Source organism: Nipponia nippon, unplaced genomic scaffold (genome assembly GCF_047370975.1).
Source record: "Nipponia nippon isolate SJK-2023a ecotype South Korea unplaced genomic scaffold, ASM4737097v1 scaffold_3, whole genome shotgun sequence".
NCBI classification, from domain to species: domain Eukaryota; kingdom Metazoa; phylum Chordata; class Aves; order Pelecaniformes; family Threskiornithidae; genus Nipponia; species Nipponia nippon.
The window spans coordinates 47,194,567-47,333,498 of NW_028262347.1; the positions used below are offsets into that span (position 1 = coordinate 47,194,567).

The 138,932-nt window shown below is 35.8% G+C and overlaps 1 protein-coding gene across 2 annotated transcripts; it reads right to left on the reverse strand.

Annotated features, from left to right (window-relative positions):
* Nucleotides 1–17,230: 17,230 nt before the first annotated feature.
* On the reverse strand, nucleotides 17,231–95,204 carry LOC148054566 (uncharacterized). Of its 2 annotated transcripts, none has more exons than XM_087767058.1 (6): nucleotides 95,100–95,204; nucleotides 89,284–89,316; nucleotides 84,067–84,185; nucleotides 82,964–83,031; nucleotides 60,479–60,551; nucleotides 17,231–17,736 (listed from the first exon to the last, which is right to left on the reverse strand). In XM_087767058.1, the coding sequence occupies exons 3-6, from the start codon at nucleotides 84,154–84,156 to the stop codon at nucleotides 17,572–17,574; spliced, it is 396 nt and encodes a 131-aa protein (XP_087623184.1). In that variant the 5' UTR covers nucleotides 84,157–84,185; nucleotides 89,284–89,316; nucleotides 95,100–95,204; the 3' UTR covers nucleotides 17,231–17,571. The 2 variants fall into 2 exon arrangements, with proteins under 2 accessions (XP_087623184.1, XP_087623185.1); XM_087767059.1 differs by lacking the exon at nucleotides 17,231–17,736 and adding an exon at nucleotides 46,714–46,785.
* Nucleotides 95,205–138,932: the final 43,728 nt, after the last annotated feature.

Below are 138,932 nucleotides of genomic sequence, written 5' to 3' on the forward strand. Positions count from 1 at the left end.
ATCAGCCTTCACTGGTTCAGTAGGCTTACAGAAACACGTACTTTTCTGTAAAGTTTTTTTTGTTCAACATATGTTCTACAAGGGAAAGTAGTTGTTAAAACTGTAACTTCATCTGTCTGAGTTACCAAATTACTAGTTGAGGAATCAACTAGCAAAAGAGGAAGCAATTATCCTCCTTTCTGGGTAATTATCTGAGTATTTAAAACATTTGGGAGACAGGACAACAACAGATTTAAAACAGTGTATGCATTAGAAGCTGCAGAGCAGAAACCATGATGCTTCCCAAAGGCTACTCAGATAGCAATGAATTACTCTGACCAATAGAAAAGGATAGGAGAAATAGGTAATCTTATCCTAAATTTTAGTCCTTTCTTTAAGAATCTTGATACTAGAAAGTATCTCTGTTTCAGGAAAGCATATTGTCTTTTTTATTTATTATGAGTATGTTAGAAAATTCAAACAAACCCTTAAGTGGCCTGTGACCTTCATGGAACTTGAAAGAGCTTTATAAAATCCTAAGCCACATGCAGCAGACAAATAGCTATCTGTGTTTCAGTGGGTTTTTGTGGGAGTCCATGGGCGGATTTACTGAGGTATTTATTTATATGATATCTGGTTTCTGGAAGACAGTGTGTGCTACGGATTCCAAAAGCTCATGCCCGTTCTCAGAAACAAGAACTGTGTCATCTCTTTAGCCTTTCTTTACAATACTGGCGATTTTAAAAATGTGGTACTTTCTCTTTTATATGTTTTGATGAATGAAATAAGTTAATAGTGATGAGATATGTAAAGTACTTTGAACGAGCAATTATTAAACCCCCCAGAATTCTACCTTCGCTGTTGGCTTTGTGAAAAGCTGACTTTTTTTGGTTTGATTACACTTGTGTTATATGTTGAAGACTCTCCATTTATAATAGCTAGGGTCCCCTTTCTTTTTCTTCTTTTTCAAGTACGTTTGGGAGATCTATCTTTAATTCTTTCTTAGTTCAGAAACACCATTGAATGTATTACGAAATTCATGGTTTCTGAGCTCTTTTATATAGATACAATAGTTTTTAAACATTCCAGACCAGATACAGTTTTTAAAAATACCATACCAGACTTATTTAAAAATACCAGACCAGATACATGGAATTTGGGGTTTTCTATGTTTTTTACTTTAGCTTAGAAAGCCTAGAAGTCTTGGGGGTACAGGGATTGACCTTTTCATGAGTCATAGTCTCTGTAAGCCTGTATATACAGCTAGCAGAAAAATACACAGTGGAAATAGAAACAGAGGACATATGTTGAAACCAATCCACTTCCATGAAAATGTCAACATTTTGGTTTCTGCATTTTCCAAAATACTCTCTTAAGCTCTTTTCAGAGCCAGCTGACAGCATGCATGTATTACATGTAAGGAGTAAGTTAGAAAGATACTTTGCAGAGGTGCTTCAAAGAATTTATAAAAGAAGGACATGCAAGTGCATATGCTATTCATTTCCTGTCCCTTAGAGGTATGGCAAATGCACAGAGATTAAATTCTCTTCAATAATTTCAGCAATTTAATTGAATTTGCACATATACGTAAAATTGTTTTGCCCTATCTGTTACAATTTGAAACTATTTTATAGAGACAGAAATGTCCCAAAATCTATTAAGCCTACATACAATATTTTGTAATAAAAGTAAAAAATGTTCCTTTGTGTATTTGTTTTAGTCAGGCTCCAGATTAAATTGTCTATGGAAAAAATAATAATAAAAAATAAACCCCAAAAGCTCTCTTTCTGCAAAGCACTGGCTGATGAATAGCTCAAATTTCACAACACAAACATTTGTTGAAGTAAATTACTTTTCCTCACATAAGTGGGAAAGGGTCACAAGCACAAAGCTCTTGGGTAGAGAACACAGTATTTATCTGCTGATTCATCCAAAATGGAGATGCTAATACATAGAGCTGGTATCCTGGCAGGTGAGAGCAATTACCACTATTTAGGATATAAACAAGGTAGGAGTATTTCAGGGAACCTGAGGGAATAGAAGGAGAAAGTAGTACGATGAGCATGTATGCGTTTGCTTAGGCAAGGCTGATGTTTTATTCTTTTGAATTTTGCTGTTAGTGTTGAAGTTCAGATAGGAGCCTGTGCTGATGAAGACAGTCCTGCTGCTGCGAGTACCCATTTCTATTTGGCAACTCTAAATAGAGGATTTTTGTTTTACTTTACTGGACAAGAATTCACTGAAGCCACAAAGTGATAATAATATTTTAAAATACTTGGGAAGAGTTTGCCATCCTTTTTAAAACTTAGACTGGATCTTATCCAGCCAAAAGAATATAGAATTCTTGGACATCTTTTTGTTCTTTACTGTAGAGAAAGCTCTCGGATTTAAATGGGAGTTAATTCTTGAGGCGTTCTTACAAAAATGCCCATTTCTTCCTTTATTAGATCTCAGAAAGAACTGTCCATCTTGCTATGGTGCTGTCTGTCTTGGCACTACTAGGCTAACAGGCAGCTGAGAACCAAGCATGCCCAGTGTCCTGGGCTGATACTGGAGTTCTGGTTAAAAGTGCATGTGTGGCTTCTATCAGTGTCCCTGCCATATATTGATTTTATGCTAATATGTAATTGGAAGCTATAGGTTCTCCTATAGCCTGTGATCCCATGCACTTATGGAAAAACAGCTTCCAGCTTTGAACTGGAGACTTGTGTTTTCTTTCTAATTTTATATTCAATGCACAAATGAAGAACGTCAGAAATCAGGCCAGGATTTTCCATTTTTCCACTTCTAATTCATGATTGTCTCTGCACTGTTAAATTCCAGGGGGAGGAGCTACACATATTTTCCTAATTTTTTCTGCCTCATAGGAAGCATGTGGCTAATTCACCTCATCTAAAGGCTGGGCACCGCTGATGTTTCTGGTAACGAATGGGAAGCCTGCTAGAATGGAAGCAGTCATCTGGCGGAATGCTGATGGTGACGTGGGTGTTCCCAGCTCCAGGATTCTCACTGAATTAGATGAGGTTAATGCATATTTCCTATAATTTGTCCATTTCCTATCTTAGCTTTTTCCACCTGGAAAGTCACTGGTGTTGTCATCCACATAGTTTTGTGGATTATACTGACATGCTGGCAGCAAAATCTTACTTGTGTTTATGTGGATAGAAATTCAGGAGGAAGCTAAACATAACTGATGAACAATAATTCCAGAATTCAAATGATACAGAAACTTATCTTATAGATGAATTAAGCTTTAAGCTTTAGATTAAAAAAAAACCAAAACAAAACAAAAAAATCACCCACCCCACATCCCCCCCAAAACCACCCCAACCCTAAAGCAAACCAAAACCCCACCACAAAACAACCACCACCAACAACAAAACTTTTTCTGAAAGATCCAGATTCAATGATGTTTACTGTATATATCCAGCTAAAGAGTGGTGGTCTGGTCAAACATTTGATATCGAAAGTTGCACTTTTCTTCCTTGTCAGGAGGAGGCTTACAAACATTTGAAATGTTAAGACCTAGCTTTCAATATTTTGAGAAGAAAATCATCCCTGTTAGTAAAAATGTAACTTAATTGTTTTCTAAATAAGAAAAATTATATAACTTGAATCTTACAGTATGAATGACATCTAGACAAAAATGGTGTCACTCATTTCATGAAGTACAGTAACAGAAAACTATGTGCTTAGATCTAAATCTATGTCCAACTGCTTACCAGCCTGCTTTGGGGACCATGAAATAGGTAAATAAACAATTACCATTGCTTAAAAAAAACAACAACAAAAAAACCCTCTATCATTGTCTAAGAATACTTCCTTAGACAAATTTAGATAATGTGTATGAAACATTACTTCAGCTTTGAAAGTATTGTTTTTTACCTTTATTGCCTTTATTTTTGGAGGGGAAAGGGAGGAAATATCCTATTATCTAGGTGTATAAAACAAAATTACTTTGAGCAAAAATATTTGATTTCTAAAACAGTAGCGCAGTAATGTTAATTAGGCACTATTCATGTATTTTTTTCCTTGGAAGTTTCACATTTCTGCATAGGAATTGTATGTATAAACAATCATACTAGAAATGTCTTTGTCAGTTTTTGTCATTAGCCTATTAGAAAAGATATTGTGGTACAGGTAGTGAGCAGAAGTATTGTAATGTAATGCATGGAGCTGTTCATTATTGTGGGGGGAAAAAACCAAGAGCATAATAGTCCAAGTAAATGGTGTGAGAATAATTTACTGCTTGAAAGTTATTCATTCAGACTTCTGCATCAGCAATATCTTTGTAGAGACTGAAATCTGTTCATGAACCGAAGAGATGGCAACTGGACAATAGACATCAAGTATGCTTTTAAAATTAAAATGAATTAAACATATTCTAATCTAAAATTACAAGTACAGCACAACATATGAAATGTGACAAAGAAAAATGCTTTATGCAAATGCATAGTACATTAAAATAGTTTGGCAAATAGCTAACATATCCCATTTTTTTTCTATATTTTTTCCTCTCTACAGTATTTCACTGATGTTAACTTTTCTATAGTCATGCAACTCATTTTGCATCTTCTATCTCATTTATCATATGTTTCCAAAAATGTGAAATGTAAGAGAAGGACAAAATAAAAATTGATTTCTCTCTGACCTCCTAGGAGAGAGTTAAGCAGTAAATTATCACATCAAAGATGATCAGCACCACCTCTGGCCAGGGAGTTAAACAGATGTGGTTCTAGACACTGGTTTTGTCACTGTGATTGCTGCTTGTCTGAGGTAGCTTCTGAGGATGTGTGCCTTAAGAGACCTTTCCTATGGGGCTGAGAAATCTGTTTAGCTTGTGATAGAAGTTGGGCCTTCACTTACAGAATTCAGGATATATTTTCTTAGCATTTACTAAATCTTAAATTTAGGTGGAAAGGCAGTTCTCAAGACCGTTTATAAGGAGAGGATGAAATGCCTCTATAGGATGTTTTTGTGTATATGTCTATTTCTTCCATGAAGTTTTCTGCATCACTTTTTTCTTTAATTTCCTATATATCCTAAAATTTCAATTTTGATGTCTATCAGCTTTCTAGATCTTTCTGTAGGTGTGATACATATTCTTTTTTCTCACCATCTCTTTCCAATAACTTCATAAGAAACTTGGAGAGATGCAGCATAGATTAGAGTAGTCCAACTGGAGGTCAGATTTGATTGACAGAAAGCCTTTATATGGCTAAATCTGCTCCAGGTCAGGACTCTAGAAAACGTGATTAGCGGCCAGCAGCAACTTCAAAGCATAAAAGCAGAATCCTGTTCCGTAACATCATATTTTCTTTCTCTCACAGTGTCCTACTCTGGAAATTAATGAAAAGTAAGTAAACAGAATGAATACGGAGTGGAATGAGAATGACCTCTCTGTAGCTGTGTTATCCTTCTGTGGAGCATCCCAACCTGCAGCCTCAGGGCAGCTGGGGCTAGGGAAGTCCTTATCAACTCAATCCTCTGCAGGTACAGCTTAGTCAAATCTTACTGGGGAAAAAAAGAAATGACCAGATATGGTAGGCAGAGTCCAAAAAAACCTTAATATCACAGAGGATCAATGAAGTCAATATGGTTTGTCTCCTGGGAGCAGATACTTAAACTTCTGTATACATGTTTTGATGAACTCTCTAATAACATAATTCACAAATAATTTTATTCTTTTAAAGATCCGTCCTTGAGACTTGAGATAATGTGGAGTACTATCTTTATTTTTTTTCTTACAGAAGACAAATTATGAAATAGCAATGCTAAAACTGAATCAGTTTCACTATCTATTCTGCCTTTTTCTGTCTGAAATTTACTTACCTACAACACCTACTTATAGAGCATATGACATCTGACAAGGGCAAGGATCTTTCTGAGATTTGCGTTCAGTTATCAAATGCTCCATTGTTCCTGAAGACCTAAGAAATCTGCAATGCTTCTAGATTAGGACACTTAAATCCATGAAGTTTCATAAAGTAACCCTAGGAATTATTTTCTGCTTCCCAGTCTTACCAAGTGAGACACCATGATAATCTCAGTTCTCATATACGTTAAACATTTTATAACTATAAATAAATGCTAGCCAAGGCAGGCTAATTTATACCTTTTTTTTCTTAAATGTAAGCATTAGTTTCTGACTATCAATCAAAGGAAAAGAGAGAAAGGATAGAGAATAAAAAAATTAAATCTCATGTCCATTGTTTCATTTGAGTGTTTAACTGATGCATATGGCATGGCATTTTAGTCTTTCTGTAGAGGAGTTGTAAAAACTCATATGAATTAGGACATCAATTGTGTAGATGCTTCATTAAATTATTCGGTTAAACCCATCATTTGCTATCTGATTCAATTACATGGAGTGACGGTGCTCCTCTTGGAAAGACCTTCTGTGTTTAGGACAGCTTTCAAGGAAGCTGAACACAGTGCCACTTTCTGTGAGGTTGCTGAGTAATAACCACAAGCCTTTACACAAAAAAGGTAGATGTAGCCAGCACTAATCAAGGGACATTTACAAGAAAAAGTAAATCTTGCTTAATATTTTGAAGAGAGAAAAATGGAATTTACTTCCAGGAGAGGGTCTTCCAGGAGTCTGTGGCTTTCAAAAGGTTAGAGATACCTCAAAGTCGCAATACCTTCAAAGGGGGCCAGGATGAACTCAAGGAAGGAAAATTCACTGAGGACTATGGAATACATAGAAAGCTGCAGATGACCCGAAGCTCCGAGCTGATAATTATCGCAGATCACTGACAGAAGTATCATTTACCCATGCTCTGTGCTGATACTTTTTCTTAGATATCTCCTTTGTTCACAGCTGAAGACAAAATACTTTGGTTAGCAGGATGGTTGTTTATCTCAATGTGGCTTTCCTATTTCTTGTGGCTTTAATACTCCTTTGTGTTAAGCACTTATCTTTAGGTAGCTCTAGAAACTGTTAGACAGTTCAGATCTCATTCTATATGAGATCTGAGCCCGGGGATTAAAACCAGATTTTCATTTTGGAGGCCAGGTAGCAATTTTTTTTTTCTCTGTTGTAATTAAACTATATCTGAATGTATCTGACATATAACTGAATACTAACATTTCAATAAAGCTATAAAAACAGAACTGGAGCAATAAGATAATCATTAATAAAATAGCATCATTAAAGAAAGTGTTTCACTAATATTCTAATTAGCCTTACCTTTGAAACATCCACTCTTCCAAATCTGAAGGAAGTAAAAGCAATCTTGTTTCTCTTAGTTAAAATCCAAACTCATGTTTGGACAAAATACTTTTTTGGGTGGTATATTGTCTTCAGTAACTCTTTTATTTTTAAAAGTGAAGAGGCAGGTATTCACTCTTTTGTTCGACTTCCTACTCTTTCCAGTTTAACTGACTTTATCTAATGTACTAGATGATACATAGCAGAAAAAATCTGAGTTGTAATTAGGAGTATTCTTAAAGCTGTTATTTACCATTATCTATAATTTAGAGGTATGATCAGTTGATAGTTCAAGAAAGAAGGCTTTGTTGCTATGTCATGTATCGCTGTTTATAGCCCAAATTTACAGCTGTGACTGGCTTGCTATAGAAATCAGAACAAAATATAATCATTGATTCCCCTGAGGTCACAGAATGTGTTCACAGCCCAAACGCTGTAAACATTAGTACATATGGCTCTTTGGAAACATTGGCCTTTGGACAGACTACAGTTTGTGCCTACCCCTGTGCTTGTGTTGAACTCTGCGCAAGTCCATGTGGCTTTGCATGTGTGTACAAACTTCTCTGTTCTGGAATTCTGCTTTTACCTGTTTCCTGCTTATAACAGATCAAATCCAGATTTCTATTCCTTACACTGGATTTGCAAAACCCCTCATTTTAACATTTAGCATACTTTTTAAAAGGTCAGAAATAAAATAATGTTAAATATGCTTGAATTCAAACCACATGGCAAATAGATTAACTCTTACTGCTGAAATGGTCATTGAGAGCCCTTGCTTAAAAGAGATATTGCTTCTCAGCAATGTCCTGAGCCATTTGTAGCTATTGCAATAAGTGGTCTCCTTCACAGAAGAATCACCTCTTTATCCAGACAGCCTCTATTTAAATTTTCACATATAGAACTAAGATAAATGAATTAATTAAAATTAAATTCTGTATGTTATAGTAATATTATTTTAGCACTATTCTTCAGACTTTATTAGTTTTTCTGTGTACACTTTTGGATCTGTTGTTGCTTTCAGCTGCCATGGAAATAAACTTCCTTCATCTTCAGAAAGCAAACAACAGGGATTTTTGAGTGAACTTTGAAATTGCCTTATGCTGCTATTTCAAGAGATGCCTGGGAAGTTTAGAGATATATCACTTTCACTTCAAAAGACTTAAGGCCTGTACAAAATGTCAGATGAAGAAACTCTGCCATATATCTTCGTGGAGTACCTACACATATAAAAGTGCTAGTTTTCCCATTACTACTAATGTAGCTTTCAACATCTAGTAATATACTTGAATTTGTGAGGGAAAACTCCATGTTTTTTTTTTACTTCACTCTACACCTAGGACACACTTGGCTAATCACTCTAAGTGTGTTGTATATTTGCTACTTCCCATCTGACATGGTATCCTCTTAAAATCATTCAAATATTTTAATTCTATGCTAAGAATACCATGAGAAGTATAATTCTTTCTTTTTAAACTTTTCTACTAGATTGAAAATTCACTATAACTAACATTACAACACTTTTCAGAAAAGTATATTAGACCTGCAGTTTAGCATGAAAAGCAAGCATGGCATGATTTAAGCCAAAGTTTATTTGTCACTCTCATTACATTCATTAGTTTTGAAGCCAGTTTTAAAGTGTAACGAGAGTCTTGTTTAAGTGAAGTCCACAGGCTGTTAGTCATGTTAAAAAGCAAAAATTATTAATTAGATAAATAAGATAAAAAATGATAAATTGCTGTGATTTGATTTATCAGGTTAACTAGTGACGCTCACCTGCAATATTTTCCTACTTCAGTTACAGAGACATGGAAACTCAATTCAGAAAGCAAATTCTTTGACGTTTTCCTGGTCAGCATTGGCTAGTCTGCTCAAACATAGGCTCCTTCATTCAGCTAGTGAGCTATCCTCAGTACTAGAACTGTTATCATACAATGATGAAGAATCATTTGGCACAAACCATAAGGGAAACGTCTGTGGGCAATTCATAAAATTATATTTGCATTCTGTAAGTCCATTGTGACTTTATATCACAGGCCTTCTTGACCTTCACCAAGCAATTCTTTCTAATCAAAGTGATCAGGGCATCCTCTGTTCTCACTGATGAGTCAGATCTCACCCTTGCACCTTTAAAATCTAACTAATTTTAACCTTGTATGCAAGCCATACACACCCACAGTGTTTGGCAAGCTCACACTTGTTCTCACTTTGAGTGCACTTATTTCTGAACACATTGTCCTTCTGTTATCATCCTCATAGTGCCTGGGAGATCTTGCTCAGAAATAAAATCTGAGTGACCACAGGTAAGATCATTTAATGGCATGTAGTAAGAAAAAATTAATCTCTCTCTCTTCCTGAAAACAAGGGAGTTAGGTCCATGTTGAGAAGATGGAGGTAACAGGCTGTGTGTGTTACAAAATCCTATAGAGGCATCTCCTTGCCTATTTAAAAAGTCCTTCCAAGTTCACTTCGGAGATTTGTGAAAGGAAACAAGTGGGATGGAAACCACGATCTCCCACTGCTCAGTCATAAAAGCTAATTCCTTCTCACAGCACAGTAAGCCCAGTTTCCACTGACTTCTGCTCTATATAGTTTATACTCACGAAGAATTATGTGAATGCCCTGAGTAGGTGGCATTTTTCTGCTGTTTACTAAACAGGGCAGAGGAGATTGCTTTCTTGGACACTTTTTGCAGATAGTGATCATTCTAGTCCAGTGTAGCATGTGAGTTCTGGCATGATCATACTGCCTGAGGTGGCTGTTGGTCTTGACTATGATATGCAAAACAATTTGTGATGGTCATGCTGGCACCAAGGATTAGCTTGTGAAAGAGGCCTAGGGGAATTTGGTAACCAGCTCCCTGAGTGAAGAGGAGAAATAAATGAAATGTTTTCTGCTGCTTAAAGTAGCAATAAATTTGGAGAAGACAGAATGATGTAGGGGGGTGTAACGTTAATAAGTCTCTGTTTTGTTACAGTCAGGATTAAAGTTTTATTTGAAAAGACTTGCCCTCTTCTGGAACAAAGTTGTTACCATTCTTGAATACTTGAAAGCAACACAATTAGAACCGCAAATGTGACATAATTTCATTCTTTTACTATTATCAGGAAAGTAATCATGCCCTCCTTAAATAACTTGTGCAAGCCTGAGCTCCTGCAAGACAAGTAATCATTTGCATACTTATTAATTCTGACATTTTTCTAAGTTTTTTTCTCCTGTCTTCCCCTGGTTAGCTCTAATAATGTTAGTGAAATATATAACTAGCATTCAGATATCTGAAACAAAGATCACTCTTGAAAAGCAAAAATACCTTTTTTTTTATATCATACTTCATAAATTGTACTTCATCTCTATTTTCTTTAGAAGCTGAATGGGAAGTTTCAAAAAGGAAGTAAGTGGATCTCATGGCAATATGATAAAGAAAGTTTCATTGAAGTAAACTTGAGTATGGGTAAAGCTTATAGGGTTTAAAATTTATTTTGCAGACTCACCTGAGGCTTTTAACAAGTTTTATTAAAAGAACAAAATAATCACTAATGTTTAGTAGATATGATTCCCTCCTTAGAGACTGCCTCTTACTATTTCTGTTACCTTTGTCACAGTTCAGGTCTTCTGATGCAACTGAAATATAAAGAGGAGACAGCATAAACATGTTTGTCAATTCTTGAATCTTGAACACTAAGGAATACTTGACCCATGCAGGATGTTAGCTGCAGCTATACCGCAGTCTGAACTTATTTTCTAACTAGCATCCTAGCTCAATTTTACTGCTTATTGGAGATAATAGGCAAATATTGGGACTGTCATCCTCCATAAGAATTCTTAAAGTGAAACAAAACCAGAAATAAAGAGGTTTACATATACCTTGACTGAAAAAAAAAACCCAACCCACCCTAATTTTAATATTTAGGAGTCATTCTGTGGTTGCTAAGTCCAATATATGGACTTATTATTGACACTGATTGTTTTATTGCAATATTATGATTTTGTTCTGTATTTCATTTCTCAATATCTTGTTTCAGACTAGCATTGTTTTTTATTTGAGGCCACTCATGACCATATCTTCTACTTAACCTTATTCTCTCTGTGCTAAAAATAGGACTAAGAGAAAAACTGTAGACTAAAGAAAGCAAGCACAGTAATTTGAGAGAAGGGACTGGGATGAAGTGAGATGGTCCAAGAAGCTCACTTACTCAATAATTTTCTTCTGATAAGGCAGATGATAGGCACATAGAGTAATGGGATGCAATCTTGATCTGTATTTAACTGTAATACAGGCAGCAGTAACAGCAATAATATAGCAATCATACTGGCAATACTTACTTGGCATGGCATTGTATTTGCCAGTGTACATGATTTTAGAATCACACATGAAAGAAAGGGAATTCAATTATATTATTCCCTTAACATTAGCTGATAACATACTGGTGTCAGTGCTGATGCAAATTCAATTCTGATTACATTTTGTGTAATAATTAAAGTTCACAGACTGTAAGTATAGACAGGAGCATTGTGAGAATCCAGTCTGATCTCCTACATAACATAGGCTACAGAGTTTTTTCATCAATTCTTGCTTTGAATTGGAGAACATCTTCTGAAGAACACGCCATTTCAAGTAAAATATTTATAACATTGGACAACCTATCACAGATAATAATATTTTTTTTTAAAGCTAAACTATTCTCAGTGTTAAAAATTCATTTCTTAGTTCAGGTTCGAATTTGTCTGGCTTCAGTTTTCTGTTGTTAGATGCTATATCATTGTTCACTGTGAAGAAGACAAAATTTCTAGAAGAATCTAAGTGAATAGCAGGGAAAAATATAGTTTTATGAGTTCAGTTGCAGGCCTATCTATGTGACATCATGATATCATGAATTTTTTCAGCATTTGTTTTACTCCATAAAACATGAGCTACATATACAAAGAAATATGATAGTTCTCCTTTCAGATAATATATAGACTTCAGGAGCAAAAATTGTTCTGTAAAATTTTTTTTTCCTCAAAGTAAAAAGTTTTCAGCTAGTCCTTAGGGTACGATATCACAAAGCAATAAAGCTTTCATGAATTGACTAGAACACATTGTCTTTTCATAAGCATCTTAACATGAGGCTTTATATCAAGAGTGCAAAGTATTGCATCCAAAATATTTCAAAAAATCTTCTGTGAAACTTCCATATGCTGCATTTTCCTAAGGTAGTCCCAAATGAAATCCTGATTCCTAACAGTACTGGGTTGTTGGAAAGTTTGAATCAGAGCATGATGTTGTGGCTTTGAGAATAGCGTTTATCTATTTTGTAACTTATTTAGTTTTTACTGAATGTTCCAAGACATGCAATGTCTCTCAAGAGTGCTTCACTTCTAATTTATCTTGATGAACAGATTCAGTACTAATGAGGTTATATTTAGGCACAGATAATTTTATTTAACTTTAATACTGTTCACTAGATCAAATTTAGCACTATTGTAGTTTCTTAAAACGGTTCAGTTTATACCAGACTTTTATTTGAAGTATTAAGTATTTTATGATGGTTGTTTAACCAAAAAAAAAAAAAAAAGAAAAAAAAAATCAGATAAGAAAAGGTTCAGGTCTGAGGCTAGAATTCACATGATTTTAATAGTAATTATCATTAATGAATCACTACTTCCATTACTAATAAGAACTCAAAACTTCCAGAAAACCTGCGTAACACATTTAAAAGAGATAGTTCTGACTATTAAGATCTCAGGTATTAACTCAAATTCTTCACAGACATCCTGAATGTTTGTTCAGATCCCAGAACACTGAAGTTAATTAGAGTTTTGACAGGAATTTTAATGGATATATGAGAATGCTCTTTATCTGTCACTTCATGACTCACCTCAAAAGATATCAGCACTGTATTATAAACTTAAAACTGTTACTGTTGAACAAGAGAAACCACAAAGCTATAGAAAGAGGAGGAAAGATCAAAGTCCTTGTACTGACAGAATACACATGAGCTCACACTACCCAAGAAGTAGACACTACTACATCCCACCAAAGACAGTAAAAGCAGAACAATAATCTCCAAATTGGACGAACAAAGAAAGTCACTGCTAATCTGATATGGAGAAAAGATTACCTTGTAACTCAAAATCTACTGACTGAATGAATCAAAATGTATGAGCAAGACACACTAACTGGGCAGCTGAGAGGTTTCTCAATGCCACCAAAAGCATCAGCTTGCCTGATCCAGTATCTCTTCTCTAGCAGTAGTCAGTCTCCAATGGTTCAGAAGACAGTGCAAAAGGGAGCAACCCGTAGGCCCTGATGCACAGAATTAATTACCAACAGAATAAACAAATCAAATTAAACAGTGAATAAGTTTTCTTCTCAACCATCTGCTGCTTTCATTCTTAAACAGCAAATGAATTCATGAATTAAATACTTAGCAAAAGAACAGCCTGTAGACACAACAGTGAATATTGCTGGTACACCCATGTAATTGCTCCAGGATGGGATGTGTCACGTACTGGTTTATATCTTGTTTTGTTTATGGCTTTTCCTTTTACTTAAAAAGCAGTAAAGAAGAAAAAGAGTCAACTGCAATTTTTCAGGTATCAGATATACAACTTAAAAAAAATAAAGCAACAAAATATTCTAACTGCTCTACATATCGTGAGATCAGGAACACACATGCTCAGGGTTATGTTTAAAGCTGAAAGACTCCAGATATCGGTATAATGAAAATCTGTATGCCAACTACTCTATCCCATTTCATAGTAATCATAAGCAACATTTTATTTCAGTGAATTTTCCTCCCATTATTTTTGCAGCACTGTAAATATTATGGAAACTTGAAGACGGTGAAGTTAAAATTAATGTGGATTCCAAAGCTGAAAAGCCAATCAGTACCCAAAAGAAATTTACTGTTATATATAGGTACTCCTTATTGTTTGGTAATTAAAGAACTTTCTGGCTAGCACAGGCTTTGTCTTTTTTTGGTTTTGCATCATCTTCCAGTACTCAAGGTCAAGGTTCTGTTCAGTTCCTGTCCTGTTCTGAATCTTTCCAAAGATTCTTAAATCTACTCTCCTGGTTTCTATGGAAACTGTAAGAAATTACACAAAGTTGCTGCAACAGCCATTCTTCAAAGCACAATTGAAAACAAAGTAAAAAAGCCTCAAATTTGCTTGTTCTTGGCAAGAAAACAAAACTGAGGTAAAGCTGAATATGATTCAAAAATCCGAGTGAATATTATAGACCATTCTTTCAGTTCACTGGTTTTACAAAACATTATATAACTCTCCTACCCACCAATCACCCTTCCCCCTCTTATTTCTAAAATTTGAAAATGAAAATATCTAATTTATCACCATGACATCAGATTTATCATCAAATTTTCTTTAAAATATTCACTCAAAATTTACTTTCTTTGTTTGCTACATTTCATGGATAATAATATAGTCATTAGTATATCAGCAACACCTAAACATGGAGTAAAAATGTTGATAATAACATAGCCCTACATCCATGGCAGAGTTTTGTCAGTTCTAAGAAGCATCTAAGAAAATAATCACAGAATTTTCCATGTGAATCCTGAATTCCCCATCATAAACTTGGGAAACATTTTAGCTAAATTGGAAAGAAGCTTCTTATCTTCCACTGTCCTCTTCAGCAGAAAGATTACATTTTCAGATCATGTTTGCTTCTCTGACTGACTCACATCTTCATTCCAAGACTGTGCTTTATCATATTTTCATTACATTCTTTTTTCCTCATTATTTAAATCAAACAAAAAATTACAGTGATAGTCTTGGTGTGGTGATTATTCTATTGTGAAGAAATATTAGCACCATTTAGTTCCTTGCCAAATATTAAAATTAACTTTTTAAGTAAGAACAATTAAAGAAAAATTTGCATTTCCACATTCATTGCCCAAATTTTAGTTTTGATACAGTGGAGAACTATCCAATAGAGCAAAGAAAACAAGATGACATCGAAAGGCATGATATCAACCTACTGCAATCCTAATGTCTGTAGCAAGTTACAGCATAAGTATTGAACAGTGAAAAATTCAACATTGCGCTGCTTTTGAATTCTACAGCAGCAAAGCAGTCATTTCTTGACTAATTTCTGTCACTGTAAGGAAAGTTATCTTACCACTACCTCTTATTTTCTAAAGTGCTCTTGCAAAGATCTGAGACAATATGAAGTTACATAAACTAAAAGGAAGAAAACTTTGGGAAAAAAAAAGCAAGCTATTGCAGAGACTTTTTTTCTCAGTGTTATAGAAGCGTGCATGTCTCCATCCCTAAAGGTATTTAAAAGACGTTAGATGTATTGCTTAGGGACATAGTTTAGTGGTGGACTTGGCAGTGTTAGGTTAACGGTTGGACTTGATGATCTTAAAGGTCTTTTCCAACCTAAGCGATTCTATGATTCTATAAATAATGCGCACAGTTTGCATATAGGCCATATTAATAGATATGGGAGCATATATTGTCTCTGTTGCTTGGAAATGTTTTCTATAGTATGTAGGAGAGTTTTCAGCCATCAAAGTGGAACATTCTAGTTAGATTTTTATCAGTATGCTTCAGCATCATAGCCTCTCCACTGAGACTGAGTATTTTAGGAAATTGGGGAAAGGCATAAAAGTTAATTGACTTTTCATGCGGAGAATAAAACTAATATTGCAGAGAGTGAGTTCGGGACACCATGGAGAAGTTCACAGTATTTCTCTTCTGCCTCTCCTTACCATTTCCTCATTGGGAAATATAACCATTCCGACATTTAACATAGTGCCTGGCTCAAAGCAATTCGACTTTAACATCATTGCAGAATACCAGTGTGAGCTTGAAAATTATCTACCTTGAATAACTAGATACTTGGAATCAGTATCAAGTTGGCATTGGCTTGTTTAGAAATATAAATTCCAATCATTCCATTCATGCTATTGCTATTTTCATTCCCATGAGCTTTCATTGAAAATATGAAAATTCATTGAAAATATGAAAATAGCTTTCATGCTATTTTCATTCCCATTGTTGATCAAATGGGTGAGCTGGCCTCATCTGTTTATTTGCTTTGCTTTATTAATAGTTAAATTTCTTTTACAAATATTAATCAAATGCATGTGTGTTAAGATCAGTATGAATTAGCTTGTGACTTTGGTAGGAGTAAGAATAGGCTCTATCAGTCAAACAAGATTTTGATTCTTAAGAACCAAGTACATAGTCTGCTTTTCAAGTAGCAGTATATCAGATGATGAATAGTCTCTTGATGTAAATTTGCTTGCAATGCCAGGTCAGAGCCAAGAATTTTGAGTGGAGATAGTTTTATTACAAAAGTAGCTAATGAAGTGAGATTGCATTTGACCAAGTCTTAGTCATTCTGGACAAGCTTTTGAAATGTAGGTAGGCATTTGAAGTTTTAAAGTAAATCAAGCTCTATAAGAAACAATGAGACTTAGTTGCTTTGAGAAAAACAACATTGGGATAAGACAGCAGATGTCATATTGCAATGCTAGACAGTGTTTTATGCATTAGTTTTAAACAGTGTTTTAGCCTGTTAGTGGCACATGCTATATAGCAAATATCCCTTTTCCTAGGTTTTCCACATCTGATGTTTCTCAAAAGCATCTTATCAAATGAAGCACGAGGAAGTCCTGGGGAGAAGGAAACTAATCCACAATCTATTTCTGTTTTCTGTAAGTGCCAAAATATTGAATTTATTAGAGATGAATTCTTTGAAGAGAATTCTGTGCCTTTGCACCAACTTCACTAGCTCTCTAAAATACTGAACCTGATCTCACCTCCTAATCTTCAGGCTGTGTGATTTTTTTCTTTTTTGCTTGAGGAAACAGATAAGGTTCCAGATTGAGTGCAGAAGTGGTTGGAAGAAAATGTACGAATTTAAGAGAAGCTGAATGTTACTTCTTCCTGCTAATCTGAGTCAATGAACAAGATGAAAAATCATAGAATCATAGAATGCTTTGGGATGGAAGGGACCATTAAAGGTCATCTAGTCCACCCACCCTGCAATTGGCAGGGACATCTACAACTAGATCAGGTTGCTCAGAGCCCCATCCACCTGGTCCTTGAATGTTTCCAAGGATGGGGCATCTACCACCAACTCTGGGCAACCACTTCCAGTGTTTCACCACCCTCACTGTAAAAAATGTCTTCCTTATATCCAGTCTGAATCTACCCTCTTTTAGTTTAAACCATTACCCCTTGTTCTATCTCTACTGGTCCTGCTAAAAAGTCTGTCCCCATCTTTCTTATAAGCCCCCTATAAGTATATACTTATATATTATATACTTATATACTTATATACTTATATAAGTATAAAGGCTGCAATAAGGTCACCCCACAGCCTTCTCTTCTCCAGGCTGAACAACCCCAGCTCTTTCAGCGTTTCCTCATAAGAGAGGTGCTCCATCCCTCTGATCATTTTTGTGGCCCTTCTCTGGACCCTCTCCAACAGGTCCATGTCCTTCTTGTACTGAGGATCCCAGAGCTGAACGCAGTACTCCAGGTGGGGTCTCACCAGAGCAGAGTAGAGGGGCAGAATCACCTCCCTCGACCTGCAAAAAATGTGTAATTCCATTATGTTCCTGCTCTCTGAATAGACATATTTACTTTATAGCCATTCCTTTAGAACATTTGCTTCTTAGAATCATATAAATTCCATTTCAATTATTACCCTAAATGTACATTCAGACATTTATAAATAACTAGTATCATTCTGTATAAAGATATATGCAATGAGAACTAAACCATTATAAGATCTAGATCTTTCTGTCCCTTCTTAGTTATAGTTCTACCACTTATATAGCATACATCTATAGTGAATATATTTTCAAAGACCAAAATTCAAATTTCTTTACTGCTGAGTACTTAAGGATTAGTTATGGGCAAAATATTTGCAACACCTTGTTTGTTTTCCAGTATTGTAAGAGACACAAGCTTTCTCATTTGAGCTAACTTTGTAATGTTACTAAAAAGAAAAATATCAAAGGCAAAATATATTGCATATAAGTGGTGGATGGAATTATGATGCTTCTTAGAAAGAACTGATGTTTTCTGTTAAGAAAGCATTGTATTTGAACTTGTTAATTCCCCTGGCTAAAGCTGCTCACAGAAACAATATGACGGAAAAGCATTCCATTTTTCAACAAACATATAAAAATACCTGCCTGTCAAAGTAGTCTTTGTTTCAAATATCAGTGTACTGGTCCCAGTGTACTGTTTACCTCTTAGAAATTGTTATTTCACTCACTTGCACCTCTAAAGGACTAGAAATAGCTATACTTGTTTACACTGTAATTGCCTTCTAATTAATGAACAGTTTTACCTCATTATGTGAGCATTACATAAGCATAAACTATGCTCACAATATACAGAGAATGTTTAGATAAAAGAGAACAATTTAACATTAATTAAAGAAAATAGGCAGGCATGTTAGTGGTTCTTTCTACACACCTTTATGTTCTCTGATGATCCATGGCACATGGATTTACTCCAGGAGCCTAGCTTTTCAGATCTTACGGCTTACGTTTTATCTTTACCTGTTGTGTTTGTTCTTTTGTTTTTCAAAGATAGTTTTATATACTCACATTTTCAAATCAAGGTAATTAAATATATTATAATATAAAAATGCAGAAAAGTGAAAATATGAGCTCATTCACAAAATTGCATAGAAGACCTGGGGAAGAAGTAATATTCAAACAGAGAAGTGGCGAATTTACTATATAGACAAGTAACAAGGGACACGGTCAGAAAGGCAGTATCTATGTTAGGGTGCTAACTGTGTTCTTCATAGATCAAAAATCCATCCCACCTTTCTTTCTGAGTGACCTGAGGTTTAAAATGAGAAAAACAGGCATAGCTCTCAGTGAACTCACAGCACAGGTTATAAGTAAAATAAGCTTAATTCCCCTTACTTAAAAAACCAATACAATATATATTTTCCATAAGTTCTTTTTCCTTTACTGAAATATAATCCTGAAAAATCGATAGAAAATTATGCTTTTACAGACTAAATGTTAATTCAGGAGCTATGCATTAATGGCCTAAATGTTAATTCAGGAACTATGCAGTAACAAACTCGGCATAAGACCCTTAATACAAATAATTAGCTAAAAAACTAGACACAGCTAAATACTTATTCAGAGTCTTAAATCTACTATCAACAAATGTCTTTCAGCATTATCACCAGAAAAGTATTATCACTGAGAAAACAATGTTCCCCGGAGTTCAGTTATGTGCTATTTTTAGTAGCCAGATCATATTTTTATAAGAACTCATCAAGTACTCGCTTGCCATTAAGCTGTGTAACACTTCAGGACTGAATCAACAGCAGTGTTGCAACACACTAGTAGGCCTCCATTTTCAAATTCATATTTTAATACCTCTCTGGGATCACCTTATTTGCCTCATTTGTGATCCTCAGAGTACAGGCTGTAGGGATCCTAACCAGCCGCGCCCTGTGCCTGGAAGAGTGACCCAAGGCAGAGCTAACCAGAGCAAGTGCAGGCTGTGCCATGCTACATGTACGGTGTGCTATGGCGTGCTGCATTGTGCTACGTTCTGCTGCATTGTGCTGCAGGACAAACTCAACCAGCTCATTGAAACAGGGGAGCCTACTGGCAGCAACCTCTCAGTACCAGTGATTATGCCTCCTTCATGGCCTTGCCTTTATCTAACAGTGCAGTAAGAAGAAGTTCTCATGGGAACATCATTTCTATTTGACTGTAGAAATGATGAATAGAGTTTTCTCCTTGTAAGAAAATCCTATAATAGCTTGAAAGACGGGAAGGGGAAAATCTCTGCTATGGACAGGGTCTGCACATGTGGGTGGTACGTGTGGGTCAGAGTCCTGTTCAATGCTACACTGCTCCGGGCTCCCAGCTTTTAAGGGACATAAGATTATCCATGCTATTCTCTTCTTCTAGTGTCAACTCTAATGAATAGCCTTTTAAATTATACTTTAAAGAGTCTAAGTGCCTTTCTTACTTGGATCATAATGCACCAGCAAAACTGGGGCAAAACAGGTCTCCCTAGACATTTTTTTCTTACAGTGTTTCAAAATGTGATTCCCTGTAGGCTGTCCTTTGTCTTTTCCTGCAAACATTTTGAAAGCCCTGGGTCAACAGAAGTTCCTCTGATTCAGAGTCCAGGTGAGGAATCTAGGATTTGTTGGGTTTGTGATGATGTTCTGGCAAAGGAGAGCTAGTCTTCTGCCAGCTCTAAAGATTATCTGTTTCCACTAACATTTCCAACTAACTATTTTTTCTCTTTATAAAATCTTATCAAAGCCAAAGCTGAATCTGTGTTTGATTTAAAGTATAAATTGAATCTCTTATCAGCATGGATTATATTCACTTCACAAAGCACATCATAACAAGATAGTTTTATCTCACATACTTACATGAACCCTGTTCCAGGCCTACATAAAGCCCTCATAACACCACACTATAAAGTGCTGTGGTATCCTCCTTGTACAAACTGAGAGACAAACCACAGTGGCCAGGTTTCACCCCACCTAACTTCTGGTATCCAACTGATGAAGCCCATTTAAAAGTTTTGCCACTTTTGACTCTATAGTCAGTGAAGAGAGAGAACGGAGAGAAAAGACATCTCTTCAGAGGAAAAGACGCAGCTTAGGTGGAACAAGACTAAGCTAGCAAGACTAGGTGTTACATTCACACCAAGGATGTAGGTACTTGCAGGGCTGTCCACTGTAGTATGCAGATGGCATCACTGTACTGAGCAGTGTACAAAACCCTGCATGATGACACAGGATCTCCTTACCGTGATTAATAGTTCGAGGTCCAAGAGTAGATTCCAAACCAAGAAGGAGTTTCTTCCCCTAGCAAATAATTAATGCCTAAGGAACTGGGTATCTCACTCCTCTTTGGATTCATAACCGTAATAAGCTGAAGAGCTTTTGGAGTCAGTTGCCTAAATCTGCTGTTGTAAACAAGACTGTCTCCTCTAAGTGAGAAAACCGGTGTTTAAAGAGCTCTGAAGAAGTGAGGAGGCCATAGATTCATGTCCCTTTTCTTGGTTAAAGAACCCAGTCCCACACTCCACCCTTCTGGGTAGTGCCTTAACTATCAGCTCTCAGGGGTATAAGGATTTTTATATTCAATCATTATTCATAGAGTCATTCCATTATTTATTACTTTCCTTGTTCTGTGTAACAAGGTAGAAGGGAAAGGAAGGAGAAAAGCACAGGAATGGGTAGGTGGGTGGGATCTTCTGAATGGGGAAAGAACTGCATTTCAGAACCTGTTCTAAAAATATAGCATATAAAGAATGGATAGATTAAATTGGAGAGTCTGAAATCCTCTCTGTCCTTACTGATATTCTGCTGATAAATGAGACTTCAAGGGTTCTTAGGCAGCACCAAGAATTTTTTCCAGCAGCTTTGGTGATTAACTTAAATACCAGCTTGTCTGTCTGAAGAAGAAACTACTCCTTCATGTGGATCAAAGTTGCTACTTAAAGATTTCTAAGAGATTGAGTCACATAGGTTTACTCAACACAGGTTTTGGAAATTATGGAACTTTTGGGTGCCTAAGAGATGTTAAGTAAAGTGTTTGAAGTCAAATAAGGAATCCAAGCAAAACATGAAATTGGTCCCATTTATTCTTAATGTTATTAATCTACATAAATTAGCTCAGAGTCTCTAGAATAGCTAATGTTGAGTAGCAAGGGATAGAACCACGGTTACTATTTGATGGAATCATCCTGAAGTTTTTAAGTTACATAGGCTTCATTGTTTTATACAGAACAGACTCTCTTTGGACAGAGTTTCTTATTCCCAGAAGGATATGAAAACTGTTGTCTTCCTAGCTGAGTGAAAACAGTGCCTCAGCTGTTACATCTGCAGGGAACAACAGATGAATAACCATGCATCCTGTACATGTTGCATTGCACACCAATGATTTTAGTCATGTCTTTGCATGTAATGTTTCCTTTCCATATACATAAGTGATATTTAGACTTTTCAGACTAAATATGTTTCAGATGGGGACTTTTATTTATTTATTTATCTGTGAAAATTTTAGTAAATGTAAAGTTATATTATCTTTGCTACAAATGATTATCCAGTGAATTCTCACCAGAAAGAAACTTATTCTGTTTTTGTGCCCACCCACCCATCCCCTCTGCCAGACCATAATTATTAGGAAGCTAGCACAACATACATGACAACTGTGACTAACTCTTCCATCCGTAAGATGGAATTTGTTGGCATAACAGTGTGGCAAGTCTTCCTGAATTAGACACACATGCAGAAATCTATGGTGTTCAAACCATTCATGAACAGGAAAAGGCTAATCATTTTAACTGAAATATTCCTCCAGCTGCTGATGTAATTTCATTTTCAGGTTACTATTTAATTACTGTTACAAATAATTAAGGAAATTTGTCTGAAGGATACCATATGGAAGTCTACTATAGTTGATCATAAGTTTTGCATAAATAGCTGACTTTTCAAAGGTGTTGGGAACCTGAGGTTTCACCAAAGTGAGTGGAAGACCCTGAATTTAGTTCAGTTCCAGTCTGCGTGAACAGTTTTACAACTGCTAGATGGATCTACATGCAGCTTATGATCCTTTTGTTTCCAGGTCAATTATCTATTTTAGTGTTGTTCAGGGTCTTGCCACGTTTGACTTTAAATTTGACTTCAGAAATTCCTGCAGGAAAAACAGCAGTAAATTTGTTGATTAATAAAGTACCTTTATTTCTTTGGAGGTGGAAGGAAGTGTATGGAAAATTATTCTGTGATGGTTAAGCAAAAGCATTAATTACATCAATTGCACCCTTCCTCCTGGATATGTCGCTACTAATGTGTTTGTTTAGCAGATACTAGAGCAAGACTTTTTAATACTCAATGATGCTTACAGATGATCCCTGCTCCATAAAATGTCCAATATTTTTCTTGACTTTCATACAGTGGCTTGGACAATAAGACAAGAATTTCCAGACAATAACACAATATACTTCATCCACTAGTTTACATTGTCCTGTCACTTCAGACTTATTTTTTGGAAGGCACACAATGTAAGCAATTTTTCAGAGCATTCTGATATTGTATAAAGCAAAAATTCTGAAGTACATAAAAAGGGAGGAAAATATTTGCCTTGAGAAGTTACTTCTAGCAAGGAAGGCATAGCAGGAAGCTTTGTCTCCTGTCAGAGACTTTGTCATAATTATCTTTTAAGGGAATAGCTACATATTCCTGATGCCACTGAAAACCAGTATTGTTTTCTATGAACCTCAAAGAATAAGAAGGACACATTCCAGCAGAAAAGCAGAATTGCAGCTGAGGCTATTGACACTTTAACATACAGTGCCAGTGAGGAACTTAACTACCGCTGCTGAAATATCTGCTGTCATGAAGCCAGATCTGAGTGCTGCAGTGCATTCTGGCTTATTTTGTATAACACTATGTATACATGCAACAAATTATTCATACAAATACAGCACTCTGTATTTTTTTCACCCATTTTGTCTTATTAATATTTTCCTTGCTTGCTGTGCATCATGGGTGATCTAGGCTTATATGTTTGGCCACCATAGCATTTCTGTCAGTAGCCAAAGACGGTTACATTCAAGAGTCTTTTTGGACTTCGGTCTTTACAAGCTCTCTCTTTATCTATGTCTGCTAGAAATTGCTTTTAACTGTTCCGCTGAGCCATTCTTCCTATCAAGTAAACATCTGAAAGAGAATACTTAAAATAGTCAATAAAAGCAATTGACCTCTTTGCCTCTCTTTAAATATAATACTTACCTCTCTTTTTGAACGGGCATGCCTTTGACCACTTAATTTTTTGAATTATATTTGACATCAAGGGAGACTTAAGTTGCTTATTTCCTGTTACAGTCAGTTATTTATCATGTGAAAAAAAGAAAATTAATTTCTGGGCTTTATATAAAAGTAGCTTATCTCAAAGTAAGGTTGTCTGTCCAATTGTAGTTATCCAACTCTAAAGGTCTACAAATAAATAAGTAAATAAATATACTGAGTAGACATTGACAGACATGCCAAATGTCTGTATGTCATGTCAAATCTTGAAGTGCTTAACTCACTCAAAACTTTTTGTTCACATTCACAAAAGTCTGGATTAGGACTTGAAAATCAGACCATTTGGAATTTCAATACCTTAATCATGGACAAAAAGTTAGTGTCATACCATTTAAAAAGGAGACATCTTTACAGTGGAGAGAGACGATGCACATCCTTGAATGACAGCTATGAAAAACTACATCTTAAATTGTACACAACAAATTATGACCCAATCCAACTGTCTGTGAAGACAATATTCCTTCAGACTATGGAAAAGTCAAAGATAAAACCAAAAATCTTGTGACAGAAAAAAGTGTTTATGAAAAGTACATTCACTTAGACTGTTGATTTAAGGAGAAAAAAAGAGAAAGAAAAATTAAATGAAAAGGGGAATATTGTTTTTCCATTCTCCAAACAAAAAATAATTGACTTCCTTATTGAGGTAAACTGAATTTTTCAGATAAATTATTCTTATTCATATCCACTTTTAGAAGGAAAATAAAAACAAAATATTAAATATTATATTTAATCTTTATGGGAAAAAAATTAAAAGCAAAAAACCCTCTAAAATATCCAGACGCCCTTGTAGCACCCTAGCTGCTAGTAAGTGACTTCTGCATGCTTTCTAATATTTTACTAAGTGGTGAGTCAATCATCCAGCAGCTTGATATGGATCCCTGGAAACATTCAGTTGTCTTTGTATTAAAGAAACCTAGAAATCAAAATAAGTAGAAACTTAGTTAATGTCCAGATCTGTAACTTGACCAGATCAGAGAATAAAGTAAATAAGATGATAGATTAATTCCAGTGATTTGATGTTAAACACCTAAGTCTAAACCTTTACCAGCTTCAAAAAACAGTTCAAATACTTCAGATCTAACCATGGAATGAGGAGAGAGGTCATCCTATTGAAGAGAAGAAACTGGAATTCTTTTGCCTTACGTATTCTCAGTGACTCTACTGACCCACCTAGGGAATAGGGGGATTGACTATTCAGGAGTAATTTGACCCTGAATTGGCTTCTTTCTGAAATTAACTTCCTAAAGAAAGTTTGAACAGTCCTTAGCTGGGATGATAGGAAAGAAAGGTTAGGCACTTGTCTCCGTGCTGGGTGCCTTCTCCCCAGGTCCTTTCTGGGTGCAGCACTAAACGCCTTGCTCACAGCTTGCCTCCTAGAGAGAGTGTCCTGTTCCATTAAAGGCATTTTTGCAAAGCAGAGTCTGAGGGAAGAACACTTGAGCTGCAACCTAAAAGCTACAAATGGCTGTTTCAGAAGTTTCTAACTAGCTCTTAGTCTTACTCAGTCCTACCAGTAGATAGGACAGCATTTATGTTTGCAAGGTGGTTTTGTCATCATAAAAGACCATTAAGAGTTGCTTTTTCTTCAGATTCAGGCATTGTGTATCAATATATCATTTCCCTTTCTGTCTTAGCTCTTTAAAGTTTCATTTAGAGGCATAATTAGAGCAGAAGATGGCTCTATTTTCCTTACAACTAACTGTGTCACAAAAGAGGTAAAAAAATCACTAGTAAACAAGTCATAGACTGCAGATTTCTACATGAGCTACTTCAAAGCTTTCAAGTCTGGTATACATTGGTACATAGATTGGAAACTATATAACTAAAAAGGCTTTAGAAGATATCATTATTGGATTCCTTATCGCTGTAAGTACAAAACAGTCCTCAAACTAGCAATTTAAATTGCTCTCCAATCCATGTGTAGGAAATATTTGATAGAAATAATGATGTAGAAAATTGTTCAGATCTGATAATTCTGAAGTAATGATAAATGGAAATTACTAGTCATAAATAATCAGAACAGAGAATAAGTGAAGGTTTGTTTCAGGCAAGAGACATCACTGCAGCTGAAGTCACTCTGCAGTTGAGAAACAGTATAAAGCAAAAATCTAAATTTTATTCAGTCTTATTTAGTGCATTAATCAAAAGTTTTACATTAAGATTTACATCTTATATAACTTGAACTGTCTAAAATTTAGACATTCTGAAGTTATTTATGCTACCTTATCAAATGAAATAATTTATTTCAGACTAAAAGAGTATTTTTAAGATGTATTTCCTATTCTGCTTCATTTAAATGATCTGGTTTGTAGTATTATTACCCCACAGACCAGTTGCATATATACATGCTGCACTGCAGTTCACGATGACTAGCGAGAAGCAGACATATAAACCAGTTTTGCCACTGGACAAAATGTTTATAAAATTACATCCCTAGATTCTGAAAGCTATGAAGCACCCCTCGCCTGTGCACCCACTAATCCCCATACTATCTACACGCATTTCAGTTCTTCAGCATTGTACAGACATGAGCCTTGTTGTTTCAGAACAATATATTTTATAAAGCAATTTTAACTGAGGTATTTCTGAAATTTTGTATACACCTGCAATTTATAGTTTTTCCCTTCTGTGGTCTTGTTGGGTATGGTAAGAGTCTCTGAGCAAATGCAGTGGCGTAGCTATTGAAATGCTACATTTTTGCACAAATTATCTCCTAAAGAGAGCACTACTATTAATATTTTTGTGTAACCAAAAGATAACTTCATGGTATCCTAATCTTGAATCCTAAGTGATATCATTACTTGAAAGCTACAGGGAAAGAAAACTAAAAGCTTTAAAATTACATATAAAAATAGAAAAAATGGTTTAAGGTCAAATTCTCAGTCTTTAAGAAAAGGTGACATTAAAGTAATTTGTGCGGTTTACTCATATTCCCTTGGTCACTGATATTACAGCAAAGATTGTAATGATAATGGTCCAATACTGTTTTTCCAAATAACAAACTTTTGGTTATTAAACTAAGATATGCCTGTTGAACATATATCAGAGATTTTTCAGAGGACCTTCATATTCACTTAAGGTTTGGCCACATCTCATCCATAGCACACGTCAATCAGTTTCCAGGATGACCACAAAAATACAGAATCATAAACCATGAAACACTTCTCAGGTACATGACTATTTTTTTAACCTCATCATAACAACATTTTCTTTTTTCCTCAGGTTTTTCTGAGAAGCAGCTAACTGCTGCTGCTGACAATTCTTGAAAAAATACAAGGCCAGATAATTAAAATTTAGCAAATCTTTAGAAAAATAAAAATAGAGCCTTAAAATGGAAAATATTTGGCAATTTATTCTTTTAGTGTCCTTCCCACTATCACCTAGAGTAATGTAAAAGCAAAGTATGGGCAGTTTAGCAAGCTTTTTTGTTACTTTAATTTTATTTTCTGATTGTTTTATAAACTTTCTTACCATCAAGCAGGCAAACACTACAACTTGTTAGGCTCCCAATTACTTTTAAATCAGAGACTGGCACATTTATGCTACTTAAATAATTATGCAGTTTTGACAAGGATTTTAAAATGCATGTCAATCAAACAAGGGGATGGTATTTTTGTCAGTTACTTCCACTGTTGACATATGGCATCAGAAAAACAAATGGGGTACTTGTCATAAGGCTGCACTTACTGGTGTTATTTGCTAAGTAACAGAGCCATAGAACATAACTTTCAAAATAATGTGAATTTTCTTTGTTTCTCTTTTTGGACTTGATGATCAGACAGCTATCACACTGTATATTTTACTCAGATTAATTTATACCTAAAATTTGGGTAATAATGTACTAATAAGAAAGCCCTGACTTCATTAAAAAGAAAGAAACTTTCCCTGTAACTTCACTGGGATCAGCAGTCTATCTAGAATTTTTTTTTTATTAACTTTTTGTGCGTATCAGTTGTGCTTGGGAACACAATCATATACTGTACCTCTTCTGAGAGCACAACAATAAAAGACTCTCCTAAAAAGCTTATTATCTAAAGCTGTCCATTATGGGATCGACTTTCCAAAATAAAGTCAGTTTTAATCAAGAACAAATTTTCATCAAAGAGAAGCTATAATGTAGAAAACTGCCAGAATGAATTAGCTTGTCTTGACCACTGTTTTGTCTTGAACAGTGACCAGTGGTGAACCTTTAGGGAAAACACAGAAAAATAAGCATGTACAGAGTGGTTCTTACCCCCAGCTCTTTGTAATCAGCAATTCAGGCACTTTCAAAGTCAGAAGTTAAATCCACCTATGCTCCACTAACTTCTCCAGACCTATTTTGGATCCATATATTTTTTTGTGTGTCTATTATAACTTGTGGCAATACTCCATAAGTTTATTTGTTTTATAAATAACTCCTTTCAGATTGCTACTTCTTGTAATAAAGCTATAGGAACACCTGATTAAATGATCAGCTTGCTGTTTGGACACAGATTATCCTTTTCTAGTCATCGTCTCCATAGAATTAATGATTTCATAGACTTCTGCCATAACCTTCTCCATTACATATTTTGGGAGTCCTAACCTATTTAATCTCTGTTTAGATGGAAGTCATTCCTTACCTGTGAATATACTGCATATCCTCCCTTCTCTGCTCTGTCCTGTTGAAATGGAGTGGAAAAAAGTATTCCTGTACAACTATTCCAGATGCTTTCTATTAGGCAAATTGAAAGATAAGGCAAAGTGGTGGACACAAATGATAAGAGGTAAAGGAAATAATCACAGCAGTACTGGACACCACCTTGCTGTGATTTCCCCCACATTTTCACGATTTCCCTTCTGTCTTTTATAAACCTAATAGCATTTATAGTTGTTAGATATATTCTTGTTCTTGAAATTAGAAGTAAGTTAATTACATATGCTTCTGATAACTTAAAACCAAATGTTTCAAGGTGTCAAGCAAGTTATCAACAAGATTCACTTATGGCAGTAATTTTGGAGCCTGAGTTGAGAAAATAGGGAAAGAACAAATCTCACTGTGAAAAGCTAGTGAGCTCTTCTGTGTCATAAAGACAAAGAAAGGAAAGGAAATTCAATATGTATCATTCACAGTTTGGTTGCTTGTGGCTGTTAATGCCACTGTTTTGCCTAAAGAAGTGGTTTCCCCTGATGTAGCAGAAGAACGAGCAGGGCTTATCTGGATATGAAAGATGAGCAAAGATGTTCAAATAAATCCAAAAGGACCACCATATAAGTCACTTTATGAAGGTGACAGTTCTCATTCTGAGTTGCTTACAGGTGAAAACATGAAATCTCTAATACATGTATAGCTGGGTTTGCAATGGTCTGTATAGGTCTTGCCTTAAAAAAAAAAAAATCTAAGAGACAATGCAGCACTAGTATGCTGTGGGAATTAAACCCTTTTTGTCAGGAATATGTTTGAATTGACTTAGTAGGTCATTTCCATTTCTAGGACACCTCAGACTTCTCTTTATGACTGTCTGAAAGCAAAGGAGCCTTTCCAGAAGGGCAGATGATTGTACTTACTCTTTGGAAAGAGTAAATATCTTTTCTTTCCTTGAGAAAAAAAAGACCAATATATCAGTCCTAAGGAACTTATTTCTGTGGCTTCAGAACAGTTGTCAGGACTGGGGATACAAAGAGGTAGTCAAAACTCTGTGGCTATTGTCACATATATACATATTTACATGCATATAGGTTTCCAAGGCCCCTAACTTGTGAGTGCAGCTAGATTTATTTATAATATTGCTTTCATTTGTATTGGAAACTCAAAAGGACAATGGGCTACCTAGTTCAGGGATACATGAAGAGAAAGCTATTTTTCTCTGTAATTTTCATTTTGGTGCCAAATGCAGCTAAACCAGAACAGTTACTTTACCTAATTAGATATATTTAAATAAATGCTTTTCTTTATTAAAGGCTTTAGAGCTAAGCACATAATTAGTGTATGCTGTAATTAAGCTCCAGTGAATTATAGATTAGCTGGCCTATAGCTAAGAGTGCTAAGAGTCTTAATTTATATATTTTTACCTGCTTATTTATATGTTTTGTCTGCAGTTGGACCCATATTTTCATGTGTACATATTTATGTAGAGAGTCTGAGAAACTGAAGAAATTCTTTGTTGACTATTTAATTTCATTGGATTTTAATCAAATTAGAGTTGTCTATCTGATGGGCCAGGTTGACCAAAATGAACATGTAGTAAATGGATGTTCTTTGACACCAGATAACATGTTGGGTCAGGTGCTTAGGACATTTGTAATGTTAGCTAAGTTCTCTTTTATGTTTCATGGGTTATGAGCAACTGCAAAATTATTTCCTGACATAACGTTACTGACTGCAGTAGAGGGACAAAAGGAAGGAGTCTACCACATGATCTTGAAGTGCTAGAAGTCCTAGGTAACATCAAAAAAATAATGTAAGATTTAATGTAAAAAACATTTCATATTAAATACAAAAGTAGTCCTGGAAGCATGAGCCAGATTCAAGGTCTTCCAAGGTAGTCTACCCACCAGACTACAAGGTCAAATTCACCCTGTGCTCTCTCTCTCGTCCAGTATATCCTGCACTCTTATCTGCCTGGGGACATCTTCAAAAAGAGACATGCAGATTGTATTCCCACACTTCAGGAAACTATTGTCTGATGACTAGGTCATGAGCTTTGAAGGTGGAAGATGTAGATCAAAGTTTTCAGGAAAAGGATGGAACTGAATCTGGGAGTCCAACCTGCTCAGTGCGTGCACTAAGTGGTATGCCAGTAAGCAACATGCTGCTTGGGAAACAAGGGAAAAGCTTCTCATCTCTTCTCTGTCTGTGATCTAAAACTGGCCAACTTTAGATTTGCAGTGTGTGAAGAGAGTGGTCCTGCCATGTTCTATTGCCCTTTGGAGTGTTTACTGGATTGAGCTTTTGGGGTGATTCAGATTTCTCTCCTCCTAGTTTCTCAATCTAAACTGAACTCAGACATGATCTAAGTGCTGAGCTGCTTAAGCCTGCGAAGTATAGGACAGTTCTGGGCACGTGCAGTGACTTAATACGTACCTGAAGAGATTTAACATCAAATGTCGAAGAGCTTATAGAGATTAGGTGTCTCCAGCTCAGAAGGTGAGTCAGGACTTTGCAATCACAATTTCCCCTCAGCAGCCCAAACTTATTTTATTTTAGTACCTAAATCTTGTACTGGAACTTGCCTTGAATGCCCTCTATATCTAAAAATAAAACAAAAAAAAAAAAAACCAACCTATCACTGTAAAGTAACAGGGTTCCTTGTTTCCAGTAGTTAACTGCAGAAACATCTTTCTTTAGAGAACAAACCTTAGAAACACATGAATTACTCATCAGTAGATCAAAAACTCACGAGCCAGGTTTCTGCAGTTATGACCCTTCTGATCTGGGTAACACCAATACTTACCCATTGCATTTAAGTAGAGAAAATGTGCACAGAAACAAGAAAAACACACCAGGCACATGACATTGAGAATAAATTTGCCTGGTAGTGTGAACAGCATTACTTATACTTAACCCCAAGTTAACTCACCTCAATGCCATTATTTTCTGAAATAATTATGATATGCTACAATGTAGAAATATTTCAGGAGATGTTGTCTGAAATTAGGTGAAATGAGTGCTGATCATCACCACTGAATATGTAAAGGATTTAGCTGAAGATATTTGAATTTTTAGGATGCCAAGAAGTAGCCAGAGACAAGCTTCATAGAAGGTTAGGCCACTTAATGTTTAAAACCTATTCATGAAAATTCACTTTCTAAATCAACTCCAAGTTAGCTGGAACACCTTTGAATGTTAGTTCATGTGATCCAGGAGACACAGACAAAATGACCTTTATTATTACCTCTGGTTAGGCATCAAAGAAGAAACAAGCAAAAAAACCAAAAAATCAAAATGTGTGCTTGTAAATTGCTTAACTGTTTTTTAATGTCTCTTCCCTCTGCAAAAAATATGTTGCAGTTCTCAGTTGTGCAGAGTGCTTGCCACTGCCACTGGCTTCACTTCTACCCTGAAACCAACATATCCAAGTGCTTTATTTTGAGGTCATTCATGTTTGGAGATAGCAAGTTAAGCTCTTCTGTGACAAATATACAAGTGAGGCATCAAAATGAAACCGTTTGAATGAGTTGTTAAGTCTTCATTAATCTATTTTTAGGGACAGTTTTATTAGAGGTTTAAAGATATTGTCGTACAAGAAGAGGAGGTTCCTCAAGCAATGAATTTAACAGACAAAGGAGAGTCTCAGATGAAATCAATGTTTAGGTGTTTTTGAGTATCTGGGTTCGTGTCCCTAGAACAAAGCTCAAATAGACAGCATATTGTTCCCAGCACACAGGTTCCTAAACTGTCCTGGATCAACAACATGTTGATTAAATCAATTGCATCACATAGACAGTACACTTTGGATAACATTATTTCTTTGAGCTACACTCATCTGAGTCCAATAATACTTGTGATTCTTACAATTGATGGTATAGTATTTTAAAACTTACTAACTCTTCTTTGACTCTTTTGTCACATTGTTGGTTACCTTGGGATCATTCAGATATACTATTTTCCCATCCTTATTCAAGCTGAAGTCCACTGGGAAGGGAAAATGAAGAGCTGAGAAATCAAAAGGATCTGACTGTAGATAAAAGAACATTTTCTTTTTAAGGTGCATTTCTTTTTGTCTTCTTTTTTTTTTAAGATCTTTACCACAGACTGATGTTCTCAAGCCACAGGATATTAAACTTTCTAGTACAAAGATCCACCTGGTGCTGAATAATCACGTAAAACTTTTGTCTGATCTCTTCGACATGAAGCTTTTCAGTTAGGCTGCTGAGACCATTGCCCATCATGCTGGCCAATACTGTGTCACTTCTTCCTTGTACTTCCCTGGCAATCTGCATTCATCTTGTGCCTCTTGCTTTGCCTTACATTCAATTATAAACTTTTCTGAGGCAGTGACTGTGTTTTATGTTTGTACTGTATATATAGATGTCTGAAGTGATCTCCTAAGTATTACCACAGTGCAAATATCAATCAATAGTTAAATAAAATCATTTATATTCATTTAATTTACTGTTTCCTTTTTGCGAGAATAAAAATGTGTATATCGTGCTTCTAGCATGGTACTTCAAGACGATAGCTCTACATTTGAAGGTAATTCCATTTATGAATATTTTAAATATAATAAAATAAGCTCTTTAAATATTCAGCTCTGTAAGAGTTAGAATCAAAATGGTTTATTTTGTATGAGAAACTCTCAAAGATCAGTGAGTTGACAAGTTAAAACACAGAAATTCTTCCATTACTATGTGATTCTGAAAAGTGAGTACAATTCAGAAAAGCAAAGAACCCAATATTTAGTAATGTCTGTTTCTTATCTAGTAAGGTTCTATAGAACTATCTTTCCTCAACATACACCTCATGCCCTTCATTCTGACTCTTCCAGAAATCACGTAGTCACTTACCCAAGTACAATCTGTATGTTAGAAAAATGCCTCTCCTTGTTTCTGGAAACAGCAAATACATGGTTAGATTCTAAAAGCACTGCAAGTGTGTATAATTGCTAATTGCAGCAGATCAGATTAGAACACGTCAAGGGTTACTGTCTTTGTAAAATGAGCTTAATCTGCTAGATAAAGCAAAATATTAATTTATGTGCTACAAAAGGCTGAGAAGGATCCCTTCACTTCAAATCATCTGCCACTCAGGGATTTCTCATCTGACACGTTATAAACACTCCAGCAAATACATCTGGAATTTAGTATCCCAAAGGTTAATTATACCTGCTGAAAAATAAACTATTTGTATACTCTTTGCAGAAATTCTAATTCAATTCTTCTATGGATATGACTATACAGCTACATTAAATGGAACTACAGCCAGAAGAATCTCTCCTAAGCCACTTATTTTCAGTTAGAATAATTAGAAATATAAATACACCAGCATTTGCTTTATTAAAACACACACTAAAGATTCTACTGGGATATATAAAAAGACTGAAGGTAAAGTGGATAAGTCGATTACTGTAATTTTCTCTTTCACTTATTGCATATTCTTTCTTTAAATGGCTGTGGGTTTACAATCTTCATGAAGACTCAGACCTGCAATCTGAATGTGAGATGTAGACTCAAATTGAGGAAAAGCAGAAGTTGGCTTGTGTTGGTGGAAAATATTACAACATTAAAGAGAATTTTGTTGCAAAAGTTTTCACATCATCTACCTTTCTCTCATATTCTTTTAACGTTCTCTAAAAGAATGGCACTCAGGCATCAGAACGTGGGTGGCCTTTCTGTGTTCATAGACATTCATATTTCTATAAATTTCCTATTTATTATGCCCAAAAACTAACAGTTCCAATCAGGAAGAACTTTTATCTGTGCTCAGAGGTGGCTCTAGAGGATGGCAATTGGCACTGCATATTCTTAAGGTATGCTTTTTATTCAAACGCAAATTAACAAAAATTTAACTGGTATAGCATGACATTTCATCATGTAATCGTACTAAGGTAATAACTGCACATGTTCTCTCTTCCACCAAACAACCCCTATACTACAAGAACAGTTAATCAGTTGTAGAAGAATATCCTAGTATACTATTCATTCAATAGTATCCTAAGTATACTATTCATTTCTTCTGCAGCTACATAGTCTGTTCAAAAGGAAGCAGGCTTGGCTAGGGTTTCTGTATTCTGGCAATTACAACAGCTGAAGGTTGTTATTGGCAGTTAGAAAAACTGACTTAAGTTGTACATTGAGTGGGAAAAAAGTAAGACAAAAAAAAGGGAAACTGATGCAAAAAAAATTTCATTTGCACATTTTTCTCCTCACAGCTTCATTCATTCAGTCCTCTATTGTTTCTTACTTTTTCTTTTAATACCTTTATTTTTAAAATACCTTTTGATTACATATTGTTTTAGCCACAGTCTTTCTTTTCTGTCCTATAGTTCTTAAGCTATGGCATTAATTATTTATTTGTAATTATAAGTCAAAGCCATTTTGAGCCAGATACTTTATGACTCCAGAATGTAAAAAGGAGGCTGCTGATTTTTCTACTATCCAGGTGTATCAATGATTGTGGTAAAGTGGATACTAGTTATACTGCTAGAATAAATGGAACCTCAAATTAAACATGGCATTCACACCCTGTAGCTTCAGCCATTTAAAAGGCAGATACTCTCTTATCTTCTGGGCGCTCTCCACAGTCAGTGATACCTCTGGAAGGTGATTCACTCCACTGTAAGGTTCAGACCTAAAATAGTCGCACATCATGAATCATGTTTGTTTCTCTCCATTGAGAAAACCTGGGTGACTGGATAGGTTGGTGCTTACGTTTTAGGTTGCTAAAATGAGGAGTGATGAATTTTACCTTCTTGATCTGAACCCAGCAAGGATATAAAGACAATCCTTTATGTTACTCTATCTCATTTTTAAACAGGTACATAAATATAAATACATTATTGTTTTACTCAAATTGGCTTAGAATACCCAATTTGTTTTCCCTTTTGTTCTATCAGTCCTAATTTGTGCCAAATGACAAACTGTGTGAAATATGGCTCGCCTCTATTCTTTTACCCTTGTGACAAGATTTATGTCAAAAAAGTAGTTACAAAATATTATTTTACTGTTTGTTTTTTCTAAGCAGTGAAGTGGAATGTAAAACTTGTGCAAGATTGTTTTATTCTTGCATTCGGTGGGGTGAGGACATTTAGCTCTCTCACTGCTGCTCTGATACTCTCTTTTAAGAGTTTTCAGTTTGAAGTCAATGAGCATAAAGTTGCTGAAATAATGGCATCAAATTTTAAAATATAACTAAACTGTGTGATTAAACTGTATGTTTCAACTCAATATACATTAAAGGAGACAAAGAACAAAGGGCTTTGAAATGTTTAGTTTGGTCTTTAGAAATTTACCTAGGGAAGGAGAAATTGCCTTGAGTATTGCTGCTTGGAAATGGCACTTTTAGTTGGCAGTAGCAGGCAGAATTCTTTTGCATTACCTCCAGCCAGTGAATAAGGAAATCTTCAAAGCAGCTAAGTTTTTTTTTTCTTGTTTATGGCTCACTCATTATTTTATACAGCACTGGTGTGCATACATGATCACCAGTTAATATATTTGATGACTAAATAGTACACTGCAACCCTTAAAATTCATATCATCGTAAACCCATCACTTTAGTAATATGAACATAGCAAAATGGCATTTTAAAAGTAAGTTGAGATATAAACAGCACCCACCCTCCTTGTTTATACTGCAGCAGTCAGCGCTTATTATTGTCCTGTGTAAAATGCTAAAACAATCATTTCCAGGCTGGGTAAAAGCAATGTAAATATCAGCAGGTGTATTTAGTGCTATTAACCTGGCTGTAAAGAGCTTATTTGCACAAAATGTTCAGGAAGAAACTCTTATTACTTGGCAATGTTACTGAACCATAATCTTTAAACAAACCCTGAAATCACTAGCTAAAACCATAACTGTGTTGAAGTGGAAGCAAGTATGTATGCACAAGAGTGCTTAAAAGCCTGGGAAAACAGCCTAAACAGGAGCAGGCATCTTTCTGCTGGTCAGTTATAATGAAAGTAACAAACCTACACTGTGCAAAGTTTTTTTTTCTGTTGAAAGCTACAATATCAAGTTTCTTGGAGACACAAAGATGCAGGCACCTCTGGATACAACTCCATTTCACAGCAAGTCACTTGATAACCTGAAACATAGCTGGAAATTGAAGGAGTTAAGTCAGATTCATCAGATAGCTGTCGCTACCACTCTGAATTATTGATTGTCAAACTTATCTTTCCATTGTAATCAATAACAACTGGTTTGCAGATAAAATTTTTCACTGTCTGTATTTATGCAGCTGGAACTGGCTATAACTGAGTAACTCAGTCTTGCGTAATTCCACTGTTGCTGCATATGAAGTTCAGAGAGAACCAACAGAGAATACAGATAGAGAGCAACTGAGTTTTTTCAAAGAACATTGAACTGTGAGGCATTTTTGTTTCTTGTTTGTTTGTTTGTTTGTTTCGCTTGGGAATGATCAGCTCAGTTATTAGCAGGCTAAAGTGAAGGAAAGAAACAAAAAGGAAAAAGAAACAATGAAACATGTATTGACTAAATAGATACAAATTCCAGAATTTCTGGAAAAAAAGATGAAGATACCGCTGTGCTGAATAATGCAGAAATATATGTAACACTCATTATACCAACAAGCATATTGGACATAATCAATAGGTAAATGAGTCAACAACAGGAGGAATACACAAGACACTGAACACAGATCTTTCCTCCCAGATAGCAGAAATAAATGTTCACTTGGTATAAGCAATTCATAATTTTTCAGTTGGAATATTATGATACCGAATTTTTTGAAGATTAAAAAAGTTAAGAAAAGCTGATATTTAACAAAAATTATTCAATCTGGAACTTGGTCATTTACACTTCAATAAGTAGGGTACTTGAATAAACTATTCCTGACTCAATCCTAACTCAAATTTAAAAAATGGTTGAAGTAGTATGTGTGACTGAGTGATGAACTACCTTTTATCTTCTGTTTAAATATATTAGAATAGCATAAGGAATTATAAAAGAACTAATAGTGTGCAATTAAACTTTAGGGAGACAGTGGGAACTGTAAAATAGAATAAAAACAGATTAAGAAAAAGACATTTAAAGTCAATTTATACTCAAAGTATAATCTGTTTCAAATGAATATTGAGACTAAACCTTGAGTCAAAATTTCAGTGTTACTGAGCACAAGAAAAGGAAACCCGAAGCCAAGAAAAAAGTAAAATGAATGAATGAGGATGAGAAACCTGAGGTTTATATCTTGCTTCTGGAAAATAAAAAGGCAGCCGAAGGGAATAGGGAGTACTTCAAACTGAAATCTGACACACCACACCCTCTCCCCCAAAAAATGCCAAAAAACCAACCACAAAATCCCCTGAACTTGCAAACTGGAAACACATCTGTGAACATTAGATTTCATTCACTGTGTTCAGTATTTTTCTAATAAATAAATAAAAAAAAAATATGTTAGACAGCTGTTTTGTTCACAGAGAAGGATAGTTAAAGCAAGTCAATGCCCACTTCCAACCACAGATTTCTTCATTGTTGCATTTTTGTTTGAAGCTGTGTTGTCAGCTATAATTAAACCAATTATCAGGCAGCTGCAAATAATGATGGAAAACCTGGAAACCTTTATAAGCTGACCCTTATAAGAAGCTCAAAGTTGTTAGTTACCTGATAGCTTCAAACATTTTAATCCACAAGACCTGACCAAGAATTTTACAAGAGCAATTACTTTTGCAATTGTTGAAGCAATAGAGTATTTAACAGAAATCCTAACCAGGATCTTCAGTTTCTCTGAGTAATGGATGTTAAGCTCCAACCTGAGATATTGAAAATGGAGTTTTCTTTTTTTTTGTTTCCAACTAACAAACAAACAAAAGATATCTTGGGTTAAGACCTGAAAACTGAAAAATTATTAGAACCATTAGAAAAGCTTTTTACCTAATGACAGGTAACATTTATCATAGAATCATTAAGGTTGGAAAAGACACATAAGATCGAGTCTAACCGTTAACCTAGCACTGCCAAGTCCACCACTAAACCATGTCCTCAAGCACCATGTCTAAATACCTCCAGGGATGGGAACTCAACCACTTCCCTGGGCAGCCTGTTCCAATGCTTGACCACCCTTTTGGTGAAGAAGTTTTTCCTAATATCCAATCTAAACTTCCCCTGGCGCAGCTTGAGGCCATTTCCTCTCGTCCTATTGCTTGTTACTAGGGAGAAGAGACCGACCCTCACCTCGCTACAAACTCCTTTCAGGTAGTTGTAGAGAGCAATAAGGTCTCCCCTCAGCCTCCTCTTCTCCAGACTAAACAACCCCAGGTTCAGCAACAGGTAAATGCAAAGGGCACAGAACATAGAACTATTTCTGTCATCAGCAAACATAAGACGAACCTGCAAAAGGGTCAGATGCTTGTCCTTCCTTGGGAGTCAAGTAGAACATCTTAAGGTCAAAGTTGCTAAAAAAGACATTGTTAAGATATTGTTACATCTTGACCCTCAGTACACCCAATTCTTCAAAATACCAGGAGATAATTTTGACATACAATTACCCACAAGAGTTTGTTCAAGCAGTTAAATGTGGTTAGAAGCCATTTTTTATCATTAAAGCATCCACATTTCTGATTTCAGGATGAATTTGGAAAATAAAACCTCAGTGAAATGACAGAAGCTAAAAAGATACTTTGGAATCTCAGTCAAGCTTTTGCTCTAATTTAGTTTTACGAGGAGCTGACACTTACCTGAACTAGTTTCGTCTGTCTTTAAGCTGCAAGGATATTTTTGTGTAGTTTAACATGCTTCCTTCCCTGCTATTCTTTCCCTTCACTGACAAACAAACCATTCATTTTTTAATGCCTTATGCAGAGCTATTGCATCAGAAAAGGAAAAGAAAAATGTCACATAGTAGGACATTTCTATTAGAAGTGGGCTCAAGATGGAAGGATTGAACCTGATCTGAAACATACGAAGATAAGGGTTTTGGTATGTTTTTGCCAGATTAGGGCCTTTGTATGAGAGCCTTTTGGCTGAGTCTGCCTCATACCTGCATCCCCTCAGGGTTCAGAAGAGAGAAACTAAAAAAGACTGATTGCAGGTAGAAAAGATACGTATCGAGGAAAATTAGAGAAATAATCAATTTATTTCCTCTATCTATAGTAAATAAACCCTTCTGACTTTCTCTGTTTAAAATTTGTGTGATATTCTTGTCTACATGCAGAAATCTGCTTCCAGTGAATCATACGTAGCAGATGCACTTATCCTGGTAAGATTTACTGATATACTAAGAAAGAACTGTGAAAGGATTAATTTATACTTGTAAGTATCTGTTTTAGCCAATTACACTTTGGCATGTTTGGAATTATTATCAATGTTTCTACCAAATCAAGTCCATTATTGAGCTAGTAAGAAATCAGGTACAATATTTTGGCTTTCCTGCTTAAAACCGCCATGTTGTTTCTGAGTGGCAACTTACGAGAATTAATTTTTCAAAGGGTCATATCTTTATGGTACCAAGGCAATTCATTTTACCTCTTAACATATCTAAGCACATGACTACACAAAGAAACTAGGGAATTTGTCAGCTGCTTTACTGTAAAAACAATCCCCTTCAGTAAAGACGACACAGCCTTTGGGTACACTATTTGCATATATATTTTGTTGTCTCAAAAATGTGAATTTCTTGTTTTGTAGAATAGAAGGAAGAATAAAAAATCCGCATTTCCAAGTTTGGCCCATTCTGGCAATGGAAATGAGATTTGCAGTGTACCTGTTCAAAATGAAATCTTTTTGTCTTTCACTGTGACATTAAATGCACAAAGGCATGATCATAAATAAAAGTTTTTATGCCTCTTATTTTCTTCAGGTTGAGTGGGATCTTTGTGTTAAAACAAATACACTTGTAATACACATGAAATGGGACTCAGAGGGGACCAGTAGGTTGCCAAGGTTTCACATTAAGGTAGCAAGAGCAACATGAGTAGTACCTGAAAAGCAACTACTGCACTGTTAAACTCAAGTATCTAAACAACAACAAAAAAATTAATGAAAATTAGGTTGGAGTAATTACTGAAACTTTGTAGGGATCTGAACAAAAGCCTCTCCTCAGATAGGTATGCAGAATTTAAGTTCTAGGGGCCAGGGGCAATGAAAGAACTCATATAATTTTGGCTTACGATAAGAACAAATCAGGTAAAAAAAATTTCATTTCCTTTGTGGCAGAAAAACAATCTGTGATGAAAAGTGGAAGAAGCATACGTAATATGTACATTCATAAACTTTTGGTTTTCTCTTACATGATAATTTCACAAACAAGGTAGAGACATGCTATAGATAAGAAAACATTAAGCTGGATGGAAAACTGGTTTGAAAAAAAATATTTTGATACATGGTAAAATAATAGTTATTTACAGCTCATTGTGAAATTGGAGTCAGTTATCTGATGATGACCACAGAGATTTGTCTTGGACCAATACCATTATTGTTATTTACAAATTTTGACAAACAGATTTTCAACATCAGTACAGAAGGTGTTGCAAGGAAATCAGAGAACAAAACTTGAACAATTCAAAACCACTGTCCAACCTCCAAAATATTAAATAAAATTAAGAATAAGAATGATGAGATGTCAAGAAAAAAGTAACTGACAGCAGGAAATTTGAAAACCTTCTCATCTAGGGAAAGGACAAGACAAAGTCTAGAGACGACTGAAAGGGGTAATGTTAAGATGATCTGTACTGTGTCCAAAGGTCCACCTAACTTACCATTCTGTATCTAACACTAGCCAATAAGAACTGCTTAGGGAAGACTATATGAAGCAGAATAAGATGGACTGACCCCTCCCTGGTATATTCTCTGACATTTTTGTATTAAAACAGTCCTACAGTGTGTAAAAGACAGCTTCACAAAAGAAATTAATATAATCTTCTCAACATGGGCTATGGGTTCAACCTTAAAATCTGTGGCACAAGCCTCAAGTTACAGATTTGGGGTAAATGCCAAAAAGAAACTTTTAATAGAGTTCAGGGAAGCTTCAAATCGCTATCAGGAGAGATTTCTGTAACAGTAGGTTAGACAAATGTTTATGAGAGATGATAGCTGATCCTGGAATGAGTCAGGGAATTAATCAAAGGAGCTCTTGAGATCTCTTTCAGACATATTTTCTATGATTCCATATCTTCTCAGTCATCTTCCAACCATTTTCCAGGTGTTTTTTGTTTCTTTGGCAGAAAATGTACAATGTGTTTTATGAATAAACCATGTGCAATGTTTGGCTGAGGAAGACGAAGTGAAGAGGTCACAGCTCTTCTCAGGTGGAATATGATTCAGCAGCACAAAAACAGAAAAGACTGAAAATAAAAAGGTCTGTTCAGAAAGCTGGATGAACTTTCATATCTGTCCTGGAGATGCCACTTGAATTTGAAAAAAATGAATGAAGCCCTAAAGGGAATTAAATGAGAATTCAGACTTCACATGGGAACACATCACAGTAGTATCCCAGTGCAAATTTTGAAGAGAAATATTGTTTTCACACAATAAAAGAGAATTTTTTTCTCTCCATTATTCAGCACAGCTCCATGTATTTTATTATCTTCTTTCACCTACTATGTTGGTAAAATCTCCCCATTTTTTTTACTATGCTGGCATTCCATACTCTCAGATGTAGGATCAGACATTTTACATTTCTCCTGCATCATATGCCTTCTTACTAATAACTGAATCTTTAGCTATTAAATTAGAAATCATCCGTGTACAGGAAGTCAGATAAACACAATTGTATTCATCACATCACAATTATATCATAGGTATTACCTAGGCCACCACTAAAAATATGCAACAATATGTAAACTGAAACTACTAAAGCTTCATATAGGATTTTTCTTGAGCAGTTGGCACTCAGCCAGACAGCATACTTACAGACTTCTCAATCATCCTGTATCGAATAAAATTTTGAAAAAAAAAAAAAAAAAGTAAATGAACACTTTGTGTAGAGCAGATTAGTTCTTTACAATTCCATTTAAAAAGTGTTGTGGAATAGTAGCTTTCTTTGTCTCTCATGACTTCTGTGAAACTTTTTTCTCACTCCCATAATTATGGAAAATCTTATGCCAGAACAGCAAACTAAACCCCACCTTGACTTTTGTACATTGATGTTAATCAAGGCTAATCAGGGTTGTCCCTGTAGCACATAGCAACATAATAGTTTTTTCTAAACACAAGTACACCCTACAGGTCTTAATTCATTCTTTTAGAGGCACTGACATGTTGAGGTTCAACTAGTTATGCTTTTCTCAGTTTGATTTCTCCAAATTAAAATTTTATAACTAACTGAATAAAACCCATGTTTACTTTAATTGATCCTGTCCATTTTTGCTTTGCTTTCCCCATGAGGATAAATATTTTGTGTGATCTCATAATTCATGAAGAACAGTCAATAGTGAAAACTGCTTCTTGACGTATTCTTTTCTCCTCCATGTCTATGATCTACTTTGTATGTCCACCAGTCCTTAGCCAGCAGACAAGTAATACAGGATTAGTCCTTTCTCAGACATCTTATGGAAGCAACTTGTTGCATATGATGAAAGTTTCTTCAAACAAGCAATATATGTTACAAGAGTCTCGATATTGATCTTATGGTGACATGTATTAGTGCAGGATTATACTTGCTTTTCTGAAGCATGGCTCCAAACTTATTTGTATTATTCTTCTTTCTGTGGAGCCAGTTTATATGGCAAAGTATGAGGAAATTCATGGTAAGTAGCACTACGATCTTCCATGTCTACTATAAGCATTACCTACTCAAATTTACTATTGTATATCATTATCCTATGTGTTAGATACTGATGCTGAGCAATAGAAAGATTTGAGTGTTTTTGAAAACTTATCTATTTGATTGTAAAGAGTGGTTTCACTTCACAAAATCTGTTGAAGAAGTTACAACTATTTTTTTTCTTTTTTTGGTTCATACAAGTTCATACATTTACCTCGATTGTCTACAGTAGTTTTGAACACTATTTAACTTTATTCTATAAATATTGTTTCACTGAGATGACTGCTGTATAAGTGTAAGTGAAACACCCGCGGTTGGTTTCAGAGAAATTTGGAAAGGCTCACACTATGCTTTGTACCAAGAGCTCAGACATCACTTTCCATGGAACTTATGACAAGGTGGTGGAAAATTTTAGCCATATTTTGGCTGTTAAATCAAGGGAAAAGATTATCATTGCCAAAAACAATTCCCTCTGTAATCCTTTACCTCAGTTATCTGCAGCATTCTGCCTGTTATCTGTTTTCTCTCCTCATTGTGCTGATTGGCAAGGGAAGTACAGGTCACTCTGCAGTGGCACCTGAACACAGCTGCACAGGCTGCTCCTTGTAATGACGAGCTTATTACACAATAGCGAGAAATCAAAATGCACATTTCCTGGCAAGCTGAAAGGTATCACTTACAACAGAAGGGTAACTAATACAAAGGGGAAAAAGAATCCTTCACATTCACATCTCTTTGTAAAACAAAGTATTGCATAAGTTGTGTCTGTGGCGAAATATGTTGAGGTCTGATTAATAAGGAAACTGACACAATGAGAGGAAAAATGTTTCAGTGGATACAAAAAGTGTTCTGGTCAAACGAAATACAAGCCCCATCAATAATGGCTTGAAAGAGACTATCTTACTGCCTGCACCAAATGTATTTGTTTTTTGAAGACTGCTTAGGTAAAAGTGAATTACACTGCTCATGCATTTAATGCTATATTTTTCTATGTACCACTTGGTATAGGTTACAACAGTGGACTGAAAACAGGGTCATAGGGATCTGAGGGATATTTATTATAATTTTCTGGCTCAATAATATGAATTTTCTTCCCTAGCAGTTGGCTTCTATGGAATAAGAGAGGCAGAAAATTATTTCTGCAAATTGGAATTGATGAAATGTCTTTTTCTAAGCTACACATGCAAGTAATTAGTGATTAAATTATGTGTTAAAATAATTAAGCTTAATTATTTACTCACTGCTTTTGTATTTTTTTGCAGGTTCACTTATACTTTATAGGCAGACTGAGTGACATGCTTCACTCCTGAGTATTTATAATCATTCTGCTTAACTGAGCTGTCAATTGCTTGAAGAAATACACCACAAAAATCTTCTAAAAAGCATCCAAAGATTGGGATTTAACTGAAAGATCCCTTTTCAGAAACAAATGGAGAATTATATTAAGAGTTTTGTGAGGCAATTTTTGCAATTTAGCAAAATCAGATAGGTTGAAATAGAAATACAGAAGTTTTTCTGCAGTTATGTTGGTTTTCATTTGACATTCTCCAAATCAAATCTGACTTCATTTTTACTTTCCCATAAGGTAAAAAACTGATTTGTCTGAGGCTCATTATGTCTTCTCAAAACTGTCACTTTTAAAGATATGTAAACTATATCTGTAAAATTATTTGTTGATCTTTCGCAAGTCTTCACTCATATTTAGAGCTGGTCTCCCAAGGAAACTTCCTTGAGATTTTGACTTGTCCAGACATTTCTTCTTGTACATCTTTCAACCTTTCTTGCCAACTCAATTTTGCAATGTAAGCAGGACCCAGAAGCTAAAGATGCTAAAAGAAATCTTATTTCCTTCTAAGTCCAGAAGGGATCATTATAGGAGATTTTCCAGATACACAGGTTTCAGAGGTAATATAAAGCAAATAGCATGAAGAAAACCTCTTCTGTGCTTAACTACTCCAATAACATAAGTGGGCAATTGGCTTGAAGATCCAGGTCCATCATGAAATGAATGGTTTCCTATTTATATCAGAATCAAAACTGATGTGCTTATCTTGGTCATTACATCTGCTTACAGATGCTGAAAAGGGGGTAGATGGGCAAGTGACACAAGATTTTAAGCCTCAGAGTGAGAATGCTCTCATGAAATGATATTGCAGTATACTTTCAAAGGTTATATGAAAATCATTTAATCATTTAATCTGACTTTCCTTTTTTTTTTTTTTACATTATCTTTTCAGAAAGTTTTTGTTGGGATAAAAAAATCGAACCCCTTCAGTGTTATTTTTGCTTTTATTTGCCTCACATGACTCTTGTCCCTGACTTTCTGTCTTACTTGATGCTTGAAAAAAGTAAAACTAAGCTTAAAAATGATATACATACACTTTATGAGAAATAAATTTCCTTTCCTTTTTTTACAGTTACTTTCTGCTTCTCAAACACTCCCTTGCCTCACATATTCCTTTATCTTCAGGAGGAAATAACGTACCATCCTAGAAAATTCCTGGTTCGCGTGAGCATTTCAGCTTTGAAAGTATTGCTTTATACATGTCTCCATAGATTGTTAAAAGCTTTTCAGCTGCATTGGATCAGAGTCTATCAGGGAAATGCTTCATGTGAAAGACATGGCTGGGAATTCTGTTCCAGCTTAAGTCGCCTAAAATTAGGTGTCTACAATGTGAGCTGGTGCCTGATTTCCCTTAAAGTTAATAGAGCGCTAGGACTTGATGCAGTTGCCTAGGCATAGGCATTCAGTACCACCTGAGGTGCGCTAGAGTTTGCAGTTCCAGCTGCCAGCTGAAGGACATCCCCCTTTAAGTCCTGTGACTCGCCAATGCTGGCCTCATAAAGACAACTCACATCCTAGGGTGTCTGAAATGGTACTATAGCTGGAAACCTGTGTTCAGGCTACACAATCAACATCCTAAACAATACAGCCAGTATAGTCTTGAAACTATTTAGCTAACTAATCCCTGCATATTCACTTGAAGGTGACTTAAATTGTTCTGTAAGTTTTGTTCAGTAGATCTTTAATAGAAGCTTAGTCATATCAATATACATGCAGACATCTACATTTAAATGGCTTCATTGCAAGCTGGTTCACATCCAGATTATTTGTCAAATATCAAATTTGAGAGACCTTGCCATGCCTCTTATTTTCCTTTTAAAAGTTGAAGTTAAATCCTTGAGAGATCCATATGTGGTTTCCATATGGGGTAGAAATACAAAACTCATTCTCACCTCAAGAGGTAATTTGAGTAGATGTGACACATCACTGCAGAAAGGTACATCTCACACATCTTCAGTTTAACCAGCTCTTCTTAGGAGGTGAGGTACATTGAGAAAATGTGTCTCTCTACAAGTAGCTTAATAGCCTTCTTTTGCCCACAAAGACTTTAGCTTGCAGATCCTCAACTGTTTTATCTTGTAATGAGAGGAGAAGAATCATGTCATTCCATGGGACTTCAAGAAATTAGGAATAGAGAGTTGGAGGGATCCATTCCTGAAAATCTTCCAATCTGATTACATAGCCAAAGATACTAAGCTGGAATGATTTAACAAGCTTTCCAAAATAGTATACAATTGCAACAGGATATTTCCAATAAACATATTGAAATTAAACCTCCTATAGCTGAACCAAAACATTTAAAAATTTAGATTTAAGGTTTCCTGCATTTAAATTATGAACTTTCCCCTTTTCAAATTCTTACCAGTTGTGGTTAGCTGAAGTAAAATGATGAACAAAATGAATAGGAATTAATATTAATCTTCTTTTAATCATAAGACAAAATGATCTGTTTAATCCTTAAATTTGGAGAATACTTAAAAGTGTACTTAAAAGGCTCATTGATCATCACTGAAGCTTGATTAGGTGAGCATTCAAATCAGCAAAGCATCCAGGAAGATTGTCTAAAACTGTAGAGTGCATGTAACAGTGTTCTATTTCAAGTCATGTTTCAGACTCTTACAAAGTGATGTGCAATAGACTGAGAGAAAAATTTAACTTTACCATCTTGCTGAGATGATTTTCACAAGGTTCAAATTAAAATAATTTCAAACTAAAATAGATTTAAGGGGCATCCTGAAGAGACACTGGTTGATCACTGAATTAATTGGAAGTGATGAAGCTATTTTATGTGGTAGAAAAACTAATCAAGATTTATTAACCTCAGGTAACAAACCCATTTGAGAGGGCTCTGGAGAAGCAGGATAATCTGATTTGATCTTTTCTTGGACAGGAAGACTATCACTCACAACAAATGTCCTGCTCAGTTCTCATTTGTGTTCCACATTACATTTGTTGCAGGTTTGTAGAAGTTCTGTGGTGTGTCAAACTCCACTCCTTCATCTGGACAATGTAATTCTCAAATAAACAAACTTACAGTGAGCAATTTTAATCTAACTCCGTCATTAGAGAACAGGCATATTAGACTATTCATGTTTATCAGACTTCTCATATCCTCTCATCATTGTCAATAATGTGTAACATTCTAATTGCTCACACATACAGGATTAGCAAAAAGCCAATTATAAAAACTGTTCCAGAGATACTCCCAAAAGACTGCCACTCTCCAGACCTTTTTCCAAAAGGTGTCTCTGACATAACTGACTGACTTTGACCTATGAGTGCCTGTTCCTTCCATCTGAAGAGAAGTGGCTATTTCTTTATCATACCACACTCTGTTTCCCTTGATCTTTAAATATTACACAGAGATAAAAAATGTAGCCACTCAACTCTGTTCTACTATCCAGCTCTCATATTACTAGTTTTTAATAATGTGGTTTATCTGTTCAGTTGCATTAGATTACATCCTTCTGGAAGTCCTTTAGATTCCCAGTAGCTTTTTGCTGCTGCTTTTGCAGTAAGTTTATAACTTCCTGTTAGCCTTCAGGTCTCCCTCTGAAACCACAGATATTTGAATAATTCTATAGCCATTCCATCAGAAGACACAGATAAACAGCAATGAAAGGACTGGAGGATGAACAAGAAGGCACTAATTAGGTCAGTGAAAAGTTCCTCACTGACACCATAATACAGTTCTAGATAACAGTAATTTTTATTTTCAATATTTCAGTATCTAAAATAACTATTTCAAATTAGGTTCAAGGACAAGTATGAGACAAAATTCAAGAAAGGGGAAAATTATGAGGGCTTTCATATTTCCTGATGATTTACCATGGTTATCGTGATCTTCCACGCTAATTTAGTGCTTTCCATATTATTAAATCCATCCTGAATGTATGATTACCTGAACTACTAGTTATCAGCAATATTAAGAAATTAACCTTGTTACTTCCACAGTGCACTGGTTTTCAGAGAGAGAAGGCAGTCTTTTCAGTGAGATGCTCGGGGTCTACAGACAGACAATCTGCACATATTTTATACTGCCATAGGTAGAGTTAATTAGTTCTGTGGAGTTTTATGGTGATATGGGTAGACTTTCTAAATTTAGTTTAAATCTAAGTGGTATTATTATTATTACTATGATTTCAGTCATCCATGCAATGACATGCTACGCTACTGAGCCTGAGGTGTGTTCATACAACTTAAAATTGCTCTCAATGTATACATCGAGTATCCCCTAACTTTATCCACTTTTCCATGAGTTGTTTGCTGATTCTTTAAAATTTTAGATTCATTTCTGCCTTATTAGATTGACTTGCAAACTGTGAACATGACTGCTAGGCTCTTACATAAACATTCTTGGCAGCTCCTAACAAAATCCCTTTGTGTGAATGTTTATCTTTTTGGAGATGGTATGCACAAGCCATAAACTACAGTATGATTTTTATTTTTTGCATAGCCCTCTGTGCTTTTTTTTGGAAACATTTTCTGCTGTTGTTTATAGTTTCCTTATAGAACTGCAAAACCTCTTTATGGAGTCAAGTTATATTATGAAAAAATAGAGAGTTATAGCCAAAAGGTTGGACTTAGGAAGTAGAAAGAGGAGATGGAGTCTAGTTTATCTCACACTGAAGCTAGTGAGCCTTTGCATTGCTTTGCTTTACAGAAGCCCTGGACCCAACTTTTAAGTTGGGGAGCTAAAGGAATGCTTTTCTAAACAGCAGATGCTGCAGTACACACACACAGACACACACACACACACACACACACAGACACAGACACACACACACACAGACACACAGAGAGGATTTTTTTTTTTTTTTACATTTATTGAAATAAAAAGATGTTCAATAGCTAGAAACTTTGAAGACAAGACTTGGGATATAACACGTTCAGGAGAAAGCAGCAAAAAACACATATAATCGGATACGCGGTGGACAAAGTGAAACTAGCAGATTAGTTTATCAAGAAAGAGACAGAAAGAGCTGCCAAAACACAAGTGTAAACAAGACTTGAGGAATCAGTCAGGGATGAAAGATACGGGGAGGGTCATAAGTCTTTGATTAGAATTTTTAATAGGAGATTTCTTCTGTGTTGTGAAACATACTGTAATTTGTTTAAATTTAAATTAATCTGATGTTTTTTTCTCAAGCAGAACTGTTCAAAAATACAGCCACAAAAAGCAAGATTGATAAATCTGAGGAGTGGCTTTTTGTAACAGGGATATACATCTCTTACCTGCGGCTTATCTTCAATTTACACTTATACAAATTAGAAAATATTCTTTCAAGTTCTGAGAAGATACTGGCTGACCCTTATTATTCTGAAGATTTCTTAATAAACATCATGGTCTCATCTGGTTTTTAAGATCATTCTAATACATCATACACACAATATTAAAAACTGTAATTTAATATCAACTTAGAGATAGACACATAAATCAAATATTAAAGAAAGATGAAAGCCTAAATAATAGACCATCTCTTGCTCATCACTTCTCTTATTGTAAGTGAAGCTATGAGCAATTGTTTACACAAATTAAATTCCTGTGCATTTTAATAAGATGATTTTACAGCTTTGAAATTATAGCTTCTCTTTCCAATATTTAATTTGTGGAAATTTCTTTCATCGTTATATAAGCATGTACATTTTACATGGAGCTTTTGAATAGTAGCATTTGGATCTTGGAGAATAAATGTTTAATAATTTTAAAACTGAGTTGCAGAAGCTAGAAATGTGGAAATAAACCAACCGATTCTTAAAATAACTAAGATGGCCCACTGATATCTGATTACGAGCCCACACAAGTGTCTCAGTTTCCTCACTATTAAATAAAAATGAAATTCCATATTATAAGACTGTATTTTCAGTTGCTGAAGGTTGTGATTATAGCCATAATAACTACTATTGTCATTCCACTGTACAATCTAATTGTGGCCATAGCTAAACCAAGAATTACTCGATTAATTTTTTAGACATCCAAACAAAGTTTGGAATAACCTTGAGGTTTTAGCAAGGAATTTTTAAACATTTTTTACAAATAGAATTTCCAAAAGTCTAATTTTGAATAGTCTGAACTTCCTTAAACATGTGGGTTTTTTAAAAGATGTCAGTACAGAAAAGATAGTGCTATATTATAAGTCAAGGTTAGCCAAGTTAAGCATGTATTTAAACCTTAAGCATGTGAGTAGTCCTGACAGGTAATTACTAATTCTTTAATAAATTAGCTTTGGTACACCACAATTTCTACTATCTATGGTGAATTATAAGTATTTTACATTGGAAAAGAAAAAAGGGAGAGGCACTGCTGGACACAGCTATAGATTTCAGATGATCACCTTACCAGCTTGTACACTTCAGAGAGGAACACTAAAGCTGCAACAAAGATGATAATCACAAGATGAGTGGTTGAAAAATTATTCCAGGTGGCTGGAGAACACAACAATAAGACAACAAATAGCTGAATAAGACGAACAGTAGCACATTCACACTACCACAAGTTCAAGTGTTTGATTATTCAGTTTCTCAGGTAGCATAAATATTTGAGGCATAAAAATGAGAAAGTTAAAATACTGTGAGCCAAGCCATGGGTAAATTTTTGTTCAATTTAATTTCAAAATTAAAAGACAAAACATTTCCTTAATTCCAAAATTAAACTCTTATTTTTCACATTTTCACATCCTAGTATGTTGATGAATAACTTCAGTTCACCCGAACCAATATTTTCTAGTGAGCCAATTTTTTTCAGCCAGCCTTAGTTTGAAAATGTCAGATAACACGACTGACGAGTACCAGAAAAGCTCTCTTCAAACCTCCACACTTTACTGCTTGGTTTCCACTCAGTCTATTATACTTCATAGCTAGTGATATTTAATAGTTATCTCATGGCTATATGCGCCTGAGGCTTGGAGTTATGCACTGTCTCTGCTACAGTGTGAACACAACAGAATGGCAGGTTCCCTGAAGAAGTGCACTTCAAGGGAGAATATGATGTGGAAGAGTAGATTCAGAGCTACTAAACAGCACAGCAATGACCAGTCATGGTTACCTTTTCCCTTTTTGAACCTTTCTTAGATGTTAGCATTAGCTATTTTTTAGTAAGGTGTTGGATTTTTTAAAAGACATTATTTACTTGACAGTGTATGCAGATGCATCTTTCTATGCATCTACAGTGCACAGAAATAATTTTCATTGGAATTTCCCTCAATTTTTGAGGGAAAGTCAAAATGGTAAAAATTTACTTTTTCAGACTCATGAAATGGTGCAAGTCTGGACTATAGTCGCCTACATTTTCCTATTTCCTCACAAGCATAAAACTCCAAATACGTTAATGTCAATGTGCACTGTGTGCCAAGTGCTTCATTAGCTCGTGCAGTCATCCTTTGTGGGGTCAGCTGTTCATGCCTCCAGCCTTCTGCGCTTACTATAGGAAGTAGATGAACTTCCTTTTCCTGGTGTTTTCCTGTAAAACTATAGCACCAGAGTAGGCCAGTCAGACTGGCTTTCACAAATTGCAAGCATGAAACTCTGCCATTGTCTGGCTTGTCCAAACTACAAACTATCCTCACAACCTGTGCCCATGAACTTCATGAAGTTTCCAGTTAATCATTTGGTCTTGCTAAACCTGTAAAATGACAGAATGGTGTATTTTGCAGCTCAGACTTATCCATACACATACTCTTCATAGGCCTGGCATAGTCTGGCAAGATCTTATATTTAAATCCTGCTACTTTTTTATTCTGTCTTTCTTTGGAAGGACAATAAATACTCTCTTCAGAAATTCTATTATCGAAAGCTCTCTGGTTGACTTGAAAGTATTACCCAATAGTGTGTACTAACTTGACTCCATGACTCTATGGACACATGAACAACCCAATATCATCCCAGTACTGAAGGACCGGAGCAAGTTCATCTTACTGTTTGCAGGAATACGTAGGAACTTTCTGAACTTTCTGCTGATCATTCCAAGGGGGCTTAACTGAGGATTGATTATCTGCACTGGGATTACATTCATCTGGAACTAAACATCCTCAGTGTTCACTTCTTCAAGTGTATTGAAACATATCTGCAGTGTCCACAATTTCTTTAGGAAAAGATGACACTTCTCAGAATAGCAAGCATCGTTTTAGCTACACATAGTACTATCTTAATTCATTTTTTCCTGTGTTTTAAATGAGTTCTCTCAATATTATAATTTCAAATCATCCACAATAAGGGCTTCTAATTTCTTACAGCAGGATGAAAACAAATAGTCTGCAGTGAGTGTCACAATTTAGTATGTCACTATTTGCATTTGAAAGAACATCAGTGAAATTGCCAGCCATGTCCACTGCAAGTTCAAGTGGTCACATCCCATCTTTCTGCCTGCAGTAAAGGGTACCACGTGTTCTCAGAAAGGAAGCACCTGTTAGGAAACACCTCTCCCTTTTTCAGTCCTTTGAGATCTCAAGTAACAGACCTTTGGCAAAGGTCATATATCTCATTAAGTTTATCAAATTTAACCAGGAGTGATTTTTAAATAGATGATAGATGTTGTCAGTTGTTTAAAAATAGAAGCAAAAAAACCAGAGGAATGCCATGCATATGATAAACTCCTTAAATTTAAAGCTTTGGAAATCATCATGTCTATGATATTTAAAAATCAGTGAGCATACACAATGTAAAGCTTCAAGTTTACAGTCTTTTCCTAAGCTGTTAGATTTCCCATCTTTTTCTTCTTCCAGAAAATGTTAGAGCTGTGCAGGCGCAGCAAGCACTTATTTCACACCCTTACTATAGAACTGAAACTTCACAGAAACTTGAGGTAAGAGGAAATAATGATCTCAGCTGATAACTGAATTCATATACAAAGGCCAATAAATGCCTTTATTAAACAGAACAATTCACTTTAATGCCCCAAGTCACCCACAATTAGTTTTTTTCTATCTCCTGTGCTATACTGCACCCTCCCCTATATGAGATATTTCCTTTGGAGCAATGAAAGTTTTTTGAGTAAATCAGTCAATTTTTTGTAAGTTCAACTTTTGGGCAATCTTAAGAAAAGCTTCTGTGAACTCCGATTATACTGGTATCATCATCTATTTTCTCATCTTATTCCCTAAATCTTAGGGAAGTACTCAAATGTCCAAGCAGCCCAGTGATGGATTTTTGGGTACCAGCTCCTCGCTGTCATTAGCTGAAAATGTAATGCCCTTAACAGTTGAACAGGTAGCACTGCAGGGTCAGTGCAGGGCTGTGCATAAGCTTCTTACACCCCCCACCCCACCCCCCCCCCCCACCCCAGATATTGAGCAAAACATCTGAGCTTAACTGATTTCAAAGCCAAGCAGTGTAAGTGCGTGCTGAACTTTACTATCAGGGACATATTGGTACTGAGGTGGCTATGAGTTTGGGTAGAAACACGTCCAAAGACTGGTGAAGATTGCTCAATAAATACCTCAGAAAAAGGAAGAATTAAATATGTAGTGAGGAGCAATTATAATGCACTTCTGAAAAAAATATAACTAGTTTAATGCAAAAATATAAGTCATTGCCATCTTTCAAAAGCATAAAGATACACTTAATCAAATCATCTCGTCTAACTAGCAAGCTGCTGAAAAACATATATTCTTGGTATCTAAAAAGATATGCAAAGCTGCAAGTAACCCACACAGCTGTTTGTTATAAGTCAAACTTCTGAGAAAGGTGCTGTTCTAGGAAGTAAGTCTAACTGGCACTATGTTCATAGTCACAGGATAATTATATGTAGAGAAAACATCTAAACTAAATTCTCATTAGGGTAAGGCTGAGAATGCAAGCACACAGCTGTGATTCAGTATCATGTTATTCAAGTATGTTAGAATTACATTTTCTGTCCTTTGGTGATACCAGAAAACTAGAAAATGAAGCTATTGTCAAAGCATCAATGAAGTGTCTTAACTTTGAGTCATTGATATGAAAATCCACCAATTTCCCTTTTCTCAGACACAGAGCATGGAACATAGGTATCACTTAATAGTAAGCTAAAAAAAGTGTTTATTTTAAAACTTTGACTTTGTTATATTGTCATTTCTCTTTAGCCACTATGTTTTGTCCTTACCAGTGGGACATGCCACTATTCTGGGAAATGGCACTAGAAGAATTAGTTGCTATAAGAAATCAAAGGGTCTCATCTAAGCCACACCAAGAACCACCTGCATGTTACTGAGGCCCCTTTAAAACTGAGGGGGATAGGAAATCGTTGCCATCAGCATGATTTTTTTTTAATCTGATGTTTGTAAAATTATATAAAATCTGCTTTAGATGACAGAAAAAGCTGTAAGTACCAGAAGCACAGCAAGCATTGAGGTGTGACAGAGCTGCAAGCTCTGATAGGAAGCCTTTCATTATAGACAACTATTTTGTCAGATTATAGGTGAAGCTCATGAGCTTTGTATGAGAAATGCAACCTGAAGTCATGACTTTTTATTTCCTAACATTTGAGTCCTGGGTTTTTCTAAGGCATGGAGTGACTGCGCACAAGGCTTACAGGCCTGTGCGTGTTGGTTTCCCTCTTTGGCTACACTCCATTTCATTAATTCTGTAGGCACACAATTATCTCCATTAGAGGAACACACGAAAGATAAAGGGTAACTTCTGTGCAGAAAAGAAAGAAACAGAAAAATTGCATCTACAAGAAAACAGTCATCCACCAGGTTGTGTCAGGCTTACTCAGCTTTAAGAATGACACCACTGACTAGTCAATATGTTATTTAGTCGTTGTTAAATACCGGCAAGAAAAAGTTTTCCCCCCTTAATGTTAACTGTCAAGACACTTTTTACCAATAGATAAGCAGTTTGTTGTTATTTTTACCTTTCTGATGTTCCCTAATGCTACCTTTCTGATCAGCTTCTTAGGTTTTGTAAGTTAGTACAGAACAGACACTTAATTTGAAAAGAAAAAGCAAAAGCACCTGCTGAAAACTGCTTTTTCATTCCATAGCATGTTTTGGATAAATATGTAATAAATTTCAAGCACCTTGCTTTGGTTTTTCTTTCTGAGTACTCAAAAAGTCTGCTTCTGTTTATACTACAAGGACTGTTTAAATGATTTTTGAAGCCTTCCATGAAGAAGCCTTTCATCAGCGAAAATACAAATCAAGGAACTTTAAATGCACAAAATATCCTTTAGCTACTGGAGTGATTTATAGCTTTCTACTATTAAAAACCCTCAACAAATGCTCAGATTTTCTGTGCTTCTGGGTTTAATCAAAATTCAGCTGAAATGTATCCATACAATATGTTAACAACCCATCAAGCAACCCATAAGCAAATAAAATCTTTCCACAACAAATCCAGTCATATAACTCCAACTGCCCTTACTTCCCATTTCTTGTCCAACTGAAATGTCCTCCTGAGGACAGGAAGCAAATTTGAAGTACATTTTAAGGGAACATAATGTTCTTGTTCACTAAAAAATGCAAAATGCATTATTTTGAATATTAAAAATGGCAAAATCCTTTTTGACCATCAGGCCTCCTTTTCTCATCAGATGAGCTAGTTTTCAATCCTATCCTGGTGGTTTGTAAAGAATGACCATAACGTTGGTCTTTCAATAGGTGGCAGTCTTGTTCATTATAAACTCCAGCAGTGTGTATGGTAGGGCAGAAGATGCGTCTACGAAGATGGTTTTTATTCTTAAATCAAAGCCAGTAGCAACCCAAGAAGAGTATAAACATGTGCTAGTGAACAGTGCACTGAGCTGCAATTGCGAGACCTGGGTCCTAGCTTCAGCTCTGCCACTGTTCCTGGCACATGGCTCTTAATTGAGTCTTCCTGAATAGGATTCATTCAAATATCTAAATGGAAACAGAGTTTAAGTATGAGGAACGGTCAGAGACCTGTGCATAAACTCATAATCCTAGGCTTCCTTTCTTGTCAAGTGACAAAAAAGAGCACTTCTAGAGTGTATTTGAATCAGATTGCAGCTTCTAGAAGTGACTAATTCTTCCCTTTGACTATAAGGCAGACTACACAGAGACATTTAACTTTCAAATAGGTAAACCAGACAAACTTAATTCCACCCTTTATTTCTCAGTGCCTGTATTACTTGTCCTGTCTCTAGACTTTAGAGTAAATGCTGTTCACTTACTATGTATACAATGCCTAGTTTAACAGGTTTTTGACTGTAAGTATAGACCCTGAAGACTGCTCTCTGGGGTACTTGTTTTAATCTGGAATGATGCACCATTCACCCTGGAGTAGTTTGGAACCAGCATCCTACTATGGAGCTACAGAGAATGGTAATGATGGAGTCATTTTAGAAAAAAAAAAATGTTTGAGCTTATTTGTGGTCACTAAAATAACCAGAAACATCTCTCACAATAGAAATGTTTACCCCAACATCTCAGATATAAGTTATACTGCTTGAAACATTTTTTTCCTGAACATAAATCTAGTTCAATGACAACAATAAAAACTGAGGATTGGTTCACAGTATCCCTAAAACATTTACATTTCAGAAGCAGGCTAACAATTTTTTATCCACACAGGATATAACTTTCAAGAAACACAAATCCATCCACAAGGACACAATGGGCAGGGGAAAGTTTTGTTTTCTAATAGTGACTTGGATTTTTTTTTCAAGAAATTTCAAGAATTTCAGTAATGTAGTTTCTATGTTAATAAAAATTTAGTTTTCTTGAGTTTAGAAGATCCTAGATGTGGTTTGAAGGGCACATTATATGGGAAAGATCTTGGCAGTTCACCTTAAAGCTCTGGTCAACTCCTTCATGTCCAATCACATGACTTTAGAGAAAGTCATTAGTACATATTTTAGAGTAGATGCTAAAAATCAACAAATAAAATAGACTGCAAGATATAAGAATGAAGCTTCTAAATCACACTATTGCTTTAGTTTCCTGAATTTTCCTTCAGCTGAGTCCATGTGGTGATAGTTTTGCAGCTTTCAGATGACCACAGTCTTAATGAAAATGTAATCTGTGATAGTATGAGATATATACAGAAATTGACTGTATACAGGACTCAAAGTAGCACCCATTACATGTCATACAAAAGTATGCAGGAATTTCTCTTTTGTTATATATCAGTCCTCAGAAGTCCTTTAGATATATGAAAAGTTTACTTCATTCCTCTGCCCTGGGACAAGTATAGCTGAAATGTTTTTGTCCAAATATTAGCTTTTATTTCCTGTGAAGCTTAATACAGAAAATGTACATGAGATGTAGATCATGTGTGGGGCCGAATCTCTGTGTATCTTTTTTCTGTGAAAACAAGCATCTGAAGTCATCTTGATATCAAGCTTCTCCATTTTAAATTCCCTGGCATCTTATAAACTTAATTCAGTCAAGTAAAATTTCCACATGGAAGTGTGGCTGAAAGTACAGATTAGCCATAAAAGAGCACCTTATCTTCAGGCAGATTTGATTACAGATTCTATTGGCACATGGTTGGTTTCATTGTTTGGTACTGCAGATAGCAAGTATTTCAGTACTGGATCAAAGACATGCCTAACTTTGGAAGTAACAATTTTAATTATTAACAGAACTCAAAATTGAAAAGTGACTACCAATAAAACATTGAATGGAGTTTAAATATGTAGAGAACATATTTCTATTATTAGCTAATTGTCAAACTTAAGTGAATATGGATTTACTATTCAGTGACCATACAGAATGATCGGTTTTGTTAAATTTCACTGTTTCTCATTTGAAATGCCTATTAAGCAGTCATTGATTTAAACAAACAAGCAAACAAGAAAACAAAAAAACCTTCTATTATGAACCTAACACTAATTTCATATGAATTTAAGAAAATATATTCTATTTTGCTTGGCTTATTTTAGCTATTCTGTCACTTAAAATTGCAATGGGTCAGAACACATTATGTGGCAAACATTTAGAAGGTTCTCCGATTCCAAAAGGTGATTTTTTTTTTTCTGTTTTACAGTTGTGGTTTTCAATGGTATGATATTTTGAAGCAAAAAATAAAAAAGAAAAGCAGGGCGTTATTTTTGAAGTAGTAAATTTTTCTTCGGAAAATGCAATGCCAGGCACAAAGGTGTCATTGTTAACTTTGCCTCTGTCTGTCTTTTTATGAAGAAAGCTGTTTAAAACAAACGCCTTAAGGATATAAAGCAAACAACAAGGATTAAACTGTTAATCTGTTACCTTTCTGAAATGAAGCAGATGGACAGGATCAACAGTGGAAGAGAATACTGAAATAACTTTTTATTTATAACATCCAGATAATGTTGTTCCTTAATCCTTTTAGACATTTATCCCTAAATTAAGTTTGTATCTTATAATTGTACATAATTTGCCATACAGAACTTTCCTGGGTACAAATGCTTGCAGGCAGTATACGTGCAAAAGTGCAACAAATATCTGAAGCTGAATCAGAACAAGTGAATCAGAACACTTTGAGAAGGGAAGAAGACAATTTTCTGACAGGACTTTAGAGGTGCTACAGTGATTCAAAAATATATTAAATTACCTATAAGAAAATACAATTTAAGTCAAATGCACTATCAGTGAAATAAAAATTTTCTGATTTGATTATTTCAGTAAGAATGAAGAGATAGAGAGGCTATAATCTCATCATTTTCAGAAACCAGCTAGTGACTCTACCTTTGTCACTTTTGACCCCTCTAATGACTTTTTGTTTTTCTAAATGCACCCTGGGCTTAAATCTTCATCTTCAAATAAAAAAGTTTCATTCCTACATACTTAGACTTTTCAAATTTCATTGACAGTATTCACTTCTTGTAAGACTAATAATTCTCAAGTAAGATGAAACATGACTTAAAAAATAACCCTAGAAACTATGTGATTTTAGTTGTCTTTTATAAATGATATAGCTTGCCGTAGGTCAAGTAGCAACTTGTTTAATCCCTGATCCAATACTCATTTCAGCAGAGAGTTTTTTGAAACAACAATTTATTAACTCAAGGGAACCTCATATCTAATCCAAACTTTTGTTCAAACTCCAAGAACATTACAGATGTCCTCTAGTACATCATGCAAACATTATGTTACTCACTTGGCTCTCCCTTTTACACTTCTTCAAATCAGATGACCTTTCTTTTTCTTTTAAAGCTCATATTGATTTTATTTTCCCAATACTGTTTTTACAAGTCAACTTATCATCATGATCTGCTTACTTTTGGTTCTGCCCAAGACATTCACTGAGAAGTGACTACAGCTGATTTTGCTTCTTGTATCTATACTTTATAACAAAGCAAATATAGGCATAATCTAAAAATTTTAGTTTCGTAAGTACTGTGATGACCGAAAGTAAACTTAGCACAAACCATTTTTATCTGCAGTTTAGAAAAGAGTGAAGGCAATGAAATGAAATACCTTGGAAAAGCTATAAAGACTCAGACCCTTGTAACTAAGTAAAATGGTTTGCCACGAGAACATTAGTTCAGACTGATATTGGCTTTTAGTTTAGTAAAAGACACTCCAATCGTACTTGATGTTATTTAGAAGCATTATAGGAAGAAAGATGATGATATAGTTCATTGAGATATACCATTGAGTGATTTCAATAAGATTTTAAGGTTAGTTAACAAGAGTCACATTAGAAAATGATTGTTTGCAGGGCCAAAAATATACTTTAGTATCCAAAGTGCCTAAAGCCAAAACCAAAATAAGATCTAGGTTATATAGATTATGCGATCATTGCAAGCCCAGCGCAAACCAGCAAATCAAATCATATCCTCCCTTGTTTTTGTCACTTGCTCCGTGATGTGGATTTGTATATAATAAAAAATTGTGATATTTTCATTACCTGTTTCCTGTCCCAGAGGTATTTTCTTTCCTGGGCAGCTTTATATTGGTTTAAGGATCCCTGCCACAAATCACTGCAAATTAGGACAAAAGAGTCAATTAATTGCCTTTGAAACTTGCACATTGTTGTCAAACTCATCATGACATCTGGCAAAAAACTGTTCAGAATACTTATACAACCCCCCTTTTCTGGCTTCCTCTGTGCCTACAGAGGTAAATAAGGGATAGGCAATGCTATTTCTAAAGGAGTTTGGAGTTCAGAGCAAGATACAATTACCTTTATAGCCTGACTTGTAGATCAAGTCTGATTGCAAGCTAACCATTGAAACGTTTCCCATCTAATTTAATGGCTCTGGTGCAGACACAAATCACTGATAAGAAATGGTTACTGTACATCTGATAAGAGTCATCACTTCTGTAACTGACAAAGGGTTGTTTTTTTTTAATGTGTTGCTTAACTTTGTCCCCTAAATTTTTCATCAAGCATTAGCTATGTCAGCTGAAAAAATGAAACACCCATGTTTAATAACGTGTGTGTACATCTGTAATTACATGGCCATGACATGTAGTTTTTAAAAAATGAGAATAAAGGAATAAATAGGTATTAACATATTCCTCTCAGATTTAAATGGAAGTCTGAGCTTTCAATTAATTTAATTAATTCTTTATAATTGGAATTTGTTGAGCCAATGACACAAAGTGTTGCTATTTTGCACCCCTCCACTCTGAACTGTCATTGACTATATTTGCATTAGCATGTGGCGCAGTTTTCATAGGAGTGATTCGTGAAGCACAACATTTGTTGCTGAGGACCTGATGCCATATTGTTATCTGGGAGTTTAATCTTGTTATAGGTACTGAATGTCCATGAGGGGTTGGAGTGCATTTTTCTGTTAAGTTTCATCCACAAGCAATCAAGACAGTGCAGACTAGGAATGTTCCATGATGCAAATCACAGCAATATGAGTGGGGACAACTGGGAGATTCCCTTTCAAAAATCTCACTCTTCTCCAAATGAATATGTTTATGCAAAGAGGCACATCATCTGTCTAGCACTCATGGTAAATGGGTGACCATGGAGCATTTCACTGGCATGAATTCAACACTTCTCATTTAACTTTTACCCAAGATAGCTCAGAAGAACTGAATCTACAGGAATGAAGTAAGGAGAGGAGTAACACAGAGCATGAATCATCCTCTCTACCAGGGACTGTGGAAACAGCCAGTTTCTTCTGCAACTGGATGGAGCTTTCCAAGTATTAGATAGGATTCATCAATAAGGCTTCCAAAATTGCTATAATCCCAAATGGCCCATACTAGTAGCAAAGGTTTAAACTGAGCTCTGCCAACAAAGAGCAGTCAGATTGTGGTGTAGTTCAATTACCGTCCACAGGTAAATCACCTTGAAAATATTTTAAAAAGCAATATTGGTACTGGGAATTTGTCAGTGTTAAATTCATAGTGAGCTTCCAAATCCCAAGTTTTTCAAATACTAAATTTGAAATGCATATGCAACTTCATGCTACCATCAAGAGCAAAGATTATCTAGCCCATTAGTAAGTAGCAGGGAAGAGCTCAAAACTCATGTTTTTTTTTTAAAGCCAAATGAACATTCAGAGAAAATATTCAAAGTACTCCTAGGTTCATAAAAATAGCTGCTTATATATTGCTTAGTCCAAAGAGAATAGATAAACACATATCTGACAGCTCAAGGTTTCTCAGGAGCATTCTTAATATTTTTTCCCCAATATTGAACAAATATCTTCATTACAATTTAAAGCAGGAAAATTCTTTTCCTGCAGATTCTATTTGAAACAGGATTCTTCAACATTTTTACATCAAGTTGAGAAGACAGATTTTCATCTGAATTTGGAAGCTGTCATAGAAAAATTATTGCTCCAGTGAGCTAATAAACACTGTGTAAAAAAGCATTGGATTTCAAAAAAAACCTGCAGATTTTCAACTTCAGAAAAGCATTATATTCATGAAACAGTGACACTTTTCAGCCTCTAGCTTCCACGTACCACAAAGAATTCAAATTGATTCAGAAGATTTTGTCTGAAAATAGGTAGAGAAATATATGAATAGACTTATCTTTTTTTTTTGCTTTCTGCATATCTTTACTGTTACAACAGATAACATTAAATTCTTTTACTTGTTAGTGAATCATTTCTCAATAAGAAATATTCACTCATTTACCTTTAAAATTTATGTAAAGTATCCAGAAACAAGTATGACAACAGAATGCCACCAATAATACTCTGGTGGCAAATAACAACTGACGTTTTCATTCAAGGTTCTCTGTTATTTTACGTGCCAAATTAACATTCACTAAGACCATTGATGGCTGAGATAATCCTTGTGTGTGTCTTCACTACTACAAGCCCCAAACTTGATGCAAAGTTTTTGCTTGCACCCACAGGCATGTTTTATAGCAGTTACGTGCCACCACTGTTGGAAGTGGGTGGAAGACTTTACTTAACCAGACTTTTTAATAGCTTCCCTCTTTCTCCCTTCATCATCTGGTAAGTGTTTGGAGTACTTTTGTCCCATATTTTTCAAATACTCCTCTGAAAATTTAGGCTTGTCAGACGTTCACTCAAGAGTTACTTCAGCTGGTAGCCGTGTTCCTAATGCCACAAAACTACCCTGTGCATTGCTTCCATGATTTCTGGTTTTCTACACATGAAAAACTGGACCCTGGACAAGCGCAGATAGATATCACACAAATTTCAAGTACCTCCAGTAGATATTTCAGGTAGCTAACTTCACTTTAATAATATTTCTGACAGAGGCTATTCTTACAGCATCTCAGCAATATGATACAATTAACATCCAAATAGCTTTTCATCTGCTAGTTTCGCTCTGCAACTGGTTTCAGTCAAAGAGAAGCCCGACTTATCTATTAACTAAGTCTATTAAATAAAGTGCTTTTAAAAAAGAAAAGAAGAATGTTCCTTAGCCTAAAGTCCAAGTGGCTCAGTCTGGTTTAAGTCCACACCAGTTCACCTCAGTACTGCTCCACAGTCTTTCCTTGCTTGCACAAAAGCCATGTGATCCAAAGCTATATAAAAGAATCTATTCAGCAAACCCCAATATTCACCTCATTCAACCTTATAAATGAAGCAAGCTTCCTATTTCCAGGAATCTGCTGTTTCTGTTTGCCTATTTCAACCTCAGGTTTGTTGACAACTCTTTTCTCCTCCTTTGTCTGTTCCAAAGAGAGCTTAAAAATACAAAACTTTATCTAATTTTAAAACTGTACTTCACAAATAGACCCATAAAGCCTCTGATGACAAAGAGTATCTCATCATAATTCATCACACTTAGAGGTTGACCAGGGAAACCTGAAGTTTCATGCCTGCAAAATATTGCTATATCACTTGTTGGAGTCAAAAACATGTTCTGCAAAATATATGCATCACCAATGACCTCAGAGAATGAAACATGAGGAAAGATCTAAGACATATTACCAGGTATAAAAAGGAAAAGATGCACTTATGTACCTATCTTCAAAAACTTCTCATAGCTGCTTGTCTGAAGCAGTCCAGAAAAGCTGACAGCATGTAATATATTTGGAGATCTTTATCCTGCTTCTCAGAAGAGAAACTTTTGGTTGACTGAGGCTTACTATAAGCCTGTGTACATGAGCTAAACATGTAAGTGCTCCCAGCATTAAAGTCACCTGTCACATAGATGAGCTTAATGTTCAGTGTTACATTAAATACCCCTGATGAATGAGATGGCTTTAATTGCACTACAAATATCTCATTAGTAAAACCACAATATTTTAAATTCTATGTAATTTGTTTGAAAACAAAAAATTTGCAATGTGCAATTCTTAATTTTTTTCCCACTTTATGGCAAAGCAGTCATCTTAAAAAGGAGCAAGATCTGAAGTAGTTTCTATGGGTTCCTTAAGTTTCTTTCAGATCACGTGAAGAGAACACACATTCACACATAAGACATACTTTTTTGAATTATTTGGAAAAAACAATCAGCTTTCACCTCATGATTTAAGTTCCTTATCTTGCTTTTACTAAGGTAAACTAGAGCTTACTATTAATTTAAATAAAACAGGATTAGATCCTAGTTGAACAGTAATGTGCTAATAAGATATTTGTTTCTGACATTTTGATAGCCTAAGGATTTTAACATTAAAACATGTTACAACACTTGCTTCTAAATCAAAACTGTCTTCTGTATTTTAAAACAAAAAAGTCAGTTATACTTATTGTGCTTTGTTTTATTTGAAGTAAGGTCATTTTTTAGAGATTACTGATTCAATTTGTGCTTAGTGTTTCATGAGGTAAAAGAGTTACAAGTTATTATATATAATAACATCCATATAATAATAATCTATTTTAGATTAACACACCTTAATTCTGTGAAGTGTTACAAAAGCAGCCTCAAAAATCTTGAATGAATCCAATCTTCATTAGATGGCAAGGTGGTAACCACAGAAACAAAGACAATCTTTTAAAAAGTATGTCATGAAACCTAAGATACGTGTAAAATGTTTGGTTTACATCACTGATGTATATATATTCAATTAAATGTGTTAGTGTTTCCTGGATATTAGTTATCTGTGAAGGAATACTTTTAAGGAAAATGGCTAGGTATTATATGATATATATTTCAATAATTATTTTGGATAAGAATTGCCATCTTTTTTTATTCAATAGTGTAATAAGTTTCTTGTCTAAAGAAACCATTGTAATTTTGATCAGGAAATAATTTTTTTTAAATGAAATCATTTTCCCAATGTGAGATTAACCTAATTTAAGTCTATAATAACCAGATACTTGCTCAAATAAAAGCAAATTGTAGAAATTTTTCTGTAGTAAATGTCTTTAAAAAGAAAAAGTCCATATCTCATCATCTAACTGTGTTGATGGTCTCTAAATTAAATCAACAGTTTTCCTTATCAAATATTTGAACATCGCATGTGGTGAAACTTTAAATAGACATAAGGGAATATATGGCTTCTTGAACACAGGGACAGAAAAAACAGAGACACTAAAGATTCAAATGGGTGAATAGTAGCTGTTACCTTTAAGTTGCTTTCAAAATTTGGATAAAACAATAAATTCACAGATGAAAGCTCTCTCACCCCACAGAACCCTGGAGTATTAGGCTAAGTGAAATACACTTACTCAGGGTGAAACCTTCTGGCAGACTAACAGTGATGGTATTTTCATTCAAATAAGATGGTTTTGAACAATACATTTCAAACACTAACAGACCTTCTTTCTCTCACTGTTCATGAATTTTCATCTTCTCTTTCAACTTATTTTTCACAGCCAAACCTATGCTGACTTGTCCCTTCTATCTAATAATATTTGTTTTTCTTATATTCCCTAGCATGTTGACGTCCTAGAAAAAAGTATAGACAAATGTCGGTAGCATAATATTCAGTTGACTTGGAAATATGCTGAAAAGACTTTTTGGATGGGAAGGGGAGAGGAGGCATCAGTACTAATAATCAAAATTGGGACTTTAGAATAAAATTACAGTAAGTACCTTCACTGTTATCATGGCAACAAAACTTGAAATTAACATTAGCTAGAAAAGTGGTCATTAATAAATGGTTTAGATGATCAGATAGAAGTTAACCTCAAGCAGATTCACTACCAGACATATTATCAGCTTAATGCTAAATAGCTAAATAGCTAAACAGCTAAATAACCACATGCTGGAGCTAATGAAGGAATCATGCATGCTTCACCAAGACCATGTTGGTCTGCCAAAGCCATTACAAATTTTAGTAAGGTGAAATCAGCCTGAAATGCCCAGTTGACAGATATAATTGGACCTAGTAACTATTGTAGAAGAAAATCATCATAGTCTCCCATCTTCCATGTCTTGGTGGCATGGTGGGAGGTAAGGGAGAGAGGGGGCATTATTCAAATTATGGGTGTGAGTTAAGAGAGTGCTTAATAAATATATACATTCCATTTATACAATGATTTCCCACATAAAGTGATTGCTAGAGTCAGCTCCATAGTGCCTATAGAAGCTATGAAGAAAAAATGTAGGCAGCAGTGTGTCATCATTTGAGGAAAATGAAGAATAACTGTTACTGCCAAGATTTTTTTGATACATTCATAAAACATTACCTTTGTTACACCTAAGGCCGTGTCTTTTAAATAAGCAAGTATACAGCGTAGTATACAGTGCAGAATCTGAGCTCAAAATGCAATAATGTTGGAAACATTGAAGCTAAGAGTAGACATGAAAAAATATTTTTATATTTCATACAGTCATTAAAATAAGAATGGTTCCCTGTACAAGCTAAATCTGTTTTAGTACAATAAATTCCTTTGGGATTGTTCTCTGACACCGAGTTCGCCTTGAATACTTTGACTCACACTCATAATTTTAAATTCACTCACCCCGTAAAACGTCACTGACTTGTCCTAGCTCCCAGTTCATTCATTAGGGAAAGTGTTAACTGATCAGGGCCAAAAGCAAGCAGAGGATAATCAAACAATTTTGTGTGATAGAGAAAATGTGACAATTTTCAATTGAAAATGTCACTCCCATTACTGAAAATGTATGGAGACAATATGTTTCAAACCCATAAACATTAGGGAAACATGCTGAAGTAAGCTTGTATCCATACTTTACATAGTTATATCTATCTAGAGAAGTACATAATTTCCTTCTGTGAAACTTATTGTCCTGTTATTAAGACAGAGCTATAAGATCATTGTATTTCTGAACAACTCTCCACATATTGTTTGAGGTACTTAAATTGAGCTTTTATAGCCAGATAAGGCTCCCTTCTCAGACTGCAGTATACCTGCTTCTGCCCAGGGTCTAAACTGATGGTTTTGGCCCAAATCCTATCTTGGTGAAGCAGTCTTATCTTATCCTCAATGAAATAAAGACAACCCAAGCCAATAAGTTAGCTTAGCTACAGAAAAACCATAAAGGAAACAACTACATTGGACTCGGGAAGAAAGTGTCCATATTTACTTATACTTTTTCTCATCATCCCCATCATCAGTGGTACTTGAAGTCAACAAAATCTTCCATTATGATTGGGCAATTGTCCCACTATATTTGCTAGAAAGCAAAAAAAAAAAAAATCAAGCTAAGGCATGGCTAGTAATTTAATTAACAGGTTGTCTATTTCATCATATATCTTGCTGCTTATCTATTTAGAATAATCTCACAGTCAAAGTAGTGTATTCAATTATAAGCAATTTAATTGCATTATAATTTTTATTTAGTTTGTTTTATTAATATCAGTCTAAAAGGAGCTGTGAGTAGTTTCATGGATGTTTAGTTCCAGGTCTCCTAAGACTGGATCAGACCTGTGGTATTGCACAAGTAAACAAATGACTTCCCTTCTTGTAGCTAAAGCAAATCTACAGCTGTAAAAATGGCTGCTCAGATTAGCTGAAAATGAATTTACTCCCTTTAAACCCAATTCACAGGACTAATTTTTTTTCTTGTTATTATAATGTCAGAGAAGACACTTGAATCCTCATTTCTATACAGTAGCCCTACTACTTATCTAGACTAAAAAGGCCACATTTAGTTATTCTAGAGTATATTCAATAAAAGATTTTAAAAGATTGGTTTGCTTTTATGTGAAACACAAAGAAAAAACTGAAATACAATATTTGAGAAATATAATCTGAAAATAGTAATCTCAAAATTATCAATCTCAAAAAGATTTCCTCCTAAGATGTACTCCAGTCTTAGCTTTGAAATTTGTTCAGTAAGCAGGAGCTACTCAGAGGAATATTCTTTAGAACTGACCTTATCAAGACTGAGTCTTTTAGTTAATACCAGTTTTACTTTGCTGATGACTACATTGAACATTTTACCTCATGCACAAGTAATTAAGATAATTAGTGTCATGTTTATGATCTAATAGATCAGAGGTAATTCAAGAAGCTAGTATGAATAATGAAAGGGTAAACAGTAATAATCTAATTATGACATTAATTATCTCTATCAGCATACCACAGACTGAAAATTTCAAAAGCCACCTCGCTGATGGATTTGCCATGACCTATCTTCCTTCTTTTGCCACCGTGTTGGAAGCTACATCTTAATGGAAGTGAGTAGCTATGGAGTTTGGTTAACCCAGAGAGAACAATGAAGCAGACTAACAAAAAGACTTCAGCTTTGAGACAGATAATGTCAGAACACTTCATTTTTAACAGGAAGTATTTCACCAGTGGAAAATTTATAGCCCTGAGTTAGCACAGTGCTGTTGAGAGCACAAAGATCCTTACATTATAACTAATAATTGTTTCCTCAGAAATGGATTCACTACTTCCAAATACATGTATCAGTCCACCTCCACTCCTATTTCATCCAAAAGAAAATAACTACCATCCAGAACAAGGTCTGAATTGGAGACTCCGTCATGGCATATCTCAGTAGACCAGTGAAATTTTTTTTAACAAATACCTTTAGACAGTAAGACACAAATGTACAACATACCTATAGCTATAGAAAATACATCAGTTTCGCTAATCAAACACCTGAGGTTAAAAATTCTGTCTCTATGTAGGACTACTGAGGTGGATAATATATTTAATAGTACTTTATATTATTGTTTCCGCTGTAAAACATAAGACTTTTTAGAGAGGACCATCATCTCCATTTTACTAGTGAAACTACTCAAGCACAAGGAAGGAAGTGGAAGAGGTGGAAGAGTGTCAATGATGAAATGAGTCTTCTCTGACAGGATCCTATCTATGATAAATTCACAAATATGCTCACTGTACAGACCTGTTTATGTAATCAAGTCAAAAAAGCAAAGAGGATTTGAGGAATAAAAGAAAGGAAAATTCCAATGACCAAGTGTGAAGTCTGCAACTTGCTTTGGTGTGAGAAAGTAAATAGCAAATATTGAGCTTTTCCAGAAGACATTTTTAAAGTATTTTCTCATTTAACCTCACTTTTTTTTCCTAAGAAATTTTAATTTTGGAGAAAACAAAATGGAAAAAGTGTGTAGAGTTCTACAAGGTTGCAGATTCTGCAATTATGATTAAAAAAACCCCATATTTTTATAAGCATAACTACAAAAAGGGAACCATAAGTGGGAAAGTGGAAACTCAGAAGTGGAAGCCAAAATATGCAACCTTCATTAGGAGTTTCAATTACAAAAGCAGGTCTATTAAAATAATCGTAGTACCTATGAAGTTTCTCAGGTTTTCAGCAATGAAAGTAATTTAAGCAATCCTACTGAGAAAAATAAGTGGAGTTTATTCAGTAGGTGCTGTCCATGTAATTAGAAAAGGTTAATCAATTTAACTAAATAGTAAGATACATGAAACAAGATATTTGCAGGAAAGCAGATCTTCAAAACTTGAAAAAGACTGCTTATTAGAGAAACTTAAAGATTTCTGTCTTAAAAAATTAACCTTTGATTAAAAATACTATCCCTCAATTAGAAGTAAAAGGACTAAGTTTTCCAAATAGTTTTGCATAGAGTATGTATACTTTTTTGTTTCCATTTTGTTTTGTTAATGAGTTGTTGTCATTCTCCTGCTGAATAATTTTTCAGCCTTTTTGTTTTCATTGACTACTCAATTTTAGTAAACCACACTCAAAATAAAGAAATAAATAATTCTCTTTATACCATGCATTACTTACTTAAAAAAATAAGGTTAGCTTTAGCAGTGTGGGCTCTGTGTGAATTCATTATATATATGAGAAATTGTACAGAAGGAAAATTATGAAAGTAATTGAGAGCTATTATAAGAAAGTAGAAAGTGTGTTAGCATTCTTTTAGAACTTTATAAACAAAGTGTGTATACTGTAGTGTGCAAAGTGCTCCCTAAATGCATATCTCTAAATCAGAGGGCCATGTATGAAGCATATAAAGCACATGAAGTATATTATTTTTAACTTCAGCTTACTTAAAAACATTTCCAATTATGTTTGTTACAAAAGAGATTTTTTTTTAATAAAATGTCAACAGAAAATGGGAGAGTAAAAGTACTTTTATTGGTAAAATCCCCAATCAATTGTTGTGCTTTCTCATTTGTGCATTACAAATTTTAATGTAGGCAGGAAAGCATCTTTTTTTTTTTTTTTTTTTTAATGATCTCTGTGTGCCTGGATTAGCATGGACTGGATCCTGGGCCCTAATAAACTTCCTTGAAAAGAGAAACAGTTTGTTTCTAGAAAAAAACTTCTGTCTTTGTAAATGGCTTATTACATAGAATATTGTGCTTTTGGTCAGATTAGACAGTCAGTATAATGGACAAGTCATTTTAGCTTCTATAATTCCACAGCAACACATTTAACTAAAAAACATATGATCCCTTTTTCTGGAGAAAGGCAAAGTCTACATGCTAGCATCTAAGTATTTAGACATTAAAGAAAGATTTTACCATCTAATGTTATAGAACTTCATCCTCATCAGGGCTTAGTATAGTGTTCTGAGCTAGACCAAACAAAAGATGCAGGCACCTAAGGTAAGTCTTAGGCAAAGATAAAAAGTTTAAGTTTTTCTTGTCTATATTTAATTTTACATAAACACAAACGTACAACATGTCACACTCATTACCTTGTCTCATTCTAAGCTTGAGGTGCATTGAGTTCTCTACATGGTGAGACATTCCTCATTCTAAAAACTTTGTTTCTGTCTTCTTCTAAAGGGGATCCTCGGATTAGAACATGCAGAGGATACATTGTCATCATCAAGAGCATCACAAAATGTTCTTGTGGTTGCTGTCTTTTAACTAAGACACAGCCATCAAAGGAGGGTCGTGGTCATGACCACTTTTTATATCAGTCCAGAAAAAAAAATCCTGAGTCATATCCATCCTTCCTAATATAGCCGTGGCACTGCACACACACAAAAAGGACAAGCTTTCTAAAGGTAACTGCCCATCTAAGATATTAAGTGATGGCCCCTTGTCCTTAGGTGGTGAGGAGGTAATTTCTCTTCCTTTCACCCTAACCTCTCCAAGTGTGAGGGAGCAGCAAGATCCAGTGATTCCCTTAAGGAAGGCAAAATGGGAACAATTCCCACACAGGCCAACACACACAACAAGGTGCAGTCCCACAGTGTCTGAGTATGGTGGGCAAAGGCAGATACTGGCAACAGAGTCCTCCAGAGCCCCAGACCCAGCAAGCAACAAACTAGATCCATTCAGGGAGTCCAGTCAGTCAGAATCAAAAGGACACAGGGACAGAGACAAGCTGTAACATAAACCCAAAGCACCCATACAAAAACCAACATAAACCCAAGAACGAAACAAAAAGCTGAAGACCAGTACTCTTACACTGTAGGTAGGACAGGCCTAAGCTTATAAAGGGTTCTGGGCCAATGGATAGATGGTGTGGGTCTAGGATAGATGGAGGTCTACGTGAGGCTAGTCAGGGCCATTAAGGGCTTTTTGGTGCCCTGAGGAACACGACTGAAATTATTTCCTCTAATTCTTAGATTATTCATGCTAGTAATGGTTTATCAAGACCTTATGCTCTAATTGAAAGTTCTCATCTGTTATCCCATAATAACCTTAAGCATAGGGCTATAAAAATACCCTAAATCTGTAATTTCTTAGATAGGTCACTGAGGTTGAATTAGAAATTCTGGATTCAGCTCTCTACTCCAAGGCTTTTTTCCCACTCTGATTCAAGTGAACTTGGCACCATTACCTATTCTAGATCTCATTTGAGCCGCCTCCCTTAAAGGTTTCCTTTCATGCAGAAAGGAAGACAACCCTTAAACTTTCTATCCTGCTATTTAAGATATTCTCCTGACAGTTGGACTAGGGATTCCAACTTGTTCAGTCTCAGGCGGTCAAGCATTCTAACCAGAACATTGAATAAAAAGCAAATGGTGGCACCTTATCGTCCAGAGTCGAAGTCACAGAAAAAGCAAGATCTACTGAGTTTTGGGGGTTTGTTTGTTTGTTTTAAATAATAATAGGCAAGTACACATTCAGGAGGGTATTTTGGACTCAGGAACTGGTTTGCACAGAACTCAACAGCATGGAGTGGAGTTAAGCTCCTAAACTCCAGACAGGGAATTCATCTATGCATGAAATTTTCTGTGAGAGGTTCTGTGCTGCTCCCTAAGCACAATATGGGTTTTTGGATCCTCCCCTCACTCCTTTTTCCCTTTGAAGACTCTAGTTCTCTTTGTGTACTCTGTCAGGACTTAATACTGAACCCTGGATTCTGCTGTGAAGGTCAACTGAATACAGGCCTTGAAGTAGCTCAATTTGTAGCATCCAAGTCCTTTACTGGCTCTAGCTCCTTGTTGGTATGTACATATATATCTCAGTGTAATTGCATGGTTTTTCATAACCTGAAACCAAGTTCCTACTGCAGAATAATTGATTGTGCCTTAAGGAAAGCAATTAAAATTCAATGAGAATTTCAAAACATTGGTAGTCTCATGCACGTCTTTCTGTAAAGACCCCTTCCATATGAATTTTGTTTCAGTCTTCTGGTCTGGAGCTTCATAATGGCTTAGACCACCATGGAATTGATGTTTGTCCTGGTTTCAGCTGGGATAGAGTTAGTTTTCTTCTTAGTAGCTGGTAGAGTGCTGTGTTTTGGATTTAGGATGAGAATAATGTTGATAACGCACTGATGTTTTGGTTCTTGCTGAACAGAGTTTACACTAGGCAAGGCCTTTTCAGCTTCTCGTGCTCTGCCAGGTGCATAAGAAGCTGGGAGGGAGCAGAGCTAGGACAGCTGACCCAGACTGGCCAAAGGGCTATTCCATACCATATGACATCATGCTCAGTATATAAGCCGAGGGAAGAAGAAGGAAGGGAGCGACATTTGGAGTGATGGAGTTTGTCTTCCCAAGTAATCGTTACGTGTGATGGAGCCCTGCTTTCCTGAGGATGGCTGAACACCTGCCTGCCCATGGGAAGTAGTGAATGAATTCCTTGCTTTGCTTTGCTTGCGTGAGCGGCTTTTGCTTTACCTATCAAACTGTCTTTATCTCAATCCATGAGTTTTCTCACTTTTACTCTTCCAGTTCTCTCCCCCATCCCACCGGGGGGGGGAGTGAGAGAGCGGCTGTGTGGTGCTTAGTTGCTGGCTGGGGTTAAACCACGACAATGTTGAAGACAACCAAGGTTATGAAAGGAAACCTTTCCTTACAAGAAGTAATGATAATTAAATACCTACCAAAGAAAACATATTTTTTGTTCCATTTAAATCTATAAAGGAATAATAGTGGAACCTGACAAACTCCAGTTATAAATTTTACATGGCAATAGAGTCATAGAGCAGTCACTAAGTAAAAATTAATATTGATCAACCTATATAAAATGGTGCCAGACCTATTACCATCTCACTGAAAAGGAAAATGTATTATCTTTTATATGATGTTTACCACGCAGTTGCCAGATCACTGTAAAAAAAACTTCTCAAAAATTGTATCATTTAACTTAGCTTCCTTATCAGAGGATGTTATTTCCAGGAACCACTAGTCACAGGAGGTGTTTTCTATGGTTTGGCTGAGGAAACCTGTGAATAGGCCTCAGTTAGGAAGGATCTTAAATCGAATCTCTGTAGCCCTTACAATTACATTTACAGCATATCTCTCCTGATTATTAGTATCCTGATCAATTAATCTTTATCTATAAAACTAATGCTCTGTGCGGAATTGATCTAAGTTGGCTATAATATGTATTTCATGCTAGGATTTATTTACAGTACATTTTTCTTAACATGATTGAGTTATTGTAGTGATACCTCTGCACCGAGAAAATAAAATGGGACTAAGGAATGGTGACTAAGGAATGGTTAATTAAAAGTAATAATCTTTTTCTTTTTTTCTTTGTTTAAATTGACAGAGTAACAGCTGGCCACAACAGCTGCCAGTGCTCTAATTTTTGGACAGATGCATTTTCCATGTAATTTTAAGTTCACAAAGACCAGATGCTTCCCATGATTGCTCTAACCAGTTTCTCCATGTTCAGTATTCTGTGATTTGCTTTGAACTAAGGCTTTTGTTCTTCTCCTGAATCTTCCATTATTTGTATTTACAAAGTTGTCAGGCAAGACAAGAGATATTAAGGTCAAAACTGGATTAATTTTTGACCACATATTTCTTCTTTTGAAGTATTTTCCTCTTAGACTCAAAGGTAAAATTCTCGTACACAGCACTGTCTTTACATCTGTATAACATGTATGTGTACCTTTTCAGAGAGGAATTAAAACTACAAAATTCAATGTTTCTTGTAAACTCATGTTAAAATTTAGAAATTAATTTGCTTTAGAAAGGTCCATGCTCCCAGTTACATTCATATTGAGGAAAATTTGAGTATATCTATTTGCTCACAAGAAGGTTGGACTACTTCCTAGAATTGTACTGGAAAACTGGAAAAGAAAACAAACTACAGGATTGAGTTCTAAAATTTTCTGGGCCAAATCTTGATCTTATAAAATGCTGAGCGTGCTGTCACTGATCCAACAAAATAATTAGGCCCAGCAATTACAACAACTGTTTAGCCTCAAGGATGAGAGAGATGTCTCCTTGGATTCAGCTGGACAGTTCCAATGTTTAGCTCTGAGTACAAAAGTAGTGACTCTGCTGGAATGAGTCCAGAGTACTTAGCATATAGTTAGATAGACACTTAAATGAACCACAGATTGATCTTGTCCTCACGTTTAGGGCTGTGCAACTCATTTTTCTGCATAGGCTGAAGTGATGACAGACAATTAAAGAGAGGTAATTGCAATGAACTCTGTATATTTCATATGTGATGGGACATAAGGAGGAGCTGGGTTCCCAAAGTCTTTTGCCAGAGCCCTGGCATAGAGGTAGTTAAGCCAGAAAATGTCAGACCACACCCTTCTCAGTGAGAACAGCACATCCATACAAAATTATTTTGGCTGTGCTGAAAGAAGAATTAAGCACAGTCTTTTGCCTACATAGCAAAGGAAGTAAAGATTAAACCATTTATTCTTTATGATTTTATGTATATGTTTTATTCAATTACTCATTCTGTCCCAGAAATGTACAGTGTATGCATCCTCAGCTGTTAATAATATTGTATCTATCTGTTCAGGGAATAAAATAAGAATGACAGGGAATAATTAAAACACACCAGATTTTAAATGTTTAATGGTCACACCTGATGAATTATACCGGCTTCATACTGTTTGCAAAGAAATATATTTGCACTGCTAAAATAATGGAAGCATTTCACTCCTTAATCCTTTATGGAAAATACATATATAAACTCCCTAACTTTTCCTCAAGCTATTTTTGTTTCTACTACCTTCATGTATATCCTCAATTATTAAATGGATTGTAGTATATACACCTAACTTGTATCCCTGTGACCTACGTATGGCATCTTGATATTTTTAATTTCCTGTTATCTCCTAGAGGTGACTGCTTATGTGTTTTGTACCTTGTACTGTCCTCTTAGCTTGGAGGAATGGGGCGTCTTATAATTTTAGTCAATTATTTCTGTGGTTCTTGGAATCTCAGAAACTACGTTGTTAAAGTATATCCAATGTCCGTCTAGTCAAATCTCTGTTACTGGCTGTGGACAGTACCAGACAGAATACAGGAAGAAAATTCCTAGCAGTAGACATGAAAAAAATCTGGCTTCGCCCAAGACAGCTTTATGCTGGCCTTTAAAAATTAGAAATTAATTAAAAATCTGAAATCCTGCAATTTAAAATTTTCCAAAAAATATTTTCTGTTTCCAGTTCTCTTGCTGCTTTGGATTGTTCTAACTTACACTTACAGTTTTTGGTATGTATGAAAATACTCTTTTTTTTTTACTTTTTTTTTTACTTTTGATCTCAAAGCATATCCATGTGTTAAGTATGTGCTGAGTAACAAAGGATTTATGATCTTTGACTTTCCCTCAGTGACGTTTGTCAAGGGCATTTTCATGCACAGTAAAGTCTCCTGATTAACCTTCTGTATCATTATGTCCTCTAGTTCTTGTGACACCTCTTTGGATATTTCCTATGAATTGTATTTTTTCACATTTCTCTTCATAGATGCCTTTTCTTCTTTCATAATTACTCTAATGATCATTCCTTGAGCTTCCTTTAGTATTTTAAAATAACCTTGAGATGGAATGAGCAATTCTACACATAGTCCTCCAGATAATGCCATATCATAGATAATCCCTCATACTTTTTAAGAACTAGCTAGAAAGTATTTCAGTTTCTTTTGTAGAAAGTGCCTTCTTTTCATAAAAATGTATATGGTCAAATACAAAAAATAGAAACATTCCCGCCTAAATCATTAATATAAGAGCAATATTTTAAAGACAACCTAGTATCAGGAACTCAGTATTTCTATGTGTTTCAACAACACCACACTTCTTTGCCCCCAGTTCCTTTACTGGTTAGACTATACTGAACATTGTGACAAATTTAATCTCTCTGGAGAAACTCGTTCATAGAAAAGAACGGAATAATGAGATATCTACATTATGTGAAGCAACATATCAATACCAAGTCTAAAAACATTTGTGTTTTTTTTTTAAAGATGACCTTTTTATTTGTTTGTATTTATTGCATTTTTATATTACATATATTTATTATGGTTTTATGTGTCTAAGTGTAGAAGTATAGAGAAAACATCATTTAAACAATATGGCACTTTGATGGAAACACAGAACTGAAAAATCTTTAGGGATTCATGATCCAATTTTAAGAAACTGTAATTTAATTCTAAAATAGTTAGCTAAGGCAAGCTAACTATTTTTTCTTATCTGGCTAAAACCAGTATTTAACACTGGAGGACTGGGAATTCTAGGAACCGTGAACATGGCCAGATACAGCCATCCAAATGAAGTAAATCCACAAACGTTTATTAGAACTTACTGCAGTTTTAACATGATTTTCTAAAAATAAAAAGGGATATTTATGATGTAAATTGACTGTGCCTTTACATTTTGATCTTTTTGTAAACAGAACCAGCACCAGAAAATGGAAAAATTTGTGTGCTTTTAAAGGAATGAAGGAATTACAAATCATTATATTCCTAATACTTTAAGTTGTAAGTACGGACAGTGGTAACAAGGAAATGGGAAGGATTTAAGAAATGCTAAGGGGGGGATATAGACATCTCATTAACTTCACTCAGCATTATTTCCATGGTGCAAATCAGGTGATGCTACTATGAAATAAAGTTTTTCTTTTCACTTTGCATAGAATAGCTGAAGAACGTCCTTCCTTGCTTGCTTTTTTTTCCTTCCTTTCTTTGTTAGTGTATTAACTGAGAATAGTCCATTAGACAATAATAACTAAATATATTTTGACTTAAGATATCTGACTGTTCTATGTATTTGATTTGCAATATGCAACTGTATGTCCTTAGAGCATGCATTGTAGAATTTTACAAGCACTAAAGAGTATTGAACCACTAGGTCAATGTTCCCACAGATGTAGAACATTAGGTTACTATTTCAAAAGGCATTACCTACCATTTGGTATGCTCAGACAGCTGTGTGTACATAAATTGGTAACTAGTGTTTGAGTCAGTTCACAAAAGTAATCAAAATTTGCTCCTTCAATCCATTTCCTGGCAACCACAGTGATTCACTAGTAAACTGTCTGTCTATAAGCAATCCATAAGTATGCCTTCTTCCCAAAATTGTTTTCATTATCTGGATTACCTTCAAACTTTAATAGGGATTTTGTGAGATACCAAGAAATAAAGTCAGATTTATTAGCATAATCATATGATAGCATTTTTTATGGCTGCATATTCTAGGGGAACAAATGGATGACACATTTTATGCAATTCCAGAGAAAAAGAGGGTTCATACAGTGTTCTGCCATGAATCTAGAAAGCTCTTTCTCTGGGTAGAAGATACAGCTAATAAAATGTTCCCTAGTGACACTGAAGAGAACAGCCTTGTGAACTCAAAAGACATTCATCAGGACACTGGTCTCCAATAGGCTAAAAACTCTGAAAGTCTTCATGATCTTAGGAAACATTGCCCCTGACTACCATGGTAATTAGTATTTCAGAGTGCTCTTTGTTCAGAATCACTTCTGATGGGTCCTCGTGGATGATAAGTTTTCAATAGATCACAAATAGGAGTGCTTATGAACCGTTCTGAAATCTGCTTTCATTTCAAACACAACCTCGATACAATGAAAATGTTTTCATGAAGGTGTGTATAATAAGATTCTTATGAGATTATAGCATAACAATAGTTAAGACATCTTTATCTGATAAGTACACCGCGAGTGTTGCCAATTTACATAACAAAATAATCAAAAGAATGCGGTTCTTCTTTCTAGTACTGTGCTCCTGGAGACTCTCAGAGGGTGGCAGGCAGCTGATGAAGTCTGCCACGTTTTTGCCTAGACCAAGAAAAAAGGTGCTGCCACTGCAAGCAACCTGCAGTCCTAAACCTGTATACTGATCCCATAAGTCAACGTTTTTCTTTCCTGAACTCCACATCAGGCAGACAAGTGTTACCTTTCTCTTGCCCTTAATAAGATCAGTTAAGAAAAAAATAATCTTAAGAGTCTTTTATTAGGCTGACAAATTATATTATTCATAATATAAACAAGTCAATCACACTAAATCTGAACTTTAAACATTTCTGTTCTTATAAGTTAGAAGGAATAGCGAGATTTTGTTCACCAAAGAGGATATTAAATATTTCAGAGTCCTCTTTTCTCTATCAAAAACATCTTCAAGGACACTGAGCAAGAAAGAGTTTAGAAGTTGTCTGTTTACATATGAATAACACGCACAGCATCCTGTTGATTAACAGTGCTGCTTTTGGAGTTATTAGAGTCTAGGGTCTTTTTAAGCTCTTATTTTTATTTTGCAACAGTGAGGGGGGAAAGAAAAAGCATAACAATGTTTGATTTTTGGGTCTTATTTCCAAGTTTTAACAACCTTGTTGATAGACAATACTGGTAGGACTACAAAGTCAGAGTTATCACCTTGAGAGATTTTGTGAAATCCACTATCTGATCAGTTCTAAGAACATTCAAATAGAATAAAATAAAATAACATATCACTACAAAATCTGGCTCTGTTTGGAAATCCATGAGGGGTACCTAGTAGCTTTTTTTATTATTTTAGCTGTATTTTTGTTAGAAATCCTTCATTGATGAAATAAAAATCCAATGTTCAGAAGACGGTGATAAATTTTCTAAGAGTCTCAGAAAGGGGAATTGAAAGACCTGTTTTGAAATTGTCAGGATTGTTCTATATTCTGGTTTTGTATGATTTAGTTTCAACCATGATAACTGAACCGTAATGGCATATAGTCAGACTGTTCTACATTTTAATCAATATCCTTGTGAAGAAGTCTTTTAAATATATCCAGATATCTTTTCCCTTTCCCAAGTTATAGCTCAATTTCACACACAGTTCCAGGACTCTCTGTCCTGGAACTACCCTAAACAATCCCTGTGCCTAGAAGATACCTGAAATCTTCAAATGTTCTGGGATTTATTGTATATACTGCTTCATTACTATGTTAATGAGTTTGAGTGGGTGTGGATACTTTGGGCTTGGGGAGGAAGTTCACATAATTAAATTCTATATTTTTGAAGTTCATAATGACAATATATATTTATGCATCACAACAAAGAGACCAAACATGCTCATGAGACTTTATTTACGGTATTTTCTCCTTTCAGTGTGGCTGATTTTGCAAATGTATTATCTAAACCTGTTTCTGGACACAGTTTCCTCTTGTACACAGACAAACACATAACAAAAAAAAAACCAAAAGAAAGAAAAATTAACTAAGCTGACAAACGAAAGTGGATTTTCCATGCACGTTGTTTTATATTGCAGTCAAAATCTCTGAAGCTTTGCATGTTCAAATTTAGTAGCATGTTAAAAGGATCTGATTTTCAATAGGTCTTTCCTGAACAGCATGTAAGTAGATGGATTCTTTAAATGCCTTTTCTTTAGGGCCTCTGAACCAAAGGTGCCCAACATAACTATTTAAAATCTGAGCAGAGCACAGACACTGGTGCTCTAGCATATTCAGACATATTAACCCAAAGACCTGTCTTGGGCCACAGGGGATGACCTGGCTGGGAGGGGTACAGGCTTTCTATGCAACATTCTCCTTGTTTCCTTTCCCAACAAAAACCTTCTTAGGAACATGGTTTTCTTCAGTTACATCACAACCTTCTTGGAACTTCCTTAATTTCCTTACACTGCTGATGAGTGCATCTTTATGTAGATGAGGCACAAACACCAAACTTGTCATATTTGAGTGTTGGAAGTTAGGCTTCTGAAAACATGTTGTGGTTCCTGAATAGAAATGTCCTTTGAAATTCAGAGTTCCTTATCCAAATGCCTATGTTTACTTTAACGAATAAAACAGTCCAGGGTCTGGCCTGTGGTCCTGAGGCCAAATGCAATGGCCAACCTTGTATTCAAATGGTAAAACTCCCCAAAACAGGGTGGACTCTTTTTTGTTGCCTTTTGAGAAGGACTGTCCTCGCTGCTCCTTGATGGGCTCCATACCATGCTCAGGCTTTGCCTGGGAGAGCACTTGTGGCCCTGGGCCAAACAATGCCAGGAACCATGCAGTCAAACAACAGTAGGATGTTTGCACTATGTTAAGAGTTCATTATTTATGTCAGTGCTGCTAACACATACAGCTACTTTTGTGCAAGTGTTCAACCAGTTCCCTGTCCCTGATTAGTTTACTAGTGCACCTATAACCAAAGCAGTGAGGGTTTGGGGTTTGCTTGCTTGTTTGTTTGCTTGCTTGTTTGTGTGTTTTACTTTTAGACACCATCAGAGCAACAAATTCTAAAACATTTCAATCCGTCCTTAAACTGAAGACAGTGGATTTACACACACAAACTTTAAATGAGAGAAAGGATAATGCAGTGTGTTGGATGCTTATGTTTGGGCTTGGAAGTTGTGGAATAATCCCCAGTCTATCAGACTTTCTGTGAGACCACCAAATCTTTTGGCCTCTCTGTGTTTCAGTCCCACACCTGCAAAGTTGTACTTTTCATACTTCCCAGGAGTCCTGTTAAAAATTATAAGGCTGGCTGAGTTTCTGGCAATTGCAACTCTGTCACAGTGCACAAATAAATAGTGAACGATTGTTCCCAGCTCTGATTGTTAGAACCAATTTATTCTATAACTGTCTTGACTATTCTGGAGTTCAACAGCTATTACCATAGCAACCTGTTTTAATAACTTCCAAACTGCACAAAATACACTAGAATCAGGTTAATTCTGTGGTTAGGCACTGTACATAATATGCAACTATCTGGATCCCCATGGAGACTACAAGGAATGAACATTCCAAACAGGAGCTTAATCAACAGATCAAAGCACCATACCTGACAATGAAAGATCTTTTTCCACTATTTTACAAAATGCCTTTACTATCTGCAACACTTGTTTAAAAGGATATTATTCATTTTAAAGTACATGATCTTAGTGAAAACAATACTGTGTACAGAAACTCTTGGCATTAACTATCCCAGCTCTGCAAAATATTTATTAAGCTTTGGGATTAAAGAGAAGGTTATATTTTTTCTACACCTTTATGTCCCACCAAATACCAAATCAGTGTAAGAATATGCTCTTTCTGATAACGTTTTAAAAAGTTTACTCATGTACAAAAGGATAAATACTTCAATTTAAGTTCAGCTTCCATTTAACTCAATTAGGCTTTCTAGATAATTGGTTTTTTAAACCCATTATCTTTTCATTTGGATCGCTGATATTTAAGATCAAGAGTGATTAGTACAGATAAGTAATATATTGGGCAGAATTACTTTCATGATTACATACCATGAGAAAAAGCCAAGAAAAATCCATTTGCTTTCAGTGCATCTCTTTTGAAAATAAGACAATAAGACATTCGTAATATGACATGTTGCATTTTCAGCCTTCTGTATGCAAATGTCTTTACAGCCTCTGGATACTAAAGAAAACACACTCAGAAGGCTGAGGACAGATAAAATAAAATTTAATAAAAGCAGATTTAAAGGTTTCCTTCCCCTTCATTTAAAAAAATGCACATAAAATACAACATTTTTCTACACTTTTCCCCTCCAGTTCTGTGATTTTGTAGAATCCAGTTTCATGTCCTCTTTCTAGCCATTGAGATGTTTTCTTTCTTGGAAAAGTTAAGTTTGTCTCCTACTGAATCAATTTAGAGAGGAACAAGAAATTTCATCTTGGTAATACATGTAATTTTGCCAGTCCATATGACTAATCAGATATTCCACTTCAGGTTAAAAAATAGATAAATGAATTTCCAAACAAAATGATGGAAGTATAACCAATGGATTGTATCAATGCAGAATGTGTGCAGACACTCTTTTATTCAAAATTTTAAATTGTTAGTTTGTAATTCTTGTGTGTAATTGTATCACTAAATATAGTATTGATATTTTCCTAGTGACTTCATATTGTAGTATGGTGTGTTACCTCTTTCCTTAAAAAGGACGAAAAAATTGTCTTGGTGAACCTTAATTTTAATTCTATTTCAACTGCCTCATGCTATCTAAGATCTGTATGAAGAGAGGCTTAAGGACATACCTCATCAGTCTCTCTGCTATGCCAAAAAGCTGTCGTATGGATATTTGTTCCAGTCCCATCATGGTAGTCTGCAAGGTGGTGTTACAAGGAAAGAAAATATTACCATGCACACCTCTTGGGAGTTGTAGCTTTCAATTGAAATGTCAGTGGACTATTTTTATTTTTTAATTTTGATGTTTGAACATAAATTGGGGTGGGAATCAGGAAGGTGAGGAAGAAACCCAGAACTCTGGATGGTATAAAGTATAAATGTTGAATTATTTTTCATTAACAACAATGACATGTTTAAATGTTAACATTGACACGTATCAGAAATATATATGTATTGAGTACAGTTGTGTACTGTAGTCATTGGTGTTAGATGAATTTCAATTAAAATAAATAAAAGCTTCCAAGATCAGCCCAGCTGCTGAGAAGAATTCCACTGTGCATCTGGCCAGTGTTCTGCCACATCACAATATCTAAATGACACCAATTATTCAAAAGGTAAACCTTGATTTTTGAACCCATGACTAGGAGGGCTCACAGCAAAAGTCTAGATATGTTGGAGAAAGATAAGTCATAAGAAGGGTCACTTTTGCACTGGCTACTTCCTATAAATGAGCACATCTTCTGTCTTCTTGAATTTGTGCTGAGTTTGCCATTTAAAGCTATAATTATGAAACCATATTTTTTCTTTTAATGAACTTGATCGAGATTTTCATGAAAATACAAGCTTGACAAGCCATAACAGTGCAAAAATTTCCTAAGCTAGTGCACCACCCACTGAGAATATTGCTCTATATCTGAATCAGACATGAGTCAACATCTAACAATTATTTAGAAGGGGATAAGGTGGCAGAATGCAAAACAAAGCCCTTTCTTTTCAGTAACTAAAGAAATAAAAGTAATATTTAAGATCATTGACGTTTCCTTTTGACTTTGTTGTGATCGCAAAGACCAGAGGATGTGGTGCACAAATTATTATTTTTGTTTATTTGTAATTCCTATCATCAAGCTTTGATTAGCTAACACAGTTCCCATCATCAGTCAACTATGACCTTGAGGTTTTGTTGCCTCACCCATAGACCCAGGCAGGTGTAGACTAGAACATTTGTTCTTACCTTTAAAAATACTTCAGAAGATGATATTGAGCAATTACTGCGACTCTGGCCTGTAGAAGTCCACTGAATTTCTAATCTGCCATCCATCATGCTGTGGCTTCTAGGCAGCTGAGCTCAGGCTATAAAGAAGAAATACTGCTGTTTCTTCATTTATTCAACTCTATTAATTACATTTATTCAACATCTATTCAACTCTAATAATGCAGTCTTTATGCTTTCATAAATGTTTTTTGAAAAGGCAGTTTGGACTAAGGTTTGATCCAGAGCAGCTCCTGATAGGAAACAGGAACAGGAAGAGTGGATGTGTATTCATAGTATTCAAAGGCTTTTAAATCCTTTTCTACCTTTTCTTCCCTTCTTTCTAGTGATAGCAGGAAGGTAAGTGCTTCAAACAACTTTCTCTCTCCTCCGAAGGTGATAAAAAACTTATATTCATGCTGAGTTGTACCAGGAGGTATTGTAGCATGACCTGAATTTTATCTTATTGTTCCCCATGGTTTGGGGAACATCCCAATACTCCTCCAATATTAATAAACTTCTATTGTTATGACATTGCTATGATGTTCAAGATAAAATTAAAAATGAAAAATCCTTGGTTCACATATATATATATATATATAATAATTTAAACAAATATACAATCAAAAATCATTTTGATACAGGTTGCTTGATACAGCTCTTTACTTATTTTCTCAGATCCACCAGTGCTCAGTCTATACAAGAGAGCTGTTGACTTGCAGTGTGGTCATACTAAAATATATTCTATCCTTTTTTTAAATCAGTTTTCTCTCATATTAGCATTTTTTGGCATTATTGCTTTGCAGAAAAATTAAGAGGGATAAGCACTGGACAGGAGATTAATTCATGTGTAAATAATAGTTTTGAAACCTAGGAAAAATAGGATGAACTGCATCAGTATAATACATCAAGTCGTTTAAGGACAGAATAATAAGACATTTTAAATCTAGGCTGATCTTCAGTTGAAAGAGGCAAAGGAAAGGAGAGGTGAAAATTCTCAGTTAGTTGGATAGAGGGTAGAAACAAAGAAGTGCACGTTGTAAAAGTCACAGATGAGAGTTGATCTGACGTACTATATATGCCTCAGGAAATATGAATGTGAAATGGAACCAGAATAGGAAAGAGCCACTAAAGTGGTCAAAGCAAAGAAGGATATATTTATAGGAGGCAACTAAGTTAGCTTGTTTTACTAAGCTAATCAACACTGAAAGGACTAGAAGGTATAATACATATATGTATAATCTACATATATATATATGCAACATATATGCAATATAAATATAGAAGACATGCTTAAAAACTGCAAAAAATAAGGCCACACTGAAGTATAACATTTTCTAGGAAAAAAAAACAAAACATTAGTATGTTTAGTTTCAAAATGATTAAAAGAGGAGTGAGATTTTGGAACAGCTTTCCTAGAACATTCTCTAGTAGAATGGGAGGGAAGGTAGGAGGAAATGACTGATTTTTAAGATGAAGCTTGGTGTGTTTATATGATCATGTGACATGGTTTCCTGACATAGGATAGTGCTAGGCACAATGACCTCCACAATATTTGTAGCTGTCTGAGATGTTGACTTCCTAATGCTGCTAAGCAACATCTTAGGTCATGATTATGGTTCGTGACCACTTTGAATTTGAATGGCCCATTACCAGACAAAGGCTCAAGATTCAGTAAACATATTTCGTATGAATGTCACTCATTTAGATATACATAACTCAGCAAAACTGTCACAAGGAAGTCATAATGAAAGTCCATATTTTCATTAGGTCAACAAATCACTCATGCTCTAGGATACCAAATTTAAATACCTTTCTGAGGCTATTTATCTCCCATCCCAGTTGAGACACAACAACTAACCATATATAAACCCTTAGTTACAATGAGGGGTAACAGATAATGAAAAAGTATTTTTTTTACTTCCATGCAACACTGATTTGCATCAACTTTACCTTACTATGAAATCCAAGAGAGAAAAAAGGCAAAGTAGTTTTATTTTGAGGTAGATTAGGGCTATATCTATAAAGTAGAACATGAAGGTCTTTAGTATACAGTAAAAACCTCTGTACATGCTAATTCTATAGCATAATACTAATGTAATGTTAATATGCAAAATAGAGATTTTTGAAATCCCAGGTAACCATCGTATATTTCCATTACAGAGAAAACATAGCAAAGGACCATAGTAGTCTCATACAATAAGATTTTCTTAATAGTTCCGGTCATCTCAAAGACAATTTGGCTCAGACAAGGTCATGTCCTCAGCTGAAGGGAACACTACTGTCTGACATTAGAGAACTGGAAAAAAAAACCCAGTCGGTGAAGTCTGTTCCCAAGAGCAAATGTTATTTTTAATTGGTGAAAAATAGAGCATACTAATTCTATCAAATACGTGAATGAATTACATATGTGACTATGTTCACTTGATTAGGGTAATGCTTATGAAGACAGTTTTGGAAAGGGAAAAGTATAAACAAACACCTAAGGAAATTTATCAGTAGAGCACTATTTGCAGAGCAAACTTTGTAAGAGCTATGCTCTCCTATGATTGGCAAGTTTCTCATGTCAGTTTTTTAAAACTCATAAACAGCTGAAGGACTCTCCAAAATGTACCTTTTCTTAATAAAAAATGATTAGTAATCGTTTGTTTGGTTTTTTTTTTAATGTGAAATTGCTAAGAATTAAGAAATGGTCTGTGCCCCTATTTGCAATTAAAGTAAATTCTCTAGACCCTGTTTCAGGACCCTTTGGTAGAGAAAGATAGGTAAATTTTCTTTCATTCAAATAGGAGAGAATCAATGGGCACAAGTTAAAAAAACCAAACAAAAAACCAAATATGAAATTCTGCCTCAACACAATAAAACTGTGAAGTTGATTGATACTGGCACAGGTTGCCCAGAGAGGTTGTAGAATCTCCCTCCTTGGAGATATTCAAAAGCCATTTGGACATGGTCATGGGCAGCCCTTCTTGAGCAGGACAGTTGGACAAAACAATCCCAAGAGGTCCCTGCCAACCTCAACCATTCTGTGATTTTTGCGATTCTGTGATAATCCTGTATATTTTCCTCAGTTATCCATACTGCTATTTGCTTGTCTAAATCTGTTGTTGTTTAAAAAGCCATGTGATGACCAAGTTTCAGCCTTTCAGCATAACATTTTCAGTAGCATTCAGAATTAGTCTTATTCTTCACTTACTAATACATGCAAAAGACCTAATGCAAGCAAAAAACGTATCCTATATCTCAGTGGTATTAAAAAAAAAAAAAAAGGAGAGATTAACATAATCAATTAAAAATACTTCTAGAAGTATAATACAAAAGTATGCAACAAACCATAACAGCAGCTTGATTCTTCTTTGAACTAATTCTAGGTGCTATGGTCTAGGGTTTCTGAGCAACCCATTCTCTAAACTGCCTCTTTAAGTTAATGTGCAAATGGCTATTCTTGCTTCAGTGGTTCTGTATCAGCTTTTACTGAAGGTTGTTTTCGGAACTATTTTTATTATGTTTGCTGATTGATTAATATTTCACTTCTTAGAAGCAATTGAAAGAAAACTTAGGATGATAAAACAAATTAAACAGTAAGCCTTCACCATACTTGGATTGCTGCCCAAGACTTATATAAGTCAAACCAATGATCAACATATGATATAGACTTTATCAGCACAGATTTTAAGTGCATGTCTTGTGGAAAGAACTTTATTTTAAATTAATGACAAGATTTTTATTTATAAGCACAAAAACCCAACAGTAATTTAATAACATTTTCAAAATGTAACATCTATAACATCAATCATAAAATCAGAAGAAATCCTGTACTTATGACAGTGCACAAATAGGCTTGTTTTTTTTTAACAAAACAAGAACTTTATAAGAATATGCCTGAGAAGTATTACATGTGCACTGACTGACCTTCACAATAGTGGACCCCTGAATTTCCAAGCGTTGGGCCTCTGGATCCAAATTTAAAGGCAATACTTGCTTTGGTGAACAACAGGTAGACCATATCAAACACCAACAGGCAATTCTGCTTCCATTCACAAAGTGTTGGGTGGCTCACTTCATTATAATATGCCATTATAATACACTGTTTAAAATGCAGAGCAGGACATAGCTCTAATTTGAATAAGGTAAGGAGAGAAGGGTATGTGCGTATGGTTCATTGCCTGATTAGGAGTGTTCAGCCACTCTGGGCAGTTGCCCTGAAGGGAAAGAAGGAAATCTACTGTCTGCTTAAATGTTTCATCCCCAGTAAATCACACTGTAAAGATCAGTTCTTACAAAGAGGCTCAACTGAAAAAATTAGTAGCTAGATAGACAGAAAAAGATACAGATATGCTATAAAACATCACACAAACATATATACACTGATAAGATGACTTGACCTATATTGACATATATTATGTCCATACATAATATATACATGTATAAATTTAGAAGCACATATATAAAAGACCACAGATGAAGACAAATGTATGATTTTGAATTGCTATTTCTCTTGTACCTACATTAACAAGACACTCTTTAGTGGAAGAAAATATATCTTTTACTCAAATGTTCCTTCAGTGAAAAGGGTGAAATGTCCATAGAACCGACTCAAATTCTTCATCAGTCTACTGGCATTCATGCAGCAGCTTATTTAGTACACTGATATGCATACTGACTGTATTATTACTGATATTCTGGACCTTATTGATGTCTGAGATGGTGTACTATACTGTTCTGTATGAGGATGAGTATATGAAAGCAATAATTATTATGCAAATCATTCTGGAATTATCCTTTGGCTGAGAAAGACATTAATATAGTAAAATGTTTTATAGAGATGTTTTACTCTTCTGTCTCAGAGGAAGAATAGAAGAATTAATACCAAAAAAGCCACTGTGGAATGGGTCTTCTGGTCTATGGAGGATGTGATTCAACCTTTTTTTACTAAGTCAAATTAAAGTGTAAGGTTTGGACAGAGTTTAAATACTCATAACTGAAACTGCCATCCTGAAAATCCCTGTTCTTCTGACACCAAGCCCTGGAGGAACTTAAGCTCTGTAGAAGATGCAGATTTCTATCTGAAAGTTCCTCAGGCTCCTGAAGTTCTGCTTCTGTACATGCCCAGAAATGTCTTGGTTTTGTAGGGTTCAACGGACTGTGCAAATTTTACATCAAAGCCTGACAGGTATCCCAATATGAACTGCTCCTTACCTTCTGAGCTCTGTTCATGCTGAAACCTTGCTGCTGTAAGGAAACATGGAATAAACATTAAGCCAGGAACAAAGAGAGGGAAAGGGAGACAGAGAGTGGGGGATGATTTTGCCTCATCTTAGATGAGAAACCGTTAACTTCCAATTCTTGTAGAAACCTATTTTCAGAGACATTAAGGGTAAAGGAAGTCAAAGCAGGAACCAGAAACTGATCTCTGGTGATCTCAAGCACTGCAATCACTGCACTACAGAATCCCACTTTTTGACTGAATGGTTTCTGGGATAAGGTTGAAGGCATATTTTTGCCCCCAGCATTTCTTACTAGCTAGCTCAGCTGAAGACTTTGGACACTGTTTCTAGGTGCTTAACTTTCCCTGAGCCCAGTACAAAGCCTTGCTGTAAGGCTCCAGGCTCATCTTTAGGGACAGGCATCAGGAAGTGGGCATTTTGGTACTCCAGGGATAGAGACCTTTTGGATCTAATTGAAAAGGAAGAGCGCCATTTATATATTCAGTGTGCTTTATTTAATAGACAGAATATAAGGGACAACTCAAATACCCATATTTATGCAAGTGATCTGTGGCACACCTTGACCTTTTATCCAAACTGTCCTGACTCTTTTTGTTGTCATGTTAGGAGTCTTAAAATGAAAGAATTAGACAGAATAAACAATCTGTGACCATTCCTCTGATGATTTATTATCATTAAATTCACAAGAAATATATTATTGGAAAATATTTAGAACATTTTGTTATATGTTTAGCTCATGAGAGAGACTGACTTCATAAAATCTCAATAGTGGTATACACCTTCTTGTTAATTTTTGTCTTTGATTCCCCCCTCCCCCCTGAAAGTAGGCAAAATATCATATTGACATACTGTATTTATAGTATTTTGAACAAGGTATCAAAAACTAAATAACAACAAAAGGAACAATGCTAGATTCCTTTAGACTTACAATTAGTCACAAATAAATTAATTACACACATTTATGTATGTATAAATTTATTACGCTGAATTAAATTGGCGTTGATTGAATCATAGAATCATAGAATTGTTAAGGTTGGAAAAGACCGTTAAGATCATCAAGTCCAACCATTAACCTAACACTGCCAAGTCCACCACTAAACCATGTCCCTAAACACCATGTCTGCCCATCTTTTAAATACCTCCAGGTATGGGGACTCAACCACTTCCCTGGGCAGCCTGTTCCAGTGCCTGACTACTCTTTCAGTGAAGAAGTTTTTCCTAATATGCAATCTAAATCTCCCCTGGCACAACTTGAGGCCGTTTCCTCTCGTTCTATTGCTTGTTACTTGGGAAAAGAAACTGACCCCCACCTCGCTACAACCTCCTTTCAGGTAGTTGTAGAGAGCAATAAGGTCTCCCTTCAGCCTCCTTTTCCCCAGACTAAACAACCCCAGCTCCTCAGCCGCTCCTCATAAGACTTGTGCACTAGACCCTTCACCAGCTTCGTTGCCCTTCTTTGGATGCACTCCAGCACCTCAATGTCCTTCTTGTAGTGAGGAGCCCAAAACTGAACAGTATTTGAGGTGTGGCCTCAGGAGTGCCGAGTACAGGGGGACGATGACTTCCCTGGTCCTGATGGTCACACTATTCCTGATACAAGCCAGTTTGCCATTGGTCCTCTTGGCCACCTGAGCACACTGCTGGCTCATGTTCAGGTGGCTGTCAACGAACACCCCTAGGTCCTTTTCCGCCAGGCAGCTCTCCAGCCACTCTTCCCCAAGGCTGTAGCGTTGCATGGGGTTGTTGTGACCCAAGCGTAGGACCTGGCACTTAGCTTTGTTGAATCGCATACAGGTGGCCTCAGCCCATCGATCCAGCCTGTCCAGATCCCTCTGTAATTTCATGCTCTGCAGATGTATACTACATGAGCTGTAACTCTTTGGATTCACTTTCCTGTCATCTTTTTCCATTTTATTACATAAAGTTTGGATGTGATGGCCACTCCTGCATACATTATTCAAAGGGCAGGAACTATGGATTTATACAGCACTACAAAAAGTAATTTAGTTTGATCTCCATTTCTTCCCTAATCATTCCTAACTTCCTGCTTTCCATTAGATTTGGCACCGAACATCAAGTATTTCAGACAGCTATCTGCAATAGCCTATTTCCAATATCATCCTGATAAAGGCAAATCAAATCCCGGTGTATTCAAGTGCTTCTATTGCTTTCCCTGAAAGACTGTAATCTAATATCTAAAACGCAAGCAGAGATATTTTTGACTTTTTATAACAATCTTTCCCCTAAAATGAAGTTGAGTCCATGATTTTCTGACTCAAAAAACCAAACTGCACGATTACATATACAGTTAAAAGTTGTTAATGCATTTTAACAATAGAAAAATAGCTTATCTCATTATGGACTTGGTCCATTTTGACTAATCCATTTTTTGCAATAGTTATTGGAATATTCTAGGCACATCTTGGACAGCACTGCTCCAGACAGCTTGAAATTGAATGTTTGCAAAAATAACCTTGCTGCTGAAATGTTAAGGGTTGAATGTTGTTCGTATCATAAAGACTGGAATTAGGGTTTCTAATGTTCCACGTTTGAGGGTGAAAAACAACACCTTCGGGTCCTTGAGCTGAAATACATTTTTTCAGTGGGCACAATTTAAATGAAGTGCAATATTTCTAGAGATGGAATAACTCTACAGGTAGTGGAGTAAATTAATTATAATGATTGGTATTGGCAGGTTACATCTCTGGTGAGTATCTACCCCAGAGAAAGTGTTCAGCATAACTGAATGAAAATATGGGATAAATAAGTTTGGCGAAAGCCATTTCATTAGAAATATCTATTTAATAAAGGCAAGCTGTAAAATCAATGGTGTTAAAGAGAACAACAAATAACCCTAGTAACAACTATTTGAAACCTTTTAGCACCCCTCACTGGAAGGATATTTTTATACCTATTAAGTAAACTATGTCAGAAAAAATAAATAAGCCTTTTAAATGGGAGCTCTGCCTGAGGGAAGGCTACATAAACAGATTCTAAATAAGCATGGAAGAGGATTGGAGCTGATATAACCCAGCACGATTTTACTGATTCAGCAGCGCTACTCCAATTAACTGCTGCTGAAGTTCTGGCAGAGGGAATTTATTTTACAGAATATGGTCTCAGCTTTGCATTTTAGAAGTCAAACATGCTCTCTTGCTAGATATGTTTCAAACAAGACTTGAATAAGGATCGTTCTAGGGTGGTTTATTCTGTTAGTACTAAGAATGCCAAATGACGCCAGTTCTAGGATAAGTAATAACCTTTGATTTCATAAACTTATAGATTAAGAGGAATATAAATGGTCATTATGAATGATGCTGCTTGACCTCTTGTTCAGCACATGACAGAGAATTATGTCAATTAAAATACAGTGATGAGCAACCTCCATTGCTCTCTATTTAAATGCTTGTGATGTTTGTGTTGCTGAAGACTGCAGATGCCGAGCTATGAGAGCAGATATACTGAGGATGCAAAACATAGTTACTCAGGATCTTCTCCCTCTCCCACTGTAGCGCAACAGAATTGCAAAGGTTCTGCTGTAAGCCTGCCTCTCTAGGGCAAAAGAAAAGGCATAATTTCTTTTGTTTACTTCCCCAGGGTCTTTATTAACACACACACTTGGAAGACATTATGTTATTAGCTGATTAGTAATGCAGAAATAGTTTCAAACATGAACTTGAATTTCACATATGCCAATGATGAGCTTTCATTATTCACTCCTTATGGTCTTGTTTTGTCTTTTTAGACAGTTACTTGACAACAGTAATACTTTCCTTTTGAGAAGTTCTGACAATTTATTTTCAAGAACTTTCCCGTAAGAAGATACCGTGCAGGGAATCAGCACAATGGTGCGTTACGGAAATAGAAACCATCCCACTGACTCGGGAGGCTCCACACGAGTTGTGCATATAATGTTGCCTTCCTGCCGGCAACCTGACTGGGCAGCCAGCATAACTAAATTCTCTAATGACTGAGCTAATCATCATATTACACTTATTGCTGCCAAGGTAAAAGGGGTGACCAATGCAAAGGGAATACAGACAGCATTGCCCAATACAAAGCTGTTTGCCAGCTGCTGTTTCAGCCCTGGAGGACATATGTAGCTTGAGTAATTTTGAGCAGCTTTTTTTAAACAGGCCTGAACAACTCAGACACGGTTTTGAGAGCAGAACACTTGCAAAGGTGAGCTTTCCTCATTCTCTGTACCTGTGGCTATATCTAAATATTCCTTAACCATAACCAAGGATTCAGCTGTTTATTTATAAATAATTTCTGCTTGACAGAGCAAATGATCATGGAGTAAAACCCTACAAGAAACCAGCTCCTGATTCTGAAGTATTTCCCTTCAGAAGAAGGGAAAAAAAGAATATGTTGAAAAATATATACTCAGACATACAATATCAGATCATTAAATCCCAGACTGAGGAATCCTCAGTGTACTCTGTCTTTAACAAACCTCTTATTCTACAGCGTGCTAATTTGCATCAGGCTGTTTTTTTCTTCTTTTGGTTTAATGAAATAGTTCCTAACTAATCCCTATAGAGAAAGTACTGCCTCTATGGTACAGATTTTCACCAGAGGTTCTTTGTACAACACCCTCATTCCTAGAGCAACATTCAATTATTCTGAATAATTTTGGGTTACTCTATTTATTATCTATCATCATTCTATGAATTATTAACTCTGAATTTTTCAATTATTTGCAAAGATTTCTTTCAGTACATTCATTCAGTTTCAGTCTATTATTTCTTTGTAAAAATAATGAGGTATTTGTCTGTCCTTAAAACATATAGCAGTATATAAAAAAGCCTTTTGAGAAAAGTGCAAACATATACTATGTAAATTATCTTTTCCTTTAAATGATGGGCAGCTCTACTGAAATGACTGTAGTACTTCAGTCTCCTGTTGCAGTCCAACAGCCCTCACTTTAGTGAGGATTCAGCTGGAGGCTAGACCAGTGATGAATGTAGGACTATCCATGCTGAGGAACCAATGCATCTCTAACCTTATATCTCTTTTTCAAGCATGTGGACATACACACATGGAAACATACATACTTGCTCCTAATACATATATAGTCATCTGCATTAATTGCAAATGAGGACTAAAATGTCTCAGATATTCTTCCTGACTAAAGAAAGAAGGGATTTTTTTATTAGTTTTTAAATTCTGTATTAGAAGAAAAATACAGCAACAACAACAAAACCTCAAAGTCTGAGCATAAAGATTTTTTTAAAAGAACTACTCCTGAAAAGATATTCCCCTCATTCATAAAAATAAATTAAAATAAATACAAAAAAGCTAAGGATAATTATTGCAGTAACTGATGTCCGCTGAACTCACGCCAGGTTTCATATAATAGATTTGATCTCCATCAGCATGGGTAGCTCCATTAATGTTAAAAGATTAATCTGACATACAGTAACTGTGAAACCTACAATGTGTCTCTCAAGTGAAAACATAATCCGTAATTTTGTTCATGCTTATAGGTTTACTATTTGCAATACCTTCACTTCTGTGGGATAATATAACTTGATATGGGTTGTTGTAAAAATGTTTTAAGATCTATGGTTTTAGCAATCAGATTTCCTTTTTTTTTTCAAATGGATTTTTACAAGTACATAATTAATATACACTAATTATTTAGCAATTTTGCATGTGGTATACAAAACTGCATTTATGAATAATGTTTCAGTGACCAGCCTGTGTGAGCAGGAGATATCATAGGATGTGTTTCTTAGACACATAACTTAAATGCATAAACTGTTCCTTCCATCTGTCTCTTACCATTTAAGATTTGCCTTTCTATGCTCTGTTCATCACTTGGCATATAAGCATTTGTTCACAGATTAGTGAGGTCTCTAGGAAACAGCTCATTAATTCCAAATTTTGAAAAGTCAATTCTGAGTTTGGATTTCTCAATTTTCAGGTGTTTCAAGTCCAGCAAGAGGTTGAGATTGCCAGAATGCATCTTCCAAGAAATTATCTTTCTTAAGAGCCCCTAAACTCTTGAAACTCCCAAGAAGACCACTGTTGTCCAGAAATATTGGATAAGTTGCATTTCTTCACCATTTCTAAAACATAAACTTTGAAGACAGAGAAGCAACTGTTAATTAATTAAAATCACAGCCAAGAGTCATATAAACTCATTATTATGAAACATGTTATCATCCAAAACAACTTTATCAAGATATTCCAATCACTTTGCCTACTATACCCCTTTTCCTTTTTTTAGTCTTTGTTTTTGCAAAGTTTCATGTACCTGAATCATTTAACACAAATAAAACATGTCTTTCTTCTTAATAAGACTACCCAAATTCATAAATCTACATCGGTATTTGCAGGTACTAGTAAGCCAGATGTCAGTACTTCCTTCATCAAAATTGTACTATATATGTTGTGGGCACACACAGAAAGGTACTTAATGCCCATTCTCACTGCCTTCATGTTTATGTTTTTTGCACATAGAATTATTAATGCTATCCGCCTCATAGCCATCCATGTATGTTTATTGGAGATATCTGATGAAACTGATAAATGCTAACAAATTCCAGATGAAGATGGTAATAATGTGCTTTTTACAGAATTTATTCTTAAGGTTGTCAAAAACTAGGCTGTTTTCCTTACTACTAGCTGTTATTCATCTGCTCATATTTACATAAAATTAAAGCTGTGACTTGTGGAATTACTTTTCATGAGAAAGGTAATAAACAACATCAGGCTAAATTAGCAGTTTTTAAAGTAACTTTTCTGTATTTCCTTTATTTTACAATTCAAACTTTCCATAGAACTGTTGTTTCCTTGAATAGTTATATAGAATGTAACTTGCAGTATACCATTCCTCTAAGCTGGTACCGCACTACTTCACCATAGCCCCATTTTGTGCATAACACCTAGGTAGAGCATGGAATATTCTGACTCAGAAAAGAAACGCCTTTTGAGCCCCAGAGCTTCTGCTCCTCAGAAAAGGAGCATAAAATCATGGAAAGAATGATGGAAGGGACTTCAAGAGATCACTTAGACCTTCTTTTCTACTCTCTACCAGTTATATCTAGGGCTAGCTTGAAAGATGTTTGCCTAAGATCAAAATTTCCAATGTGTAATGCAAATCTCTCCTGGTGCAATTTAACCTCTTTAATTTTTTTCTATTGACCATGAACATAAAGGGATTATTCACTTCCTCTTTGAAGCAGTTTTTATGTACGTGAATTCCATTGGTGTGTCTCTCTTCTGTCTTCGTTTGTAGACTCGGAACAACCCAATTAATTCAGTCTTTTCTAATAACTCATGGTTTTTAAACCTTCAGTCATTCTTGTGGATCTTTTTTTTTTCACTTTTCCCAATTGGTTAATATTATGCTTGAAGTGCAAAGATTTCAGCTCAGAGATTACAAATGACATATTATATACGACAGAGCAAATATATTATTTGGATGTCTTAAGTATAATTCCCTTTTTTACAACAGCATGAAATTGGTCATTCACAAGTACCATGTAAATTTAAACCACAAACCTCTTTTGATGGGCTAGTAACATCCTCCTCAACCCGTACTTCTGCTCTGAATTACCACCTAAATGTAGATCCTTGCACTTGCCTTTACTACGTGTAGCTTGGCTTCCATGTGTTTATCTGTAAAGGTACTCCCAATTCTACATATAAACAATAAAAGTAGTTCTCAGCAATTAAAATATTAGCCAGCATATCTCCAGGACTGATGCCTGTTGAGGGTTGATTCATTTCAGGTATTATTCTATCTTGAACCACTGATGATAATTCTGGTTGTGATTGTCCAGCTAATTACGAATCGACTTCTAAGAAGTTTCATTTAGACTACTCTTATCATTAGATGCCTTGCCAGGTGTCACTTGGTTTTTTTAATATGTCAACAACTTGACAAGAACTTAGATATATTTCTGCTGCTGTTTGTCCACTACCTACTGAAGACGTTGCCTGTCATACAACAGTTGCTCAGCAACAAGCTGGGCCAAACCAATGCTGGCTCTTATTTAGGTTATATTTGTCTAGGAGCTTACAAACAGTTTTATTGTTTTCAGTATGTTTCCATGATCGGTTTACAGTTTTCTGCTCCTCCCTTTTCGCACTTTTTAAAAAGAGGGAATGTATTTCACTTTTCCAGCTTCCAAAAAATGTTCATTACTTTGTTCCTCAAAAATAATCACTGTTATCTCTGAGATTGTTTCAGACAGATTTCTGTGATCTTGAGATTAATTTTATCTAGGTTCTGGTTTTCAAAGTATTCTCTAGCCCTTTCTTTTCCTGTTCTGGGTGGGAATTTTATCCTTTTGATTTGTCCTTAATTACAATAGACACCTCTATAATCAAACTGGTTTTAGTGAAGACTGATTCAAAAGAGGCATAAAGCTCTTTGACCTCCTCAGCATTACCTACTCCCCAGTACATCCTTCCTGATTTTTTCCTTCTGTTTGTGTTACTCATTTATGTTTGTCCCCACTGTTTCAGATTGCAGTCGATGAAAAGCTTGTGACTCAACTTTTCATTAGTAAATTAATCTCCTATTAAACTCCTATCTTTTCCTTGTATTTTATTATCAGTTGTCAAGTAGAAACGTTTACAAAGATTTTATGAAGCTTTATGGGACTTAATTCAGTTCTGTTTTGAAAATCAAGTATTCTGAGTTGGACACAAAAAATCTTTAGAAATTTTGTGTTTTCAGCTGAAAACCAAAGATAGCAAACAGATTTCTGATTGCAACCTGAATGCAGATTCATCCCAGGTAACACTGTATATCTTAATTTCAATATCATTAATTTTTATTTATTTTATCATTTATGTGATTTAGATGCTTCACAAAGCTCTATGATATGTTCTAATTAATCTCACAGAGCAAAGAAAACAAAAATCTCTATGTTTAATATGTTGTCTGAAGCTCAAGAATACCTTGATAATCCTCAGAAGCAGGCATTTCAATTTAAGTGGTTAATTTTAAGGGCACTTTATAATTTAAAAAGTTAGAGAAACACACATTATTATATTCAGTATGCTAGGTACATCTGCTTTCCTTCAGTTTCACCTTATGAATTTTCATGAATATTTCATTTACTCTTCTCATCCTCTATCAGTCATTTCAAGTATTGCAGTCAATTAATTGTATGATAAAGCTGATATTACCTTTTAGTTTCTAATCTTAAAAGCAATGAAGTAAACAAGAAAGGTATTGAAGACTGCATTAACAGGGGAATAGCTCTATAAAACAAACAACAGTACTATCACAGTTCTAAAATGCTTGATAATGTCCCATCAGGAAGAGTGTGCACAGTGCTGATAACTATCCCACAGGAAGGAAGTTACCTCAGAGAAGGAGAAACATAAGGAAACACAATACTATATCCCAGAAGCCTGATTTGACTTTCCTAGAGTTGGAGCCGAGTTTTCAGAAAGCAGAATTACTCTTCAGAATGATATAAATGAAAAGAAATATGTGAATGGCTTGTACATTTTTGCTTATTCATTCATTCTAGTAAGAACAAAAGTACATGCCGTATTAGTAAAGTGCAAGATGGGAGTGAGGTCCCCAATGATCCTATTAGCAAAATTCAGAACTTGCCATATGAGCCAGGAAGAAAAACAGAAGCTAGAGAACTGTCTGAAAAGATGACTAACAAACTTAAAGAGCATGCTGCAGCTTAGAAGGGATAATTACCCTTAAGTATATATGCTAATTTAAAATATTTTTTGTTCACAATTTAATGCATTATGTGGGTAGACTCTTCTTGTGAGGTTTCAATTCAGTATTGTCAGCCACAGGCACTCAAAAGTTATTTTAGTACCACACCTGGTCCCCACCCCACCCAAATGATGAGATTGGGAAGAGAGCACATTAAGGGGTTAGTGAGTTTGTTTGGTTTTGTACTTCACTGGGAATGTTTATCCTCCAACTAATATTCAGTCTGGAAGGCCAGAAACTTTTTTGGTTTTAAATGAAGGCTGAGCTTTCTTAGGTAATAATCTGTGTTCAGCAGTTCAAGTTTCAAGTGACAAAACAAATAAAGAAGACAAACCCAACAAAGAAAACCCTACCTATCATATGATTGATAAGAAAAAAGCCCTTATATTGCAAAATTTGCCAGCACTACTAATGCTTTCCATATAGGCAACAAATAGTGAAAATATATGGATCTTGCAGACTTCACTAAATCCATGCAGCAAAGACAGTGCTTGCCCTTCTACCTAAAAGCATGAGGCACAGCACAATAAGCAAATCACACAGTTCTCTGAAAATCCAGACAGAAAATGGTTATCTGTGTAAGGACTTTTGTACCAGTTTTACATCCTTGAAATGAACATTGTGTTTCCTATGTACTTTTGACAATCCAGGACTCCACTATAGACTGAACAGCAAAGAAAAGAGGGATGAATAGTATTTAAGACAACCCTGTTCTGCCTGTTGACCTTTGAGAATCCCGTTCTGAAGCTCTTAACTCTGGTGTAAATTGTGTATGTTGCCTATCCACCCACACATTATAACTTTTAAATGTACTGCTTTGGGCTGGGACAGAGTTAATTTTCTTCATAGTAGCTTGTATAGTGCTTGTTTTGGATTTGCAACCAAAACAGTGTTGATAACAGGCTGATGTTTTAGGCTGACCTCAACTGACCAAAGGGATATTTCATACCATATGATGTCATGCTCAGCATATAAAGCTGGGGGAAGAAGAAGGAAGGGGAGGATGTTTGGAGTGATGGCGTTTTTCTTCCCAAGTAACCATTTCACGTACTGGCGCCCTGCTTTCCTGGAGATGGCTGAACACCTGCCTGCCAATGGGAAGTAGTGAATGGATTCCTTTGTTTTGCTTCTGCCCACAGCTTTTGCTTTACCTATTAAACTGTCTTTGTCTCAACTCACAAATTTTCTCACTTTTACTCTTCTGATTCTCTCCCCCATCCTACCAGGGCGGGGAGTGAGCGAGCAGCTCTGTGGTGCTTGACTGCTTGCCAGGGGTTAATCCTTAACCAGTCTGGAGGAATCCAACTTCCTATGCACAAATACTCAGCGCCATCTTATAGGCTGTAGAATATCTAAGAAGTCCAGAGGGGGATGGACAGATATGACATATGACCTGTAGCACATCATACATGACCTGGCTGGTAGCTGAAGGCGGGGAGAACAGCCAGGCCTAGGGTATCTAAAATGTCACTAGATGTCTATATTTAAGTAGTTGAATCACTTCCTATGAATTTTGAATGCTGTACATTTTAAGTAAACAAATATTTTTAGTAGGATGAAAGACCTAAGAATGTAATGTGAAGGTAGCTGAAAAAACAGTCCCATCGCCTACACCATTCCCATTGCACAGGCATAAATACCAACATTAGAAGCAATATAATCAGTAACATTAGTTTTGTTCTATTTTAGTACACCTGCTTGCTATTAGCGGACTCTGCTTCTAAAGTAAGAGTAATTCATAAGCAGAAAAATCCTTTAAACAGAAGGTTATATAAAGTTTATTTGGCTTTTGGTCCATGTCATAACACTGAGATGGTAATGCTAATAGGGTTAAGGTAGACAATGCCAAGAGTGACCCAGTTTAATTGCAGTTGGACTATATGACATCCAGAGGTCCCTTCCAAGCTCAACAGTTCTGTGATTCTAATATTACAGATTCGTTCCAAACAACACTAAATTATGTTGTCCTACTGGCTATTAAACTTAAGTTCAACATAAAAGCAAAATAAGAGTGGTCAACTATTCTGGCCACTAAAGCGTAAGTATGTACTTGTGTACAGGTAAATCCAGGTCCATATTTTACCTGTTTTTATTAATCTGTTGAAAAGTTTTTCTCCCTTGGTGATTTAATTTGACATACTAATTTGATTCAGAGCACTATTTTAACCTGCTGCCCTGATCTCTGGCTACACGAGTCATTTCCAGGGCTCTGAGCTTTTGACACCACTGCAACAGAAACAGAATAACATAGAAACCCTTGCCTTTCCAAAAGAAGGGGCAGAAGGAGAAAAGGTAGCAGTGCCCACCCCCATGTGTTACAAGAGCCACCAGAGGCTTGTGGGTCTAAGCATACTTTAGCTCCAGAAAAGACACAGCTATGCCCTCTCTGTTGGCCTGCAGACCCCTGCGCTTCCTTAAACATGGAGAATGCAAACAACAACTGCTGAGCTGGAATTTAATCAACCCACTTTTGCTTCAGCCCTCACCTATTGTTTAGTGCAAAACTGTAAATGAAAAGAGCCCTTTGAGTGAGTTGTGGCATGCATTAGTTTTAATGTGCTTTAGCTGTAGGGGCATATATGTTAACATCTAATAGATAGCTTGATGATTCACCTTTGCTGCTGAGGGCAAAATGATCTTTCACTCAACTGAAGTGCAAACAGTTTGTTCTATAAATCCTTTTCTGCCTTAAAAGAGCTGTGTTCTTACAGAAATTCTGACACTGTGAAAAATGATCATGCCTGAGTTAAAAAAAAAGCCTCAAAAATGTAGAATCATCTACCCCAGCTGATGCATTAAAGATGCGTGAGGGCAAAACAATATCTGTTGTGTTATCTCTTGCAATTCACGTAATGAGGAGTATTCTGCAAGAACTACCAGCAGAAGCAGTTAACAGAATTTGCAACTTTCTTTTTTGATGAAAGACCAAACTGGCCCATTCTTGAGTCCAGGCCCTTCATGGTTAGTCTAGAAGAAAGATGTATCAGGATAGAAACAGCCTGATCAACTGAATGCTTCAGAAACAATGACAACTGATCTGAACTACTTTTCCAGTAAAGCATTTCTTTAACTTCACTCTATATTGTTTCTGACACTCAGAAGATTACACAAGATGAGCAGTCAACATTTTCTGTCCCTAGATTACAAGTGTACAAGGAGGAAACTGGAGACAGCTGCTACTTGCTTTTTTGGGGGGAAGTGGTGTGTGGTCTTTTGTTTGGTTGGTTTTGTTGTTGTTGTTGTTGCTCTTTTAATTTTTCTTCAGCATTATTCAAGGAGTGAAAGTTTGGATGTTCAGGCATTAGCATGTTTGTATCCATATTCTAATCCAATTTTTCTTAGCTTTTAAATATTATGCAAGGTTATGCACATTCACACATAAGCCTGAAATACTTCAGAAGGTATTGCACAGAGAAGCTAGTGGGGAGTAATAGCACCCTTGTGTCACTCTAGATGGCTATTTAAAAGGAATCTAAACACAGTGGAGACTGAGAGAAGTTAAATCTCTGCAAAATTACAAGTTTATGCTGAAATTTATAGTTGAGCATAACAGCATGTATCATATTGATGTGTTCTTTTAACTAGTTCATTATTTTTGTAATTAATTCCAATTGCAAAGTTTATTTTTTGTTTCATTCTAAATAAAAAGACTCTTTTATTATTTGTTGTTTATTAACTTCAGTATAACTTTGAAAAAGTAGAACTGTCTTTGTCCTTCAGGATTGCTGCAAAAGAAAAAGACAATTTTGCAAAATATTTTAGTCTAACCTGTCTCTGTTTCCAGACAAACCCTGTGTATATCACTCACAAAGTTCATTTAGCTTTCTTGGATTCAAATCATATTCTTCCAACTTAAAACTGAAAAGGAAATTTCTCTTTTCAAATATGTAATACACTCATTGTCCAAAGCCTATTTTAGTTATACCAGGATAATGTTATTATATTAACAACATGGAACTGTATAACTGATTAAATGTGTTTTCATTCAACAGAGTTTGTCTTTTTGTAAATTAGTATAAAGTTTGGCTTAGATAAAATAAAATTTGGGATTCCACCAAATAATTCCACCCAAACTCAAATCATATGTACAATAGCAAAGAGTGCAAGAAACAAATCACTCTGCATAATGTAAATATCAGGTCTTGTTATGGTAAACAGATATGTAAAAGAAAAAATAAAGCACATTAGGCCCAATAAACTGCAAGTCACCTTCCATATTTTCTCAAGACCAGGCAGAAAATGACACTGTTAAACTGGTTTTGTTTTTATTTCTAACCTCAACATAACAAAACAGCTCCAAGTCTTTTCTGAATTGAGCAAATTTTCAATAGCTGTCCATGCATTTCTATGTCATCAATATTTCTGGCATATTCTTTATTAAGACTATATCTCTTACAATGGATTGGAGACAATGTAGATAGAGCATATCATATGCACATTAAATTGACACCAGCTAAAAAAACTCTTCAACCTCTTGGGTCAGAGATCCTAAGAGGCCACTTTCATTCTCTCTGATTTCTCTATACTGCTTAAGTAGTATAGAAAGAGACACAAAAGAGACAGCAACCAACATTGACATCCATTTTTACCAAATGTGCTTACATGAATATGAACAAAGGAGGATTAGGATTTCATATTTCTTGTTCCATTGTGAAGAAAAATATAGCTATTTTGATTAATTCTACTGAACAGTTTATTTATACTTTATTACTGGCAAAATTCTATAGATAGAAAAAAAGTACACATTTTCATAAGTTCTTTGAAGAAAGTTGTACCAGTTATACCTTTACCAGGTAGTAAAGATACTTGCATTTCTGAAAATATAGAGGTATGTGTGTGCATGTGCGCATGTGTGTGTGAAGCTGGAGACAGATACCTTGCGATTAAGTGATTTAATGTATTTAAGAAGAAAATTTCAGAGCTCTTCTCTAGGGCAATGTTGTGAAGTTTTGAAGACTGGCATTTTTAGCACAAACATATAAAAAACGTTTATTCTTCCACTCTAAACAAATCTTGGAAGTGTTTCCTAAAGTTCTCTTTTATAAGCACTGTCAGAATAACTAAGAATAATGGTATGAAACTAAGAAAAAGTAAATTTAGGCTGAGCATCAGAACAAATGAATGGTGAGGAAATAAGCAGAACTCCCAGTCAGAGAGGATAAAGCACTTTCATTTGAGTGATTTAGAACTTGGAAATTCACTTCAGAGAAAAATCCAGCACTTGGCAAGGAATGACCCAGATGAGTATTGGTTGCTTAAACTCCTTTCTAAGCTGATTGTGTGATTCGTATGATAGACTATCATTCTATCTATTTACTGCTTATTGCTCCTTTATGATAATGTAGTTGGTATCACATAACATTACAGATTCATCTCTGCAGCATTGTTACAAAGCTGCTCAGGCAGACAGTTTTTAATAGGGCCATAATCCCAGCTGAAAAGAAACCTGATGTGACCATTCCTCAAAGGGTAAAAGGAATCTGTGGATTATTTATACAGGCTTTGGTAATCTCTTTATATTTATTGGGATCATGTAACTGAGAATACTTATACTGAATTATATCACTGTAATAATTAAGAATATGATAAAAATTCAAGTTGTATTATGCATTTCTCTACTTTTCATTTTAATATGGTGATATTATATCTGGTTCACTGTTATTAAAATAATCTGTAATGAAACTTAGCATCCCACATATTTATATGCATATCAAGAAAGTGTTCAGAATTTTTTTTTATTATTCAGACATTCCCAATTCATACTGAGGACCAAATACTTTGATATTGTTCAGAGCTTCTAAGATTCTGCTTTGGCTAAATATTTTGGAGGATAACACAGACACACACGCACACTTTGCCTGAAGATTTTGTAAATAGTCTTTTTTCTGGCAAAAGACAGTACACAGACCAAAAGACGAACTGAAAGTTCATGGTGAGTTAAATTCTTTTCCAGAGTAGTTGGGATGTGACTACAAAAAGGTGGTGTTCAGCAGACAGGGCTCTGACAGAGTTTTCTGCATCACAGGTTCATTTGTTATCATCTCAGGAGTTCCACTTCCCCCAGCAGGGTCTCGATGCTCACCACAACCATTTCAAATTCCTAAATAAGAGCTCCCTCTTGCCCTCACTCTTTGTGCACCAGTAGCTGACTCTCTAGCCAACTGAAACTGCCAGGTAAATCCATGCGACTGAGAAATGAGCCACAGAATGATACAGCTGCCTTTCCAAATTAAAACCAAACCAAACAAACAAATCAAAAATGAAGACTTTCAAACAGAAGATGGAAAGCATGTGAGCTGGCTTGTAGATTTGTTGTAATAGTCAAATAATATTTCCTTCTTCCAAGAAGTTATGTCAGATTGATAACCACAGCTATAATGTCTAATGCTAATTTTTCTCATATCTTTTCAGCATTTTGCCCTTGGATAAGTCAGTCAGCATTCCATGGCTTTCAAACAAATATTATCCAACAGCAGAGAAGCAGAATATCTTCAGAACCTGAACAACCAAAGTTTAGGCATCTGATGATCTTTCCAAATTTATAGATTTGGCTTGGTGTATCTAGCACTTTGAAAGAAAGAAAATATGAGAGAAAAAAAGAAGCCATTTTCAAAAGTCATTCTCTTCACAGGACAAGAACAATGTTGAAAGGAACATCATTGTGACTTTGAAAGCTTTTGGACCGACTGACAATCAGGAATACCAAATGTTCTCTCAGTTAAAATAGATTTATAAGTCATTTCTTCAAGCACCAGTAACAGATGCTTAAGTGTATGTTGGGAGTGAAATAAATTACATTCTCATTTACATACTTCTGTGGAATTTAAAATTTGGAATCAGTAGATTTTTCTCGTGATTTCTGGATGCTCTCTGATATGTTTTTCCACACCCTTTCATGCTATGGCTTGATAACAACACTTAACACTGATGAAGAAATAGTTGCTTTAAAGGCTAAGTCTTGTTCACCTTAATTTTAAAGCCCTTGACTCATCTTTCTCAGAACATCTGAATTAGAGGATTACTAATGCAAAGCCATGGTTTAGCCACAGTTTTTCATCTCTTGCCGATCTCTTTCATACTACTTTAATTTCACAGGTGTTATTCTCCAATTATTTTAGCTTTGCTGATTAATCCTTATAATATGGATATTGATACATGTAAACCAATTTTCCAGGATCACATTACAGTTGGATTTAGTCAAGTATGACTGTGGAAAAAAATATCTGAAATGTACATAGCCATATTCATCTTTACTTTAAATTCAGCTGAATAATAGCAGCAATAAATGCTGTTTGGACCGACTGAGTATTAGTTTTTTCACTAAACTGTTCTTTAACATAGTGCTTTCATAAGATGACAATAGGAGAAATGTGTACAAATGAAAATGGATTTGTAATGAAATGTGGTAGTAGAACTCAAATCTTTTTATTGATTTTATTTCAATAATGCAATATTTGAGTAAACAATGTTAAAAAGCTAACAGTCTTTCTAATCTCATTCATCTTTTGACTATATTTGGAAATTAAAAGCAACAGTTTGTCCCTTTGAACTATTCATCAGATAAATAATGCAATACTGATCAGGAAGCAATACTGAACAGGAAGCAAAGAATTAGAATCACTGAGGTGTAACCATATCTGTATCCATTTAGTAAGGTAGTTCTTCAGTATTCTTATTTGCCAGAAAGTGTACAGTAGCTACATTTTCAATGCTTTAGAGCACCAACTAGCTTCCTAATGAAAAGTAATTTGCATGGTGGCAACCTATTTCCTTGTTGAGTCTTTTGCATTGAAGGGTAAGAATGTCAAGACAAGAATAGATGACATATTTCAGACTTACCACAATCTCTCAGCTTTTTTATAGGCTGATTCTAGGAGAAAAATATCTGACTGCCATGTGGATGCTTTCACAGTGAGATTCTCTAAAAAGCCCTCAAACTGATCAGGTGAAGAATGATGACATTTCTCCCAGAATGCTTATGCCTCATTGCAAGGTGGATAAAGCATTCACAGAGCCAGGAAGACCAGGGAGAAGCAAAGAAAAACACAGCAGGGATCACATCAGGTAGCTTTGCATAAGTTTTCATATTTGTCCTTCAGACTGCATGGGTTGCTCTGTACTTTCAAGAACTTTATTGCTGCTTTCTGAAAGTTGCAAATTATAAGAAGGTCAGATGTCCTGCTCAGGGCATGAACTTAGATTCTGGGACTTGTTTGACCTGTTGCTGTTGGGTTTTGGAGATGAGCACAATATGAGGGTCTGATTATACAGCATGCTGCCTACCAAAAAACTGTCAGAATGTGTCAGCTCCAGAGCCAGTCATTGCTTTCAGATGAAATCCTCTTTTCACCCCAGTTTCTTTGAAGTGACCAGTTAAAAAACATGAAAAGGTTTCCTACCTGTATGACTTTTTCTCTATAAATACACACACAAATTTAACTGCATCGTATAGATAGGAAAAAAATCAGTTCTGCTGAGTGGGACAATATTGAAGACTTGAAAGAGTTCACCCCCTCCTTCCTTCCCTTTCTTTGTCCCTCCCTCTGCAACTACTGTGTCTTTGTCCTTTTTACAGTTAATCTTCTTTCAATTATTTCTAATATTTTTTGTAGGTCCTTTTGAAGACTCCTCTTGTGTTAGAGGATCCTTCCTTGCTATGTCTCTCAGTTTTTGCCTGCACTGTAGAAATTTTTCCCAGCTGAGCGCACTCACTTGTTCTCAGAGACAGAGTATTTTTTCTCTGTCTCCAAAAGCCTCTGTATTGCCCACCCACAGCCAGAACATATAACCTAGCAGCCCTCCTTCCTGCTGCCCAGTGGCACCTTCTTACACAAAGCATACAGGAAATGGCACATATACACTGGACCAAGAAAAAACATATTTAAAATTTCTGCCATCTTTCACTTAGTTCACAATATCTTTTTGCCTTAATTGCTGGATCTGGTGTTGTGGCAATGGCTAACTGCTGAACAGTCTCCTAAGTTCTGGAATGGATTTTAAACAACATGAAATAAATAACACGAAATTGGAATATTCCTTGTTTACTTGTTTCCTATCCAGTCTGGGGATTTAAGCAACAGATTTAAAAAATCTGGCAGATTATAGTGTGACTGGTTGGATTATTAGAGCAAAATTAATAGTTTAAAAGTTACAGCCACTGTGTTGTTTGTCTCATTGTTTCCAAGTCTCCACCAATGAAAGCAGATCAACATTTAGCCCTTTAAAAATGTTTAAAGGATATATTTTTTTCTGTTGAATCTTATCACTTCATTCCAACTGAAATGTAAATAAAATTATACTCAGGAATACTTGATTGGTCTCCAGAATTTTTGAAGATGGTCTGTGAGGCTGGTTGTTTTTCTTCAGACTTGGCTTTGGGGGCTTTTAAGATCATATTTCAGAATTTCTGAGTATTTAAATAATAAATGGGCAGTTTCCCAAGTATGAGACGTACCTGCTTGCTTCTGATTAGGATAGACTTTTGGCAACTGCTAACACTTGTTACACTTGTTACCTACAGCTGATATCATATCTTGTATTGTTGAGCTGACATTTTCAGGTCAATTAATATTACCCCACAGAAAAATATGTGATTGCCTACAGGAAGCCAAATGTAATACCTGATTAAAACCATTTGGAACATTTTGTGGGAGAAAACTTTCATGAAATGCAGGATTTTATCAAAGCAGAAAAAATTTGTAAGCATACATCTGTTCCAACCAAGTTTTTAATCATAAAACTCCAGGTTTGAAACACATCTAGAAAGTGAAGAAGTGATGCTTGCTTTCTCAGTATCTCTGCATATAAGCCAAACTCCCACCCACCAACATATAGAATGTGACTGACACATGTATTTGCTGACTTTCTGATTTCCAGTTTTACATAGACAAGAAAAATAAGCAAGCAAACAAAATTTTTATCATTATAGTGTGACAGTGAAGCAGAAAAGGAAACTGTGAAAGCTTTTCACAAACTAAATCATTAGTTATTGCAGAACATTTTTGTATGGATGGGTTAATCTTCCTATGCTGCATATCGGTAACTGAAATTACACAGAGGAAAGAAATTACAGTTTTAGAAATATTTTTATTACATCAATATTTAGATTTCAGTTATATCTAAACAGGTTCTCATGTTTCCATCAGAAAAAAAATTTTGCACACTTTAGTTTCAATTTGTGTCCCCAAGAAACCTGGGACCTTCCATAAATATTCAGTTAATATATGAAATTAAATGGATATACTTGCATGATCTAAAGTTGAAAGGCTTTTTTTCTTTTAAATGCAGTTCTCATTTTCAGTTTAGTTTAAATCATATTAGCAGATATTTTTCAATTATGCTGGAAAAAGGAGCTTATTCCAAAACTAGTGCCCCCATGGAAAGCTATGTTCTTATAGTTTCAGCAGCTGAACAGTGTGGAATAATGTTACTGCTCTAACTTTCTTGGAAACACTGGAGATTCTGGAGATTACATACAGTTTTGTTACATTCCATTCCTTTCACTGTGAGCAAGTAATTCAATTTCTCTTTGCAGTTTGCCCCATCTAAAGCATCTAAAAGTGTATTAGACTTTCCCATCTTGTCTAGTTGTCTTGGAAACTATCACAGGAGGGAACTGACTGATTTTCTACATCTATTTTGCTTTTCAGAATTCTCTAGTTTAGATATCAAGTGAATTACTGAACATTACTACAATATTAAAATAAAATGCTTACTGGCAGGCAAAAACTGAGAGTTTTTGCAAGTTGGTTGTTAATGAAAAGAACCTCCAGTCTAAAGGAAGAAATAAAAAATCAAAAGAAAACTTGGATGCATTAGGTTAAAAAATGAGTACACTATTTTGTCAATGGGTATGAATTTGAATGTCTGATTTTGATATTTTAGGGCAGATTTAATTAGTAATGTTAATTAGTTAAATTAATTGAGATTCTCATAGATCAAAATAGGGAAGATTCGCAATCAAATTTTCATTAAAGTGTAAGCTTCTGAAAAGTTCGGTCACAGCCTGGTATTTTTGTTTAGCATATGTGTTTTCGAATTTAAAAAGCACAAATGTTTCCTTTCTTAAACAAAGTTTAAAATATGGTCAAAATCCAGATCAACTACTAAATTGTTTATTTCCATGTTCTATATTTATGATTGCCAAGTGGAGTTCCACAAATTGTAAAATGATACACAATTTGACATTTTGCTATCCATTCCAGTGTCTCCTTCTCTCCACTGTCACCACCAAGTTTGGCAAGTTTAGCACAGAAGAATAAATAATTACCCACAATAGGTGTCCTTAATTTAATTACGCTAGATGCTACAGTTAAAAGTAACTCGTGACTAACATCACCAAAATAAATGTTTTGCCAGAAAATATTGCAAGGAAAAAATAATTGTTTTAGCCCCTTTTTAAGTGTCAGGCTAGTGAGGACAAAAAAAGAAAATGATGGCTGGTGAGGGAGCTGAAATGACGCCAATAAATGTGTTTGCAGACTCTGCCCAGCCTGGACATTTTGGGAAAAGTGACAGATGTATATTATGGCTGCTCTATGAGGAGACAGGGGTATGAATAGGTCTTGAATAGTGTCATTGTTCCTGTCAGTAGAGGACTTCAAACTCTTATCACAGTGACACAGCACTTATTTTAAGTGGTCTCAGCTTCTGCCCTTTTTCTAAAGTCCAGAATTAAACTATTTTTGGACCTGTTAAATCCCAGCGTGAATTTGGGACCCACTGTGCTCAGTGGGTCACCTCAGTTAAACACTCCAGCTTTTCATTCTGTAATGAACTCTGACAGGTAACAAGCTAGTAGAGTTACCAATGCATATAATATGGAGCTTGAAAGATGACTGCAGTTTTTAATTTATGAATCAGAAAGCTCAACAAGTTTTCATTAATATGATCGTATTTCACCCATGTACATTCATGAAAATGAATGCAATTACTAGCACATGAACACATTCCATGTCTGTCTGACTCTTCCTTTACATGACAGATAGTATTACCAGTTCCAGTATTGCCCATATTCATGGGGAATATTTAAGCACTTCTAGACAAGCACATTTGTATTTCCCCTTCTCAGATGAGGAACCATGCTCTCCTGGAATGCACAGATATTCTTTTGGAAAGGGCACATAATCCCTGCAGAATCTCCTTCTTGATGACTGGGGTATGGGTAACCCAGGCCTTGACACAGAAGAGCAGAGCATGGAAGTAAGATCTATGAGACCAAGTCCTTTGGAGGACTGGAGGTGGAACAAAGAATAAACAAGAGATCCAAGCAGCAGTCTCATATTCGAAGAAAAAACATCTAGATACATAGAAATATATGTGCTAGTACCAAACGAGTCCACTAGAATGTAACATCTGAAGTCTGTTACTTAATAAAATCCATTAGGATATTCAGGATAAAAGACTTAGTTTTAACATGCTAAATGCTTGAATTTTCTTATAAAGGTAATAGACACGTAACATAAGCAACCATTTCCCTTTGTATGTTTTAATCAAGACAATCTAATGTCATACTTACATATATATTGTCCTTCTGTTTACACTGTGCTAACATGAGTAGGCACATACAAATTGTTGAAAGAGCAGAATTCAAACACACACCAAGTATGGAGCATAAGTGAGATGTGATCTGATAGTATGGGTAACTCGCTTCAAAAGAATTGAGAGGTTTTGTTCACATAAGAGCAGAAATAAGAAAAGGGGAAAGCTGTGCATCTCTGTTGAAAATTAAGGAGATGAACCCCAGTTCAAAACCCTATATCTTTCAGACCAGAATAACACAAACACGGATTGGTTAAGCTTGGAAGCAACCTCTGGGGGTCACCTGGTCCAGCCTCCCTGCTCTGAGCAGGGACACTTAGAACCAGTTGCCCAGGCATTTGAATATGTCCAAGAAGGGAGATTCCACAACCTCCCTGGGCAGCCTGTGACAGCACTCCATCACCCTCACAGTAAAAAAGTATTTCCTGACGTTCAGATGGAACCTCCTGTGTTTCAGTTTGTTCCCATTGCCTCTTGTCCTGTCACTGGGCACCACTGAAAAGAGCCTGGCTCTGTCTCCTTTACACCCTCCCTTCAGGTATTTGTACACATTGATGAGATCCCCCTGAGCCTTCTCATCTCCAGGCTGGAGAGTCCTAGCTCTCAGTCTTTCCTCACAGGAGGGATGCTCCACTCCCCTAATCATCTTAGTGGCTCTTCACAGGACTCTTTCTAGTATGTCCATGTCTCTCTTGTACTGGGGAGCCCAGAACCGGACACAGTACTCCATGTGAGCTGAACAGGACTAGACCCAGTATTGTCCCCTGGGGTACACCGCTAGCTACTGGCCTCCAACTAGACTTTGTACTGCTGATCATCACCCTCTGGACCTGATCATTCAGCCAGTTTTCAGTCCACCTCGCTGTCTGCTCATCCAGCCCATACTTCATCAGCTCCTCTATGAGGATCTTATGGAAGGCAGTGTTGAAAGCCTTACTGAAGTCAAGGTAGACAATGTCCATTGCTCTCCCCTCATCTAACAAGCCAGTCATTTCATTATAGGAGGTCATCAAGTTGGTCAAACACGATATAAGAATATTTCTTAGTAAGTCCATCACAACTCTCTTTTAATTTATAGTGTTTAGTTCAAGTCTCAGAAGCTAAAAAAGTTAAAATAAGAATCAAAGAGAATATACCATGTAAATTTTAAGGATAATGGTTAAGAACCACTGAAATATAAAACCAAGAAAAAACAATCTTTTTTTCTCATTAATTACTGAAAATGAGAGAAAAAGCTTTATTAAGAAAACATCACGACTGGAACCTGATTCTAATGTACATAAAACAGAGATTTCAGATTTGTGAGTTCCGTCAGTACATCAGTAACCTCAAGCCATAATACCACAAATATTCCAAGTATGGGATTTCTTCTATTGTTTTCTTAATTCCCCTCAAATGATTCACCAGTTGGTCCTCAGTGTTCAAAAACAAACATATTCTTAAGCTTGGATGATACTGCTTGATATGAATGTGCATTATTCTTCTCCGTGCTTTCATGTCTACACTTAAAGCAAACCTTTTTTTTTTTCTAGATACCATTTCAGGTTTGAGCAATCCTTTGATCAATAGTACTGCCATCTGCAGCACTTTAAGTTCAAAGTATAAATTCAGTAATGGAGAAATGAAGTACAGTTGTCCTGCAAAGATTGTAGACAATGAGATGGAAACGGAGAAAGGGAGACGGGTGAAAAACAAAACAAAGGCCTCACAGTTGTGCTTAAAGTTTGTGTGCTACACTGTTATTTGGCAGGACATCAGACTAGTAATTAATTGTTGGATTTAACTTGTGATGGAGCAATATACATGAATATCTGATTTCTGTTATCTGAAAAGTCTTACATATGAAGCAGTGAAAGATAGCAGTGTTTTGTTTACAGTCATTCTAGTTGGTGATTTATCTATTGGGTTTTATCACATAGCATGCACATATTTTTGGAAAATGAGTCAGTCCTTGCAATTGCCCAAAATTCACTCTTTTGTTCATTCAGTTCCTTCTTGTGCATTCTGTTACCGTAACCATTGCTTTTTCAGTGTACTCTATGTTCCCTTCATCATAATCAAATCAGGAAAGTGATGATCAAGATGACTCCTACTTAGGACAGTTGCTTTCATTTCTCAGAAACTTATAAAAGTAGTAGCTGTAGATGTAAGGCTACAGGTATTAATACTTATTTTATATTTTGGGGGTTTTATGTTTTAAGTAGTGATAGAATTTATTTCCGTAATTTCCAGACATGTTCTGCTTGTCTTCATTACTGTACTTGACTTTGCAACTGTTTTATACACAGGGAAGAAGCATGGGGAAAACAGAGTTTTACTGAGAGCTTTCAAGAAAGCAGGAAATCAAATCTGTGTCTCCCAGGTCTTAGGCCAAGATCCTAGCAACTTGAGGCACTTTCCCTCCATACTTGTCATTCCCATTTATTTAAAAAAAAAATACATTTCTCAAGATTTTGTCTTTATGGTGAGCTTGTTATGTTATCCATTCCCAAATAGTGTTATAGCAAACATATAGTTAGCGTTACTGTGTATTGGTGTTCATGTTAGATCATCAAAGCAATACTACTCAAGTAACTTTAAAAGAGATGAGGTACACATGGTATGGCCCTCCCTACACTGAGATACTGTCTCAGCCATTCTCTCCAGTAAAAACTAAGCATTCTTTGCTTGAGACTTCTTTCTGTGTCCATAAGTAAATCTTTCCATAGTGGAGTATGTTGCATTCCCTTAGACAGTGAAGCAATGTTAGTCTTTTTTAACATATTTCAGCTCCCCTTGTAATTTAGAGGGTTCATTTCATCTCCTCTAGCCACCATTGAAACCTTTCATTACATGTCTGACGTTTTGAAGTCAAGAGTATTCCTTTAATTTGCACAGCAGCATTGCTATTAATAGTGATCAATAAAGTCAACAGCAGTAAAAATGTTTTGCATTGGTTTGTCAGCTCTTAATTTAATATCTTTTTTTTCTTTTTCCATTTGAGAAGCTTTTAAAACAGCCACAGCTTATAGCAGACATCTGTTTCTGTTTATCTGCAAATAATGAAAACCTCCTTCAGCCACATCCAGCAAGGGACTTTATAGAGTACTAGGGATTCTGTATTTTGACCAATTAAGTCACCTCAAATTGCTTTCTATACCTGAAGCAAGTGCTTCAGGTATTCCCACCAGGTATTTCTAGCAATTTCCCTTTAAAGAAAGTCTGAAAGAAAAATCAAAACTAGGTCGGTAGCAACTGCACAGGAGCATAAAATCAGCTCCAAATGCTATTGAAAAGTTCAGAGTGATAAGGGCTGGAGGCAACAAAATGGGAAATTCTCTACTAACAAGCTAAGTCCTACATATGAGGAGGAGATATAAAAAAAACCAAACAAACCTAAGGCATAAACAACCAGCTGCAGCTATTAGATCATAAATTAAAGCTTTTTTTTTTTTGCATCATTTCTCGTCTTTCACACGGAACTCAGCATTATGATTTTTTTCCTAAAATATGAGCTCACTTTTCTTATCTGTTAGAAATATTATGGCAGCCTTTCTCTTCAGTTTAAATTGGTCAGAGCTGCAGTTCACCAACTTCCATGGACTCAGATTTGCAATCAGGTTATGGCTGACTTGCTCTATCTGTCTGCATAGATGTTTTTAAGACATAAAATAAGAGAAAGTTCAACCAAATTGTATTATCCTATGTTTGCCACAGGGTAAAAGGATGCCCACAGTCAGATACCATGACATAGTTCACGTGTGATAATTTGTGCATTATTCCCACTGAGTTAATAAAAATAAAATTTCATTTGATGGGTCTGCACACTCCTTTAGGTACTTTTAAGTACTTAGACTCCATTTTAAAAAAAGTTGTTTACAGTACCAGCTGAGCCCTTTGCTTCTGTCACTCTTAACATTCAAAAGCTGAGGGAAAAATGTGACTTTTCAAATTTTCATACAGTAAGTGGAAAATCAGGTGGTTTAGATTGGAATATGAAAAACAGAACACAAAGCATGGGAATACAAGTTAACAGCTTTCAACTGGGATCACTGAAAAGCCTTGTGTGTCTTAAATCTAGAACTGTTTACAAGAGTGGTGGAGGTGTTTGAGATGTTTCTTTGTACTCAGGAACCTCAGGCTGAAAGTTTGTCTTTCAGATCATAGTCTTTTATTACTGTATTTCAAAAATGAGACTGGTCATTCCTGCTTTTTTCAAAGCACCTCAGCACAGTGTTTCAAGGCATGGTGTGCTGAGGTAGTGGGAGATGCAGATTTAGCAGATATTGTTCTTATGAATATTTCTGGCAGAAAGAAAATAACGTTACATAGAATAGTCACAGCCTTCGCAGGTGAATGTCCCCAGCAGAAAAACATACAGCCTGGTGGTTAAACTATTATTGAAAAAGGGAGAGCTGTAGATTTAAAATCCCTCAGGCCAAGGAAGACATTAAATTTAGCTGGTGGATACCTTCAGCACCGGTCCTTATCCTCCAGTCCTCTACAGATACTACAATGTTACCACATATAACATAATAGCCTCTGGCTAATGTCAATAATCTAACTAGGCTGGGTTTTTTCCTTGTGAGGTCTAAAACCATACTGAATAAGGCAAAACAGAATCTGTGGGTAGGTAAGATACAGGCACCCTGAAGTCAATAACTGGATGCCCAGATTGTGGAGCACAAACCTCATTGTGCTTTGCATAGTTCTCTATTCTCATTTCCACCAAACAGTGACCTATTTAAATGATGAGAAAAGAACATTAGTGTGATACAGTATTTAATGTTAATCATAAAAGATATTACAAAGGCCTTTCATTAATATATAAGAGTCACCACCCAGCACTACCCACCTCATAACTAGTTTACAAGCACCTTGTTCCAGAAACACAAGCAACTCTTCCTGTTTTAAATGTCAATCAAGTGATGTTAACATATGGTCTTCTTTCCTACTTAGATAATTCTGCCAACATTATCGTGGACATTAAAAACCATTATTTTGGAGATAATTCCCCTTTGGTTTTCCTGCTCAATTCAAATATCTTCCATAGCATATTCATTTATCCCAGTTTCTGGCATTAGTTTGATTGCATGCATAGCAATCATACAGAACTGTACCAGTTTTTCAACATGACTAATTATCTCAAGCGGGCAGAGAGAGACAGCCACACCAACAACACACCCACTATCTTTTTGCATAATGTGTACTTTACACTCACCAATCTGTTCACATATAGGGATGTTTTTTTCAGTCATTTTAACCAAGAATTTTAAAGAGAGAACATGTAGAGAAAAAGACTGGCAGTAAAAAAATAAAAAGCTGGACAAAACTTCATTCAGCCAATGTAGTAACTCCAAATTACATCTGTTCAGAGCTATTGCAACATTAATCCAGAAAGAGTATAGACACTTTTCTTATTCACACAGTTGTGGATTTCCTGACTGCATCCATTTTAAGAGACACCAACACATGTACCACAATACAATATATTCCACTCCAGCTAGTTTAGGATAAACTGGAATTTTCATAGGTAATTTTTGTCATAAATGATATATAATATATAATATAGAATGTACAATATACGATACACAATATACACTATATATAGACATATATGTATAGTATATATTTTTATATATAAAATATTTAGGTTTTGGTAGACTGAATAAGCACTTGGACTTCATGAAGCTCATCAGAACACATTCTCTGCCTTGTTCCTGTAATTCAGCAAGCTATAGAAATTGCATTCACCAGTTATACACATCCTTCTCTGGAGTAGGAGCTGTGCTAAGACCTAGGGAGATCCATATCACAGAGGAGTTGCTCTGTACTACATGCCAAGGGGGAGGCCAGCATGCACTGATTCCTGCTACTCGTGAGCCCTAAAGGACAGTGCTTCCGTGCTGAGTTACAACATGTGGCTCTGCAAAGAGAAGTCAGAGAGTCACAAATGGTTTCTGAGAATTTCAGAACTTCTTTTAACTTTCCTCTTTAGCTCCAACTACTTTTATTTCCTCATTAAAGGAGAGAATCAGAAGGAACCTGTTCAGTGGTATAACTAAATGTATATGGAATTAATCCGTGTTTAATTTGGGCAGCGTTTATTCTCCTTCTCATTGTTTTTCCTGGAATAGCAGGAAGATAACTTTACCTACTCATCTTATTTACCACACTGCCATTGTGCCCCTTGCTTCATGTTCAGCAAATTCAGTCACAGAATAACAAAATATTTTTTAATTTATCTCAAGATGAGTAATTTGAAATTTTATTTGAAATATTTCCTTCCTTCAGCCAGCCAGCATTGCAGTATGTACAGAAGGAATCAGTGATGAAAGAGTAAAAAAAATAAAGACATACTGCAGTCGCCTAATATCTACCGTAGTTCTCCGTCTGTGGTCTGATTCTTAGAGAGGAGGGAGCAAGTGGTGCCCAGGATGGTAGTGGGAGACATTATAACTCAATCCCAAGGCAGACCCACTTGTGAGAGTACAGAAATCTGTCCTTCAGCCAGGTGAGGTCAGCTTTCATGTACTGCCTGGTCTGTGCTTATGGCAGCTGAGGTTACCTTTCTGGATGTGCAGATCACATGCGACTGGAAAACTGTAAGAGACGTATTGTTTGAAAGTCAGAACAGGAAACTTACTGAGAGGGGTGGCTAAGGTCTCTCTATTTAAGTGCCTATTCCCTTCTGAGCTTTTGTGCTGAACAGAGATAACCATCTGTGCTCAATTGCTAGTTATGGTTTTGTAACATCAGCATCTGCTGATAAAGAAAATAAGGGAATGTGTGTCTGCAATAGCTGAAGCCTCATTGACCACATCAGAATTCACTTTCTAATTGTTCAGTTTTATTTTAGTCAGAGTACAGGTGTTGTCAGTCCTTCTGCCATTGGAAATTATTTAGAGCAAGATTCATCCATAGAACGCTGTAAGTGTTAGTTTTTGTGTTTGTTTTTATATTAAATTTACTCTGGATTTTTATACACAAATAAAAAGTAAAATTTTTGTACTGTGTATCTGAAATAAAATAAAAAAAATGCTTTCTAAAGCTTGCTTTTCTGTGTAACCACATGCTTTCAATCTAAAATGATAGTTTTTAGACAAGGGAGAGATGAAAGTGAAATCTCCTGGAAGATCACAGAACATATGTCTCTTGTGTGCCAGCTGTAAAATATTAGCCCAGAATGTCTGCCTGTCTGCTACTGACAATTCTTGACAAATTTTAATATTGCAGCACATGAGATATTAAGTCATAAAAAATCACTCTCACTCAAGATTGGCACATAGCCACACACCTGCACTAAACACAGTGTGCACGCATACCATTTTGATATGACATATGAATTTGATATGAAGTGTTATACTTCAGACTGACAAAATCCCTGTTAGGTTTGCAGTGTGAACGCAGTGGATGATTTAATGGAGGATGGTGGGCTATATTCTCAGAGTCTGAAGTACTGGGAACTTCCGTATCTTCTATCAAGGGAACTTGTGTGCAACTGGAACTGCAATCAGAGCATCTGCATGGCTGGGATAGTCAGCTTGGCTCTTGTGGGCTTGCTAGCTGGGGCTCATATCCAGCCATGCCAGACCGGAGATGGTTACATGAAGACTGATTCAGTTGTCTCTGTATTGTGCTTCCAGGAGTCATAGTAATTGAAACACTATGTGAAAAGACCTAAACTAGCTTCCGTCAGACTTGTTAGCTAAAGCTCCACATGGCAGGAGAGCACCTGCATTTCTTCAGGGTCCAAGCAGTCATCAAAAGGTTGTATCCACACTTGTGCAATGCTGCCTATAAGCACCTGTACCCCAGTGGACAGTGTACACAGCACAGCGAATATGAAATGAATAAACTATCAATGCGTAATTGAGTTTATTTAATGAACATTCTAAAAGGAAATAGAGATAAATTTTACATCAATAAGAAGCTGGAATTCAAGAAGGAGCTGGAATCATAATCTGACTGTCTCTACATCAAAGTCACTTCCCATCATTTGGATCTGACAAAACAAACATAAACTAAAGAAAAATTTGAATAACTTTGTGCATGGAGACACAGCTTCAGTTAAAAGCCTAGAAACTAGTCCCCCTCCAAAAAACTAAATTCCTTCAAACCAGCATAGCTGATTGGAATAATATCCAGAAAAATGGGATTTGTTAGTTTAGACTCAAGCAGAGGACAGAACTGAAATCCAGTTCCTTACAGCATAGAACTGGATGTTCTGTTTACAGGACTATTAAATCAAAGAGTTAATATGAACACCATATGACTGGACACAAAAGGACAGTGGTTTCAGTGCCTAGCTTGTAGGCAGTGTTCTGGGATGTCTGAGTTTTATGGGTCAGTTCCTGCAGTCATGAGGTAGGGACCTGGCCTCCCCTCCCAAGCACTGCAGAGGAGCACCAGACTACTTCTGCGTCAACAAGTAAGCCCTTGTGAAGGACTTGATTCATTTTGGTCATGGTCCTTTCCTCAGAAGTTGGGAGTCTAAGCTGACAGGTATTGTGATACTCGGCACCTTAGAGGGTCTGAATCCTGCCTTTCTTCAAGACATACTGGGTTTGAGCGATGTGCAAAACCTTCTCCTTGCAAGTCGATAAAGAGATTCATGGAACCATAAAATAAATGGTGGTTTTACTGTTGCTGGAAGCAAAGAGATGGTTTTTCTCTATACCTTAAGCAAAGGACTGTTTATATTTTGCATCCTTTGGCTAATACATATCTCCATTGGTTAACTTACACAAAATCTACAACACTTATATACTTTTCTTTAACCAAAATACCAAAATTTTGTATGCCATTAAATGGTAAATTCGTATTGCAGGTATTAAACAAATTTGTTCAAGACAAACTTATCACTGATGAATTTATTGTTAAAGTATGAAAATATGACAATTGTGAAAATAATCCTTGAATATGACCTCTAATCAAATTTAATTTTTTACAGCTTAATCCCCTAATAAACTGTTTATCTTCAAACATCTATTTGACTACTTGGCAAGATTCAGGGATGACACCATGTAGTGACACCTGCTAATATGTTCACTGACTTACACACAGACACAGACCTAATTCTGGCTGTCTGGAAAATTTACATTTTAGTTTTACATGTCTTATTACTCTATATCTGTCTCCAAAAATTCACAGCATTTTGGTATAAACCAATTATTTCCACTAGACAAAACAACAGAGAAATACCAGTCAACTTACCTGGAAAACCAGGAATGAACCTCCTTAGTTATATATAACAATCATTAAGGTACAGGTCAGGCCAGATTCTAAGCTTAATTTAATTTTGTTTTCTATATATGTATATATAAATAACTCTACAATGAATTAAATACTTAGGGTTTTTTTGGAGGTTAATTTCCCAAATATTTGAAGATGAGACAAGATAGACATGGTAACAATGAAGAAAAAGATAAATGGCAGGTGAAAATCTTTGTTAAGGCATCAGTAAAGGAAGCAACTGGTTTCTAGGAAATTCAAGTAGTAACCTAAAATATAATTTCATGAGAAGGAGGATTAATGTAAACATGAAACAGATAGGATAATTTAGAACATAACAAGAAAACTCTTTTTTTATATGATGGCATGAATAGAGCCATGTGACTGATGAAATCGAATATTTAAACAAATAATTTGGTCAGTGTTAGAAATGCAAATCTATGGGCACTTTAAGATTTCTGTCCCAAAACAAGAATTCAAACAGAAGATCTAAAGTGAAAGAGCTGAATAGATTAGGTAATTTTAGCAGATTTTTCACCTTCATATCTCTGTTTCAAATTACAACCAAAAAAGTCATTACAATCTGAAGGCTGAAATAAATTTGCTTTTTGTAGTCCACTTGTTCCAAGTGAACATTTGTCCACATCATACTTATTATTCTCAACAGAGAGGATCAAACTGGCTTTGTTCCTGGATTACTTTTTAACTGCAAGAAAATGTTTCCTCTAGGAAAGGATATGCTTTACCTCTATGAATAGAACTCTTCATTTGAGAGTTATCATTAAATATGATCTTACAAAAAAATGGAAAAGACTGGAGGGTTGCAATGAAAGTTCAAAAAGAATAGGACTCAATGCAGTTCAGTTTAACACGAGATAAAGATAAGACCTATAGATAGGAACACAATTGGTTTCAGAGGCATCTGTGCAAATGGTATGATTTGGATAGCTGAAAATAAGGACAAAGAAGATCATAGATATCTTGAGGAAATTTTCTACTTTCAAAAATCCCACAGAAAAAGGAAATGCCCATGTGATGATATACAGAATTGCAGAAGTAGTTTGGAACATTGTAATGGCTTCCATCTCTTCTGTATCCTCAGTTTGGTTTTAGCTCGAGATCAGCAACATTTTAACTTGATGCAACTCCCCCCCACACCTCAATTTAAGGTCAACAAAAAGAAACTAAAGCAAACTAAAATGTGGCATTGCTGCTTGCATATGCACTGCCAGTAAAAAAAAAAAAAAAAAAATTACATTACAGCAACAGGTAAAAACTATGTGCAAGTTTTAACTTCTTTTTCCCAGTATTCTCATTTTAAACCCACATATTCTTGCAAAAGTTTCATGTTGTAACTTCATGTATCATCACCAGAAAGGTTTGGTGTTCTGAAAAGATGGCTGTACTCAGACACAAAAGTTAGCTGTCTAGCTTTAGTGAAAAGTAACAGTGTTAAAGGAACACATTTAAATTAGAGAAAGTAGAGAAGTAAACTATGAAATCCAGAAGAATTGAAATGAATGTGAAAGGGCAGTCCTGACACACAAATAGGAATTAGAATAGGAGTTAATCAAACAAAATGGTGAGAGGATCAGACACTTCCCAATCACACTGAAAGGTCATTGAACAACAATAGAAGGTCTGTCTGCCATATAAAGGCCCCAAATACATAGAATTTTCAAAATACAGTAAAAGAATCTTTATATATGGTTATTTACAAGATCACCACAATAAGTCATTCCCACATGCACACTGTGTTGCGTGGTAAATTGCCCCTAGCTTGTATATCTTTGACAAATATTGTCACAGTACATATGTTTGCTGGCTTAGATCAGATGATCTGCTTATCTCCTGTGATAAACAAATCCTTTCCAGTCCCTTAAACTGGGCCTCTGGTGAAAGTATGCTAGTCTTTACATTTCAGGATATGCATATTCTTATACCAGCACTGGACTGTCCTTCCTTGTCAGGCCTAAATGTCTACGCAACTGCAGTGCTGTATTCCGAGACTGTGACCTTATACACATCTCCCCACTATGCCTCCTCCCCGAACTGCAAATGCAACCATTGCTCCACCAACATGTGGCTGAGATTGTGATGAACACAGCTGAGAGCAACCATAAACAGAACATATAAAGGTAAGGCCAAATATTTTGCTTTCATTTGTGAGGCAGAGACAACTGAACGGTTTGACTTACCGTACAGAAGAAACCATACCAAGGACTGAATGTCAAACTTCTGTCTGACAAGACCTTTGCCTACAACCTGAGAATAATTAGTGTATATCCCTACACCTGCAGGAATTCAGAATTCTTACAAGAATATGCTATCTTCTTTAAAGCAGGGAATAGCAAGAATTAGAAACACATACCCAGCTGCAGGAACGTTACAAGCTCAGTCTTTTATCCAAGGGATCTCAGTGCTGCAGCTGCTTAACTCAGCCACATTTAAATGACTTGCAACACCACCCACAAACACACATAATCCTAGAAAGGCACATTGAGGAAATGAAGACGAGATTCAAATGCATACTGAGAATTCTTCAAAATCAAAGAAACAAACTTTGTGAGAAGTGTGGTTTAGACACATCCTGAGATTAAGATCTCTTGTCTCAGATGAGAGGAAGGGTGAAAAAATGAGAACTCAACACAGGAAAAAAAAATAATTTAAAGAAATGGTTCTGGGATTGTGGTCCAAGTTTGAAAATGAGGAACTGTCGTGGTTTAACCCCAGCCAGCAACTAAGCACCACACAGCCGCTCGCTCACTCCCCCGCGGTGGGATGGGGGAGAGAATCGGAAAAGTAAAAGTGAGTAAACTCATGGGTTGAGATAAAGACAGTTTAATGGGTAAAGCAAAAGCCGCGCGTGCAAGCAAAGCAAAGCAAGGAATTCATTCACTACTTCCCATCGGCAGGCAGGTGTTCAGCCATCCTCAGGAAAGCAGGGCTCCATCACGCGTAACGGTTACTTGGGAAGACAAACGCCATCACGTCGAACGTCCCCCCCTTCCTTCTTCTTCCCCCAGCTTATATACTGAGCATGACGTCATATGGTATGGAATAGCCCTTTGGCCGGTCTGGGTCAGCTGTCCTAGCTATGCTCCCTCCCAGCTTCTTGTGCACCTGGCAGAGCACAAGAAGCTGAAAAGTCCTTGACTAGTGTAAACTCTGTTCAGCAAGAACCAAAACATCAGTGCGTTATCAACATTATTCTCATCCTAAATCCAAAACACAGCGCTCTACCAGCTACTAAGAAGAAAACTAACTCTATCCCAGCTGAAACCAGGACAGGAACTAAGTGAGAATACAGAAATGCTAATAGTCACCTCTGCTCCTCAGTCTAATAGAGATACCCATTTGTTATGATTAGCTTCATAAAACAGGCTGTAAATAAGAGGTTTTGAGATATAAGGGGCCTGTGGGGTTGTAAAATTTGGGCACAGACTGTTGATTTTGTGTCAGCATATGAACATGTATACTTGGCTGAAAATTAGGACTATCGCAAAATAGGTTTTCTGAAGATATTTCAGATACCTGAAAAGTGTTGGAGGACAGACTGCAGTGCCCTTCTGTACCATTTACCATAACCTAGAGTCTAAATCCCACCTCAGTTCAGGCTTATGTGCTATTTGAAATTGTCCAGCAGTCCCTGGAAAGGTTGAGACTATTGTCCTACCTTTTCATTACTATGCAGATCATTGTTAGCCTAAATGGCTTCTATACAACATGCTGGCTTTTGTGATTCCTAGCTCCAGCAATGATGTCTTCCATATATTCCATGTTTCTTGAGGTGGTGCCTGTGAGGTTTTCTGGTAGGTCTAGCAATAAGTGACATGACTTACAGCTGTTTATGGGTGACCATCCCAAATTAAAGAAAGCAACAATTATTACTTAAAAGTTGTCTGTATGTCTGATGGAAACATACATCACCATGGAGAAAATAAATAAATAAATGTATGTGGAATTGCACAATGGAATGACATAATTAGTCCCAATGTTTACCAGAACATCTTCTGGAAGCTTTGTTTATGGATTAACAGGCTCATAAGGGCTTCCTTTATGCACTAGAAATTGCAAAATACTGTGTCAAGAATTGGCAGCTATCTTCACCCACCAAAAAGAAATCTTAAATTACAATGCACAGTTGTTCTCAGATAAAATTTTCTTTTTTTTTTCCCCCTGTCTCTCAGGAAACTGAAGAAATTAAATTTGCTGAGTATTTAAACTTTGGATCTTATTTTCTAAGAATATGAACTGTGATCCTTATTGTAGCCCAGTTGAAATGTTGCTTTGGTTACAAGTTCTAAAATTTTATGTGAAGTTTCTGGAAACAGACCCTGTTAAGAACTGTTAGCAGTTAGACCAGCTAGGAACATATCATGTATTTTTGTTATGTAAATTTCTCCCAGAAAAATTGCCAGGTAGTAATATTTTCCTTCACAGAAATGCTAAAAACTCCTGCTTATTCTGTTGCCTTTTTAATTTTAGCTTTTTAAATACATTTGTAGAAGGATTTGGTTTTGTTCCTAGAAATATGAATCTCAGTCCTGACCAAAAAAAAAAAAAAAAAAGGCAAATAATTCATTATGAATCATAATTATTATGACTGTCTTTGTCCATATAATCTTTTGGTAATTAATTTAAATTCCATATATTTACTAAATTGTAAGAAAATATTTCTTGAATAATTTTATAATCCTTGGCTGTTCACAAACTGATCAGCTGAAATATTTGGCACATGATTTTGCATAATAGCTCATTTACATCATGAATTATTGTTCCTATTCCTAAATTTATGTTTGTAATGTTTTGAATGGGAAACTGCTTAATAACAAAATTAGCATAATCATTTCTATTTAAATTACTTAAACTTTCAGACTTAACTAAAACTTGCATGGCAATAACTATTCATAAGTAATAAGACTAAAATCTACAGGCAAAAAAGGATTCCTTACAACTCCTTATGAATAAAGCTGCATGCTTTTGCCAAAAGTAACCAAAATGTTTCGGGGGGAACTTTGAATTAAGCTTGTCTTTTAACTTATTACTGCAGCTAGGGAAGGAAAGACAACTTTGGGATTGGTGGGGTTTCTGTAAGAATTTACAAACTTTAAATTTACAATAGGACAGGGAAAATATTTTTCCCTGGAAAAAAGGTGGAAACCAATAGTTCCTACTTCACTGTAATTTTCTTTGCAAATGTTTAATTTTTGTTTGATGAAAAGCCAAAACAATACAAAAGGGTTTTTGCCAAAGTGCTATATTTTGTTTGAAAAGTTTGATTAAAATTATTTTAGCTAGCAGTAGTAGTACAAATATGCCTAAGATGAAGGAATGTGTGTAGTTACTATATTACTATAGTACTATCTTACTACTAGAGCTAGTAAAAGATGCATATTTTAGACATTTGATCAGAAAGGTTTAGGCTGGGGGTGATAACATAGTTTAACTCAAAGAAAAACAGCTTCAAACACATTTCAGCTTAGGCAGATCTGAGAACTAAGCATGTGCTTACAAGACGTGTTAAGTGGGGCTGAGCTTTTTATATGGTTCCTGCCCTAGTTTTCTCCATCTTTTTAATTTCCTCAGAAGTATGGCATGCCCACAAAATATTCCTATAGAACATTGATATATATCATCAGCAACCACAATGTAAAATATACTTACAAATGAAAATGATGAAAGCAAAATTGTACTTCTCCATATAATTTGCCTTGGGACATGCTTACAGGATTCTGGAGTTCAGACTTTATCACAAAACTTTTCAGTGAGGCTGAGGAACAAGCATTAATATTAAAGGTAGCATTTTCAAGCAGTGCTATTTTACCTCTGCTGTTTTCAGTAATAGACATAGGCCCAGATAAGGAATTGTATTTATGCCCTGAGCACATAGGTGTGTGGACACTGTGATACTGGATGCCACAGTATCTACTACTTGGACAGTCATATAAAGGAGTGAGATCATAAATATCCACATCCTGAGGTAGGCTATATGCACAGGGAAAGCACACTGACATGTGAGGGTTTTTTAAGTGAAAACTTGGGGCTCTAAGGCAGTTACAGTGCCAAAAGGATGATACAGGGTTTGTGCAGCTCAAAAAGCCCCTAGTTCCCTTTATGGAGCTTGCCACTCCCAACTACCACGTCTCTGCAATCAGCTGGAGTCAGGTATATATAGGAGATATGACTATGAAAGCCTTTGGATACAAGCACCTTAGAAAATGCTGAACTACTAAACTATAACAACTAGTGCCTTCCTCTCATTTTATCTGTAATACCTTTCCTAGTAATCAGTAATGTTTGGGGGGGGGGGGGGCGGGAAACAAGGTACAGCTATTCAAACATTATATTTTGATAGGAAAAATCATACATAAAGCATATTGGTGTTCAAACTTTTAATGTTCACCAATTCACCATAATTCAGTAATGTAACCTGATAATCTAATTATTGAAACTTGCCTTTTGTTCAGTCTAAAGTCCATATTTGAAATCATGAGAAAGAAAGCACACATAATACCTAACAAGTATACTACTGCAGTGTAGGGTGTAAATGAATCCCAAAATCATTCTGTCTGCAGTGATCTCTTGAGCTAACTTACGGTAAATGTCAACTGCAACTTCAGGGTGAAGCATGATTTTGATAGTAAGCAGTATATTCCACTTTATTCTTCTCAAGACACTGATCTTACATCAATTTTACTTGTCCACATAATTCACCAGCACGCTGAACACTTTCTTAACTTTGGTCTAGCAAATAGATATAAAGCCAAAAAAAAAACCCAAATCAGTCTCTTAGCGATTTCTCTGGTGTTAAAGGCAAGACATGGATGACAGAGCTGGAACAGAATTTCAACTTCTTCCTCAAAATCCCACAGCAGTCATTATATTTACTACTTTAAAACTGTGAAAAATCCTTGTGAAGACTGTGAAAATATATATGCCTCTGCCAGGAATCTTTATTAAATAATTGTTCTCATTCTGCTCTTTGGCTTTCCGCAACTAAAAAGCAAGCTATGATCATTGTGCAACAGCTATGATCATTGTGTAACCGATTTTTTTTTTCTTTTTTACTGTCTGGAACAGTGAATAATTAAATATTTGTATCAGAGTCCTAATTAAAGGTGAGAGATGGAGCTATGCCCACTACAGAATGCTGAAGAGGTTGTATAAATTAAGCAATGACTTCTGAATGGGGGTTTCACTCCTAGACTGGGTATTGTAAGTATTTGGAAATGTACCAGCAAAGATGTTTAGTCTGTGTCTGCTTTGGATGCAAGGCTTAGTCCAACAGGAATGCTTTGAAACAGCCTTGTGATTGGATGAGATGGAAAGGAGAACGCATAATTAGTGGAACAAGCATATAATTTGTGGAATAGAGAGAGAGAACGCATCAGGAAACAGCATGTACAAATTATGTATCCAACAGCAAAAAGGATCAGGGGTGATGAAGTTTCCAAAGTTTTGCTAGATATGGGAGCAGGTAAAGTTTATTTTTAAATAGTCAGCAAATCTGTATGCTGAAAAAATGAGTAATCTACACACCTGAGGTTTTAGTTTAGTAGTTCTCAGTAACAGGCTCAACCTATGTTAATCTCATTTTGTTAGTTAAATGCCTCAGGCTTTCATTTAGTCCAAAATTCCAATTAATCTAAAACACCACAAGATAGCATCAGGGTGGGAAAAGCTTGGCAGGGATTTAGTTTAACATGATATGAGCTGCACACATTAATGAGTCAGTGGCAAACTTACCAGCTAGATAAAACATGTAATACTGACAGGCAGACAAATGGAAAATGAGTTGTAGATCTCCTCCCTAGTACATTATTACAAATTACTGATTTAGCTCAGAAAATGGCCAAAACACTTTGCAAAGCAGAGGAAGACACTAGCTTTCTTGAGAATCTTATAGACAAAGAGAGCTGATAAAAAAACGCCAAACATTTGACAGTTGTTTTTGCAGTTATGGGGTATAGTGTAACTGGAAGGAAAATAAAGCCAGGAGAGGACTCAGAACAGTTGCCTGAAGAGAGATCTAAAGGCAGAAGGAAGATGGGGGCGGAAGTGGACTGCTATGCATAGGGTCCATGGTGAAAGAATATGTGAAAATGAGTGTGAGAGAAGAGGAATAAAAGAGCAATAAATTTTGCAGAACAACCTCAACATGGCAGTAAAAAGAATACATTATATACTTTTGCAATAAATATAAAAGCTACATAACAAGAACATACTGAAGTCAAAACTTAAATACAATCATATCTCTCTTTCTCATAACCCACGTCTTGAAACTGTTCTACTTTGAATTGGTAGTTTTGGACCATAGAAACACCTCTGTATTCACAGATTTCTAAACCTCCTATATAGAACAAAACCTATGAGTGCTGCCTTCTCCTCTTTCCTCCCTGCACTTCCTAGCTGATGTGGAGGCTGGAGGCCATGGTGGGACTGAGTGGGCCTCTTCAGAAGGAAGGCTGACACAGAGTCAAGATGCCAGGCCCTGCAGCTTGTGGTCATGGACATCTGCAACCAAAGAGAGATTTCTTTACAACTTTAACTTTACAACAACCTGCACTTGAGATTTCAGCAAAAGCTGTTTGGCAAGTACAGATAAGCAGGTGAAGGACAAAGGCAGAGTGATCCTTTCTGGGTCTTTGTAACCACCTCTGCATGGTGATTAAGAATGTTACAGTGCTTAAAGTGCCTTTGTAAGGAAGATGGGATGTGTGAGAGCTGCTGCATGGTATTCTACTGCCCATCCTGATTGAGATGTGACTTGGTCTAGTATGTAACTAGAAATGCTTTGATGTGTGAGAAATATGCAAGAGGAGTTTGGGTTTTGTTTTTTTTTTTTTTTACTGTTGTATGGCCAGATAAATAGCATTCCGTCTCACTGTAGCAGTTCTGGACAATAGGAAGAATTTTTGGTTCAAGTATTTACAGCACTGCTTTTGCAGCCTTATCATGTAATCTGTTTCCTGTGTGAATAATGGCAGGGGGCTGCTAGGCCAGTTTTCCTTGGCATCCATTGCTGCAGCAAAGGTGCGCCACAACTCTGTCTACTGGTCTTGGTTGGAGGGAAGTCAAGCAGTGACATAGCTGTTGCTGTGCGGGAGCGTTGCCTGGGTGGACCTGAGCTATCAGGGAATAAAGCTTGGAGAGCTGCCAGTTAAAGAGCCTTTTCCGCCTGCTGACTGCCGATACCACTGGCAGGGAGCAGCAGGGCAGGACAACTGTGAGAGTAGGGGGCTGGCAAAGGGTACTCACACAGCCTTATTCTTAGAACATAGCCCTTGTCCTTTCCTGAAAATCTGTCCTCTGGTGGTGAAGCAGGAATTATCACTGCAAGATGCATCACCAGAGGTGCACAGGGAGGGGTTAGGATTACTTCCTTGAGCAGGGAGGAGGAGAAACACCTGTCGCAGTATTCATCCACATCACCTCCAGGACCACTGCACAGAATAAATTTTTAACGTTATTGTTATATATGTAATAAAACTTATTTTCGCACTCCAGATGGTTTAGTAATACTCAGCTCAAGGTTCCAGATATTGCTCAGTGCTACAGCCTTGTGGACCTAGCTCATGTTCCTTTGTGGGTTTGGTTATCTCAGCTGACTACACAGCACTGGGTTAATTTAAGTGATTCATTTTGAAAAAGATTTTTCGTATGGTATGTTTCACTTCACCAACTGCACTAAAATCATCCATTATTTTTTCTCCTGCGTACAATGCCAAAGGAATGCTCTCCTGCCTAGCTAAATGGTTGCATTTGCATAACTGCAGTTTGTAAATGGGGCCTCTTGAGATTTTAATAACAAGAATATGATCTAGAAGTAGATATCATCACATTTTTTTTAGTAAAACCATATTTGGGGTAGTAATTTCAGATAGATTAATTTCTTCTAATTTTCTTCACTTAGGCTAAAGTCCTTTTTTTGGTATTTTTTTTTTTTTACTTTCTTGTAATTGAACATGCATATAAACAACACTATTCAGCTCTATCACATCTTCTATGAAAAGTATACTATCTGAAATGCCCCACTGACCTAAGGTGATCTTCTACTCTTTGTAAATTAAATACAAATTTGAAATTACTTTTATCACATCCCAGAGAGGCAATTGACCTGCTATCAAACTAATTGACTAAGCCTGAAAATCAGGCTTTTAGACAAAAATTTTCTTTATTTTCACTAAAACTGACAAAAAAAAAAGAAATTAAGAGTTATTTAATATTTTGTAACATCTTTGCTTTAGGAATAATGTACTGATAATGAAAAACACGTCCTATTAGATTATAAAATATAATGGAAATTAATGAGTCAAGAAACATAAAGTAGTATAATCTTTCAAAATTTTGTAAAGAAATACTGCTTTCTGCTGGATTTTCTTTGCTAGAACTTGGTTACTTACACAATGCTTTATTTTAACTACAAGAGTAAAATGCAACATTTCTCAGGGGAAACTCTAGTCTTATCTAGGAAATGGTCAGAGGACTGATTTTTTAAAAAATTAATGTTATTAATACATACATAGAACAGCAAAGCTTCAGGATCAGGTTGCTTTTAACTTCACCTAGACTACTTCAGTCACCCAGAAGACTAAAGGCTCAGCAAGAGAGCATGAGCTCAGCAAGTGGAATTTCCACTACCTTGCACACAGCTGGTAGCATTTTTTCTAGTTAGAATTTTCCACAAACAATAAAATTCTGTATCTACTATGTCCACATGCTAGGCCTAAACATGGTGCAAATTTCTAGCAAAAACTGTGAACATGAATGCCATTAATGATGTCACCATTATTTTTTGTGACTTTCTGTGTCATACTCACAGCAGTTAACATTCTTTCCATCAAGATACTCTTAATTTCCTAAAGCATTTTCGGAAACACATCTATTTTCACTTATACAGCAACTTACTCATGCTTTATGACATGGAAGAAGAAAGGATTCATAATAAGAGTTAGAAGGATGGTTACTTAGAAACACCATCACTCTTTTTCAGATGAGGCTATGTCATTTTCTCTGTACGATTGTAGAACATTATTTCAATTGGCTGAAAGTTTCCATTCTCTTCACTGAAGAAAGGAACCAAAGTGGTTTTCAGGGTGCACATTTACTCCTGCATTTATCTGTGCAGGACATGAGTCTTAGGTTAGCTAGTCATTTCCACTAGCAATATTACAGAGTTGTATTTGTCCCTTAGCACAGACATGCAAGTCCACTGTGGTGTGCAAGGCTTCATGGATTTGACACTTACGTCTTCTGGGAGAATATATCAAAATTCCTAACACCTCACCAACCAAAACATTCTGAGAGATGGTTCACAAAGACATTGAGAGGTAGCAGGTTTGTCCTTCCCAGACTCATAAACGGTTTTGGATCATTGCTGCTTATATCTCAGGCACTCCTAGATCTGCATATGTAGAGAAAAAGCTTGGATCCTCTGGACAATTGTTCTTTGAGTCTGATTTGTGTATGGAATAATTGATTAAATGGTAATCTCCATTAAAACTAAAGGCTAGAGGAACATGGACAGGAAGAAGAACCACAGAAATGACAACCAAACTAGAGATTTATTAAATGATGCCAAATGGGGTTTACCAACAGCAGATAGGAGTAAGTATGTCTGAAACAGAAATCAGCTCTCAGAGAATGGGTTTTCTAGCCTGAAGAAAGGTCAGCAGCAGCACAACAGCTATCAGTGGCCTTCTGTTTGCCCACCTAAAACTAGCAAGTGAATGAAAACATTAACCAAATCACTGAAGGCTGATCATATAATGCTTACAAACAATATAAGGAAGCTAGACTTTCTTTTTCCATTATGGTTCATCCACTTGAAAGACAGAGATGGTGCAACTATGGTATATGCTTTATATATTATTAAAGAAAAAAAAGACTATAATTCACTTCATGTTCTGCTACAAGATTAAGGCCACAGTTTAATACATTGATTAATTTTGTATAATACTCTCCTGTGTATCATTTTCCAATCTAATTTGCTAGTAAAATATATCCAGATCAAAGAGAAGTATGTTTCGAAAGATATGTTTTTTAACAAAAACCTGGGCAGAAATACAGTTAAAATAAAAACACCTACAAACTTTGTTAGACATTGTTTCAACACCATTTTAGTTGAGGCAAGTCCTGCAGTACTAATCTACCTGCAGTGTAAGAAAAGAAAGTTTTTCAGTTTCCAGGGCATGAAGAAGATGCATCAAGCAGTGTGGAAAGCTGTTTAGATTTAGGACTAAAGGAAGATGAGTCATGTCAGGAGAGGATGTCTTCTGTGTTTACATTCTTGCCTCACTGTGACTTGGCTGAAGAACAATGGCACGTCAGGCTGGGAAAGGGAAAAGTAATATGTTTGATGGCAGCATACACATCTTTCAGTGGTAGCAACCACTGTGAGCTTCCTTCATTGAGGAACCTCCTGAGTAACCACACTGCCTTGTCCTGCAAATGGCCCTTGATGTCAGGAGTGACTGGTGGCCAGAACATGGTGGTTCTGGACCAGTGGAAATCCCACTGAAGGAACTTCTGGAAAGATGCGTAGGTAGCCACACTTTCACTGCCTCTACAGACTCCATGGATGATTAGGGATGGAGCCCACAATTCAGGACTGTTCTTTATTCCTTGAAATCTCAAAGAGAGAATGTTGTGTTAGGTACAGCACATGCCTAGCTCTCTGTTTGAGTCTGGTGTACAGATAGGAATGGGGTAGAGACAATACACACAGCAAATCTGTAAGTACAAGATCTGGCAGTGATCCCTTCTGACACTCTGTTTTTAGACTAAAACTGACATTATAACCCCTATGTCCTTGCAGCCAGGACCCTAGATGTCAAAGAAAGGGACTGGAGTTTAAAAAAATAAATACATTTAAAAAAAATATCTTAGAATTCTGGTTAAATATCTGCTCCCCATGAATTTCCAAATTAGACTGTGTCTAAAGTCAAGGCTAGCTCATAGTCTTCTGTTTGACTTTCACGTTGAGAAAGCTCCTTGTTTTTGCTGTGTTCTGGAGGGGACTAATGGCTTTTCTAAGCTTTCACTGGAGATAGGAATTGCAGACAAAGCTCGACCTCCTTCCACAAGGATTAAAAGTAAAGGTTTTGTCCTAAAATCAATGATGTGAGGTTGAAAGTCTAGTATGGCTTGCAAACAAATGGCAGGTCCTGAGGGTTTCAAAATGTATTTTTAGAAGAAACATATGCTAATCAAGATATGCCCCACAGAGTTGAAACAGCATGATTCACAAGGGAACTTCATTAGCCCCAGAGCTGAGTAGTGTTACAGCTCCTGGGAGATCCAATAAAATAGGTGATTTTTTTTTTTAAAATTGCATTCTCCTAGTTAATTCCCATGGGCTCCCAAGAATTTTTTTTTGTTCTGTTCTTTTCCATTACCACTTTGCTGTCACACAGAAGACAGATCGCTATCTAGGAAAAGAGCAGCAGCACTCTCCGTTCTGCCTAGAATGGACAGGCAGATCATTAATGCTATACAACAGCAGACTGAATACGTCCTGTCTTCAGCAAAACAGACAGGCAGCCAACTCATCATCCAAAGGGGACTAGACAGGTAGGGTCATAAAATGCATCTAAACCATAAAACCAGCAGATTTACTGAAATAAAATTAGTCATTAGGAGTAGTAATTAGTAATTTGGAATATCACACCTTGATAAAACAATGCCTGCCATTCTGAACAATGATAAATAACTTAAAAAAAATGAAAAAAAGTAGAATATTAAGATTAATTTTGTTCAGATTCCATTTTTAAAAGAGCAATGATTGATAATTTATGTAATGCCACAGCTATTGTATTCCTGTCAACACATGATTACAGTTATGACTGATAATTTTAAATATAATTTGGGGGGCAGGAGGTTCCATATAAGAGGGTATTTTTAGAAAATGGAAACGCAATAGAAGGGAACAACAGCCAGAAAAATTTTAGTATTGTGCCAGATTTTGTACAGCCTGTGAGTTTGGTCTTGACCAGAGAAGCCAAGAGGCAAAGGGACTGCTGTCAACTTGCAGGCTTCATTTAAATCCTAAATCAGCCTCTGTGACAGGAACAAATTCTGAGATACCAGAGAAAATTCACTCTTGGCAAAGTTTCAGAGAACAGCCTTGGGGCACCAGTGGTGGATGATTCATTCCTGCACCTGAACTGTGAGTAAGGACACATGAAAGCTGTTCAGGAATGGCTGGGAGTAGGACAAAGTCACTGCATCTTCACTGTCATATCTGAAGTCAAACTGACTGACTGTTCATAATCCATTTACCTTCTGGAGCTCACCAAGGTCAAACTGGAGAATATTTACAACTCCCAGCTTTCTTAAGCACACCCCTGTGCTGTAGCAGAGAGAATTTGAGCTGAAGGCTCTTGCTGGGGTGGGAGGCTGGTGGAGCTGGTCCCCAGCTGCTTGCTGGGCTTTGGGCCAGGATCACCCAGTGCAGGAATGCTAAAACTGAAGCCAGTCTGGCTTCCGGCAGCAAGAAATTATCTTGTGTCCATGGACCATTAGTCTCATTAATCCAATTCTTCTTAGCACTAGCTGAAGAATTACTCTATTCTTAGAGAGTAACATAGCTTTTCTGTGTGTCTATTAGGGAATTAGCAAGGCCTTTCGCTTTAAAATAATTAGTAAGACCTGCCCGAAGTATTTTAAGTTTCCACACGGCTGCCTCTTCAAATGTATGTGAGCATTTTTCCATGAAAATAGTTTGCAACTGGAACCCAAACTGAAACCTATTTGCTAATGCTAGGCACTTTTTTCCTTTGGTTATGCTCCAGATGCCCTGTGCTTTGTGTCTTTCAATCTAAATCCAGTCTAGATTATAACTTGTATTTAGAGGGTGACAGCCAAGATACTTCTTTTTTTGGCAATCAAAAGATTGTAGAATAAAGCTTCTCTTGTTTCTTTTGCTTACTGAGTTTACAAAATGATGGTTTATGCTTTCCATTGCTGTTCATGTTATGCTGCAGTGTTACACGTATGTTGTCTCGTTCAGTGACTCCAAGCAATTTCTCACCAACATCTATATTGACTAGTAGGCCATTTCATCAGCCTTTGATGTGTCTAGTTCCTACTAGTTTTCATCTTTGACTGTGTTGTCACCTCCTCTGTGCCATTTCTTAGTGGTGTGGATTTCAAAAGGAGTGTTTCATTAATAACTACTAAAAATAAATATTACATGTTCTCTACTCTTTGTCTTAGTTATTTCACTTGGAGATATTTTTGATACAGCACATAACTAATAAAATATCTCTTGAAAGTATTTTTCATTATGTTTTCCCATTCAAAATAATTTTAGGTTACATTGATAACAAAGGAGAATAACAAAATCACTTACTAAAAATGTAGAACCAAGAAAGGATTCTTTCTACTTCATATTTCATTGAAACTTGAAAAAGACCTTGTAAGTAGAACAATAAAACTTGTTGGTAAAATGTAATCACATCACAATGTGTTAGAGCTCTATGGTTTGGAGAAACTTATCCAAGAATTTGGGTGTATAGAAGAGCTACAGTTTGTAATAGGAAAATATCTTAAAACCCACATACTTCTCAATATGAAATTAATTAAAACACAAACTAGTGTACTGAGTATAATTTCTAACTATTCATGTTTGTAGAGGTTAAAATAATTGTAAAACAGGGCAGAAATCACCAACTTTTTGTTGATTTCTTTTGTTTGAACAATATACTTTTCTAACAGTACTATTTTCCTTATTGCTGTGTGTTTGAAGATTTGTTTGGAAGATTTTGGATTACAATACCGTTAAAAAGTTAGTCTCATGAGCTGCAGATAACAGCAACTGCTGCTCTGTTTACATGTATATTGAAATAAAGGATGGAGTTTCCTGTTGTAGATTATGTAAAATCCAGCCATTGTTAATCAAAGGAAACTTCTTTCCCTGGTATCTCAGTTGAGATCTGATCAAAATATTTCAGAGAGTCACTAAGGTTGGACACAGTTTCACCAACAGTCATTTTTGGCAGATTTCCTCAGGGGCTTCTGGGAATGTTAGTCTTTAAGATGTAGTGTCTGCAAAGGCTGCAGAGCTCATGGCTCACTTGGCACCTCGCAGCTCCCTGGCTTTGTGCAGCTTCTCTGAGCCCTGTCACTTTATAGCTCACACAAGAGGAAAGGCAGAGAGCACCAAGGTGCCTGCACCTCGGCCACTCTGTCCTGTGGAAATAGCCACATATGCCAGCTCCTCATCAAAAAAAAAAAAAAAAAAAAAAAGCTATATATATACTACCTTCTAGATGATGAAGTATTGGCTGTTATTTTCTCCATATTTGTGCAGACAATTAGTATATTGCAACCCAGCATTAGGAAACTGCATGTGCTACTTCTCACTCGTTTATACAACAATGACTATTTTCTCCATATTTGTGCAGACAATTAGTATATTGCAACCCAGCATTAGGAAACTGCATGTGCTACTTCTCACTCGTTTATACAACAATGACACAGGAAGAGTGAAACACTGCCAGAGTTCTCTGAATATAATCTACTGACTTTCCAGGAATTCTTCCATTTAACACAGCTAAAACCACAATTTTAAAAAGGATTTTTTTTCTTTCTGTTTTAGTTACTGCAATCAGAACTTAAATTTGTGATAAAGATAACTAAAAAAAAAAAAAATCACATGGCACTGGTTTTGAGTTGACATTGTATACTTTAAGGTACCACAAAACTTCTATGACTTTCAAATAAGAAATACTGTATGCAAACAATATAATTATTCATATCAAACCCTGCTGTTAAACAATGATGTTTAACATCACTTTAACCCTACTGTTAAATAATGAACTGTAAAGGGAATTTTAAGACATATGTATATTAAGAAAAATAACTGGTAGACTATGGATTCATTTGGCCAATGGTTGAAACAGCTATTGAATCATTTAAATACATATTGCCATTTTCAGTTTTATTTTAAATAACTTAGCTAGAATTCCTTTCATCTGGAAGTCCATTTTCACTTTGTTATAGATTTCTTTCTACTTCAGGTTTTTCTTTTTTGCAGTTCTCTCTTTTCTGTTAGTATATTTACATTCATGACATTTTCATTTAATATATTCCTCTCCCTTTCAACTCTTTTAACTTCAGACATCGCACTGTAACAGCAGAATATAACACCCAGGACTGGTGAAATGCTATGTATATTGACATGCAATAAATAACTTGATTCAAACTAACAGAGTTTTATTGACAACTTTTTTTTTTAATTAAACAAGAGGATCAGAAGCTTTTATTTTTTTTATCTGACATCCCAATGACTTATGGAACTCTATGGCTTATAGAACGTTTTAAAAAAACAGGCCTACCAGTTAAATGAGCTGAATAAAGGCTACAACAGACAGCAGTACAAGGGCTCCACAGACAGAAAAAACTCAGTCTCTGAGGACAGAATACATCTGTAAACTCTTCACCTTTTCTTACTGAAGAATTTTAAACTTGCTTCTTTTTTCCTTGCCTTGGTTTTCTGCCCATGGTACCTTTTCAACTCTTACAATGTTTCTGGTTTTTTTATATACTAATCTTTCAGTTTCTATTCCTTTTTATTCCTGAGAGATAACCAAGATCAAAGAAGGTCCAAAAAGATTTTCGTGTCTCTCTCTATGTGGTACATTTTCAAAGTTATATCGTTAAAGTGGTTTCCCAATTTGCAAATTTAAACTTAAAAATTATTTTTAAATTTTTAATTATTTTTAAAGCTCAGATAACAGACAGTTTAAGATTTGGGGTTTTTGTTTTTTCCTGTGGTGTTTTTTTTTTTCCCCACCAGAAATCATCTCTAATAAGGAAAATGCTCAAACATATATTAAAATCTAAATGTGTATCCACTTCCCATAGAGAAAAAAGTAACATTATGCAGATATTTCTGTTTTTACTAGAATGACAGTTACTTTAATGTTTCCAGCACTCATCTTTGCATACATTAGTGATATCCTACTAAAACTTGGAGCTTCCAAAGGACATGATCACTCTCAGCCTGCTTTTCATAGGTCTGCCTGTCTGATGAGTCTGCACGTACCTTATTCTATATAGACAGCTATCAATTAGAAAACCTGCTTGGAAATGTAGGAGATCTGTCTTACAATCCTGTAGGCCTTGCCTCTTAGAGGTACTTGCACCTGTATTGA

Excerpts from the sequence above, each read along its gene's own strand:
- LOC148054566 (XM_087767058.1), bottom strand. The coding sequence starts at position 84,156 with ATGATGGATGGCAGATTAGAAATTCAGTGGACTTCTACAGGCCAGAGT. Across the intron at positions 83,032-84,066 it reads CTTCTGAAGTATTTTTAAAG|ACTACCATGATGGGACTGGA; the intron begins GTAAGAACAAAT and ends ACCACCTTGCAG. Across the intron at positions 60,552-82,963 it reads ATAGCAGAGAGACTGATGAG|TGATTTGTGGCAGGGATCCT; the intron begins GTATGTCCTTAA and ends CCTAATTTGCAG.